Raw genomic sequence first — 125387 nt, forward strand, 5'->3', positions numbered from 1 at the left:
TCCTTCGTGTGCAATTATAAATATATTTGGGGACTATTTTAGTTGGAGGTATTTCTCACCTCAGTCCTGGCATTGCATCCCTCTTCTCCCTCTTTATAGTCAACTGAAGTGTAGAGGGAAGCCAAATTAGGCTGAGATCCTTATTTCTAGTTACTCTGCTTTTTTTCCTCCTGTAGTGTCATTTTTACTCTTTCCTTCTCAATCTCTTTCGTTTCCCATATTTTGGCTGCAACGGCGAGAGGACAATTCTTGGATTTGGTCACCTTGACTGCCTTGAGTTCAGCTTTTTGATTTTAGTTTTCTGCCTATGTATTTTGTCTCAAGCAACTGTTTTTTACATAATGCAGCAATAGTGAAGAACAAAAGTCGTTGTTCAGTTGTCCTTGACATTATTTTTATTCTTTTATTTATTAAGTACCTCAAACTTCTGTTTGCTAATGCAGATAAGAGCTTATAATTTCTTACTGTAGTCATGGCTTGCATTTGGGATGGCTTAATTCCTCTGTGGGGAAATGTAATGATGAGAAATGACATGCAGGTTCTCAGGTTCTGATGCCTGACAGTTCCCACCATTCTAGAAATGAGATTTACATCGGGTGGGATGAGCATTTAGACCTCACTTCTGCAGCTATGGCTATTAGATGTTTGTTGGGTTACGGGATGGCAATGATATAGAATCTGCGTGTACTGGGCTTTAAATAGGAGGCATTCCAGACAGAGCATGTGTTTGAGTCAGAAGTACATCTAATTGCTGTTGATATCATTAAAGGTTGTAGGCAGATGCTGCTGGAGCTTTGAGCACAATGAAAATCTGCCTCTGTTCCTTCACAGGTTTTTCTGCTTACATTTTGAAGGATAAAAATGCATCTGTGACCTTCAGTGTTTAGATCTGGCCAGCTGGATGCAGGCCCTCACAGTGCAGAGGAAAACACCCCCTTGCTTAAACTGGGGGAAGTCAGCTTCTGAATGAATTTCTGGCCAGTTTTAGAATTCACACTTGTAAATATTGACTAGCTGGGATCTCTCAAGTACAGCTGTAGTTTGCAGCACTGGTTACTTGGGAATAAATTGCATTCTCACTCCTTTGTAATTACATTCAGTCTGACAGTACAGATACCAAAAACTGCTGAGGTTACTCTATGTTGCTGCCATAACAGCTATAAATTTTATAATATATATAAATTATAAAATAATTTTAAAAGGTATAAATAACATATATATATAAACATCTAGAATATATAAAGACATAGTAAGGAAATAGTCTCCTTAAGTTTAGCCTACAGCTGTATTCAAAATTTTGTCTGAATTTGGACAGAACAGCATAGGGTTTGCATACTTAGATAGTAAAAGCACTCTAATGCAGAGGAGGCATTCACTCAGTTCTTGCAATGCACAGTGGTGATATCTATGACCTACTTTAAAAAACACTTTTTATTTAAGAAGGCTCAAAAAGACATGTGCCATGTCAGTTCTGGGTTTGAACACTTATTTCCCAGTTGTGCTTTCCTACAATAGTATCATGTGTATTTGCCCTTAGATAACAACTTTGGGGATATTTGATGAGTTATAGTGTGGATTATTTCTCTTGAAAGGATACCAAGAAGCTCAATCATTATTATGGCTACAGTCCCTTTCAAACAATCTTTTATCAAGCCTCTTTCTTTTATGCATGACAATTCTTTGAACACCTTCTGCTCAGTGCTCCAGGATTTTTGATCCCTAGTAGTTTTGCATGAGTCATACCAGACAAAGGCTGAGGATGAGGGTCAAGCTGATCTTACTTGATTGGTGCTGTTCTCTGGTTCATTCAGAGAACAAATTTCAAACAGAAAAATACTCTGGAGGACCAGGCAGTGCTTGTGAGACCAAGTTTTAAATTACTCAGTCTTGTTGCCTTCATGAATCCTCTCTTACCCCACAAAGATATTTATGCTGAAGCTTGTAAGATGGCTTTGATGCTAAAAAAAGATTCCGATGGGTACCTGGGTAGATGCATGCACAACGTGGAAGTATGGCAACATTTAAATCCCTTGTTTAATAAAGGACACTCTAAAAGGTGTGTTCACAACTGTACTTTCAGAATATATCTCAAAGCTTTCAAGAACAATGGTCTGTGTATCTAGATGAAAGGTGTCTTGCAAATCTAGTAAAAGGCCTCTCGCAAATTTGGAGTGAAAAAGAGAGGGGAACGCCTACAATTGTGCTTCTTCAAAAGACGGAGGGGAAATAAAACAGCTGGGGTTGTATTAGTGTGAGGCACTTGAATCCAAAATGACCCATTTGGTGTCGTGTCCTGGGAAGACATCTCAATCTGCTACATAAGACATCAAGGGTCCAAGCCATAAGAGAACCGTTCCTAGATTAAATGTCAAGGTTGATCACATAAATATTCCCTCAGTGTCCAATGTAAGGGTAAAGCAGAGATCACAAGCTGAATGGAGGAGGAGGATTTGTTTTCATGAAGAAATAATCTGGTAGATACCTAGAGTAAGAGGGAAAAGTGGAGAATATTTACCTGCTTTTGTCTTGTAGTTCCTTCTCCCTCTTCCTCAGAGGCTGGGGTACTTCCTGGATGTAGAGCAGTTCTTCAGTGAAGAAAATGTTCCCTTGTCAGAATGGGATTGCTGGTGATATTCAGCACACTGCACCTGGGCTTCATTGCCTAATTCCTCTGTTTGAGTTACTGAGTGATGCAGCTTGGGCTTGTTTCGTGGAATGTGCAGTGAGACAAGGGAAAAATATGGATGCATACAGCTGGTGTGATAAAAGGAGACAGCCAGGTTTTCAGGGTGGTTTTTATCTTGACTGTGTAACAGTTCAGGAGAAGTGTCTGTGGTGGCTCTGAGGTAGCAGGGGGTGTGTTGTGCTGGTTCTCTGACTCAGCACCAGCTTCTAGGGGACCAACCCAGAACCAAAAACTCGGAGACTGGCAGTCAGATAGGGATACTTGAACTGTTAAATGCATTTTTCTTGTTGAACCTACTTGTACAGAAAGGAATTCCTTCTCCTGCCTGATCCCTCCAAGGTCACTTGGCAGCAAAAGGAAAGGCTGCTCCATGGGTTGCAGCTTCAGATTAGTGACAAGAATTTGCAGAGTTATCCATACCATGTGCTCCTAAGGAACCCCTGAATGGAACCCTTGGATCTATGTGTGGGTTTTTACATTGGCTGAGTGTGGAGGTTGTATTAATAACTCTCTATTGTGTAGAGCACAGATGTTGGACTGTGTAGAAAGAGAGCTAAAGGGCTGGATGAAGGCCATGGTCAAGCTCTCTGGCACTTGCTTTGTGACATTCAGTAGCTCAATGGCTGCTGTTGTCTTTGTAGGGAAGCTGTGCTCACAAGACCACTTGGAGCAGTCAGCCTGTGCAACAAACACCATTACTGATGCCACTCTATTTCCTTCTCTCTGTGGATTTATAGATGCCAAAATTTGAATGACAGCATCCAGCATGCTCTGTTGCTCTTTCTGCAGAGAAACCAAAATACATGATCTGGGCAAAGCTCTTTTGGTTTTCATTCCATCCTCCCAAAGTGGCATCACCAGCCTTGCCAGTTCCTATGAGGTACTCTGCTTGGTGACAAGAGAACTTTATTTAGCATGACATGCCATCAAATAGCTCCAATTTGGAAACTATTAAGAGCAAAATAAATAAAATAATTATTATTGAAAGAAGCCTTTTAGGTATAAAATACTCAGTATCACATCCACAGACAATTTATGCATTGCATAAGTGCATTGTTTATAAATAACCTGTTATATCACATCAGTCCCAAACTTCTGCATGCTGTTTTTCCACTAGGGCTTGGATGATCATTTTATGAACCAATTTCCTGAGATCTCAGCACCCTTCATGCTTTGCAGTTTCTCCTGAGCTCACCTTTCAGGAGCTATACCCAGTGACTGCGGTATGGGTATGTGTATAATGGCTTGGCAGGTCTCCACAGTTGTGGAATTTACAACCATTGCTGTGCATGTAAAGCTTGGAACAGCTTTTTTTTATTATTTATTTCTGGTGTATGATGAATTAGGCCATCTGTCTCCAATGTCTGCTGACCCTTCTCCCGCACTCTCCTCTTGCCTGGTATGTTGGCACTGTCACACAGTCAGCCAAGGTCAAGGTCTGGAGGCTGGGTCTGTGACCTTCGCTGCTGAGCCCTCGAGGGCTCAGTCCTCAGTTTCCCAGGGTAATTCTCCAGTATGTCATGCACCCACTGGCCTGAGATGCCATGCAAGGAGGAGGGATCTGTTTACAGTAAATTTAAGAATGCGATAATAGGAACTTCCTTCACACACAGAGCCAGCGCTTGCAGAGTGCTTTATTTAAGCCCAAAGTTAACAAGAGGACTAGTTTTTCAAATCATAAATGAGACACTTCCTGCTTTGCATCTAAAATGGCAGAGGACACTTGACCAAATGAACTGAACATAGGTCTTAAAATGTTAAATGCAGATGCACTTAGACATATTGAGACAGAGGCAAGCTTTGATGAAACAAAAATAGAAAGCCAAGTAAAATTATCTTGGCTTATTCATTGTGCTCCTTGCCTGAAATAAAAATATATGATAGTGATATAAGTATCAGTAGCCAAACAGGTATGAAGGTCAACCCTTATAAACCGGGCTAGCAGTAGTAACTCTACTGCTAGATTAATGAGATTAATGGGAATTTTTCTAAGGAGTTTAATTGTGCTTTAGATTAAGTGTGTAGGTGCAAAAGACTTTATGTAACAGTAAAATATCTGCAAGCACTTGGGGAATCTTTTGGAAGGTTTCCTGTAAATAGCTAGATCTTTAGTATGAGTGTAAGACTGGAAAGTTTATTTACTGCTATTGGCAGCCATCACAGGAATATACAAGTGCCTGGGCAGCTCCTCAGGGAAGTGACTTTTGTAGTATTGCCAGTGCTGTTACAAGATGATGAGTCAAGTATTAAAAAAAAAGTGAGAGTGTATGGAAATGATGGGGCTTTGTTTTTAAATAGAAGGCTGCAAATTCTTTTTCTTTGATGCTTCCCTTTTGGCCTTTAAAGGTGCCTGCAAAGCACATTTCAAAGCAGTTCCATGTACCCAAAAGGGCAAGGAACAACTTCCCAATCAGAACCTGAAATTACCATGCAGTGATATGACTAAAAGACGGTACAGAGCATTGTGGATTTACATTAACACCTCTGAAAGAGGTGATACTGAGCTAGCAGAGGGATTGGTGGAATGAGATTTAATGAAGTTGACCAGCAATGAGGAAGAGGAGGAAATTCCTACATGTACCAAGTAGATGACAGAGCAGACGTAGCATGTCTGGAAAATAAATAACTCTTGTGGTTATTTAGATCAGGATTACCTCTGATAAGGAAAAGTTAAATATAGTGCTATGTGAATTCTATGCACAATATAATTTAACCCAACAACTCCAAAGGGTTGTTAATTTTCAGCTCTCCTTTTTTTTTCAGCTTGACTACATGTTTTTGCACCTGTTTTGGCTGCAGTGTTCAGAGATTTGTCTTGTGAGGTCCAAGCAGTCCTGTTTGGATATGAAGTAGCTAATTGATGCTGAAGGCTGATAATCAAATACAAATAGCTGTTCTCACCCCTGTTCTCACCCAGCCTCTTCTAAAGATCAGAGCCTGTCCAGACTCAGCTGTGTTTGTCTATTAACAGATGAGATTACTGCTCTGAGATGAGGTCCTGCTCATGCTGCACTAAAAGGTTGGTCTTAGAGCAGTCACAGGTATGTGAGGCCACATGATGCCTGCCTTGGCACATGAGGCTGGATGCTGTGCCACCCCCTCACACGTGGCCCAGAGTGTACATTCACAGGCACTTGTAGGGCCACACTGTAGGGAATTAGAAGATCTGCCATGAAGGAGCCTTGGCCCGTCTGTAACAGGCAGCACAGACATAGCTTTGGTTCTTCCTGCTGGAATTCAGCTTAAAAAAAACCCTTAAGTCTCCCTCTGCGACTTCACTGGGAGTTGGCCTGACTTCACTGTGGAATGGCCTAGAGGAAGAGAAAATTTTTCCACTGCATGTATCCATACTGTGAGGAAATGAGGGTTTGGTGGTGGAGTGACTGATAAAAAGTTTAATGTGTTTTCCTGTGCTTTTTTTTTTAGTGTTGAAGTGTTAATGAGCCTTTGAGACAATTTTGATCAGTTCTCAGTGTATACCACAGCATAAGGGATCATAGTTTCAAGAACAGAGATGGACTTATGAATTGAAATGAAAATCAAACATTCACTTCATTGTTGTTATAATAGTTCCTCTGTACTAATAATCCCTCAAAGACCAAAGCAAAAAATTGTTTGCTCCTTGTAAGGGAGAAAAGTTCAGACCAAAAAATTCAGATTACTTTGAGACTTCTGTCTCTTGGACTTCACCAACTGGCAGAAAATTAGATGACATCAAAGAATTACTGGAAAAGAGCTTATTTAATTTTGAAATTAATTGGAAATTGTCATGTGTTTGTAATGCTAACAGCTATTTTCATGTTACTTTACTGCAAAAGAGAGCAGCATTATGCCTGGATAAGGATATAGAAGATGAAGCTGTGAACTGTGATAGAAATACGAGTTGAACTTAATGGGATGCACAAACAGGTATTTCTGCTGTCTGTACTGCACCTGTTAAGTATTTTGTTTTCCTGTAGTTTTTTTGGAAATTTTGGAAGAGTTAAATGTTAAAATGAATTAAATTAATTCTTAAATGTAAATAAATAATTTTACTTAAAAACCATTCAGATTAAATACATAAATAACAATCCTGTCCTAAAAAGGAGTTGGAAAAATGTCTAGTTTTTCATGGTTGTTTTTGTAAGATGATGAAAATACCTCTATGTGGAGTTCAACTCTTCTGTAATTTCTTAGACATTGATCTAGGTCATATGTTTTTAGGGAAGGAACCAAAGAGGAAAAGTAGTTGCAGTAAAAATCAGCTGCAGGCAAACATGGATGAGTGTTGGCAATGAAGTCTGCTCCAGAGTGGTTTATTGTCCTTTGCTACCTCTGATTAGTGTGGCTTACCACACAGCTATTGGCTGCCTTGAAAGATTTTTGGTAAGCAGACTGAAGAAGTATGATTCTAATGAAGCAACATTTGATGCCCAGTGTCCATCTGAAGGATTATCAGAGGCCTTGGGTGTACAGTGAGATACAAACCTGTGGGCTAAGTGCTTTCAACCCCTATCAGTGTAATAATTAATACAAAATGTGCCATTTAACCCATCTAATTGTAGAATTTGCAGGGAAGGTAATAAAATCCAAAATAAAACTCTGTAGGGTGTATTAATAGCTGGTGTGAAAAGCAAAATTCTTTCCAGATTTGCATATCTGCTCTGACCTAAAAACCCAATTCCTTAAAAAACACATTTAAAGCCAAACAAAACTTATAGAAGCTGACAGTTCTTCCTGCAGCAAGACTTTAACAGTATCCAGGGTCCATTAATCATGGTCATTGGTGTGATCCCAATTGCAGTTTCTGAGATGGCTTTTCTGGGTTTGTGAATTGGGTGATCTCTTTGTTTTAACCTTCTTTCCACCAAAATTGACATCTTATAACAGCACCACAAATTATGCCCTTATGAAAAATCTTATCAGGATCATTCAAAAAAGTTTTAAGGCTAGTTATTTATTCCAGGAGTCCCATTTATAGCAGCAGAAGTCCTGTCTTGTAGCCCTTGAGCTGGACTAGTGAGAGGAAAAGACCTCTCACCCACTGCTTAGACTGTCAGGAAAATAGTCTGGGCTCTAGGAGGACAAATAGGGATTGAGAGCAGCCTAGGGGAAGGGCTGCAGCCACACAGTGCATTTGTCATCAGTTTGTAGGGCTGCCCATCCCTTGCTGTTGAGCACAGGCTGTTGTTAGTGGATTATTCGGTGAAGATGCTGAGGAAAGCAGCTTCCCTGAGTGTATTATGCAATCTGTAATACAGAATTAGAGCTGAAACAGCCCATTCAGTGGGAATAGGTTTGTTTTATGTCATGCTTCCAGCACAGGTTTATCTGTGTGGACTGGAAATTACAATATTAAATGCCCAGCACAGAAATTTTGTGTGAGGATTATCAGACTTAAGTTTTCTCAGTGTACTGCAGTCTGGGCTTCCTGCTGGCACAGGAGCTTCCACTGCCAAGTTTTTTGAACACTAATGCCTGGAATTACAAAAGGAGGAATAACAGAAGAGAATGTTTTCTCTGTTTCACTCCTTCCGCATGACAATGACTATTAAAAACTTTTGCTCTTCTCTCACTTCCCTCAAGCAATTTCTTTTAAGCTTCCCAGCTGAAACAAAGCCATGGCATTTTTCCACCTGAGTAAAATTGCTCAGTTTTCTTAAACATAAAGACATAAGCCTTGGATACCAAAAAATTATATTTTTGATGCTGCTTTTATTTTTCCTTCTCCAGATTTACACATAAAATAGATGTACACAGAAGATTTGAGGTGTTTCAGATACTGAGTGTATCAGCTTCCTCTCCTGAGCTGAGTCAAGGATGGTTATCTGCAAATGAAGCTGAGGCAGCTGCACGGCTGCTGCATCCTCAAAGTTGGAGTTGCTTGCTGTTGCCACCTCTCTTTTGCTGGGTGCAACTCGGCACATTCAAGGTCAGCCTTTCTCATTCTTGCAGCGCACGTGTGGTTGTATGTGACTCCTCTAGTGCTGAGACCTGTCCAGGGGTGCTACATGTCTAATCTTAAAATAGATCCACCAGATGTTTAGTATCTGAGTGCAATGTGATTATTTAGCAAGGATTATATTTCTCTAGGTTTTAAACAGTAATGCAATTGTGCTGTCGTTTTAATTATGTGTTCATTTCAATGGGTGCAGCTGATGCTGCAGTGGTGGAAGGCAGTGTTTTTGAATCCATGTGATGCATCACCACCACGTGCTTGGTGCCTTGCTGCTGGCCTGATCTTGTGAGGTGTTCATCACAGTCCAAAAATAAAACTTGCTCACAATGTGATGTATGGAATAGTCTTACAGGGGAAGGTAAGGGAGAGTTTTATTGCCTGTATCACTTGACATTGGGACTGAATGGCAACTGGAAAATATTATGCCACAGCAATAGCCTTTCAAATTGCCTCTGAGTTTGCAAGAAACAATTACAAACATTTATAATCCATTATATAACTTTCTTTTCTTCATTCCATTAGCTTAGTTCCATAGAATTCTTTCTTTCTTTCTTCTTTTCTTTAATGCCAAGTAATCCCAAAGGGTAAAGGATTTTGTTGGAAAAACTGTTGCTCACATTTCTATCCAATTCTGATGTTCTGTTAAAAGATTATATTAATAAACAAATGATAGTTATAGGCAAATGAAATTCCTGCACCTAACTACACAGACCCACCATTTCACTGCAATCAGTCTGAGCTACAGCTAGACCTCTTCAGCCTCCCTTGCCTGAGGCTGCAATGCTCCCACTATAAAGCCATTGGTCACACCTCATTATTGAGGTTATTTGCAATAGTGTACAAAGGACCAAGTAACAGATGTTTTGAAATGGCTAATCAATTTTTATAGATTTAATTAGGTTGATGCCTGCACATACTTCCAATGTGTTTTTTCACCAAAGCTAGGGAAAGGATCTTAATTACAAATTCAGTCAAGCCTTTGTGAGGCTCAGGCTTCAATGTTAGAGCATAAGTATTACTTGCATGCTATTGCAATATTCTGTTTTGGCCACTTACACTGGAGATTCTTGTCTCTGAACTTCACTCTTAGAAAGTTACATTTGGACTTACATGTATGACACTTGTTGTTTGGAGTGACACACACAAATCCCCATATACCAGAATGAAAATTCAGCCCTAATCATCAAAGGGAAGTGAGGACTAAATGAATGTGTCATACATATCCAATTTCTCCACTGATCATCCAGAGAAAATAAATCACAGTAGATGTCCTTCCATTTCTTTTTTGTTTCAAAAGCTAGAAGGAGTTCTCTGTTAAAGTTACCCTGGGTTTCCCCAGGGAATACTAAAATAAATTAATATTGTCTGATTAAATGTTTTGACCCACATTTAAACTGCTGGAAAATGATAGGCTTATTTTATCATGGCAGCAGGCCAGCTTTTTTGTGTGTGTGTGCTTCTGGAATCAGAGGACAAAACTGGAGGATCACATCTTAACTGAACTAATAACCAATTTCATTCATTTTAATATTTTTTTTGTAAATGTACTTTTCCAGATAGATTTCTCATCTATCAATCTCTCAGCATTGTCTAGTGTCCATCTCTGCTAAGATCTCCTGTCTTCTTCCCATTATACATCAGAAAAGACTGCAAAAGTGATCCACAGAAAAGAAAAGAGATAAAAATGGGGAAAAGCATTGCAGAAAGGTCTGGCCTGATTAAGTGGAAAATTTTAAATGGCACACATTGCAGATAGGTATCCAAGCCACATTGATTTCAATAAGAATAAGATAGCTTACAGTCCCTCATCTCTCTGAAATGTTCCCTTGCACCCTAAGGCAATTTAATTTGGAAAGAATTGTTGGAAGAAATATGATAGGTGTATAAAATGAGCAGTATAAAAAGCATGCTGCCACAGCAAGGGCAGTGCCCTGAGATTCAGAACCTGCTCAGAATTAATTGAAATCAATTGGAAAGACTTCTGTTGACTTAAATAAGCTCTGGATCAGCCCCTGTGAGAGCTACTTTCAACACCCAGGTCTACCACAAATTTTTTGAATGGCTCAAAGCAAGTCATTCAGAGCCATATCCAGAAAGGGGGCCAGATATTGTAATGGGATTGCTCCAAGTGATGAGAGTGTGAAAGGTTCTCTGTGCAGCCTTACACTAGGGCTCTTTTCAGAAATGTGTTATGAGCTGGTAATGCAAAAAAAAAAAAAAAAAAAATTATTTAACCTGTGGTGCTTATAGTTGTAGTATGCTGTCAAGACAATTAAAAAGCATTTAAAATATTAGGATTAAGCATTTAGGATTTAAAAAACAGCATCTGTAGTCAGATTAGTTTTGATAAAATGTCACAGGCCACCAATCCTCATGTTTCCCAGCATAACTCACCATGGCTGGAATAATGAAGCAGATACCTCAAAGGAAGACTAGGTTACTGTTAAACAATTTATTGTATCACTTACATATTTTGTTATCCAGCCTTTATGTGGATCAGAAGGGGACCTGTTCTCACTGCCTGGAAAATGGTAGAGATGTTTGTAACTTGTGTAACTGGGGCCATTCCCTTGAGGTGATGGAGGTTCCTGGTGAGTTCTGCACCCTTCAGACCCAGTGAGCTGGGTCTTTCTGGACGCTCTACCCCTTCACAAGCTCTAGCAGTGGTTTTGGTGCAGTCAAGAAAACTCTGCAAGCACAGGAGCTGGGCAGTAGTCTGTGGGATGGAGCCTCAGCCATCTGAAATGAGATCAGCTCAGATGGTCAGAGCATGGTGTTAATAACACCAAGGTTGTGGATTCAATCCCTGTATGGACCATTTACTTAAGAGTTGGACTTCTAATACTTTGCCCTCTAACCATATCCTAGGAAAGGACAGACAGTTTAGCTGGAGAGATTATAAAAGCTCATCTGGAAGCAAACATTTCACGCAAATAACTGCTTCTGATCATTGTTCAAATTCCATTTTGTTTATGCTTAACCCAAACCAACTTTTATGTGAATATTTTAAGAATTGAAGGAATTAGTTTTATGTTTACATGTTTACTCCAAAAAAAAAAAAAAGAGAAAGAAAAATAATCATTGATCTCGTGAAACCTTCACCAGAGTCAGACTTCGGGAGAGGTAACTTGCATTTGAACTGAATTCCTGCTGCTTTGCCTTTTATATATTTATATTAGCTACAGTAGCTTCCAAACAAAAGGAAGAGACCAGTCCCAGAAACTCGGAAGACTGGAAATTAAGGTAACTTTGGAGACATGGGAACATGCAGTTCAACCTCATCCTCTGAAAGGCAGAGGAATTTGAACTTTCTTGACATTTCTCTTTACTAAGAATTTATTTTCAATGACTTAGAATTTTACTGAACTGGAACTACTCAGGTTTAATTTTTCCCTTTGGATTCTGTCTTACCTTCCTCCTGCCTGTCCTTATCAATGGGCTTTTTTTTTTTTTTAATCATGGGGTCTTGAGAAATTTTCTTGCTTCTTTCAAGCATGTGACCTCACTTGTAATGTCTGTGCATCTGCTTACAGTTTTAGTGTCTCTTGAAACTGAGAGGGTAAGGACACAACTGTGCTTGTGAGAAAAAGCAAGACAAATTATGTAATTCTTTCAGGAGTATTACCTTTCTCCTGGGCTGAGTTCAGCATGAGCTGATTGATAAAGTTTCCCTGAGGCTACATTTTTTTTGGCAATTGATCAGCTTACTGGAAAAGACTGTGTGACATGTCAAGTTATCTATGAAAAAACAAGTGGAAAGAGGAAAAAAGAAAGAGAAAAGACATGATTTTAAAAGCTTCTTTTTCTTTTTTATAGCTTTTTCTCCTGTTAAAGAAAAAAATAAATTGAATAATCAATATATTGTAACTACAGCCTACTAGATTTCTCTGTGAACTGTGAAAGGTAAGGGAGCTTTCAGTGCCTAAGATGGATTATGTGTTCTTTGGGTCAAGGAGACCACTGTGAAATTTCCAGAAATGAGCATTTCCAGAAAGCATAATTAATTTCACATGTGATTTTAGGTGGACTTTATGCTTTAGTCTTTTCCTGGCTGAAGGCTGTTTTTGTTTTTCCTTGTATCCTGAGCATGAAGTAATCAAATGGCTTTGCTTTGGTCAGTTTGCAGACTGCATGGTAGGCCTTGCATTCCAGATTGTATGTGTGCAATGTTTGGAAGATCAGTAATGATGTGCTATCATTGCCAAGGGCAGTCCAAGTAAAAGCTTTGTGGACTGTGACTGATGGGGTGGGGCTTATGCCACTTCTTTAACCCTGGGATTGCTGGCCACAGTCTCATCACACATCTTTTTTTAACAGTGGAGGGAAAAGGGCCTGCGCTTACGAGTGGATTAAAGCATCTGACTTTTCAGACATGATTCTTTAAGTGCAAACTATCCTGATATGATCATATTTATTTTATATTTTGTATGTAGAGACATGGCTTCTTTGAGACTCTTACTTGAACTGCCTATTAGCCAAAATATTTAATAACTTGGGTTTAAACAAGCATCAGTTAAACTAAGATTTCCTTAGGCTCTGGTTCAGGATTTCCTGGATGGGGCTGAATTTAAGGGTCATCCCATGTGTGAAACCTTATTTTCTGTTTAGGGCCTGTGTTTGCAATGGCTTCTGTGTCTGGGAGAGTAATGCATTCATTCCTTAGAGACCCCGTATGACCTCCCTTTCACTAGGAACAAATACAAACCTTCAAAATGTTTGTATGATCTCTGCTTCTCTCTCTCTCCCTAAGAAAACAGCTTTTTCTCCTTCCCTACTTTGACTGTATCACTTTCAAGACCTTCTTTAGATGCATGATCATGCCTTTTATTAATATACATTGTTGGCCATCTTCAAGCCACCTAAACCATGGACCTGTATGGACTATGAAGAGTTGCTGGACTTGCAAACTACGTAAGTTTTGCACTTCCTGCTTTCCAATGGATTTTTCACTGCCATTCCAGAGTTTGCTTGCTTCAATAATCATGGATAATGGGACACCTAGGTGTACCTAATGCTTCCTCTTGCCCCAAAGTTGGATCGTGTTTGACTCGTTCCTGACAGATGGTTTGTGCAATCTATTTTAAAGCTGCTACGTGAGGTTTCAAAATTTGAGATATTCTCTTATTTGCAATTAGCAGATTTAATCTGAACCTCTTGTTCTGTGATTCAAGCCCACTTTCTTCTATCTTCTTCACCCTGGGGATTAAAACCAATTTATTCCATTCTCTTTAAATGTTATTTTCTGCTTTCAGTCTTTTCATTTCTAGACTGAACAATGCCTGTTCCATCATCATTTTTTTTGTGACTCATCTTTTGTAGGCTTTTGGTTAGTCCTATCCTTTCTTCTGAATTTTTCAATCCATTTCCTAGTGAAATTACCACTGCCAGAGTGGATGTAGTGTTCTTACTGAGACCCTATCATCACCAAGAAAAATAAGTGAATTACATCAGACAAAACTCCTATTTATATAGCTTAGGTTGATGGATGCCTTCCTTGCATGATATTGTTGACTCATGTTCAGCTGTGATCCTCTGTAATACCCCCAAGTCTTGTTCAGAACAACTGTTTTCTGTCTAGTCATTCCCCATCCTGTACTTTCCCAGACAATATTTTCCTTTCCTAAGTACAGGACTTAACACCTGTCCTTCCTCAGCTGAATCCTGTGTTCTTCACAGTTTCTCTGATCTCTCCAAATTGTTCTGAAGACTCTTTCTGTGCTCCAATTTGCCTGTAGCACTTTACCCCACATGCACATTTCAGACCTGTGATCTGTTCCGTTACCCAGACCGTTGAATAACAATATAGGAAAAGGAATTAACCCTTCCAGATTTCCAAATTATACGCCTTTCTAGTTTGACAGCAGACCACTCATACCAGCTGTGAGTGAAGGTTTCCAAGAAGCTATGCATTCATCTTCTTGTAGCCTCATCTACAGTATGCTACTAGTTCTCTTTTAAGATTATTTTCTGTGTTGGTGGAGCTTTTGCTGTGTCACCTGTGAGCATGAGTTACTGCTCTTTAATTCATGTTTCTTTTTATTCCAGTATTTATTTTTGCTGTTTGTTTTCTGTGACCTTCCTCACAAGTTGCTGATAAAGAAAGAGGTAAACTCACTACTAAAGTGAGAAGTAACAAAGGAGAAGCCCTCCAGAGCTCAAGTCAAAACGTTTTTTTTTATTCTTAATATTTCCCTATCCTATATGGCACATTTCAATAAACTAATTTGACATCACAGTAATAACAGTTATGTATTTTCCTCCATGGTTACAATAACATTTTGGGGTTTTATCCCTCCATAATTTTCTTTCAATACTGCTGTTTCGTTTTTCAGTCCCTATGATAATTATTTACAAAATTTATTTTACAATCCTATATATTATATATTCTTCATCTTCCAAATAGGGAAATTACTTTTAAAGTCCTTGTAGATTTTCTAAGGGGAAGGAGGATGTGAAAGGTTAGCAGCTGTGGTAGTTCAGTGAAAAAGAAAAGAACTGTAGGTTCTAAGCTGAAAGGCTAATTTTAGAAGATGACCTCAACAGGTGAGCAGATCATTTCAGGTAACTTCAGAGTCCTTTGCATTAAATGTCAATGTGCATTTCTCTGTTGACTCTTACCCTGAATATATAGATTGCAGGAGCTGAGTTAGATTCCAGATCAGCAAGATCATGTTTTCCACTGGAAGTATTCCAGATGATGATAAACATCATCAAATAACTTCGGGCTCACCATGAATGTTGATGAAAGCATATCTCAGACTTCAGGGACACATAGTATCACCTACCTTATCTAAATGCCATGAGAGTTGTTTGAAATCACTGTAGTATCTACGCAGCAAATGCTACATGGATTTGGCACACTTTTGCAAGACTTCTTTTCTTTCAACTGTAGAGCTGGCCTTGCTGCACTGGACTGCCTGTGGTTACATGGCTGCAGGTCAGAATGTCAGTGGATTCCCCACTCTTGTTCACTCAGGGCCCACGGTTCCCTCAAGAAGGTTGTCTCAATGTAATGGCTCAGCGCCACTGTCTGGCATGCAGAACATTCCTGGTTTGTCTCCGGAGATCCGCACTGCAAGTGCTGACATGTAACACCACAGCTGTGCAATTTGTCAGCGGACAAGGGGGAAGGAGCCCTGCCTCGCTCCGTCAGGAGGCACTGCAGCTCTGGCCTTGGCTCTGCCGAGCTCCGCAGCCTCCCAGAGGCAGGGCACCCCGGCAGCTCATGCCAGCAGGCGGGGCTCGCACATGTGGTCGGTCAAAAACTCGGTCCTGCAGAACATCTCTCACTAGTGAGAGGGCCCAGGAAGGGATTTGTTTGCCATAGAACAGACCACCATATCCTCACTATAACCAAACATCATTTGTAGGGGCATAAATTGTGCAGTCCTTGGTGCTGTTCTACTTAAGCAGACTTCCAGAAATCACTTGTCTTCATATAAAATATTAAAAGACCCTACTTTGTAATCTAATTTATACTCAGTTTGTCTTTGTGTGTCAGTAGTATTTATCATCATCAAATGATACTCAGCAGTTATGCAAAAATCAGTGTTTTACCATGGGTAAATAAACCATTAAGTTTAGACTTTACCTCCAGCTATGCATATACCCTCAGAACTTGCATATACATGGAGTTAGTATTTAAAGGCTTGACAAATTAAGCTTTTTAAGGTCTGGATATTACTTCTAATATAGTATCTTTAAAAATTACTGAAGTAAAATCTGTACTAAATATATTAATTATGGGTATTGTTATTAATAGTGAAAATGTGAGAGATATTACCTATCACTTTGGCAATGAGAGGAAAAACTCCCCACACATACATTAGAAAGGAATGGGGTAAACAAATAAATAAGCTTTTATTGTTAATTCTCTTGTGCTTATGGCGCCATGAAGGATGAGAATCAGAAGTGAGGATGACTGGAAGCAGACCAGTTACACCATGATATTAATGGAAGTATGCAATAGTGAAGGCACAGAAAGATAAGTCAGGTTATTAACATGGATATTTCAGCTATCTGAAGAGATGAGAGTAACATCAAGGATTGTTTTAAAAGACCTTTTTTTTTTCTCAGAGTAGTGTAACATTCATTTTTTACTGTTGCCATTATGTTTTCTTTAATTACATTTTGCTGTTCTACAAGCAGTTGGCTAAAATAGTTAAAATGGTAAACATTTTCAATTTCTGCAGCTAGAAAAGAGCATGACACAAGCCATTAATGACATAAGCCAGTATTCTGGGATCAAAGAGTCTGTATACCTCCTAGGTATGATCAGTTGCACATTCCAATATTTTCTAAATTTATAATATGTGAATTGAGGATTATATTGTCCCTGGCTCAAGGTGCTGAGGGAATACACAGCTTCTCACAGTACCTGCAAAAAGACATCATTTATTTATTCCGCATTGCTCTGCATAAGGCTTAAAATTCTGCAATGTTTGCCTTTCCCAGTCCCAGAATATTTGGAAGTCTCAGCTATCCATGATAGAGTGTCTGATAGCTTATCTCCAAAGATTATCCTTTAGCATCTTGATCTGCTTGACTCTTGAAAGCACATGATCTGCACACTGCAGCAGTCAGTCCAGCTCCTGAGTTTTGCTTTTCACCTTTCAGAAGTCTGGAACCAGGCTGTATCTCTTGGTGAATCATTCATAAGTTTCATTTTCTGGTTACTCATGGGTTGATTATTTTGCTCCTAACCTAATGTGCTTAATCATATTCTTCAGGTAATTCTGTTCTCCTACAAAAACATCTGCTCTATAACCACCTAATTCTAAAGGATTAGATCTCCCCTGTATTTTTCTTTCAAACTAATAGGAAACTTTCTGCTTTCAAAAATTTTGAAAGAAAATTTTGTTTGTTTCTCATAAAGAAACTTGCAGGCTTGAGCTAAATTTTACCAGGTCCTTTATAAATGTAGCCTGGTTTCTGAATACCACCATTTCAATGACATGCAGTCATGAGCAGTAGAGCCACACAGGTGCAGGAAAATGCAAAGACAGAGTAACTGCAAAAGAACCTACCAGTTGTGGCCACCTGTTGCCATTCACATCCAGTGAAAAGAAAATCACTGAAAAGAAAAAAGTCAAAAGTGGTGCTGACTGAAATATTTTTCAGGAGAAGTTGATAGAAGTAAATAGAAACTTACCCAGAAGGTGAATTTCACATACCCAGGCATTGGAAATTTCTGCTTCAGTCTTCAGCTTCTCTATCCAAACAATGATCGGAGAGAATAAGAAAACAGGTACAGCTAGCTCCAGAAACAGAGTTCAGGATAACCTGGGAAAACCTGATACATTGATAGCCCTAAACTGACTGGACTGAAGTGTTTTTCATTTTTTTAACCTGAATTTTACTTCATTACTTTTGGAAGTTGAATAAGAGAGTGCTTTTCTACTCTCTCTACCAGTCTGTTAAGGAGTACGATGTTGCCATTCTTCCTAGATGAAGTCTTTTATTCCTGCAACTGGATACTTATGTTACTTCAGTCCTATTTCAGAGACAACATCTCATTCCACATGAAATCATGTTTGTATTTTAATGACTATTGCTGCTGCAGAACCGTCACAACACTATCTAGATCACACTTTATAAATACGAATTGAAGTACCTGTGTACAGTAGTAACAGTAAAAAACCAGAGTTTATTCTCCATTGAGTGTGGGTCCCTTAACCACTTTGGGAATAAACCATGTTAGACATGCAGTGGTACCTAAATTGCTACTGCTCATTGCAGCTTAAGTGAGCAGGACATTTACACCAGGGCACAACATGCACAGCTGGGCCAGCCCTGGCCCTGAGGTACTCACGTTATCTAGGTTTTCCATCTTTTTTTTTTTTCCCCAATTGCTTCTTTTCCCTGATAATGAAGAGTTGATTATATATTAATTTTCAGAAGATTAAAATTAAGGCAATTAATTCTCCAAGGATTAAATTTCAGGTCACAGAATAACAGATTTAGGCATCAACCAATGAAAGGCCTTAGTCAGACTAATAGGCAGATTGACATCTTTTATTCTTAGATGTGTTTCCTTGCTACTGTGTAACTCTACAGTTAAATAAGCTCTTAAAGCAATGAAATCATTGCTGTTTTTGTTGTTTGATGCTGAACTATTTAGAGACGCAGTATCTGTGTGTGCCTAGCTCCATCACTGTCCTACTTTATGATCCCTTTCTTTTTCTCCAGGTTCTGCCTGTGCCTTCTTGATCTGCTCCTAAAAATGGAATATTCTGGGTGTGAGTTCATTTACACCAGAGAGCTGCATCTGATTTATCCTCATGCAAGTTAGAACAGCAGTTAGATCAGGATTTCAGTTTTAGCATGCATACTGCTACAACTGGAAACTCCAAAAAGGCATTGTAAGAGGTGGGGATTGTATAATTGTATTGGGAGATGCAGTAAACATATTAATCTCAGCTGAAATTATTAGCCAGGAGTGTTTTTTGCATGAGCTCTCATTAATATGCTGGCACAGATACTTAAAAAAAAAATCAGCAGTTTTAATCTAAAATCATAGATATTTAATACATACGAAGTCAGCAAGGGGAAAGTCAGTGTTTTGCCAATATTTTTAACAAAATCTCTATTAGCTGACAGTTACACAAACACAGAATATGTCTCTAGCCAAGTGGAAAAAAACCTACAGTTCTGATTTCTCCATGTGCATAACTACATTCCATATTAGGAGAACAGGAACTTGTATAGCTGTTAGCACTTGTTCAGTTCTACTGCCAAACCCAGACCCTAAAAGTGTGTTTTTTGGACCAGCCACTGTTGTTTCTCTCTTATGTCAGTGCTCCAGAAATACTGTAAGGTTTGGCCAGAAAACTCCTTATACTGATTTCTTGAATAAGAGAGTCCATGAACATTGGTCACCCTGTGCCTGCTCACACCCACCCACTTATTTCCCTGTAGGACAACCTCAGTGAGCCTTACTACTGCATTATGGTTAATGCAGGGACCAGCTGGTGGTGAGGGGTCAGTGCTTTTGTCATGCCAAGCCAAACACTGGGATATGAGAGAAAAAGAGAAAGAAAACAACAAAAAAAAAAAAACAACAAAAAAAAAAAACAACAAAAAAAAAAAAAAACACAAAAAAAAACAAAACAAAAAAACCACAAAAAACCCCCCCCCAAAAAAAAACCCAAAAAAACCAAACCAAAAAAACCCAAAACCAACAACAACAACAAAACACTAAAAACCAAAACCTAAAAACCTTGACATAAGAAGCAGACATAAGGATGAGAACTGTTAAAATAAATGGAGAAAATCTTTGCAGAGTTTTAGGACCCCATGCTGAGACTGAATGCTGAGTTGTACAGTGGATGTATTAAGTGCAGAAATAGTAGTGCCTAGTAAAACACACTTGATCCATTATTACAAGTGATGTAATATGTCTGTGCGAAGTAACACGTTCTTGTGACTATCCACCTCCTAATCCAGGGCCGTGCATTAGTGTCATAGCTGTGCTCCTGTTGCCCTCTGAGCCATGAGTCACCATCTTTCACTTCCTCAAATAATTACAGGCAGCAGTTGGCTGTTGCTTGGTCTCAAGGGCTTTCACTGCTGCTCAGGAAATTCACACAAAGCCACTTTTCTGTGGATGATCAGTGGACACCTGGATTTGCTTTAAACCTTGGGCAGAGATGGTCCCACATGTTAAACATTTTTTCCCATGAGTTGCCTCACCTGTCTGTGAGACCTTACCTTTCCTTTGTTGGAAGATCAGGCATCTTGTAGCTACACAGTGCTGACCACCCCTTGGCCCTCACTGAACCAGAAAACACATAATTTGCAAATTTTTTTCCTTGTGGGAAAGGATGTGAAGCTCCATTTTTTGTATTTCTCAGAATATAGTGTAAGTCAATGTGTCTAAACAAATACTGATGGCTATTCATTTTTAGAAGGTGCATTTGGTGTTACATTACCATTAAGTAACTGTGCAACTGAAATCTGGCCCAATTCTCCACCGCCCTGCACCTGGTTGGTGCTCTCCATCTGCAAAGTGTAAAGTACGTGATTAATGCAACTAACTTAAAATTTTCCAGTCACTGGAGGTGGCATTTTGTTCCCATTTAGAAGGCTACATATTTGTAAATGACTGTGCCAGGTGCAGGGGAGGGGAACCTGACCCCTTCAAAATTTGTCTTCCTGAATTAGGATTAATTTTTCAAAGAAGCCAGGATGTTTCTGCTTTCCTCGGGGTATGTGTGTGTGTGTGCGTGCTGGGGGGAGGGTGTGTGGCTAGCAGAGGTAGTGCAGGAGCAAGTACTGAAATGGTCTGTGACTTGTCCCTCTCTAATAAACAGGACTTTATAAAGGGAGCATGAGCTGGAAGAAACATTCTCAGTGTTACTTGTTTAATGCAAGAGTGCAATTTCTGCTCCATCAGTCACCCGAAATTCCCTCCCAAAACGTGTGCAGGTAAAACTTTTTTTGTCACATTGTATTGTCAGGCAGCAATTCCACTCCTTAGTCCTGTCTTATTATAGCAGCAGGTAAAGCCTTCCTGAGTAGGTCTTGATCACACTAAGGTATGTGTTTGGAAGCAGAGAGCCCGCAATCGACGTCCTTTATTAAAAACCCATCGTGGTTGGGCCCAGACGGAGAGAAGGGTCTGCTGCAGAGATTACTTGCTACTCGAGAAGGTTTATTAATTGACTCTCCCGTTTTATATCAGCCGACAGAGCCTATATCTGAAAAATGACTGATTACATTTCTTCGGAGGTGCTACCAACAAGAAATTAGAACAGTACACACGCTCTTCCCCTTGTCCTTGGCGTTTGATGATTGTAAATTGTTGCCGGAGTGTGAAGGGGCTGGTACTGCTCACTCTTTACTGTACAGCCTGTCCTTTACCAAGCGCGGGTCCCGGGACCATTCCGGGCAGGGCCAGGTGCGCCCGAGCCACCCTGCCCCGAACAGGTGCGCCCGATGCACCCTCTCCCGGCTGGGACACAGGGCAGAGCCACCGGGCCGCCGCGGGGCGTGGGTCCCTCCCGTCGGGCAGGTGCGGGCGGAGGAGGGAGGGAACGGGCCCGGCGCCCAGGTGGGGCCGGGCCGGGGGCTCCGCCCGCCCCTCCCTCCGGCCCCGCCAGCGCCTCTGGGGCTCCGCGCAGCACCGGCCGCCCCCGCCGGTGACCGCAGCCCTCCGGCAGGGCGGGCTCAGTCGCAGGGGGTTGCCTGTCCCGCCGTCGCCAGCCCTGCGGGGGGGGCGCGGGGGGAGCGCGGTTGTCTCCAGGGCCGGTCCTCTGCCCCCTCCCTCCCTTCTCTCTGCCACCCTCCCTCCCGCCGCCGCGGCCGAGGGCTGCGCGGCCACCCGCGCCTCCCGCCGCAGGGGCCGCCCCGTATGGTCCCCGCCGCTGCCATGAGCCAGGCCCCGGCTCCCCGCGGCGCTGACCCGCCGGAGAGCGATGCCCGCAGCGGGGCCCCCAGCCGAGGGATGCCGCCGCCGCCGCCCAGCCTGCCCCAGCTCCTCCACAAGTAAGAGCCGCCCCGCGTTCCGCCGCGCCGGGAGGGCGGGCGGGCGGGCAGGCGCGGGTCGTTCTCCCTCCCCGGTGGCGGTGCCCCCCTTCCCTCCCCCCGCGGCCAGACTGACAGCCGGGCGGGCGGAGGGTCGGCCCGGCACCGGCCCTGGCCGTGGCCGAGCGGTGCCCCGCGGGGCTGAGCCTCCCTTCGCCGTGCGTGTGGCGGCGGGCCTGTCCCCGCTGTTTAGGGGCACGGACTCCCCTAAAGACCGGCAGTGGCCTCGCTGCCCTCAGAAGTTTTCTGCCCGAAAAGCTGCTCGTGTCGGTTTGCCGAGGGTTCGCCCCGGCACCGCGTCTTCCGTGCCCGGGAGCTGGGCCGGGGAAGTTTCCGTCGCTTGCCCCGCGGCGGTGTGTGCCGCCTGCCCGGCCGCCGTTCCGCTGCTGCCGTCGCCCCGGCAGGCCTGGGGTGCCAGAAAGCGATCGCATCTCTCTGCAAAACTGTCACGGGAAAAGTAACCTGTGCGGGTTTGGAAGTCTTATTAATGAGTGCAGTGATGCTAGTGTTTTTTGCTGTTTTGTTTTCCACCCAGAAAGAGGGAAGAAAGCACTTCTGCTACGCAGATGCAGTAGTGCCAGTGATACTTATCTGGCTAAATGAGAATGCTCTGTAGCTAATAGGTGAAGCATGAGTAAGGCCTAAGCTGATGATCTGTGCTGATTCAAGGTGGTCAAGTGCACTGTATCTGATTTTTTGGCAAGTTATAACGTATTAGAGGAGGTAAGGCTTTTAATCTGCTAACAAATAGCCGGCTATGGAGCTATTAGAACTGCCTTCTATTACTTTAAGATTTGAGTTGACGAGCCGGACACTGGGTGCTGCGCAGTATTGAAGGTTGAGAACCGCTTTCGATATCATGTCCCAGACCGCCAAGTGGACTGAGCCCGTGTGCGGCCCTCAAGCAAAGCGCGAGTATGACAAAGCACTGAGGAGCTGCCACGGCCTTGACGCCGGGCGTGAGCCGCTTTCCTGCAGCAACTCCTTCAGCAAAGGCTCTGGCTTAGGCATCTCCATTATCACCTTCTTAACAAAACCCAACAGTGTAATTAACGGAGGAAATGCTTTCAATTCTTTCACATTTGCAAAATACACGTACACAAAAACAGAAGTGCAATGTGTTGATGTTGCCGCAAATTTAACGTATGAACGTTATTTTGAGTTGGGAATCACATCAGCTTTTATAAATATGTAAACAACTGGACTTTCAAACTTTCTGCAGAATGTGGTCCATAAATTTGATGCTTTATTTTCTTTTAGTCTGTTTGTTTTTAAATTATGGTTTGTAGCTTAATTGTGAAAACATTCATGGTTCTTGTTACCTACATTTTTATTTCTGTTGGAAATACAGATTTGGAGATTTGCACTGAAATTGAAATACTAATTGTCTCTTCCTAAGTCCACTGGGCTGTTGCTGTGATACATGTGAATTATTGTGCAACCACAGAGTAATCTGCACTTACTCAAAATCAGTCTTAAATTTTAAACTACAGTCTCTAAAGTTGACCCTCATTTTCTCACAATTACCAAGACTATGTGGCTGCATATTGCAAGTCAGATAGGTAGATCTGTGGAGAATGCTTCACAGTTTTATTTCTCATGTGGTATGTGTTATGTATGAGGGCATCACATTCTTGCTAGTCATACTTCCTAGCAGATTATAGGTAGGTAAACTTGAAATGCTTTCCTTTTGACCCTACCTTTAATGGAAAGATTTGAGAGAGATGCCATGTTCTGAGTGTTCTTTGTCATGTTAATGTGACATAGGGTGGCAAACACCGAACATCTCCATCTAAGGTCCTGCAACTCGATCTTACAGTTTTGTAACGTGTGGCGTAATTTGGTGTGTGCCTGTTTACCTGATTAATAAATGCACTGAATTGGAAATGCAGGCAAATTGTACTTTGTTTTTATGATAATAACTTGGTATTTTATAATCTAAACTGAATATACAGTGAATAATTGAAAGGGAGATGTTAGGGAATATCCAGAATTGCTCTTCCAAGTTTATTTCTGATACGCTAGAATAGGTATTATGACTGGTAAAATACAATGGAATGAAAGCAGTGATTCTTCTACAAAATTAATTAATGGTTTCATTACAGGAAAGAAAACACTGATCTTGTTTTCTGAGCATTTTGTTTTTCTTGACTTTTTTCAACAATTGCTATTTTTTTGCTTTCCGAGCTGCAGTAAACAAATGTGCAGTTGCAGAATGCTAATTCAGAGCCAAGTAGATCAGAATATTCTGCGGTGTTTAAGAAAACACCTCCCTGTTTGAAGTCTTTCATTATAATATCATATAAAATATGCATTTTTTATTATCCCAATTAAACTTTAAAAGCTCTCTGGATTCCTTCTTTCTTGCCTTTCAGTTTTGTTAGGAACGTTTAGAGATGTTAGGTGAAGAGCAACGTAACTTTAAAAAATTACTTCCTACATGGGCAGCTGATAAAGATTCATTGTGAGTGCTGAGCTTTGAACAAGGATTAAAATTTAGTGAAACTGGAGATCTGAAATGTCTTAGCAGCTACATTGGCTGAACTCATGCAACACAGGTAGCATACACTGTATTCTTTGAATGCCCCTCTGCTTTAAAATTTATAATGTAGTTTAATATAAAAGTATTACTGAACCTCTAGTTTGAAATTCCCTGCTGGTAGTATCCAACTACAATAAAATATAAATTGAAATATGCTCTCTACATGTTGTACTTTTTCCCCAAGTGACTACGTCAGTTGCGTTGATAGTAAAGGTCCAATGATAAGATTTACAGAGTTAAAGCATTCTATCTATGCAGGTTGTTGTGATGTTTGATGGGAAAATACTTCTTCTTTTCCAAAACTAAAAGCCTTATTGCAGTCAAAGCCCTCAAGCTGTAGAGCTGAGAATGAGAAATTGCTGGGAAAAGGAAACCTGAATTTACGTGCTTCAGAGGATGACTTATAAAAACGTACCCTTCTGTATGAGATAAAGCAGAAGACTGAGAAGAAGAACGTTGTAATGGTGTTGGCCAGTGTTCATAACTGGTTTCTGCTGCTGTTGTGTGGAAGGAGTGGAAATGCAGGGTAGGGTCTGTAGTGCCAACAAGTGAAACACGTGTTGGATATCTCTGCAAAGACCAATGTGTGTTTGGAACTGTTTGTTGTCTTGGGGCTTTTTCCCCCCTCTCCCGGTAAGTCTGCTCTTATGAGAAAACTTATATGGTTTGAAAGTTTCGTTTATAATTTGCAGTTGCACTGCAAAATGTAAGTTTTAGATGACAGGTCAGTGTGTGACAAATTTTAGTACCTGCTGTTAGATTGGCTGTAGTGACTAAGAAGCATGAGAGAGTGCAGACTCCTATTCATAATTCCAGGTGTGTGACTTATTGCAGTCTGACAGAGCAGCTAGCTGGAAATAACTGAGAGAAAGGACTGAGTGGTGACTGTGGGTTAACTATAGAGATGTTGCATGAAGAGTGCTTTCTATGAGAGTTTTGCTGAAAACATTTGTCACGAGTAAACTCTATGATTATAGGAGACCTCATTGTATTGAAATCCAACTCTTTGTATGGTTTTGGTTTTAATGATTTGTCATGGGTCATATCTGTCCGGTGGAAATAGAGCAGTTTTTAACTCCCTGTGTTGATATAGGAATATATGTTTGGTTTACAAATTGAATAAAAGTCACCTTAAAACAATGGGGGGAAAGGCAAAATTAATATTTTTTTTTTTCCTGAGGGGTTGTGCCCTGGAGATTTTGAGCTCCTCTGGAAGGAAGATGGAATTTCCAACATCTGCGCCCAAGTTGTCATCAGTTTGTGCCAGTTCTGGGGGCAGAGAGGAGGAAGCAGGCTGGTGCTGAGTGCTTTGAGTCCTTTATTTCCCTATAGCAGCAAGGAGAAAACTTGTTGAGAAAAATTATCTCCAGTTTATCTTTTTTTTAACTCTAGCCCACTATGTTAAACATGTGGGGGTTTTATTTGCATCATTGTCTGTTTGTTTTGTATAGTGTGGGATTTTCTTTTTCCTTTTCCTTTCTTTTTTTTTTTTTTCCCTCCCTGACTCAAAGTCTCCCAGGAGAGATAAAATATGAAATGTACTCCCATTATATACATTAGTCATGGCAAATAGTTTGGCATATATGGCAAAGGGCCAACTGATACTTAACAAGGAGAAACACTGGTTTTACTGTTTCTCTTCTTACTGTTACTGATACAGGCTTTCCATACTTATTTGCCTTTTAAAGTACATCTCCAAAATCTCAGTTTCTTCTCTACCTGATAGGGCTCTGAAAACTCACGGAGTTTGTGTTGAAACAAATCTAACAGCCCTGGCTGAAGATGAAAACAAAACAGATGGGGGCTGTAGTTGTCTTAGCTGAGCAGCTTTACCAAAACAAGGACAGGAGCTGTAAAAGCAGCATGGTGTGGGACTGGCCAGGGAATGTGGGAAGCAAACCCACATTGTTAAGCTCCTCCTTGGGTTTGCCATTTATTGTCTCTGTATATTATGAAACAGGCAGTGGGGGAAAATGCAGTTTTTCTGGAATTGTTTGGCTTATTGAGTCATAATTGAGACTCTTCTTACACCTCACCCTGAGATTAGAATCAGGACTTAAATAGGACTTAAATGCCAAATGTGTGTACTAAATGTGTGTGTGTGTGAATGGAGGGGGCAGGGACAGGTACAAACAGAGGGTGCTTCACTTTTAAGTTTAGTTGTTTTCCAAAATCAGCATCAGTGAATTATAATTATCTTCAAGTCATGTAATTAAAATTTCTTTTTTATTTATTTCTTTTAATTTCTTTTTTTGTTGGAAAACAATGACCCCTCCTTTATATTAGCTGTGACCCAAAGGTTTAAGATTACTTAATCATATGGAGGTTCTCTCTTTTAAACAAAAATGATTGAAAGTGTGGAGTTTGGGACTTAGGTTTGTTCTGTTTGGTTGATTTTTTTTTCTTTAATCTCTGATTTAAAACCCAACAGCTTACTGGCAGAAAGGCAAAATAAAAAGACTGAAGAGAGAGCACAGAGGTACTAAAGCAGAAAGGAGTCAGAACAAAAGAATTTAGAAGGAATGTGTTGCATGCAAACATTTCCAAGTAATCTGACTTTTATTATCAGTTATCAATCAATTCTTAGTTGCCCAGAAATGTCAGATTTTAGTGGAGAGAGACATAACAGCAGTGATGCTAACTTTAGCGAAAACTTCAATAATGCACAATTTATAAGAAGAAATATACTAAATGAAGTTTTGGAATACAACACATGACAGTGGAGTCCTCTTTAGTAAAACTCAGTTGCCTGGATCTTGCTTTTTATTGGAAGTTTAATATACTGTTCCCATCAATGGGAAGGCTGGAAAATATGTTCCTTTAGTTTTCCTCTTAATTCACTACTTGTCCTTTCAGAGCTGTGTGCACCTAACAGTAAGAGTTGTGTGTGACCCTGCTGTGCTATTGCTACTGATGTGGTGCTAAAATCTTCCTGATCTCATTTGGAGGAAGGTAAAATGGAGATGGGAAAAGCCTCAGTAACCAGTTCTGATCCTTTCTGGTGGCTACCAAAATGTGAGAAACTAGATCTTCAATGATACTTTTTTAATTCATAGAGACTGTAGAAATTTATTTAGGAGGGGAAAATGGGTTATTTGCATGAAATAATAATGTCAATCACTTTAAAATGCTCCTTCAAATAGAATCTGCTTTCTCAGAAGTGTAAGTTGTCTTGCTTTTTCTTTTATTTAAATGGATTCATTTCATATGATTTGTAGCTAGACACTTAATCAAACTGACTTTATTCCCTTGAATATACTCCTCCCTTTTTTCCTCCTCTTCATCCTTTGTAACATTTTATAGTTGATTTAAGGATGTAATCGCTCTGTTAGCCTCTGCCCCTCTCTATGTCCAGCTGCTTTCCCTTTGTCACGCTAATGACCCATCACAGTGGAGCTGTCACTTGACACAGAGGGGGAAACCAGAAAACGTCTCCCTTTGGGCTTTAGAAACGTTTAATATCTGTCCTGTTCTGACAGCTCAAGCCTAGCCCGTTTTACAAATGCCTCTTGCCTATTTAGAAGAAACGTGGAATGAAAGCATCGGGTATTCTGTTGCAGGAAGGGGGCAAAGGCTTGTTTTCTTAAAGGATCAGTAGGTACGACGGCACAAAAGTCACTTTGTATCAGGATAACTGCATTGCTGGGTGTGTGTATGCAAACTTGTGAAATGGGAGTTTAACTGATACTGAATGTGCAGCTTGTGGTACAATTATCTTGTGCATCTAAGGAAATACAAGGAGGGTGCATTTGTTGTTAGTTTTCTCCATGTCTGTGTTGGGAGATGAGCTGAACAGGCAATGAGCGGGACCTGGGTGGAGTTGCATGAATGATGTTGCATGAATGATGCAGTTCAGATTTGTTCTTTACCATCTTGGTTGTTTAAAGATGTGCAGCTGTCTCACCAGCCTCTGCAGAGTGCTCCAAAGATGCCATGAGCACTGCCTGACTCTGGGAGTGACAGCAATCTGTAGCTATGCTGGTTGTGAGGAGCAGTCTATCTCCTGCACAATTTTAACTCTAAAGCCTGTGCTATGTGAAATCTTAATGACAATCACTCCTTGGGGAGAGATTCCACTTCTGGATTACTTCTTCTGAAGACAGGAACAGGATAAGGAAGTCTTTAACTTGTGTTCCCTTGAGTAATATCTTCTGCTGGCCAGGATGAACAGAGAAAATGTCATTTTGGGCAGGTTATGAGCAAGCTCCCTGACAGCTTTCTGATCACCTGGTCCCTTCTCTGCCGTACCAGCTTTTGACATAATAAAAGCATCTGGTGTTATCTAGTCTTAACTTTCCTCAACTTGCCATGAAACCTGTGATTTTCTGTAGATTAGGATGCAGAGTTTTAGAATTCAAGCAATGTCAAATGTCTTGGATTTGGTAGTGTCAAGAGCTACAGTTTTATGTGTCATGAATTGGCTTTTTTCCTGGATGCACAGACACGTGTGAGTTGATGGTGTCTGTGAGTTAGGGCCACTTAGGAAATGTGCAGGAGTTGCAGTGCATTTTTACTTATATTTTAATATTTGTATTAGGAAACAGGCTTTGAGTTCCTCTTCAACAAGTGGCTTGATGGCTGGCATTGGCTTTACTGAGATAACAAATACTGTCTGTTTCTGCAGGAACAAATCTTATTTCTGTCTCTGCTGATTAACATGTTTTCCCTCTAAGGGAAGATGCACTAAGTAGTTTTATTAGGTTGATGACACATGCAGTTTCTTACACTGACCAACTTTTATTGTTCTATTTTTGGCCTCATTTTTAAGAAAATATTTTAATGTCTTTCTCACCCTTCTTTCTGTTCTTCTTGGAAATAGAGTGAGAGCAGATTAACTTCTGGTACAGAGTAGGTTGCTCCAGTCCCTGCAGAACTGGGCACAGCTATGGGTATTTGCATGGTTTGCAGTTTGGATGCTATTCTGGTGATTTTTAGAGGTTTTCTCTGCTCCTCCACATAAAATTCTGTCTGAGATTATGCACAATTCAGACTAAGGATGGCATTTGGAGAAAAGATGACTGTCATCTCCTGAAACCGTAGAGAGAAATAATTGCAAACTAGGATGAGATTTTTTGCAGCCCTAGGTTTCTCTTATCTTTCAAAGTCTTCCGTTAACACGTCTTAACATTCACACTCTTGCTATCCATGTACTCTGCACCATCCATTTGTGTTCCTCTCATGGCACATTCTTTTAAGGTCACCTACAATTTTCCTCCATCCTGCCAACTCACAACCAAACACTGGCCTCTTTTCTTTATTTACTGCTTCATTCAAGGTCGCTGTTGTGTTGTGTAGCAACACCTTCTCATGGTGCAGACAGGGCTGACCCTTTTGTTGGCATCTTCTGTTGACTCTCAGATGAACCAGGAGGTCTGCCTCAGGTTACTCTGCCATGCATTACACTCAGCAAAATGTCACTGTTATATCTAGAGATGGACATATTTGTAAGAATTACAGAAGAATAGTAACTGAGATGGTTATATAGGTACCTCTGTGGGTGGCATGGGCAAACAGGTTCATAGGTAAAGTGTTGTAATAAAATAATCAAAGTTCTGTGGTACTTGAATTCAAGTCAACTCACTTTCTGCATTTGAATGTACCTCCTCTTTCCCAGCTTCTGGCGGATAAAAAATTGCTAATTAAATACTCCAAATTTGACAATGAAATTTAAATTAATCCCATGTCATGTATCTTTGTTAGATTAGACTTCTACAAGGCTTGGGATCATTTCTGTTCAATCTAGTAATCTGCATTGCAGATTACTAAAAGATTGAATTTCCTTCAAAAAAAAAAAGAGGAGTTAAGTTGAAATTTGCAAGGGCTAGAAGTGACTTTGTGATTTTGTATAGATGGTTAAAGTATACATGTGCAGAGTAAAGCAATATGTCTTTATATTACATAATTTATAGCATAACAATGTTATAAATTGCATAAATAATGTTAGGTGGCCAAGAGTTTGATTGTCAGTGGTAAATAGGACTTGAATTCCTCTTTGGATATAATGTATATGCTATGATCTTCTAAAGCCTTATTCATACACATGAGGATTATTCATGTGTATAAGGCTTCAAAGGATCAGATCCTATCATCTAAATCTGCAAGGCTTCATGACTCTTTAGTGTTTGTTTCTTGGGGTAATTGCTGACAGAAGAGACCTAATGTAGTAGAAGCCAAAGTAAATATCAGAAAGTTTGAAGCATTAAAACTTCCATTTTTAAAGAGTATGGATCTGTGCACGGAGGAGTAGGGCTCCATGCTCCTTTGTGGTGCTTAGTAGCATATTAGAGGTCTGACATGTTTTCAAACCAGTACTCTGGAGTGTTGAAGCCTCACCAGCTGCAGGGATTTGCAGAGTTGGAGGTGGAGAGGGCTCTACAAAGAGCCCATCAGCTCCTCTGCACAGAGCTGCCCTTACAGGGGGCCATCACTGCTGTCTTCTCATTTGTGCCGAGCATTTGGGAGAAATAAGGCATGGTCTTATATCTCTCATCTAAGCTGGCTACTTGCTTTGCTTTCTGTGTAAGTTCTCAGGATTTTTGTTTGTTATTTTTGCTGCCCTTTTAAAATGGAATAACATGCAAATAGCAGATACAATTTCAGAGAAGCTTTACTAAATTTTATATCCCCGTCCATATGGGAAGAACATAAAATACCAGCAAATAATATTATTTTCTGGATCACTGGCAAAATTTATGGAGGGAATCTGCTCTTAAACTGCAAGACAGCAGTTTGCAGTCTTTTCTGTACAACATACTGTCTCTTACTGTGTATTTTGGCATCACTTCTAATCTCCTCCTGCTCTGTAAAAATATAAGACCATTTTATACAAAGATGCAAACGTTCAGAAGGGAGCCTCTGCATGCTTGTCTTATTGGTCTGCTTAGTATGATAGATTTTTCTCGTACCCTTCTCTGAAACATTAAAACCTACTGTTTTGCTTTTGACAAACTGTATTATGTAGAAGTTGGTAGCAGTGTTCAAAGCCAAAGACTTGATTGGCAAGTTTTAGCTGTGAGTAAATTTTCACAGCTGATCCATAAATCCCCAACAGACCATTAGGAGCTTCAGAGCGGCTCTGGCAAACTCCCCTACAATAATTGTAGTTTTAAGTTTGTTATATTTAGTTTTCTCACCTCTTAGCTGGATGCCAGGGGGACCTCACTAGAAGTAAACCAGCTCTGTATTTACTTTTTTTCTCCAAGCTAGCAGTTTGCACAAATAGCACAGCGTGGGAGGAGGGCTTGCTGGTTGGCTCTTGGTGGACAAAACAGAGACTGACCAAGAGTGTGACTTGTGATAAATGGACCCCAGATCTGGGGTTAGACATTTTAGTAATTTGAGGAGTACATAATTTTTAGCCCTCCACCTCCAGCCCCTGTTCTTAAGAAGCAACAAAATCATCAAGGGAGCAGGAAAAAAAGCATCTTCAAGCTTGAACATGACAGAGTTGTATATAACTGTGTGAGACAGAGAGGCAGCTCTTAATTTAAGTTCCCTGAGGTAATTGTACTTATTTATCTGTAGTGAAGCTGGCAGAGTGACCAGCTTTTAGGAGTCAGCACTGCTCTAAGAACAGAACTGCATGGGTGGCAGTGGTGGGGGCAGCAGGCTTTGATGGTGGGAGTGTTGCTGGATCACCTGGAAGCCCGGCTTGGAGAACACAGCCCCCTCACATGCAGGAAAGCCAGTGCTGTAGGGACTGCATTGCATCTTCAGTAAGTCCTGGAGAATGCTTCTTATACAGTACTGCCAGACAGCCTAATAAAGCCAGAGAGGTTCCTGTCATTCCCCAGCATTTAGATCCTGCTGGGCTGGCTCTGAAGCAAACTCAGACTTGACTGCTTGTTTGAGCAAGCAATGAATATTTTGTATGTATCCTTCTGAAATTGAAACTGTAAACTGTAAACTTTTTTGCCAAAAATGTACTTTGCCCCTTGATAGAGTCTGGTGTGTTACCTTGCTGAAGAGGAAGGTGTGTCTGCATGGTGAACTCTTTGAAAGAGTGTTTTTCCTTTTTCAGAAGATGATAGAAAAATAAATTGAATGTCTCTGTCTTCTGCCACAGAAAACCAACCTCTCATACCTAGAATCCATGAAGGATTTGTTTACACTGGAGGGTGAAAGAGAAGCATTATCTGAATGATTTAGGAAGGGAAATTAAGAAGAATTGGTCTTTGAATTTTCAATATTTTTTTTAAATTTAGAGCAAGAAAAGCAGAAATCTCATTTATATTAAAAGCTCTTTCAACCAAAAATGCCTTCATGTTACAATTTTAATTAAAGAGGATCAGAAGCTTTGTTGATTAAGGTCTTGTTAGGATAACAATAGAGTAAGTAACTATAAATAGTGATGTAGTGAGTGATGATCTCTTCCTACAAACTTTGTGTTGAACTTAAGCAGGAGAAAGGAAAAATATCAGCCAACAACCTTCTTGCAAGGGAGCGTCTCTAAAATAGAGGGGTCTGCAGAAAAACAAAAGGACTTGGTCATCTCTTCAGTCTTTAGTTTCAAGTGCTTTAACTTCATTTGATGCAAGAAGTCAAGTGGAAGTTGTCATTCCAGTGGTGGGGATAGAGTGCTCTTGATGCCTGGGCCTGTTTTGGTATCTGACACTTAAACTAGAAATGCTAGGAGTGATAAGAGTAAATGAGCTCATTTCATGTGTACAAATGAAATGCAGAGCAGGCTTCTGCTGGGAGAAAAGACAGTGACCTTCATCTGAACAGCATAATGGAAAAAAGTTTTCAGAACTGTCTGGAATTCTAACATAAATTTGGATTGGGTTTGGTGGGATTGTGGGGAAAAAAAAACACATTGTGGTAATTAAAAATTCAAAACTGTGTCAAGATTAAAACCAAAAGGTATTGGTTATATGGATGTAAACAAACTACACATCTTCCTAGGCTTAGCTGCCTAAGTGTTGCGCTCTGCTTTATTTCCTCAAGAGCTAAATGGATGGGGAAGCAGGTCACTAAAAGGGATGGCACGGTCCTTCTGTGCTTTTGGGGACACAGTTCACTAAGACAGTGCACTAAAGATCATAATGGCAGGGCATCCTCATCTAGGAAGTGCTGATCAGCAGGTTGTTAATGCAAATTTCAACTGACTTGCATTTCACTTCCCTGGCAAATAAAGTTTGCAAATGCTTGCTCACAGAAGGAGCTGGAGTGAATCAATGACCAGTCTTAATGCATGTGAAATTTCACAGGTGGAGCCTCAGATGAATCTGTAAGTAAATGCCAAATGTAAGAGGGAGAATCTTTCTGATTGTTGCTCTAAAATACAAGCAAGGGAATGTAACTGTGGAAGAGGATGGGAGACTTAGCAGGCTTGTTTTCACTGCAGGATTAAGTCAGACTCCTGCCTAGGTTTTAAGCATTGTCATCTATCAAGAAAATTAGTCTTAGGTAAAAATGTGCTTTTGTGACACTTGAGGATTTGGGGGAGAATCTGACTTTCACTTGCATAGCTGACACTTTGGAAAGAGTATGTCAGAAAAATAACCTACAAGCTGGTTAGTCTTCACTTCCACCATTCCCTGAAGGACAGAAAAGTTTTCAATGTGATGCTATTGAACAAGAAGAATTTCAGTTCTGCCCCACTGTCAAAATTTGCCAGCCTGAAACAGTGTTGGATGGGCAGGACTTCCTCAAAATGGGGAGCTTTTGCTTGGATTAGGTTAATCAGAGAAGTGTCAGCAAGGTGAAATGTATGAGATATGAGGGAGCCATACCCAGAGCAGAATCTTCCTTTATGTGGGAAAAGTCTGTGTACTTCTTCCAGCTTCTTTGGGAGAGCCTGGGCATAATGCCAACATTAAGTCAAACAACATTTCTTGCCTCCTGCACCCACCCACCTTTCTGGTTGGTGTTGACATTTTTTTCCCAGCTCTTAATTAAAATGAGAATGGAGTTAAGGTGCAAACTCAAATAATTTGCTTTTCCTTCCTCATGGTAGAAAATTACAGCTTTAGTAATTGCAGTAGGCGACTGATGGGAAAACAAAGTGTCTACTCCTGTGTGGATGTTATTTACCTGTGAAGTGGCCAGAGCAGTAGGGAGGTTCTCTAATCTCTGTGTTTGTCTTTGAAAGTGAAGTGATTTGAAGAAGCAAACCAGAACTTTTTCCTGGTTGAAAGGGTGCCTAGGCTTATGTACAGCCACAACAGGATATTAATAGAACATACTGCATTTCCTTCACATAAAAATACGAAGGGCACTTTGCTGAGAAAAAATCCTGCTGTCCCTTTCTGTCTTTGGGACCAGCTCATCACCCAGCTAAAATTAAAACATGAAGTCAGGCAGTTCTTGCTCTCTATTTTTAAACTGCTTCAGCATATGAATGTGAGTGTGAAATCTTTCTTTAGGCCTCTCTTAACTTAATTACCTACTTATTCAAAATATTCTCTTCTCAAATTGCTGAGCTATAATTATATTAATCTTTTCTGTAGACCCACTTTTGCTACTTGATGTTTGTTTAATTAGTTTTATGCTTAATTTGTAGTTTTGTTATTATTTACAGTGATGGAAACCTCATGGTAAGTGTTTAAAATCTATTTTCATATGTTAAAAAATTAGCAAGTAGGTAAGGTTTTTGTGTATCTGCTCCATGTGTTCTTCTGGAAAATATAATGAGAAAGTGCACTTCAAAAAAAGGTATTCATATTAAATTAAAGGGAATGTCTTTTTATTCTTTCATTTCTTCACATCTTTTGCTTTGTGCGAGGTTATTCTTATTTTATTTTGGTTTTATGTCTTTTCATTTGTTTGTGTGAAAGGGACAATGTGATCCCAGAACAGGAGGTGCAGTGGAACTGCTTATATACCATAGATTTGTAGCATTTTTCTGCTGATTTAGATATACTGAATTCTTCTTCCTTCATTTCAGTGAGTTTGAAAAAAATCCATGCAACTTCTTTCAAACTGAGCTGCCCTTGCTTGCCTAGAGCTATGCTGTTTTCCAGTGGCACAGTCTCAGCCTGCAGAGGGTGTGCTTCCTCCTGCAAACCCTCCGCTCCCAGCTCAGCCAAAACACCCCGTCCATGAACACGGTGTTCAGAACCCAGTGCTGCACCCAGAAGTATCAAGGGAAAGGCTGTCTCTGTTCCCTGTGGCATTTGTCCCTTGACTTCTTTGACTTTCAGCTGTTTGAAGCACAGGCTGTGTGACTTATTCCCAACTGACCCCTGTCACTGGAAAGGACACTCCTGAGAGAACACAGCACTTCTTTGCGTACTCGTGTAGCTGCTCTTGATCCTAACCAAAGTGTAAAATGGAAAAAACCTTCTCAGTGTTTTCCTGGTTCATTTGCTTTTGTCAGTGGGGGTAGCTGTGGTGTCAGAGATTTCGGGAAGAGTTTTCCCTGCAGTTTCCTATGTCTGGCTAAGCAGTGAACAGGCTCCACTGTGCGGGGTCGTTTGTGTTCTGTCAGCTAGATGAAGTTGGGTGAGGTGATCGGTTTTAAAAGGCATCACCTTCAACATCCACGTATTCCTGCAGCGTGCATATGGCAGTCTATTTGCACTCCTACCCTTGACAGCTAAATGAGTAAATGGCCTGCTACAAACTGTCTGCAGGGTGGCTGGTACCTGGGCATGGCAGTAAGTGTGAATACATCTGCCCAGGCAAATCCCACTTTGGGATTCAGCCTGTTCTGACTGCTGGACCTTCGCACATCTGCTTACCAGAAACACCGGAGATTTCATAGATTTGGGTATTGGATGACAGCACATTTCTATCACTGGTGAGAAACATGTTGCTATTCACAGTGGTTTGTGTCAGTATAGTTAGATAGCCAGACAGTGATGTTAAGTAACACAAACCTGGAGTCACAGTCTTTTGGACACGTCTTCCTGTGCCAATCTTGGTGCTTGGAACAGTTTGCCTATTAATTTGTTCCAAGCTTCCACCCCCTCCCCGCCCTCTCCAGAAAACCCTTGGCAAACCATCTCTTCAGTAAATCCTCCTGCCTTGGCTGGCTGCTGTCTCTGTTCATGTTCTCCTGTACTACTGCCCATTTTTTACTTCAGATTGATAATTTGTCAGCACAAAGATTTATGTGAGCATATTACATCCTGTAAAGAAATACACAGACTGCTTATTCTTTGAGAAATGCAAAATTTAATTTTCAGACTTCAATACAGATGTGATGTTCACCTAGACAATTAAAAAAAAGCTAATTACCTTAATAGATTGTCTTTTCTCCAACTGAGACTGTAGTCCAATGTTAACAATGCCAAACTAACAGTACCTGCAGAACTTCTGCTTCTATCATCTTTGTCTACATCTTCTGCTGTTGTTTAGCTTTCTAAACGGATTAGTTTTGTATGTTTATTTTTGTAAATTAGCGAAACACATGCTTGACAAAAGCATCTTGGCAAAATCAGTGGGTTTTAATGGTGTTCACATACTTCTGTGCTTGAAATGAAGCCTGAAAAATTTGTCCTCTGGAATGTTACATTATGTTTTGGCCACTGGAAATGAAGCACCTGACAGCATTAAGCTATCAGAAGGATTTCCAGTCATGGGCAAGCAGCCATTATGTATATGTTGATCCACAGCAGGAGATCTGGACAGCTTTTGATTTACTAGTGCTCATCTGTTCAATATGAGCTGGTGATCAGGACAGCAATTACCTTCAACATTGATTGAAGAGTACTGAAAAGGAAAGGAGAATTCTATGCATGCAAGTCTAGAAGAATTGTTCGTTCTTCTTCTAGATGATCTTAAAAGTGCACTTCTCAAGGTGGCAAAAGGAACTATTTTTGTAATATCTATGCCTGTTTAAAAATATCTTACCAGGTTTATCATATTTTAAAGCAGACACTTAATTCTCTAACGTCCTTTTCAATAGATGGAGTTAAATAACTGGAGAATTAGAAACTTTATCTGTTTTTTAGCAGCTTGAGCATTTATCCATTTGTTTGAATGCTGCAGAGTTCAGACATAGAGATTTATTAGCTGAACTAAACATTTGGTTTTAAAAAGACTATAAAAATTCTAACATTTTCTTCATATTTGGGCTTTAAATAGTTGTAATAGTAGACTTAATTTGAAGAATTTGAAACATCCTCCTTTTTATTCCGAAAATGACGCATGAATTATATTTGCTTAAGTGGGTAATAAAACTAAGGTGCCAGGTCATAAAGCACTTTTCACTGAAATGAATAAAAATAATGGCAAAATTCCTGTCATGTTATATGATAATGAAAACAGACTTTTTTGTGTAGCATATCATGCAGGTAGAATAGAAAACATCTATCTTAGCGTTAGTAATAGAGATGTGTGTAATACATTAACATTTTTATGTGTGCATGCGTTTTTTAGGCTGTGTATGTTTGTGCACTTATATATAGTTTTATTTTTGTAAGGAGCCCTTGTTTTAGAGATTATGCACAATTTTAGCTATTAATATTACTAACCTTTCCCAATGTATAAATACTCCTAGTCTCCCACACAGCTGCTGTGTCATCCAAAAAGGCCTGTGCTCCTTTCACCAGTCAATTGCATAAAATCAGTGTTGGAACAAGGATGTATGTGATAAACTACTTTGTTCAAAAGATCTCTTGGTTTCTTACCAAATTTCTGGGGCTGCCTGGGTCAAAGCATTGATATGGTGGAAACTGACTATATTTCTAGGGCACAATTTTAGAAACAAATGGTTTGCTTTTCTCCAGTTGAGATTTCAGATTATTGCATGATCTGTCACATGACCCAACTTTTACAGTAACTTCTAGAAAGTACTCCTTCTATAGGTTTTACCACATTTGTAATAAATTTGTGGCAAGGTTAGCTTGACCTGATTGTTTGAAGAGCTGGAGATCATGGAAGAGTTGAGATTGTTGTATCATTGTGACTTTGTGTGGAGAGTGTGTGTGTGTTTATATATATATATATATATGTATATACACACTATACATATATATACACACACAAAGACATAGTTATATTTCCTTCAACTGTGGATAATCACTCGGTTGCATATCTCCTTAGGGATACTGAAGTCTTGGAAGTAAAATGGGGATGGCTGCCTGGGAAAGCCAATCCAGAGGTTTCATTTACTGAGCTCTCTGCAGGTTGCCCTGTTAAGGGCTTGGCTTTGTCTTACTGGAAAAAATATCTTAAGGAGCATGGTGGAATTTGTCAGCCCAGGGCTATTTGTAAAGGGGATTCACTGTGAAACTAAACTGCTGCATGCTGTTGACCCCTGTTGGCTTTCAGCCGTGGAACAAGTTTCACAGAAATGGATCTAAGGGCTGTTGTGCAGACTTTGCTTCTCATGTCAGAAGCTGTGCTTGTCCCTTGCTGGCAAGGCTGGCTTCTCTTGTAGTGAGAGCAAGCCCTGCAGCATGTGCATCCTGGGCCAGGAACAAGCTAGAATGCTGGACATTTATCCTGGGAAAAGTGGGTAACACTAAAGGCAACTGTGACTATACAAAACACAGTGTCTGCTGAGTTGCTCTGTGGTGCGTTCTCAGGGCAGCATTTCTCCTCAGCAGCTGACCGTGAACAGTTTTTTCTGCCCATCAGCACAGGAGTAGTGGACAGACCAGGAATACCCTACAGCCCCTGGGACTGCAGTGCTCTGCCCACTGCCAGCCTGTCCCACCCACACCCTGAGCTGTGACCCAGCTTTCTGTGTTGTTGTCTTACGCCATCACTCTTTAGAGTCTTTCTGTACACCTAATAGAGGGTGCTGAGCAGGCACTGGGGAATGTTCCAATCACCTTGCTGGCCCTGGAAAGCTCTATCCCAGTATGGTTGCTCTGAGCTAACTAATCCACTGCAAGAATGGATTTAGCAAGAAAACTTACCAGTGGAGATATGCATTGGTACATAATTGGTTAAGGATATAAGCTGAAAATCGAGTTTGTACTTAGGTATGGTTTTTATTAAGAACAATATCCTACTTAGGATTTCAGTAACATATTTTACAAATCACTCTTCAGATGCTCTTTCTGGAACTCAAACAGTCGCGTTATAAATGAAGAATGGATTCAGGAGGCTTCACAGTATTAGTGATTATATTGTAATGCTTTCCAGATGGTAGAACATGATGTAATCCATACTGCCCAGTTTGTTTCACTGTACTGGGATACTGTTATAGTCAGTAAGTAACCAAGAGACTCTAAGAAGCTCATCAGGCTGTTATGAACAATAGCTGGTTAATCCATATGTTCTTTATTATGTTATGAAAACTGCAGATTAACAAATCACTTGGTGAATGCAGGAAGATTGATTGCTGCTCAGAGCTCTTCGAGAACTGGATATGCAACTCGGATTAGCTTAGCTCAAGCTACACATTGGTGAATGAATTCCATTTTCCTCAGGGCTATGAAGTAGTTTGCATCTGTTCAATTGCAAATTCCCCTAGCTGCACTGGGTAGTTTTGATTCCTCTTTGGAGAAATGGCAGGAATGTTGATTTGTTGCTGTTTACATTGATCTGAAATAAAATCACAGCATTAGCATCACTGGTTGTGTGGGCATGGTAGCTAAGGTCAAATTAATTGCAGCTTGCAGTTGCTCATAATTCTGCCAATGTTCGTGCAGTAATGTTGTTTACTAACTGGTGCTTTTATTAGGCTGACAGACCATCATTTGAATGGCAAACCCATCAAATTTAAGTAGGCCCTTAACTCAGGATTTTCTCAGCATTAATTGAAGGCGCCAGGGGTACTGTGCTGGGACAGGTGCAGTGTTGCTGTGAAGAGGGAGGATTTGAAGAGTACATGGGGAAGGAAAACTCCCTGTGCATCCTGACATTCAGCTGTGTAGGGTTTCTCACTTGAACCCACATACAAGAAGTGTTCAAGGGAGATTAGGGCTGGGGTAGGAGGTTTCAGTCTGTTGGCAGTTATCCTGTAGAGTGGGTTTTGTAGGCACTTCTTTGGGCTATCCTACCCTTTGGTAAAATCCAGAAAAATGGGATGGAGAGAAGAATAGCAAAAGAGACATAAATAAATGGTTTTAACTAGCTTCTGGAAAAAGAAAATTTCTTGAGGTGGGTTTAGTATCTTGTGGTTGTCTCAATATCCATGGACCATCTGCCCATAGGTTGCCATTGGCAGGCTCAGATCACTGGGTTAGCTGATCTGATCTGGCATAGCACTTTCTACCCTGTCTGTAGGCTTTCAGGCAAGAAGGGCTGGAACAGGAGCTGAGAAATACTGGAAAGAGGAGCAGTTTCCAGCACTGCTGGAAAAAAAACTGTTTCCAGTTTTTTTAATGGTTGCGTGATGCTGTTTTACCCAGTGACTCCCTCATCTGGTTTTTATCATGCATGGCAGTGATTAACTGGTATCTGTTTTTATTTTTCCTTTATCAAGTCTCTGGGGAATTCCACATTTCAGTGTCAGATCAATGCCTTGTAGGGAAGGGTGGAAAGAGGAGAGGTTTGCATGATGCACTGTCTCATTTTACAGTTTCCTGATGATCTTCAGTTTGGCTGCTCGTAAGGAGCATTTGTTGTTTGTAGTCACTGAGCCAGGCTTGTTTATTGACTTAGGTTGTCTTTGCTCACTGCAGTGTTGCTGGTGATTGAAGTGCTTTGCCATTCTGATTGCTTCAGCCTGTCCTCTAAAACAAAATTAATGACAGTGGCTTTTGGAAATTGAAGGGTAGCAGATACGTAATTACAGTTTTCATTAAATATTACTCCAAGCCCAGGGGAAGAGCTGTGGTGCTCAGTTTCATGTAACCTCTTTGCTCCTTTTTGCAAAGAGTTTGTGGTGAATGGACTCACCAGTGATTTAAGGGCTGAGAGAGGGGACAGAGGTAGGAAAAGGTCTTGAAAGGATGCTGTTTTCATGCCCTTCTCCCTTTCCTCCTCCTCAGCAACTTTTTCATCAGGTTTTCTCCCACTCAAAATCTTTTTAGTCTTCCTGATGTCCTGCCATGTCTGGATTTGCAATATTCCTAGTTTCTTCTCCTTTACCAAGCCTTCTTTAATTTTAGATTTTTTTTTTTGGTGTAATAATTGGCTGCTTCTTCCTCAACAGCTGAACCTGGTATATAAAGCACAAAGTAGAAATATTCATTGCTTCTTCCTGTTTGTAAGAAATGCCATAGAGAATCACAGCAGATTGGACACCTGGAAGAGTTTTTGCACAGAAGTCCAGCCCACTGAATTGGTTTAAGATGGTAGGAATAGAAATTCAACATTTGTTTGACTGAGAGAGACCAGAGATTTTCAGACTTGATAGAAGTTTGAAATGTAATATTTATCTAAAGCCTGAAAATGCTCTATTAACAGCAGCTTTCTAGCATTACAGGGTCTCTTCTCAAAAAAAAAAAATTACTTTCTTGATCAAGGAGGGAGCAACTGCAAAAGACATTACCTTCCTGAGGAGGAGTAGGGAGCCTTCTGTGATTCTAGGAACCCTTTGCTGTATTTTAAAGAGGCTATAAACTGAGTGGGGATCCTGCCTGGGAGGGTTGTTGGTGTGCAGAGCGTTGCTGTAAGCATAGATTTTGTGTTGGCTCAGCGCACAGACTGCAGGGCTCGCAGCCGTAAGCGCAAAAGGTCAGGATCACATTTAGCCCATAACTATCAACTCTGTGATACACTATTAGTCATAGAAACTTGAGAAATTTGTTAGATACCCTGAGTTTGATTTGGATATCTCGAGACAGTTTTTAAAATTTCATCGCAGTTTAAAGTGGTACTGCCGACAGGAAAATCAGTTGATCAAAAGACATTGTTTTTAAAAGATTTTACTTCTCTTCTGCTTTTTGTGTATTTGCCATCATCTTCTAATTTTAAAAGTTCTATGTCAGTGTAAAAGCTGTCTGTCTAGAAATAAATTCTTTAGGCATAATATGGTTAAAATACTTTCATGTATCTATTCATTTGCAGCCGTAGTACAGGATCATTTTAGCACAAATAGGTTAAACAATTATTCAGATACAAGTGAGATTTTTTTTATGATTTAGATGTTCCTTTGTAGTTATGTAGTTATGTTTCTTAACTACATTTTTCTTCCCACCTCAGCTCTCAATTTCTGATTAATCCAAATTAGGCAATTTTTGTTAATCAGTAGTGCGGTACCATATTTTGTCATTGTTTCTTAGGAGCTATGTTTACCTAAATCTGCCATGTCAAACTGTCACTTTTATAGGAAGGCTACAGAGCAAACTATAAACCATGTATCCTGCATAAATCACTTCAGTCATTAAACATCAGGTTGTGCATATTAACCTTGCCATTTTTCTGTTTAGTGGGGGAGGCTTTTATGAAGCAGTCAGAACAGGACATGGTCTTTTGTTCTACTTACAGAAAAAGCTTTTTTTTTCAGAAATCATAGAACAGGATATCAAACTGTATTGTTTATTTATTTCCCATTGATAATAGATAAGATCAAACCAATAACCGTCCAGAAGTCTTGTCCTATGCAGAGACTCTTTGAGTAGGTTAGTGGGAAGTGATGTGCAACTGCTGTGTGAATGGGACAAGCAAAATGGAAAATCTTTTAAGCTTATCCATCGGTCAACAGTAACATACTGTGGCACATCAGACAATTTTATTGTAATTAAATATTTTCTATTTAGATTTAACAAAATAATATCTCACATTTGTTCATATTGTAGTTCATTCTTGCTTACTCTATCAGTGTATTTCTTCCCTGCAAGACAATTGCAGAAATGTCCCATTTTTGTGCTTGTTCTCTACATATCTGGAGCACAGAAGGTGAATTCATTAGCTCAAGAAGCCGATACTTTATGAGTAAATTTAGAATTGTTTCCCATTCTTGCATGTATATGTAGTGAAGAAAGAGAACACATTTTTATTTGTATCCCATCAAGAAGATTGCATGTCACTGAAAAACCCTCTTCCAAAAGCCAGAGTTAATCTTTCTAGCGAAAGAAATTCCCGTGGGGTTAGAATCTCAGATTGGAGACAGGCAGATAAAATTCTTTATCACTTCTAAACTAACCATATTCAATATTTAGCTTAGAATTTAGTTTCATTTATATAATGAAAGCTATTTAGGCATGTCTGAATCTCCTTAGTGGTATTTTGAATTATTTTTTAGAATATATACAGGAAAAGCCTTTTTTTTTTTTTACATTAAACAACTATTAGGCTTAGAAATAATTCATTAATTTAATTTAGTTCAAATTTGTGAATACAAATTTTTTGCATAAAAGGAAGTCACCTTCAAGAACAAACGTAATTGAATAATGTTAATTTCATCGGTTTAGTGGGTGTTTTTGTTCTGTTCTATACTCTGATACTTTGTCAAATGTGATTAGTTAAATGCTACTTAATACCTGTGCTTTCAGTTACTATTTACGCATTATTTCCCCCCTTGATTTACTGAAATTTTTGTTCTCTCTGCAACTATTCAATGTCTTAGAATTCCATTATATCTGAATATTTTGAAAGGCAAATATTAATTATTTTCTGAAACTTTCTGATCTTGAATTTAAAACACATTATGAAATTTATGTTTGTGTCTAGTATTGGAAAACAACCTTTCAGTACTCAGTCTATAGAACAGACAATTTTAGAATATATGATTTTAAAATAAAAAGCAAAGATTTTCCTTAAAAAGAAGAAAAAAGTTTCTTATGCAAGAGAGCCTTCCACTGGAAAATGTTTTTTCTTCTGTTGGTTTGCAAGGAAATCTGCATATCTCAGCTAAAAAGCACCCCACCACCTTTTTATTAATCAAACTACAAATCTCAAAATCTGTTTTATTTAATTTTATTATTAAATTATGCAGTTCTGTAGTGGAGAAAATGTGTATTCCGCCTATTCAAATAAAATAAAATGAATTGATTTGTAATTGGGAACACCTAGTGGAACCTGGCAGATAATCTTGTTCAATGCATTTGCTATGTCCTTCATCTACAAACTCTAGTTTACATTAACTTACAGATTGTCCTGACCTTAAGTTCTGTTTCAAGCACTCTGTTCCCTTTCAAAAGATAAATTTTCCGTAGGCCAGTGCTTATCTGCCTGGCTTCCTGGCTGACTGGGATTTAAGCTATACTGGCTTGGACAACACAAGCAGTTGAACCGTGTAAACTCACATGAGTACTCAGCAAGAACATGGGGAATTACTGAGTTTTTATCAGAGGAAAGCAGACAAAATTTTATAAGAGGAGAAACGCAAATCCAAAGATAATGAATCAGAAAAGGTAGTGTATTCATTTGACTTGATACTGGTTTGTTAAAATTGCTTGGAATAACATTCGGGAGTTAATGCTATTTTTTCCTTGATAGATAAGAGGGAGAACACAGTGTATCTCACTGCTGTGTGGCTATCCAATACTTTGTTAAGCATTTGTGCCTTCAGTGTGGGATATTGTGTTGAGTAAAAAAGGCAGAGGGAGGTGTATATGTTTTGGTTTTAATTTTCAGTGGAACGGGTTAGTGGTGGTTTTGTGAAGACACCTATTGAAAGCATAATGTACAGGAGAATGGACTTCAGGGTAGGATTTATTTTTCTTCATTGCTTCTATTGCTCTTGAAAAACATGCTTTTTATTAAATATCATTCAGAATTGTTCCCAAATGATTCCACAGCAGATATGGGTGCTGTTTTTCTGAAGTGCCTTAATGTGGTTTGCAAAACAACTAAGAATGAGATAACTGTGGAAATGTTCTCTGCTGCTTTCAGATGCAGACAGTCTATTTTTGACCTGGAGACCAATATCAAGCCCTGGGTTTTTGTTAGGTCAAGGGGGTTGGCACAGAAGGCCTTATCTCTTTTTTCCTTTGTTGACAACATCCCCTTATCCTTCCTGGGTCCTGGGGTGTCTGCTTGATAGTGGCTGGCATTTAAAAGACCTAGATAGGAGAAGTCACAAACTTTTCTCTATTTTTAAGGATGTTCATTAAAGTCTCTAGCAAGGCTTAGTGAGCTACAGGGCTGTGGGAGAGCACTGCTAGTGAGACCAGGAAGCCATAGGAAACCATGCTTCCTTAAACAGAGATCTGTTAAAAGCATGAATTAGTGTAAACAATTTGGAAGTATAAAAAATTTTATAAACATCTTTATTTGTTTATTTATTGGTTTTGTACAATAGGTGTACTTTCAAAGTGTATTTTTTGGTGCATTTGGGATTTTTTGAAATTTAGCAGTTAATTCCTTTTTAAGAAGGGCCACTCCAATTACATAATGTTTTATTTAAGGAGAAGTTACTTACGTGCATTATTTTAAAGATTTTTTGTTAGATAAGTAGTGAAAACTTAATATAGACCCTCATAAAGGTAAGGCATTGAAGGAAGCTTTAGAAAGAACATAAAATTCTGTGCAAACTGTTAGAATGCATAAAAAAGTGCTTTGTCTGTGTTGGAGTGTGGTAGTGGGCCAATTCACTCACATTATATTAAATGATGGGTTTTCTTTAATCGTTTAGTGCTTTGGCTTGACACTGCCCCCTGCCCCAAATTCTTGGACCCTGCAGTGTTGAAAGAGCAAAGCAGTTTAACTGCACAGTTGCTTCTGTGTCTCTGTTTGTGGGTTAATAATAAAGTATTAGATCTCTGAGAAATTTTATGTTTTGATTTGCTTTATTTATGTTGGTATTTAAAAAATAGAATTAAATAATGTAAATAAACTGTAACTGTGAAAGTTTATTTTTTTATTTTTAGCTATAAATAATAGATTTTCTTCACAAGAAGAAAATCCCATAAGAGACTGTGCATTGTTATCACTATGGATAAATATAGGTGGCTTTGGCAAAGTGGTAGTTTTTCCTCTGTTTTCAGTCTCTTTCATATTATAGCAACTTCCTTTACTGGAAGGGAAGGGGCAAAGAGAAGAAACAATTTATTCAAAATAGGCATTTAACTGGTGAATGGTTCCCTATCTAAAGACACATTTGCAAAATTTAAGTAGAACTTTGAAGGCGGAAGTGAAAATTCATGAACTTCTGTGTTACCAGAAAAACGAAATGTTCTTTGTGTGTGTTCAGACTGTATAAAAATGTAATTATTAATAATCACTGAGTTGTCTTTGTCTCTTCAACTTAATCATACCATGGAAAATACATTACAGGAATACTTTCCTCACGGTAAACTAAAAAATACACTTTTCAGGGGTTACGGAGGTTATTTTATGCCAGTTGTTGACATGCCTACCAACATGAGCAATTATTGTGTGATTTGCAAGACTGGTAAATTTTACCTGAAAAAGAAAATTAAGGTGACAGACAATACATATTTGACCTTGTGTTAGTGAAGCCTTGCAGAAACTACTATTTAACATCTGCATCTATGTAATTTTATTAGTCAATGGGTGAAAATCTCTGTATGAGGGGGAAAATACTGCTGTGAACAAAGGAAAACTGAAATTCTTTCAAAATAAGTTCTTAATCGGAGAAAACATAGTTATATGGAGGCAGTTCACACATCCAGTAGTGCATGTGTAAGGTCTTCTCTGAACATCTTCAATGTATTAACTGCTTTCTGTCTAAATGTTATTTATCTGCAATATTGATCTCATGGACCTGGTCACACTGTTTTAAAATGGTTAGAACGAGTATTATGAAATCTAACTCAGACTATTTTTGTACCGAATGAAAAAAAAAGTGCTGCAAGTTGGTAGAGTAAGGTTAAAAAGTAATTAGAAGAGCTGAAGAGGTATTTCCTTGATATCATACTTCTTGCTCATATCACTATAGATAATTTCTGAGTGTCAGGTGAAAAACAGAAGTTGAAACCACAGATTAAATCATAGCCTAATTAAGCCCCTGTTTTTCCCGAAGCAACAAAGATCTTCATATCCTCCAGGAGAAATTTGTTGGTGCATCTCATTAATTACTATTACCATAAATGGTTTCTGTTGCTGTCATCCCCACAAGTGATACTTCTATATTAACTAAAAGCAGTCCTAGTTATTAACTAAAAAATCTGAATCGGACAATGTGGTCACTCCTTGTCCTGGGAGCTTGTAATTCTGACTACACAGATTTGTGAAATGCTCTTATGAAAAATTGCAAATGTAGCAGCATAGGCTGTTCTGAAGCACTCCCAAATCCTATGGAGTGTAAATGTAGAGTAACCCTGAGTGACTCCTAGGACTAGATGAGTAGATACAAAAGCGTTTACCTGTTAAATACTGTACTGTCAGTTTTTTTCGGTGGATTGTACGTGGCTCCTGGTTAGAGATCTGTGGAGTTGCCGAATGAAAGTGTCAACGATTTTTCATGTCATTCACCCATTTTGCAACTGTCAAAAAAAGGAAAAGAAGCTTAGAAGGAAAAAAAAAGAAAGAAGAAAAATTAACTGTGGTAAAGAATGAGCTGCTTTGGTCCCAGCCAGGCCCTCTCCACCTCTGCAGTTGGAGAATTGGGGTTATTTCTTTAAACCACCTATCTTGAAGGATTTAAACAGCCAAAATATTCTGCTTGACTAGTAGAAATGGCTTAACATCTGCAACACATTGATGTTTTTTATGTTAAAATTTGTCATGGTGACTTGTAAAATTTTCCAAACCCCAGCTTTCAGGCTCTTCATGTATCAAACAGGTAATACAAGTCAGCAGAGTATCAGAACCATTCCTTCAGCAGTATTTTGCTGTCCTTCGCTTGGAGTTTGCTTTCTAAAGCAATGACCTGTGTGTTTTTATTTTAGCTGGAGTGAAAGCTAGAAAGGTTACTTTTTAATCAGATCTTACTGCTGGTCTTCAATATGGTTTCAGTAAAATGCTTCCCAGTAAATGGAGTGACAAAGAAAACTCATAATCTTGTCGCTGTTGCAGCGTTGTGTGACTGAAAACTGGAGCTGCTAAACTGCAGCAAAACTTTTCAGTACTGGCAGTGACCTGCTGTGTACAGCACTGAGAGCAAACCTGTGAAGGAGTTTAAGCTGCAAATTACTCATTTGCATGATATATGAAATACCACATTGATGTGACATGAAATTTGTTTATCTCAAATACTCCAAAGCCGTTGTTAAAGTGCATTTAATAAAATCAGAATGGAATTGTATTCTGTAGGAATAATTAGTTCTGGAACAGTTCTTTGCGTGTGCACTTAAAAAGTGCCTTTTTACTCAGTGCATATATATTATAGGCATATAACTAAGCAAATCATGCTGTTTTAGAACTCCAATAAATTACCAAATTATCCAATAAATTATACTAACAAATATATCCTGTCTCTTATTACCCTTGAAGAGCAGGAAGCAGTATGAACCTTTCTGTTTCAGGAGCATGAAATACATTTTTATTCCTTTATTATCTTCATCATATCTCTCAGTGAGATTGTACCAAAAATTAATATTTTAGAGACTCCTGTTCAACTCTCTCAGAAATTTAGTTTTATGCCAAGTTTCCAAAATCAGTTGGCTTGAGGTTTTCTGTATATTATTCATTAGTACTCCTGGAGCTTGAAAATTTCTATTTTAGAATTAGCAAATTCTTTCTCTGAATCTTTGCTTCAGGAAACCTCCCAGGGAATCCTCTGCATGGTCTCTGGTATCTAAGCAAAATAGGTGTTAATATCCAGTATTAAGATTGGCTAGAGAATCAGCAGAGGGAATAAATGCTGTATTTCTCAATAAAATGGCTAAAGAAAGAAAGAAAGGGAGTGTTGGCTTTCTTACACAGGAATATTATCTCATTGCATTCAGTTAGTGATGTCAAATACTCCTTTATGAGTAGATGGCATGAGACAATTTAAAGCCCAAGCCCAATTAATTCTCATCAGTAGATCTTCAGTCCTAGAGAAGTTATTCATAAAAATTCATTCACTGGTATTTTTGGGCTTGAGAGAAAAACAAAACAAAAAGCACCTTAAAATGAGCCAACTATGAAACCTGTGGAGATGTTGCTAACCTTGACCACTCTCACTGAGCAGTGCCCCCTGAAGAGCCAATGGAATTAGCAATTTTCCTTCCTTCATAACACAACTGGGACAGAGAAACCCCGTTTTCTTTAGTGGGAATGCTTGGAAGCCCTCCAGTCAACTGGGAACAAAGAGTTGTCTGTCAGGGTCCAGGGAGCCCCCACATCTGCTCTGTAAACAGCATGTGGGGAAGGGTAAAATCCTCCCTATTTGTGATGCTAACATGGCTTTGAGAACACCTGGAATTACTGGACCCAGCATTTGAATCTTATCTCTGGAGCTGATTTCTGATAGACTAAATCCCTTTAGAGGCCAGGTTTCTGTCTTGTGTGGGAGATTGGAGTTCAGGCAGATTTTCCACTCAAGGTCCTGAACCCTAAAATCTGAACCCTGCCCTCCCTTGGAGAACTGTAAAATAATTTAAACAAACAACTTCTGGGAGACTGTTTAGCCTAATTCTAGATTTCATTTAAAAAAACCCCAAAACAAATGATAAAACAAAATAATAAACAAACAAGCAAAATCTTTGAGTAGTTTTTACTGCATTTCATTGTCTACTCAGAATTTTGTAAGCATAAACAAATTTATGCCTTTTTTTTTGTTGATTGCTTTCTGGTTTAGTTGATTTAATTTGTATGAATGTTCAATGAAGCAGAAAACATTAAGCACAATCAGGTTGTTTAAGGAAGTTCTTTCTGGGCTTGAAAGAGTGCTAAAAAATACCTGTGCATTTTCAGTAGAGCATGAAAGTGTTTCCTCTGATCAATGTGCAGTGAAAATGGCCCAAGTACGTCATATTAGCAGTCAGCTTTTAGCGGAATGTATTTCAGCAGTTTCTAAGATAAATGGCTAGATAATAAAAGGAAGAAATATTTTGGTAGACTATTTGTATTTCGATACTTCTTCATATTAACTAATCTGTCTCTTTCCAACTAAATGTGCTATCAGACAATGCTGCCAAAATTTTACATAATAGTGCTGTTTACTTCTATTATATTCAGGTTTGGTTTTTGTGTATCATGTCAAAAAGATTTGTTGGGTATGTATTATTTTGTTTGTTTCATTTGCAGTGGGGGAAATCATAAATGGGCTACTCTGGCCTGACTCTGAACACTGCTAGATTTAAGGAATGCTTGTTACGAACTTGTCTGGAAACTTATAAATTCTATTTCAAAGATATTCAAAGATTTTTTTTTAATCAGTGGCCTAATTGCTTGCATATTAAGTAGTAGTATAAAATAAATTTTGGTATAAAAATAAATAATCTGCTTCAGAATACGTGTTGTGGTAAATTTTACAAAACAGTTGTAGTAAAAAAATGTGGCTTGCAGTCATCTTTATTTCTGGAATTTTAAAGTTTAAAGGAAAGTTCTGAAAGTAAAGGGTTGACAACCGTAATTGGAATTGTTAATGACTGCTTTTGTATTCATTCCTCATCATATAGGATAGCATATAATCTTAAAAGTATATAAACTTGGTTTTGATGTTTTTAGCATTGGAAAAACCCTGCAATTAAGGGGGTGATGCAGAACTTGTTGAGGGGTAATTGAGTGTGTTTATTCTTGCTGTTTCATTTTTATGGGAAATCCCAAAAGTTAAGAATGTTCATGGATATTTCAATCATCTGTGTTTCTGCTGGTTTTCTTGAGTATAAGTCTCAGTGATGTGCTCAGAGTATTAAAATTTGTTTGTATTCAGCTTTGGTTACTCAGAATTAATGTTAAATTTCATCTGTTGTATAATTGTCATCTTAAAAAAATCTTTAAGAAGCCACAAATTACAAAAGAGTTAATGCCTTAGATGGGTTTGTTACATCCTTATTAGCAGAGAAGTCAGTAAAATACTGAAACTGTAGCACTGGACATATCATAAGTTCAAATAAAGACAATGATAAGACTGTTTGAAGGATTACGTTTTAAATCTAAAAAAAGAAAGAATATTTTAAATGTAAAAAGTTAGGTGCTTGAAGGAAAATCCTGGTGACAGCATTGGTGTTAATCTGGCTGGTTCAGTTTGCCTTCACTCTTTCTTCTGACAGTCTTAATGCCATGTAATCCTTCATAATCTAAAACTGGCTATGCACTTCCTTTTACTGTGAAATGAAATATCACCTAGAGGTAAGAAGAAAAGAAAGAGTAACTGTTATAAACAAAAAACCCAATGTAAATAACAGATGTTTTTCTAATCACTTGGGAGAAAGTATCATGGTTGCTATAACTTTTAGAATAATTTTCCATTACTATGCTGTTGGCAATCTATTCAACATTAAGAAATTTGTTTTTCTGAATTGCTGTTCTGGGATGATTGACTTACACGTACAGCTAGAAGCTGCTATGCTGTTGGCTTGTTGGAATAAAGCACAATGAAAATAATCCTAGGTGTTGGCTGGCATAGTAGGAAAATCTTATTTAAAACATCTCATTCTTTGTGAATTCTCTAAAAGTAATTTTTCTTATTTTAATAGCTTGTTTTTAAAAAATAGTAATACCTAGCCTGAATTGATGTTTTGTTATCTTTTTCAGTTAAGTATTTTCAAACTTTTTTGGGGGTAAATTTTAAGTATATTTCTAAGAAGGACAGTATAAGGAAAGTATAGCAAATATGAAGGACCATTGATTGGTAGTATAAAGGAAAAATAATCTGTGAGAGTAGTTAAAATGTTAAATAATTTTTGTTTCTCGGAAGTTAATATATGCGTGTCAATACTGGCAATGAAGAAATTTTCTTGAAATCCTCACTGAGCTCAGAAAGTTCTGTGCTGTCCAGAGTGTACAGGGAAAAAGTGTGAAAACATTTTGATGTTATAGTTAAATGTCAGTGTACCACAAAGATTGAATAATATAAGCTTTTTGTGTCAGAAAATTCTTTGATGTGTTTGACATTAGATTTTTGTGGGCGATATAGAATAGATCATTATATAAATATTTTTTTATTACTACTAGTCCACATTATAATAGAGAAGTCAGCTAATGGTTATGCTTAACTATTACAGTAGGTTTAAGGGTGCATTAAAAATTTTTTAAGGAAATAAATTTGTTTTTCTTTATATGTGTTTAAATATCTTGAAGGTAGATGAGTTTTCATTCAGTTGTATAACTGTACTTTTTCTTTATCGAGCAATTTCTATTCTTCTACCTTAGGGGAAAGTGCCAAATAAAAAATATCATAGTGTGTTACCCACACGCTTGAAAACGAACTGGAAATAAAGAGCAGTCATGTATATTATGAATTCCCTGTCTAGAAACACACATATCGTGCAGTCTCTTCTTTCTTTTTTCTTTGAGTTTAGGAGGCTTCAAACTAACTGGCTTTTTTAAAAAATAAAGTTTGTATTAGATTACTTTCAATTTTTATATCCAATCCAACTACCAGTGCTTTTCTTTCAAGTACTTCTAAGGAACATGCGAAATAAAAATACCTGACAATTATTTTGTAACTCCTGTAAGATCTGTAAAAAGTAATGGCTGGAATACAGGGCAGATGAAATTACAGACATAGCAGTAATCTACCATGATACTGCAAAAATTAATTAAAAATGTGATAACTAAGTAAAAGCATGAGGATGTTATGTTTCCCACGATACTTAGGGCGGGAGCAGCCTGTCGGTGCTCGGACAGGAGTGGGCAGTTGCGGTAAAGTGCAGAATCACCCACCTGGCTCGGCCCGCGCTGCCCGGTGGCGCTGCCAGCGCGGCCGGGCCGCCCCGGAGCCAGAGCTGCCACCCTCGGCACCGCCACGGCTCCCCGTGCCGTCGCCCTGCGCGCATCTGACAGCGCTGGGAGCCTCCACCTCAAAGACTTTGTTAAGGATTAGAGGGCTTTAGCTGGGGTTCTGTGGTTTCATTGCCCCGAGCGCTGGAAAATGCAGTTGCAGCTTACACGGGTAGAGGTTACAATTCGTTTTGAAAAATGAGCTACTGGAGGTCCCCATTACACTGTGGATTAAATAATATGAGTTGAAGCAGCGAAAAAAACCAAATTAAAGGCGGAGAGAACAAAGGAGAAAAATAACGCTGACAAGTAAACTGGGCGCACGGACTACTTCTGGAAGTACTTGGGTTGTCTTGACACAAGAGTAAATATCTTAATGGTTATTTGCCAGTATATATTTGGCTAGTAGTAAGGCTCTGCAGTATCTTGCGTCCTTTTAAATTTACATATTAATTAAAAATGGAACGTATCATTCCCATGTGAATGTACTGGGATACTCTCTGAGTGCAGTTTAAAAGATCAGTATTATAATTTAAGCCATAGAAAACACAGGTGCAGAGAATATAAATAAGATTGCACATGTTTTAGTCATTCCATATCATGAACTGTTTAATTATCCTTCTTTGCTTGTAATTGAATATAGCCAAACCAGGCTTGTGTTTATGAACAGCAATGGGTGATATTTCTTACAAGGTTCCTTTATGAGATTGCTGTCTTAACTGACACTCTTGACCAAAAGTCATTTTATTACCTTTAAGCCTGTCAATATCAGTAGGTGATTCTTTTTTCACAGCTTGATATCAGATGAGACTAGTGTGGCACATGGAAATATTTGTGCTAAGATGTAAATGATTAAGTTTTATAGCAGAGACTTAAGAAAGCTTGCAGCTTTTTCTTTTTAAATGGGCATGAAAAGCATTGATGTGCGTCATCAGTGGTAATAGTCATCTCTAAGGAAAGAGCACCTGCCAGGAAACGTCACGGGGCAGGGAAAGACTGTCTGTGTTCACACCATGGTTTTTAGTGTAAAGCACAGTTGGAAGTATGAGCTTGGATGTTTTTGTTGACATCTGCACAGCAAACTGATAAACTGATATGTCCAATTTGTATTCCCAGTGAATAAGCATCTGTATCACCAAGCCTGCCTATTGTTCTCAGCAAAAGGAGACTGCAGTACTTTAACCTCTGGAAGAAGTCAGCATTACCATGGTGTGGGAGCTACATGGGTTTACTTTATCCAGTTCTGGCTGTATTGCTGTTGCTTGGTGCATCAGTAGGATGAGGGTTGGGATGGCTGTATTTTCGGTAGTTTGAAGACCTCTGATTTCATCTTTCTTGACAAATGGGATTATATGTGTCTTTTGGTGGCCTTTTCAAGCTGCTAAAATGGCCACATTTTGCTGTGAGTTTGCCCATTTTGGTCATGTAGAAAGTGTTGGACAGAAAAAAAATATGAAAGAGGGGTGAAATTCAGTGTCAGAATTGCAGTCAGCTTGTTTACTAGTAATTAAGAATGACACTTCAGAAATAACCATCCCCCAAAACAGATTTGCCATCACAAACAAGAAAAGAAAATATCACTTTTCTTGAAGTTCACTACATGGAACCAAAATACGCACATTTTATGTGTGTTTTTCAGTTTGGGGAGGAGCTAGATTTTTTCCAGCCAGTGTTAGGCTGGAGAGAGGTTTTCAAAGAGGTCACCAAGCTTTTGGAAGAATTACTCTGACATTGCTGCAGTTAGTGGGTTTGTCATGTTGGGTCACTGGAGTGACATTGAGGCTGGTTGATCCCTTCCAGAAACATCTGAACTCTGAGAATAAGTTTAGAGGTGATTATAGTACGCTGTATCATTTACATAACTTATCTATCAGTAACACTTCCCATATTGTCAAGTGTGTGTGTTTATATATATGCCTGCTGAAAGGATTGGGTTCAAAGGATAAACTCTGACTGGACTGTGGATGTGGTGATGTGGACTCTATTTGACCTTGTCCAAAGGTAAGTACCTCCTCTTTGGTTGTACTGCTTTTCATAAAAGAAAAACTAAATGTCTGCATGAGCCATTTCTTCTCCCTCTACACAGGCTATGCAGAACTTGTAAGAAAAAGGAGCAAGTCTGATTATAACCCTTAAGCTTTTGATGACAATCTATTTTAGTTTTTGTTTATAAGCATTTTACATTGTTAAAGACTTGACTCAAGTTTAGGATAAAGGACTGAAATAGCAGGGATTTGGGACACTGTTGATAGTCAGCAATGTCTGTGAGTGTGGCTTTTCACCAGTTTTCATGCTATATTAATCACAAAGTTTGAGAGCAGTGGTGGGACCTGTCTCCTTGCCATCAGCCCTCAGCCTGTGTGCCGGATGTGTCAGCACAATGCCGCTGGCAGATGGAAGAGTTGCAGTAAATATGCACAGTTATGGTTTGAGTGAAAAAGCTGTGGGAAAGGAAATACATTAATCCACTGTGGCTGTTTTTGCTTTTATGTAAGCCTCTGTAATAAATTGTGAGTTTTTCCTGGACTTACCCTTTAAATTTCTAGATTCCTTTCTTGATTGGAGGAGGGAGTAGAGTAAAATTGAACTGTAGCATTAAAAACCTCCCAAAAACCAGAAGCAACTGAAAGTTAATTAGGTTGTGCAGGTGAAAAGAAGTCCTCTTCCACGTGGCCATTTTCTTGAACACACTTCAGGAAATCTTGGTGTAGCAAATCATAAAATGCACTCTTGTATACAAGTGTTTTGTTTGTTTAGGTAGTACTGTGGAAGTGATGCTTAGGAAGTGCTTTAAAGCCAGAAAAGATCACATCCCTGAATCAGGGAAGAGATAAACTTGCTGAACGATTGAGTATGAACTTGATATTTGAAAGTATACTAAATGTTTGGCTCTTTAACTCTTTGGGGTTTTGATACTTTCTTCCTACATTTCACTGAAAGAGTGTATCTGATTCTCTTTCTTTGATATTTGCAGTTTTAATAACACTTAGCATATAATTGCTCAGGCCAAAAAGGAGAGGACATTGAAAATTTTACAAAACTTTTTTTTTTTAATTCAAAAGTATTAATATAGTTTTGTGCCTCAGACACCTAATTTTTGTTTTGATTCTTATGTTATTATCTTGTTATTTTTTCAGTCACTACAACTTTTATATCCTGAAAGGACATGGTATGCTAAGAAGGAAATTTTATGTGCCATACAAATGTGGAGGAAAATAGCTTTTCCTGTCCCATTTCCCCTTCTCTTGTAAATCATCTTTGAGGTACATGAAATCTTTATTCCTTACTTTCACATTGACCCCTGCCCAGTGTGGCAGCAGTGCAGGTTACCATGGTGGTTGTTCCAGTGCAGGGTCTCCAGTGTCTCTGTAGGGTTCTGAGGGAGGGATTTAGGCTGTCTGCAGATGCCACAGCTGCTGTTGCGGCATGTGGCATGGCTGGTTTGCCTGTTTGATGTTGGTGTGGGTGTTGCTGCAAGGGCTGGTGACAAGTGGCTGTGCACGGAGGACATGGGTAGCAGGAGCCTAAGCTTTCTCTGCAGAAGTGCTGTTAACATGGAATAAAATGCCTGCTCAAAAAGGGGTAGGAGTGGCAGAGGTCGGCACTCATCCAAGCCTAATGTATCTGCAAGCTGTGCCAGTTGCTTTTGGTACTTGTTGGGATGGATGAAGCTGTGGGCAGAGCTCTGTGTTGTTACATCTCAACCCATTTCTTGTGCTCAAGCCAGTTTATTTTAAGCTATCTTGAAATATCTCTACGCTGCACCATAGTGGGTAATGTATGCAAAGTCATGCATCTCAGTGCTATCAGTCGCAAATTACTCTTCTGTCACATGGAAACCTTACAAGGAAAAAAAGATAAATAGATGTAAATAGTGTAAAAATCAAGTTAAACTGTTGCTAACTTTTAAATATTGCTCTGTTGCTTTCCAGAAACTTTTGTGGAAGCTGGAAATACTCTAGGAAAAGGTGGCACCTAAGGACGCTGCTGAATTAAGCCAGGGCTTATGTGTGTTCTGTTGTGTCAGTAATTTCATATCCTCCTAAGAGCTTGTTGATCTTCTTACAAGGGTTTGATGTGAACAACGTCAGGGCAGAAGCTGATGTAAAATATGTATTACACAGCCAAGTCATGCACAGTGAAATGGGTAAACCCACATGCATATGGCCTGTGGGTGCCTCCTCACTGGTTAAATGTTATTTTTGTCAGGTCTCTCGTGGTACTTATATACATGATCAGTTTTGTTCACCTACTTGTGGCTTTTCACTGAAAGCGCATTGAAAAAATGCAAGTATTACCATAATAAGCTAAAGATCAGGAAAATTGCATCAGAGATAATTTTAAAAAATGTTATTGAACTACATTGTGAGCAGAGTAACTTCAAGTTCAACTCTCAAAGCTGCTTTTGTCCTTAGGAAAAAAACCTTTCCAGAGGAAAATTTTGTATTGGCCAACACCAGCTCTGATGCAGATGGGGCACCTAATTCCCTTGTGAAGGAGGCATTGTTGCCATGTAAAAGAGAGAAGATGCAGATGTTTTCCTTGTTCAGATCCTCTCCTCAGTTAATGCCATGCTATGCACCATGTGTGCACCGTGCCATGTGGATCCTGCAATTCTAAGAAAGGCTTTCTTTAAACATACACTGCAGCATTCCGGAGCTCTGGTGACATGGATCCCCATCTCAACCTTTCTCCTTCATGCCTATTCTCTAGTGCTTGGCCCATGCCAGATCCATAAGTATCTTAGGAATTAACTTTTACATTCCTCTTATCCCATCCTGATAATCTGAAAATCTTCTGTGCTGGAGCATCTGCTCCAGGGCAGTAACATAGGAACATCAAATAAATTCTGTTTCATTCCTTGTTGGATACATTTGCCAGCAAGTTATACAATAAGATTGTGTGAGAAAAGGGTGTTACACCAAATCCTAATGGGATCTCTTCCCTAGGAATAAGAAAATTAGATATGTATTAATGACAGTGCATAAAGGTATTGATGACTAGAAGAAACAGGGCTGACTCTCGACATAATTATGTTATCAGAAAGAAATCTTACACTAATCTTCAGAAAGAGTATTGGAAGGCCACTGCTTAATCCCTGTACATTATATCAGAACCCTAGGTCTGCTGCACTTGAGCTGGAGAGCTCCATTCTCCTGGGTTTCTAGCAGCTTTTCTTGGGCTGTCCTGAAATCTGGGGCCTGATTTTAGATGGGATAAATCTAAATTTGGGGATCATCTGCTGTTTTGTTTCCCAAAACATATTATTCCTCTAACATAGTTTTAATTCACATTTTACTATTTTTTTTATATGAACATGTAGGAGTAGCACTATTTTTCTGCTCCTACCCCAAAAGCAGCAGGAGCTGTGCATGTTCACCTATATAGCATTGAACCCCCTTTATCTTTAGCCGACCAAAACAGAAAGCTTGAAAATGAGTTTAAAGGGGACAAGAGAGGCAGGGATCTGATGTGCTGGAGATACAGATTACCCTACACATGCAAAGGTCACACTGCCAAAAGGGCTTTTAATCTCTCATCAAGACATCATGAGAGTCTGAGGAGATGTACGTCAGCCAGTTGAACATAATCTTTAAACAGCCAATTTCAGTTTCTTACTGTTGGTTATCTTGGTGTATTTTAGCATGTTCATCAGAGGGCTGTGAGACTTTCAGCCTTCCCCTGAAGAAGTGATTATTGCTGACAAATGCAATTGAAGGTTTGTTCATCAGTAAGTGAATACTCATCGTAATGAATGACATTAAGTATGCTGATTAAATAGTAGTGGCAATCAGTAAGTTCTAACAAAATTAGCACAAAGTGCCCTGTTTTTTCTCTTGATGACTCAGATCTCTGAAAACCTGTTAGAACTCAATCTCTTTCTAAAGAGTTTCCCTGATTTATGAAGGCGTACCTCAAGGCATCAGCGACATCTTGTCCTTGTTTACCTCCCCTCTGCTCTGTTAGTCTTCAGAAGCTCTCCAGAGCCCCAGGCATAGCTCTTCAGGGGGTTGTTCAAGCGTGCTGGAATGCAAAGTGACCTTTGCTATTAACAAATGCTATGGAGATCAGTGGGAATGCAGCAGAATATCCCAGTGGTAAATCTGGAATCCTTAATTTCAGTTGTGTGTATTTTTCTAAATCACTTGTGCAACCAGGCTGACGTTTGGGCTCCATGTGGCTCAGCAGTGTAAGCTAATTCAAGAATTGTGATCAAGTGTTACTTTTCAAAGTCTTCTGCAGTTCAAGCTGCATTGTCAGGAATATGAATTGGGAAGATATTTAATGGCATCAATAAGCAATTGAATGAAACTGCATAAAATTTAATTCACTTCAAAGATTTTTGTAACAAATTTGACATCTCACACAAAAGCTTCATAGCACAAAAGTATGTGACAGTGATGCATAATGAAACGTAATGTTGTTGCACAGTCCAAAGTGTTTGCCAAGGAGCAGAGAACTATAATCTTCACAGAAGAGAGAAATAATAAATTGTTAATCTATTTATTGTTCTAGCTACTACTATGAGCAAACATCAGATTATTTTGAGAAGTACATATGTATCTGAATATTTATAATAAATAATTTCTCTTACATTCCATTCCAGGGCAAGGTTATTATAATGTGCTGACTTTGGCACAGAACCTGAAATAATTTAGAAGATAAAGCCAGTGCAGAATGTGTCAGCTTGCTTGTTAAAGCAGTGCCCCTCTATGAAAAAACACAGCAAGTATTGTGTGATCATAACTACTGGGCTGCTTTTTGCAAGCATTTAAGATATAAAATTTCTGACTTGCTGTTTTTTAATTCTCAAATGAACCAAGTAGGGGCTAACTTTTTGAGAGGGGCAGTGGCTCTGAATCTGTTGCTGCATTGCATCTGAGGTCTTTGCTCAGGAGGCTGAGCTGTAGGAGCTCTTTACAGAGAAGCAGGAGTTCCTGGCAGTTTCAGCAGCATGTGCCTGAGTTCCTAGGATGGAGCCAGCTGTGGAGCCCGTGCTTCATGTTCCTGCCTCCACAAATGCAAAATGCAGTTATGCACTGCCCAAGACCTTACTAAGACCCAGCAGACCAGCCCCAAAAGCCCTGTCCACAGCCAGCTCTCCCAGGGCTTGCCAGGTTGGTGGGTGATGGTGGAGAAGCAGAAGCCCAACCTTGCACACTTTAGTGGTCTGGCAGGAAACCCCAGGAGACCTGCCAGGGTTGTCTTGCCCTGTACTTATGCAAAGAATATTTTGATTGCAAGTGAATTAAAGACTCAGAGTCAGAGGCAACATTTTTAAAGCCATGAGTATATAGTTAAAATAATTTATTATTTTTGGAAATAAATAGAAATCTTTCTATTGGCTTCATCAAAGTTTGGAAAAACAGCAGGATAGTTGTTTCTAATTGCTCTGAGTGTACTAAGGGCTGACGTTGAGGAGGTCATGGTAGTTATTTACATGATAGATAATCACTGTGTAAAATTATTAGTGTTAGTATTCATCTAGGCATGACAAGTGACACAGACTAACTTGGGTTTTCATGGACATTAATTGCAAAAGACTTGTGTTCACCCAAATAACAAATGAGAATTCATCCAGAATAATTTCTATGGTGAGCTGGAGTTGGTGAGGAATGGAGTGATCATTCTGGTTTGAAAGTCAGATTTCAGATTTGTTTTCTGTGCTTAGAGAATGGGTTCCAGGTGACGCTGTGCACCTGGTTTAGACACAAGGTGATTTATGCATTATTTTTCATTAATCGATTATAACGAGAAAAAATGGGAATCTGTTTTGACTTCAAAAGCTCTATTCTATTCATTAGGCTTATAAAACAGTACTAAACTTGTTTTTGTTTCTTGTGGTAAGAAGTCATAGAGAAATGTTACATTGTTCCCAATCTAGGCAATCCAAAATCCAAATTATAAGCATCATGTGACTTTATTTGTTGATCACCAGTTTTATCTGTTGACTGTAGAGGAAACCAGGGGTGATTACAAATCTAAGATTATCATATTTGTATTGCAGTAGGTACATATAATAATGGCAGTATTCCCAGGGAGATTTGAAAAACCATGAATTCATTGTTCCATCCTTTGTATTATTACAGGGCTGAACTGTAGAGCAGGTTTCCTGGGCTGAGATGCAGTCACTGTTAAATAGAGCAGAGAAGAGCTGCAACAGAGCCACTGAGTCCTGATCCTGTAGATCACTGTCTCTGATCATATTCTTGTATTTGCCCAAACCTGATCAATTAAGATCTTGTTGCCCTTTGCAATTCCTTCAGCCTCCTACCCTGAGCAGTCAGCAAGGGAGAGGTGGGCCAGGAGACTCTTAGGAACATCTTCATGAATTTGCCATAGGAACATGGAGTGACAATGGCAGACCACAGGAAAGTAATACAAATATAATAGGTAATAAAGGCAGTAGAGATAATTGACAATACTGTCAAAGTGGCTTTGCATTTCATATCTAAATATTTCATAGCTACCTGCAAGGTTAATTTGAGACTAAATAATACTGAAATTGATAAAATGTGAAGTGGTGGATATACAGTAACCTCTGCAGTTCTCAGGTCTGAGTTCTCAAGTTCTTTCCCCTATCTTCTGCAGAAGGGCTTGTTTTGCTTTCCAGATAGTTTGCCTGTTGTTTCTCAGGGGTTTCCTGAGGGATTTTGGCCTTGCACGTCCAACTGGGGCTTCCCTTTTGATGTGAGCAGTAAGAAAAGCCTGTAAGTCTAAGGGCAGCAAGTCCCATGTGTGTTTCCAGAGGCACAAGGGTGGAAAGACACTCTTGAGAGACACACAAAGGTCACAACTGCAGTGTCCATTCAAGAGCTTTGTGGCTCATAGAGAAGGGTTAAATGTATTTGCCTGTTGGAGAGTAATACCCAGTTGTCACTGATCATAAATAATCTAAACTGCAGGTGGTCTTTGGTACCAACAAATGCAGACTTTATGACCTATGTTCAAGCTAGTAAACACTTCAGTGAATCTCTGTGCTAGCTGGGCTAAAAATAGCCCCTAACTCCAGTGAAATCTGCGGATTTCTGTGTTTAAATAACATTTCTGTTTTACTATCTGCACTGCAAGAGGGAGTGAGTAAGAGGCCGTGATCAAAATAAGTAAAATCCTTATGGAAAATAAGAAAAATTTAGGAGAGGAGTGATTAAAGCAGCCAAGTGTGAAGTCTGAAGGCCAACACTATAAAGATGTGTTTACATTTGTGTCTTAAAATTATGGCAGTGCTAGAAGCAAGGAAGCAATATCCTTGCAACATCTGTAAAATCTCAGTCAGCAAGACTGCCATTTGCTTCAAATTGTTTCTCTGTGTTTAGATTAATTTTATGCTGCAGGATAGTTACTTTTATCTGATCATGATTCCAATTAATGATTAGAAATCAGGACTTCTGCATATAGTTATGAATTGTAGCTGCAAGACAGAGAAATGCAACAAATCTTAGAATAGACAAGCAGTCCACCCTTGCTGTCACGTTTCTAGAATTTGCAGTTATTTAATCTGTGCATTGTTTCAAACAGTAGCTACCTAAGCTTCAGTGAGCAATGAACCTCTCTGCTGTAGAGCACTATTGGTTTAACTTGTGGAAGCCTTACTGAAGTCATGTGTGCACACCTCCTGCCAGTTAAGTATGTGTGTTAATCTGTTAAGATTTATTTAAGAAAATGCCAGTGTCATGGTCCTGCTTTGGGTGGGTTTGCTCAATTCCTGTCTTCCTTCCTTGCTCTCGTGTAAAAAGTACATTGTACTCAATAGCCAACAATCCAAAACAGCAAAACATCATTAAGCAGATGTACTAAAGCACATAGGAATTCTTGAATAAAGAAAAGATTTTGCAGATTGAAATACCAAAAGCTAATTATGGGGAGGCAAGGCCAGCAATAAAAGTCTTTAATGTGGTAAATCCAGACTGAGGTGATTTCTCCAGCTCTGACAGTGTTGCAGGATGGGGGGGAGCTGAACAGCAAGAATTGATTCTCTATACTTTTGTATAGTACATACCAAAACCTCTACATATTGGGGTGGTTGCCAGGCAGTAAGATATGATGAAATATTTTGCCTGGAATTTGTAGCCCTGGAAAGTGCAATCTCCATGCAAGCAGGGATGTTAGTGGAAGGGATGGGATTCACCTGCATGGTTTTTCAGCATCTCAAGGCTATTGCTTATTCCCTGGTGGGAGTGGGAAGGACGAAGGAAAGTTACGAAAGACCAGCATGGAGGAGTGCTAAGAATATTTCCAAAGAGGTGTTTAGTTTTGGTTTGGGGTTTTTTTGCATTATTATGAATTCAGATTTATCAAATTGTTTGGCCTGACAGGTAGGATTGTCTACTCACACTTATTCTGAAAACTGTGTAGCTGCTAAATTGACATTTTATTAATTCCAGTGCCCAGAAGTGAATCCATGCTGTCCATTTTAATTAATGGCATAGGACGCCAGTAATTTTGGACAAGTGTGTTCCAGTGTCCTGTGGATCTCAGTAATCTCTGCCTACCTTCATCCAGGGAGCTAAGTCATTATTTTATAAAAGCGGAAGAAGCAATAAAAGTTTGTATAGAGTTAATTTAAGTCAGGAGCACGTGTGCACATCTGCTCCAAGAAGGCACTGTGAGACAGGTTGTGGTAATAAAATTCTTCCTCTGTTTTTATCTTTGCAGGGTCTGGTTCTAGGTATTGAACCACTTGCAAATGTGTTTAAAATAACCTGAAGGGAAGAAGGGAGGTAGAGTGTTTCTATTGTAAGGTTGGCTGCAGAGAATTTTTTATAAGGATTACTCGTACTAAATTGTAGCACACAGAGTATTTTCTCTTTCTATAACTACTCTGAACAGGGAAATGGAGAGAGAGGAAAAAGGTTCCTTACATACGTTCTTGGATTCACGATTTTTTGTGTACTAAGTTAGGTTCTGTGCTATGCTCTGCATCTTGTAGCAATCACCCATTGCCCTTCACATAGCAATGTACAGCCCAGTTCTGCCAGAGCTGTTTTGGCTCCTGGGAAGCAAAAAACAATTTGCACATCTACACGTAAATGTTGCAAACTGCAAATTTCACAGGAGCAAGTGAATCCCTTTTTGCATCTGTTTCTGTGAAAGGTTTGATGTTCACATTTATTTATATCCCACACTCCTTGCCAAGTGTATGATGTAATTTCCTAACTTGTGGCCTCATGACTACTTGCTGATGTTATTCCATTTCAGAAATAGCATGAATGAAATACAAACTTTGTACACCTAAAAGAAATCTTGTCTTGTCTGCTTCTCCCACCTGTCGTGTCTCTGTATCTAGAGAAGATGCTGCTGCCATTGCTGGCTTCAGAGATCAGGTGATGAACTGCTGCTCCTAGGACAGTTCCTGTATAAATCATTCTGTGAGAAATACAGAATACCTTTTCTCTTTTGTGCATAAATATATATATTGTAGCTTCAATGTTCAAATACATCCTGAGACACTGGTGTATATGGTTTCATCCATTCGCATGTGCATTTAAGTTGGTGCTATAGCCTCCCATTTCTTCAGTTGAAGGGCTTACGCAATTTTAAATCCACTGCCCTCGTAAAAACAATAATTTTATGGTTTGGAGCTGTGTGGTGTGTGCACAGTAGGCTAAGCTGATCAGTAACACCAAGGTTTCCCGTGAAGCTGGTGGGATTGACGGCCACAGCTTGATGATGAAGACAGATGGAAATCTGCTGTGTCTGCAGGCTGTCATGCCCAGCAGATCTTGAGGCTGCAGCTATGTGAACACCAGTCACACAGCAAAGCCAAGGCCCCAGACCTCTGGTCCTTGGAACTGGTGGGATATGGAGAAATGGAGACAGTTTTCCCTAAATGCCTGTTGTTGTTAAGCCTCTTGGCTTGCTCCTTTGGAGAGCTAATGCTGATATTTAGACAAGCCACAATTAGTGCAGCAATCCCATGGAGGTGAGGAGTTAATCCAAGTATATTTCTCATGCTTTCTCCAGGGAAGGTCTAAATAGCATCTGCTTCACTGGTGTTGTTGATGCATCTGCTGAGTATGTGTCAGGTAAAACTGCTGTCACTTGACATTGCTTGTGTGGAATGACTGTTCCCTCCCTCCATCAGCTGGGCTGGGGCAGGCCATGGCCAGGGTTAATCAGTGGCTGCATTTGGTCTTGTCTCTCCTGAGACACTGGGATCTAAGTGCCAGTTTTAATCACTACGAAGAAGTTTTCCCTTACTTGTCTCTATCTTTTATGACAGATAAATAGAAGTGGCACATTTTTTTCAACCAAATATAGAAAAAATGTTGTTTCATGCCCATCACTCATTTGCAAGAACGTTGAGAAAAATATGTCATTCTCATTTTTCTTTATGTTTCACATATTTTTGTTTTTATTTTTTCCTTTTCACCAGTTTTAAATCCAAGTATGGACCATGTAAATAGGAAATATGTGTTTAATTCCTTTATATTATGTCTTTTTTTAAAATCATGCAGGTGTAGTTACTAAGTATGAGAGAGTGTAATACAATTGTTACCTTTACATAATAATATCCATGTTTTGGTAGCTGGATTTAGCCTCTCCTTCATAATTTGATTTTAGGTTTGTAGTTTGGACTTTCTTAGGTTTTTACTCTTACCTGTACAAGATGTCTTTAGATGTAGTTAAGAAAAACAGTCCTTGTTTTTGTTTTAGTTCAGAGCTATAACCAAGAGATAATTGTCAGGAGAAAGGAAGAAAAGTATACAGCACTTTGAGCTGTTTTCTTATAAACCAATAGAACTTACCTCAACAGCAGAGCCTAGGCACAGCTCTGGGCTGTGTTCCAGGGAGCTGCAGAGCTCTCTGGAGAGCAGCAGCCTTGTACCTTGCAAACTGGAAGGCAAAGCATGTCTGACATTACAAGAAGCAGATATAAAGGCATTGAATTAACATTTAATTTACTGCATTGGATGTTATTGCTAAGTCAAATGTACAAACTGAGCTCGGCTTGCAGTGAACAGATTGATCCCCTAATACAAAATATGTGTGCTCACATAGCTCTGATGGGCTGTGGGAGACCAGCAGGAGAGAACTGATATTCTCAGTGATTTTAAGAAATGTGTATTACTAAACCCTCAGGGAACTATTTGTGTGATGAGGGTCATAAAACTCATGGGATACTTCAGTGGCTGAACCAGCGCCAGGTCAGGCTACTGTGACTGAGCAGCAGCTTTGAGTTCTCAATGCAACTCTTGCAAGGGATCTCAGCAGCCCCAGTGGAAGCAGGTTTACAGAGCTCTGTCATTGTGCTTTCTGGTTCCTGCCTTGCTGTATGGTGCTTTCAAAGGCCCTGGTAGTGCATGTGTGTAGTGCAATGCAGTGTGCTGGGGGTGTACTCTGTGACTTCCCTCTCTGCTCGTGTGCTCATCCAGACTCTTAGAAAGGATGAGCACAAAAATAAAGAAATCAAGCTGGATGTTATAGTATTAAGGAACTGATGAGTAATTCATATCCACTGAGTTTTGACTGCATGAGGATTAATTTGATAATCAAGGTCTGGAAAAGAATCCATTAAATAAAGCCAGAGACCAATGGGAACTAGTCTGTTAGATGGCAGTATGTGGGAGGAGAAGGAAAGCAGATATGGAATATTTAAAAATGGGCCATTCAATGTGCCAGAGATCTGATGCAGCCAATAATAACTCACTTAGCATTGCTAAAAACAGATAATAATCTTTTAATGCAAAAACCACAGCACACAATGCCAGCTGAACCTATTTCAGACGTCATGAAGAGGGATGCAGATGCATTGATCAAGGGAGTGAGATTTGGTGGTTGCCTAGGGACCAGTGAGCCTGACCTACTTCCCAAAGAGGAGGCATATGCTGATTTGGAGGGCTAACACGCTGATGTGGCATTTCAGAAATGCTGAATTTCATCTCTCTGGAGAAAAATCTTCTGAGCAATCTTGATTGAGAAGAAAAAATTAGAAGTGAATAAATTAAATTGAGATTGTTGTAAAGAAACCTTGCAGAATACTTACTGCACTCTTCCCACTCAATAACAGAAAAATCAACTGGGATGTTCTCTCTGGGAAGTATAAAATAAAATCTATGGCTGATGGAAGAATTTAGATTTTTCAGGAGAATGACACTAGAAAGGACTGAGACCTAGTACCAGATAAAGACTGTAAAGGAGCTAGAATTGATGCAAGAAAAGCAGAACTGTTCGAGAAATATCTTGCTTTCCAATAAAAATTTCATTTCTTTTTGGAAAAGAGCAGGATAACTTTGTTGTATCGAAATAGAAGGATACACAGTACACTAAAGTAAATATTTAGTGAGAATATGGTAATGTTCTTCCTAGTAGAACTGCACTAAAAATCAACCCATCTGGTTACCTGCACCAAAGAATCTGAAGTTGGATCCAGAAATTCCCAGACATTTTTGCCATGAGAATTTAGTTAAAAAATCATGGAATGTGGCAATAAATTCAAACTGAGGAAGAAGGGATAAGCATTGGAAAATGATGACTAGAATTGTCTGTGTAGCTCTAATGTGGTTAGTCTGATACAAGCAAAGAACAATATTACAGGGATTTTTAAGGTGAATACAAATGATAAAGACTGAAGCGGGTAGAAGTGTAGTTGTTTCTGTCAGTGTAATCTTCTGTTAAAAGGAGTTAGCTGACATTTTCCCTCTAAGTTTTTTAGTTTTGTTTGATAAAGGTTTGTATATAGATAATGAGGTTTCATGTTTGCCATGTATTTTGCTTCATATCTCCCAGGCCTTTTATTTTTAGGGAAGAACCACATTATCTGTACATCAAATTCTTACCGTATTAAATGCCTCAAACTTTGAAATGTCTGAGAAGTGTTGGCAGTAGTGAATTTCCTTCAAATAGAAATCTTTTCATAGAGACTTGGAAACAGTCTTATTCAGCAATTCCACCAACAGTTTGGAGTAAACCTAGATGCTGCTCACTAGAAGCATAAAAATTGCTGCAGTTTTGAATAACAATATTGTAACCTCAGTTTGTGCAGCAAGCTGGGCCCTTGTTAACACAATATGTTCTAAAGCCAAATCCAAAGTAGTAAGTACAGAAAAGGATGTTTGAGTTAAAATTGCGCTGCAATAGTAAGGGAAATGAGACCAAAACAGTGGTCTCATTTTTGCAGTTTTGCAGAAAATCTTGCTTCCATTCAAATACATGTTACTGGATTAGCAAGGTGAAGCCTCCCAGGCTGTGGCATGCAGGGTAATGTGGGGTGAGCCAGTGGCATGTCCAGACTTGAACTTTGCAAACCTGTGATTTTACGCAGTGTAATGAGAGGAGGAGTGGAAAAGGCAGATGAGGCAGTGTCAGGATTGAACCAAAATTTGCAAAAGGAGAAGATTGAAGGAGCAGTTTTCAGGTAAAGATAGAACTCAAATTGCATTTATCCAGCAGGGAGGCAATTAGAGGATTAAAAAGGTAGAAGTGGTGAAAAGTAAAATCTCTCATAATTCCCAATTGCTTTGCTCCCTCCTCCACTTTGATTTGTGGCTCATGAGCAAACATTTTTGCTAAAATCCTTTTTCTGTTCCTATTTGTGTCATGGAAATAATCTGATCACCAGTAGTCAGCTGTGAGTACTGGCTCCTCACTCATACCACAGCATCATTTCCTTTTGTGTTGCCCATAACTGTGTCAGAACTAAAACCAAGGCAGGCTGAGGATAACCCTGATTTGTCTGTCTTGCTAGAGCAAACTGAGCACCATGTGAGGAATGCTGAGATATTTGATGGTTCAGGCATGCTGGGCTCCAAGCTCTCAGACAGGGGATAACTTGCAGGGGTTTGATGATGCCATAAATAGGGTTGTCCACATGCTGGTGAGCAGCCTGTGATGGGCTGTGATAAAGGTCACAAGTCTGTGAGTGTCTGGATCCTGTGTGTTCACTGTGGCAGTATCACAGGATTGTCTGTAGTTCTCTCTCAGGCTGAAGATATTTAGGCTCTCTAGGGGCATTGTCCACTGCAGAAGTGGACATCCTGTAAACACTGCACATGACTCAGCTATTTTGTGCTGTCTTTGATGTGGAGGAGGCTCATAACTTACTGGAGTGTGAAGAGATGTTTATCTAGCTCATTTGGTTCATACTGAAAGATTATCTTCTCCAAAGTGAGTGTGTACATGTAACCACAAGGATTTTTGCTTTATTTTCCTGAACACTTTATCCTGTGGTGAGGGTGAAGCAAATGCTTCTTTGCAGTAAATGTGTAAATGTAATTCCATACTACAGAGCTTCATTGATGTGTAATGTCTGGGGCTCAAACTGACCAAAGAATTGCAATATTGCTTTTACTGGAAGCAACAGAAATGATAATTGATTTATTCCACTGCCTTAAATCCACCAGTAACCCACTGAAAGTTAGACATATGCTTCAGTGGCTGGGAAGAATTAATGGATAAGAAAAGAGTAACATGATTTTTTTTTTTTAATTATAGTGTATAGCCTTTTCTTCAGCAAGTTTTCAGCTCTAATCATGGATGATAATGCCACTTTGAAGATACTAGATTATCTTGTGAGGGGGTTTTATAAAAATTTGACAAGGAAATCTTAAGTTTGTGGCCCTATTAGGTGTCCAGTTTAGCATTTGAGAGGGGAGATGTTCGTAGGCTGTGTAACATCAGATTATAATTTATAAGGTTCCTCTGTGCTTCACCTAAATCAAATTGCATTGAGCTGAATAGGAGACTTTGGGCTGAAATTGCTCTGGTGGTGTAGAGGATTTTGTGCATTCCTGAGAATGTAGATGTTGTGAAATAGTGTGAAGCCAGTGAGCTTTGCCCTGGGGCTGGGAGGTGAAGCATTTGTTGTTGATAGACCAAAAAGGTAAATTTTAATTCAGGGCGTTGAAAACTTTCATAGGTACAAACTCCATGTTCTTGTTAGGCTTCTTGAAAACAGTGAGATTTTTTGCGTACACCATTAAATTGGTAGATTTAAAGCAGATTCTTCCTCTTTCTTCTTCTAAAATGCCGTGAGCATCTAAAGAAAATTTCCTCTTAACTTTTTTCCCTGGGTTCAAGCAGTTTCAGCTTGAGCAGGTATTGCATTGCATCCAGCTCATCTGTGTGGTGACTGGTATTTGTAGGCAGCTTTCTCTTTGCCTTCTCTTTCTGCAGTAAATGGCTGCTAGGCCTCCCTGATGGGATCTTTTAAAAAGTAGAAAAGATCAAATGTGTGTACAGAGTACTTCAAAATTACAAGAGAAATGAATCTACAACATTATTCTGTTGAAGAAAAGTTGTATTGTTGGTAAGCACTCCCCACTCCCTGCAAGAAAGTCCCACGCTGGAGCAAGAGGGTACAAGGGCAGTATTGTTTGTGAGTCCTGGCATAAATCTCTGTCCTTGCTGCCCCAGTACACTGGAGCAATGCAGAGGCAATTGCTTTAGTGCAGCAGGCAAATTGCTTTGTGCAAGCAATTCAGCTGCTGCTCATGAGAAACAGAACTGCAGGAGCTGTTTGACTGACTTTCATATAAATGAAGCGTGATCAGAAGACGTTTCTGGTGGAGTTTTGAGTCCCAAAGATTTCACACTTCTGCGCTGCCCTGTGCAGATGCCAGCGTACTGATCTTGAATGCTAGCCCAGAACTCCCAGAGAGTCAGTGTTCAATTGCTGGATGCAAGCTAAGAAGCCTCTACAGATGGTTGCAAGGTGGTTTTTTAAAACACTTTTGGGAATGTGAGAGCTGGCACCAAAATTATTTTGGAATGCAGTCCGTCAGAAAGATGTGATGTAAACCAGATTTCTGTGTGCTGTTACAAGTCAAGTACAATATTAATCTGGTTGAATTAGTATCATCATTACTTTATAAAGAGAGACTGTTTTATGGCTTCTCACTGATTTTTATGGAAGTCTCTGAAACACGACCAGGCATAACAATATTTTTTGGAGATGAGCTGAATTTGTACACTGGAAGCGAAGGCACTTAAAGGGCCGCCTTCTCACTGGTGTGAATTTTACAATTTCACTGGAAAAATGACCACTTAACTGACTGTGAACTTGATCAAAATACTTGTCTAGAAAATTTTTATTCATTTTGATGATGATCCAAGAACCAAGGTAGGGAACTGGGAATACCTCTACCAATTCATGTCCTGGTATTCATGTCCTATGAATACCATTTCTTGGCTCAATTTTTATGGCTTCATGTGTCCTATAAATTACTCAGACATACCTGTAGCTGTAAAATTATTTAGCAAATGTACCTTTTGTAAACTGGGACATGAGGTGTTTTAAAACTTGAAATGGCATCTTTGGTAGAAGAGGTTAAATGCTGAACATTAGAGAACTTAAGGGAGATTCAGAGCTTTGCAGGGGCTTGGCAGGAAGAGGATGCTCTTTTATGGCACAAAATCTAAATCAAGATGTATTTCTGTGTCTCAAAGTGTCATCCAAATCACATGCTGCAGCTTGTCTCTTTCCGGTAATGCTGTTTGACATACTGTCAGTAACACCGAGTGTGGTTTTTCCCTTCCTCACTCTCTGTGTGTCAACACATTTACAGCTGTGATTAAGAATCCTCTGTTGAACGTTTCACAAGTTTTTGGGTTACCTTACACTGAAATAAGCCAGTCTTCATCTGAGAGCACTAAACTGCATGTGCATCCCATGGCTTTTTCGAAATTTAAGAACTCTTGAGAATGAACCATGTGTGAAATAATAGAATCATGTGTGTACACCTAGGGAAAATGTCGGTGAGAAAGCTGAAGTTGTGTAGCTGAGTGGGAGTTTACTTTTACAGTATGTTGAAAAATGTCATAAATGTATTCACAAATTGTTTAAATTCTTAAGGGAGGCTGGAGGGTTTCTACCATGGCATGCGAAGATTTACTGCCATCTACTGTGCAGTTGAACACTGAATATGCATAACAGATAAAACAAAAGGAATGAATTGGGTTAGTGTACATTTTTTGGAAGGGAGGCATGGGTTAGGATTTAAGGTATTATCCCAGACAGACTGTGGGGTTTGAAGTTCTGGCTGAGCAAGGGCAGGGTGATGATGCAGAGCAGAATCCAGTGCATCAGCTTCCAGACTGTGTGTGTAACCAAGTGGCCAGGCACAACCCTGGGCTCTCCCACCGGGACTGCAGCTACAGATCCAAGGGGTTTCTTTAAAGATGCCCTGCAAGTGTTAGAAGAACCTGCAGCTGTTTCCAATGGATCTGACTTTTATTATCTTCATAAGGTAGGTACTTATTCCTAAAAACCCTACTGAAGGTGATATCTCTTAGCACATTTGTATGAAATAGACTCTTAACCAGAGATAGATATTTTTAAACCCCAGGTAGAGTGGTTAAATTCCTTAAAACTTCTGCATGTTTTATTAAGGTAAAAGGCAAAATGCAGAGTGAGAAATAGTTGAAGTGTCTCAATGCTCTGGCAGGGAGGGGGAACCTAGTAAGTGGATTCTTATTAGATACTGCCCTCTCACCTGTAATAAGGAGCTTTTGGGCTTCTCTCACAAACGTTTTGCCATGGTATGTGACTTTTTACTCCAGTGTGAATCTCTCCTTAGTACATAACTGAATGGGCTTCTGAGCTCTTGCATCCTGCAGCTGGGGCTGTAGGTCCCTTCATGTGGGCCAGGAATGCAGCCCTTCAGATTACTGAATTCCTGTGCCACTCTTAGGCCAGCTGTAAGCCTCCTTAAACCTGCTTCTGGATCTGCCCTGCCTCCTGTTCATTCAGGCTTGTTCCAAAATTTGGAAGATGCTAGTTAAGTGTCTGTGCTGGCTACTGAATCCATAGCAGCTTGGCAGTGGAGGGAAGCAGGTGGGTGTTCAGACGTGGGTGCCATTGAGACCTTCCTTTCAGGATCATTTTTGTGCTTCAAACTTGTGCTAGACAAGTCTTTGTAAGCTAAGAGAGAGATTAAATGGTCCTTCAGCATTAGTGCATCTTTTCCTTACATCAAAACCATGCATTTCTTTTAAGAATTAACTAAGCCTACAATTAGAATTGCAATTTAAGGCAGTTCTAGGCAATGGTCAAGAAACTCAGGCTGTTGTTAAATTCTTTTCTCTCCCAGGCAGAAAAGTCCCAAGCCTTCTTCAAGTTTATAGGTCTTCACCTACTTAGATTCAATGCAATTTGGGATAAAAACTTAAAGCTGAGCTTAATATCTAGAAAAAAAGCCCTGCCTAGGTTTATATTGCTACAGTAGAAGGAATAATTTAGGGAAGTATTCAGAAGGCTTTTTCTTCCTTTTGCTTCTTGAAAGATTGTAATTTTTTCTGAAAAATTCTTACATGTGGGCTTGCGAGTGTGCCATATCTCAGAGCTGTACCTTGTAGTGTTTTGGCAGTGTGAGGAGTTCTCATTTTCTGCTGCATAATTTTCTTCTACTCTATAGGATCAGTGTTATTTGTCTTATTACAGCTGTGTACAATCTCAGCTCTATTGCATCTAGTTTTATATCCTTCACTGTAACAGTGCACTAAATTCTGATAGTAATAATGCTAATTATATCAGGAAGGAAAACAAACAGGTTGGCATTAGTAAGGCCTTTTTCACACTTCCAAGACATCATTACACCTATCTGAAATTTCTCATTAAATTGCCTCAAAAAAAAATTGCTTCTCTCTCCTCTCCCCCTTTCTACCATGTTGTATTATCCATTCATCATTTTTCTAGTGGTTTGCTACAATTAGGAAAGATTTCCAGAAGGATAAAATTGTCTGATCTAACTGAGGCTGTTCCCTTCTTCCTATAGAGAGTTGAATGATGTGGATATGATCTTTGTAGTCCTGTTGCTGAATCTCTGACAGATAGAGGTGCATGTCAGTTGTTAATTTAATTTCTCTGAACTCACTATCAAATTTCCTGATAGATCACCCCTGAGGCCTGTAGGTAAAGCATGTTTAAAAAAATCCCACTGATTATAGAAAAGAGATCCTGGGAGACTGATGACACATTCAGATCATTGTGAATCATGATGTGGAAAAATAGATTTTTCTGGATTGCTTTTAAGAGTTCTGCTCAGCTTTATCATAATTAAGGCTTTTCACTGTGGTATTGGAGTTCAGTGTGAAGTACACAATAACTAGTATATGATTAATGCTGTTTGCTCTTACTCTGTCAAAAGAACACCTCAGGGTGCCTACTATAAATGAGATCCTAAGATCATGGTAGGACTTGTGCCTTTTTGTTTATAACCATAAAAGAACCAGTATAATAGAAGTGCCAGTGTGTATTTTTTTCTGGGTGACTTAATATTGTTCTATTTCAAATAGTGCTAATTAAAATTGATGGGTATTTTTAGTGGCATTTTGAGTTTTCACATTTAAAACACAGCAGTGTGGAATTTGGTCATTTGTGGGGAGGATCTACAGCATCTGCTTATCTTTTCACTCTTGCTGTGCACCCTGCTGCTCTAAAACCTGTGATTCCCTGGAGCAAATTGGGGTTGTAGGATGCAGATGTAGAAAGGGGACAAGGATTCTAATCCCTAAGGAATTTGGCTTTTTGGCAGTCGCTATAGGCAGACAGGTGTGGGTGACTTTAGAGCTGGCTTTAGGTCTGTCACTCGATAGGGCTGCTAATGAGCTGTTTTATGCTTCCTTGCTGTAGTGGATGATGTTGTAATTCCGAGGATAGAATCAGGTTTCCTTTCGGGAGTATTGTCTGCAGCTCCTCAAGAGATCTCTGCCCAGGATCTTTCATGGAGCTGTAGTTAAAAGTCTTTTCTTATGCACACATATAGTTATTCCTTTAGTAAATAGCAGTGCCCACCCAGATACTGGTATGCTCAAGCATTATGCAATGAATTACTTTCTTCATGCCTGATGGGAGGGAATTCCACAGCCTAATTGGCTGCACAGAGCACTGAGTAGGACCAGAGCATGGGGAATGCTGTCTTGCAAATGACAAAATGCTCCTTTACAGTCAGATGCAGAGTGTGTCAAAGTCTGTAATGACCCTGACTGAATGTTTAGCAGTGCAAAGGCATGGAAGTTTTAGAATTACATTGAAAAATTTAATTCTGTCACAGTGGTGTGACAGAATTGCATTGTATATGCATGAGGCTCCCATGTGACCATTAACAGCATCTCCTCAGATCTCTAATATGTTACAGCAAATGCCCAGAGGAGGCTGAGTCTGTACTGCTGAGATAATAAATATTTTATCTTTGGGTGAAAAGAATGGTGACGAGGAATACAGCCTGCAGTGCTTTTGTATTTACCTTTGCTTTCCAGTAGTTGAAAGTTATGACAAAGCATACTGAGCATTGACTATTTTTTTGTTTGCTTACTCAGGAGTATGAAAGCCTGACTAAATATGTGTCATCTCTGAAACACAGCTTTAGAAATAAATCCAAGATTTTGCCCCTTAAGTGGAAGGAAACTTTTTTAATAACTTTTTTTTTTTTTAGTTTTGTGCCATTTTTCACTCTTATATAACAGTGTTTTAAAAGGAGATGGCCAGCTACTTTCAAAGCATTGAACAGTGGTGTTTTATTTGTAACCTTTTACCTTGGGACAAGAAAAAGCAACCAATGAAAAGTTTAAAAGGCTTCATGTGTTTTTTTAATGTGAACAGAAATCAGTTAGAAAGCTTTTATGGGAGTAAATAGTTTTCAGCTTTGAAAAAAGGAAGATCCAGATTTTTAAAATCTGTCTGTATTCCTAACAGGGCTCCCCAGGTGTCTTCTGTAAAAGAAACTGACTTCAGAGTGCAGCCTTCTCTTGACGTATACTGGAATTTTCAAGTGATGTATGAAATATTTAAGTGTATCTGAGTATTCCCCCACTGCTCTGCTGCTCTGTGATTATTTAGCCACTGCTGGGGAGGAGGGTAATACTGGAAGAGAGGATTTGAAGGTGGAGGGAAAAGGGACCTTGGATTTTAGTGCAGAAGTCATTGCATTCACAGGGAGAAATAGGGACAAGTGAAAAAGTGGGCCCCAAAGCTGATAAAGTGGTAAAGAAAAAGCATTGCCTGTGCTGTGAAGAGTTTCAGGGCTTCTAATAGAGGCTTCAAGCCCTGGGATCTACAGAACCACTTGAAGAGCTCTGTCATGGTGGAAGGGATGAGGACCATGCACATCTTATGAAGGTGTGGGTCCCATTCATTTAGACAGGTGATGCATATTGAAGTTCTAGCTGTAACCTGATGGAAAGACATGGATAGGGGAGTGGCAGGATTTGGCTACCAGGTGCTGGAGGGAAGAGGAGAGGATCCATGTGGATAGCAGGGTGGAAAAAAGGACAAGCAGGTGGAACTGCAAAAGATCCCTTGCCAGAGAAGAAAGATAGTCAGAAGTGGGAGAACCTGCTAGAAGGCTGGGGAGATACACCAGCAGTTTGCTGTTGCCTGGATATTTGTTGAAACTATTTTCAGGTCAGTTTGGAAATACACACATTGACCTGATACTGTTTTCTACCTGTTTTCTCTTGTACTGTTTATCCCTTGCACAGTATGAATCCATGCATGGTCTTTCACTCAATCCAGTGAAAGACATGGAGAAGCCAAGTGCATGTGTTCTCTGTTCCTCTCATTCCTTTTTTTTCCTTTCCTGTCAATACTCTGAAAAAGCTTTATTGCAGAGTGTGTTAACACTGTTTTTAACTCTTGGCTCTTTAACATTCTGAAGCCAGACATCCCCATCTAGTGGTTATTCCACCTTCACTCACCGAGTACCACTTTGGGAAGGATGCCCTGCACACAGAGCAGGACGACCAGCTGCAGCCCCTCTGTAACTTCCGTGCATTCCTTGTGGGTGTCTTAAACTGCTGTGAGTCCAGAACAAAGTACTTACCATTTTTTTTCCCAAAGGAAATTTTTTTAGTACTTAGTGGGAAAAAAATTGCCGATATATGGAAGGGAATTATTTTACTACTGCTTATGACACAGAAAATACACGTGAAGATGCTTGTCATCATAACTGTATGCAGAAAATAAAGCAGGATCAGTCTTGTTTGTTAATAAGAAAATGACAAAAAGAACTAGTTACTAGACATTGCTTTGTGAATCAAATTATTGCATTAAAGTAAGATTGTTGGGACCTTGTAGCACATATAATAATGCAGAATAATATTTCTGCTGCATGTAATCCTTTGTAGGTTTTTTTTCAGAGAAAAACAAAATCTCTTGTTTTTCTTGTTCCAGAAGCCTCACCATAACTCCCTGTTGAGTGGCTGATGGGTGTTGGTGGTGGCTGTGAGTCAGGAGCAGTTCAAGGCTGGTCTTTGTCAGAGAGGTGCCCAGGCTGGGTCTGCAGTGCAGCCGTCTGACCCTCCTTGGCTGTGAGGGAAATGGTGCCAACAAACGCAGTCAGGCTCTCACAACCTGGGATGGGGAGACATATTCACTTGGGATGGGAGAAAGAAGGGAACCCCCCTGTTATTCAAAGACAAAGTCAAGGTGTGTGCCAGGTGTAAACTCCCATCTTCTTCCTCATAGGAAGCGTCATTGTGCTTTCCCCATCATGGGATATCCTCCACCTGTGGGCAAAGAAATCTCTCATGGACTTCACTGCAGGAATGGAAACAGAGTTTTCTATTTCTCCTCAACTTTAATTAACTTTGCTTCTCTTCTTGAAGTTCCTTTTACTTTCTCTACATACATATTCAGAGATCACAAGATAATTTGTTGGATCCTCTCCATGCCCTGAATTAAAAAGTCTTCAGGGCCAGTCAGATTTACTTTATGTCTGGAAGTGCTAAAGTGTAGCCAGAGCTAGAAAGCCAGAAAGGAGAAGGAGAAAGGGGCTCTTTATCCCTTCTCCTGCAGTGAGGGAACATCTTCAGAAGTGCCTGGCTGAGGACTGGGTGCAGAAGCTGCTGTCTGTGTCAGCTGAATAACTCACCCATGTTTATTACTGGAGGTGGTAGTGAGAATATTTAGCTGAAATTCTGAGAATTGGCTCCATTTCCACCATCCTCAAATGAGTATTTTTTACATGTATTTTATATGGTCATTTTTCAGAAGAGCTCTTTACTGGAAATGTCCCACCTATGAAGGTGCTTTCTATTCCTGTAGCTGAAGCAGAACTGGTTCTGCATTACATCTGCTTTGATTTTATTTTTTTTGTGATCTGTTCATGACTAAAGAACCATTGGGTGGCAGTATCAGCCAGTGAGCACCTCCAATAGTTGCTGAGCTAAATGCAAAAGTCTATGTAGGAAAGATGAGAAATTACAAGTTTCTTAAGATGGAAAACATACATTGGTTTCTGTTTGAAGAGGCTGTGTTTGACTCCACACCATATATGTTTTGACAATCTTTTGAAATTAAGTATGATCTCTTTGCTTTACTTGCTTCAAAAGCAGAAGTCTTCATTTGTAATATCAAGTTGTTTTATTTTTAAGAAACACCTATGAATGTAGAATAAAATTAATCTCATGCTAAGAATAAGGGAAACTGCAGTGCAGGAGTTCTGATTGATGTGTGCCTTTAGGGTTTGCCTGCATAAGGGCTTAGGTGCTGTTTGAGCTTGGTGTTCCTGAGGTGAGCACACACATCAGGGTAATAGCATCTGGGATTCACATCATACATTTATTTTCATTTTCATTTTATTCAATTTTTTGGTTAATACAAAGCTCACTTGTGTGTTCAGCTTCGTGACTGGAAAATAGCATTTGTGCTGACTTACTATTTAATTCTACATTTGGAGGCAGCAGACTTAAAATACCAATGTATTTGTGATGATGTAAAACTTGCAAAACTGAGTAGAGTGCCTGCTTTTAGGCTCTATTTCTAGCTAAGCCTGTGTTTTCTGTGATAGGAATTGTAGTTATTTTTGTCGTGGAGATGGTGTCAGTTCCATTATAGGCATTTTCACAGAATAACTGTTTTATACATTCATGCTGTTAGCTCTCAGCACTCTCTCCTAAGTTCAAGGCTGGCAAGACCATGAAAGCTGCAAGCAAATTTTAACTTGTTCATAATATCTTTCACTTCACAAACCCCATCCTGATCCTGAACAGGATCATTTTGAGAGGTACCAAAAAAAGCCCCCATATCACGTTGTTCACATCTTGCTTTCAAATGCACCAGATAATGCCACTTGTTTAAGCTTAGTCATGTCTGTGGGAATGTCAGGAGTCTGCATCACATGAGCTGCTCCTCAGATTTCCCAGCCTGCATCAGCACGTTTTCCTGGGTAGTAGCAGAGTGGAGATGTTATTAAAACGGTTCATCCTAGATGTTAGTATTGATATTAACTCTCAGGCTTATTCTGTCATTTTCATGCAATATTTTGCATTTATATTCAGCTGATTTGTGTGAAAATGCTTTAGTATCTTTTTTTCCTTAAAGTATGTGCCTAAAGATGGAAGAATATACATTCTAACCAACCACTCTTCTTGTGTTTTTGCTGATAATTTCATCTTCTGCTCAACCCCCAGACTTACCACCTTGGGACATCTTTGAGCCAACATTCAGCTTAATTTCACACCTGTATCCTTCCCATGATCTGTTTATAGACCTAGTGTTGCTTGTCCTCTTTCCCTCCTTGGAGACCAGGAGGCCAGAAGGACCATTGGCATGTCCTTGCTCATGCTCCAGGTCACCACCCAACCTTCTCCTGAGCAAACCCAGCATGTGGCAGACAGGGAAGCACCCACTACAATCTGGGTTTGTTCCCTCCTGCCTTTGTGGCACTGGTGATAAATGCACCCTGCCTGGAGATACTCCAGACTGGTGAGATCTTTGAGCCTTTCCCCCTGAGCATCACTTCAGATGCTCAAGGGCCACTGTACTCACCACACCAGCTGTGCAAAACCTGGAGAGGATGAGAGACGACGAACCAAAAAGGCTGGCAGCACCAAAACGCTGGGTTGTCTTATGCCTTGCCATCAGGTGACTCATATTCGGGACAAAATCTGCTCAGTGTGTTCGACTGCTCCAGGGCTCTGTTCCCAGGGTCTCTGGTCCTGTTTCAAGAGTCAGGAGTAGATTGGCATTGCTTCCTAAGGCTTCAAGCCTGTGTTTTGTCTGTCCTCTCCCTGCAGTCCCTCCCCCGTGGTGCACATGGAGCTGGATGCCCCTCATGTGCCCATATAGGGAAGGGTGTAACTCTCTTGTTGACATTGGCTAATCCAGGCAGGCATGTGAAGGGGCAGCAGAGTGTGATGCTCACATGTAGCATGGCAGATGGCACTTGGGACTGGCTGTCTCCATCACACCCCTCAGGACCGACATATAAGACAGGGAAAGAGCTTTTTTGCGTACCTCTGCATGCTCCTGACAGAGTTGCTGAAGAGCTGAGCTGTCTACTCCATGTACTGAGCCACACTCCTTCCTAGAGGAGAAAATTAGTGAATCTTTCCTGTGCTGCAAATTAATGGCAGTTCTGCCATAGTTTTAATTTCCACAAAATCAGTGCATTGAATTAGGTGAAAATAACTGAGCAGGACCAGATGTCTTGCAGAAAACACCATCCTGTATTGGTGAAAGCCTAGCTGACCATGCCTTTTTCCAAATGTATGGCCAAATGGGACAAAACTCAACTAAATGATTTGTTACTGAGTTTTCATCAATGACATCTAGATAGCCCTCTAAGTTATTTGTATGTTAATGCTGGAGTGGGCAGCTGAGCTTATTGTGTGTATTATTCTCTTTGAAGCTCCAGTGATGAACAAAGGCTTTGCTTTCAGTAGACAAATCAGAGGGTGAAAGTGTCTAAAAGTATTACCAGCACAGAGAACACAGGCTGGATCATAGCTAGAAGACCTGATTGAAGGCTTACTAAATCTGACAAGAGACTTTGAGACTGATCTGTTGTACAGGAGGATTTTAGGAAATTCAGTTAAGTAACTGAAAACCAATGCACCTATGGAAACTGCTCAGGATCTCTTTATAATGGTGCTGAGCACTGAACACTATCTTCACCTGCTGTCCCATCCACCAAGTTATTTCCCTGTGTTATAATGAACCACTGCATTCACTGTGGACTACAATACAAAAACCTAGAAGGAATACCAGAAAAGTAGGAAAAACATCATTAAAGCAGGTGACTGTGCTCTGCCCTTAGATGGAAGCAGCCAGCAGTAGTGCAGGGGGCCCGCATTTCTCTGCAGTGGGAAGGCTTCAGCCTATGTTACACATATGGATGACTGGGGATTTATTGGTCCCACTTAAAGTATAACCATCTTCTCTGCTAAAATGTATTTTATGTGCAGGAAAAATACTTGTTAAGAGTATTTGATTAGCACAGTCTTTGAACCAGGTGAAGAAGAAGTGTGAATGCTGGACACACAAGCAAATCTCAGCTTGGTAGAGGTTTCCTAGCTAGAAAAAACCACCAAATAGTTGAGTCTGACCTCAGATATTTCATACTATGTGGCCCAGAGGGTCCTTTATCATCCCAAACCCACATTTTACAGCTCATCCCCCCTGATACCAGGATTCACCTGGACTCTGGCAGCAGCACTGCACTGTGATTTCAGTAGTATATATTGGCAGATAGATTTGATGCTGCCAATCTTTGAAGCCTCAATCTCTACAGGCACTTGAGCATCTAAAAACAAAATCAGAAATATTGATGTGGGCCTGTTTTATTATCAAACAGTGGTTGCACTTACAAACCTAGAAGACTATGTTAAGGTCTGTCATTGTTTTTTGATGTCATGTTAAAAAGTATTTATGAAGTTTGAATGGTCTTGCTAGTGGTTGTACAAAAATGTCAATGTCCAGATGCCCAAACATTTTGGAATCGCAGTTGTGCGGAATATTTCTGGTCTTCAACTTGCTAGTTTAGATATAGACATTCAAGACATATGTTCAGTTTTCCTGTCTATCATAAAGAAGTTGTAGATGAAGTTGTCTGATTCCAGTCAACTTCCTTACCACCAGTAAGGAAGGTGGTTTCCTGTCCTGGTCTTAGGACCAGGCTGTAATGCTTAATTAGGCTGTAATGCTGGCTACAAAAAGAATTGTAGCTTCCCTTTTTAAAATAATTTGTTTGAATATTGCTAAAAGGAGCTGGATGGAGCCCAGGAGGAGTGACTGGCTGTGAGTAAAAGCAGAAGAAATACATGTTTTAGAATTTTCTGTGTGCACTGTGAAGACAGCTTATTAAGATTTTTTTCTTGGGTGAAGGAGATAATTTGTTTTATTGTGCATTACATTGTAGAGGTTAAGATGGATGAAACACACTCCATTTAAAAAAAACAACTTATTTGATTGTTTTAGAAATATGGGAATTCTTACAGCAAATCCAACCACAATTCTGTCTGCCAGCATCTCATTTCTTGGGTATTATAGAAGCATGACTCTAAAGCTCATTTTTGTGGAATATGGAGATAAGCTTCTTCCAAACCCCACTCTGTAGAAGGTAGTTTATGCCAAGAGATTTTTAGGCTCATATTCCATCCAAATATCAGGATGTGTTCTTTATTCAGTAGTCTTCTTTGAGTGGGGATGCTCCCACATCTGGAGATCTCGGTCCAATTCTTTTTCTAAATTCTGCTGTTTAAATATTCAAATTGATCCATCACATTTCTGCTTGGCTTGCGTTGATGCATCTGACTTCTCAGAATGTTTTCAAAATGACGTACTGATGGGTTTTGTAACAGTAATACTGTGATCCAGAAATTCTGGAGACAGGGGCAAAATCTAAAATTTTTTGATGCTTCCTGCAATAAAAAGAGATTTTTAAACAAGTGAAGAGACTTCAGAACCCAAAAATTATGCTTAGGTGATTTATATAAAAAGATTGACTGCTAAATTACAAAGTCAAGTCTAAACAATCCCAAATTAGAGTGTTAGAGAGCAAATTTCTTGAAAAGCTGCATCACAGGACTTAGAGCTCCTCATCAAATATATTCTTGCCTTTGACTTGATATCTCTCCTTGTATGCCAACTGCTCAGCTAAAATCTGTTCTCAGCTGCATTACTTCATCTGTGTTTTTTCATTTTTTAATCCAAGTGGTCTGAATGCTTTTTTTCCTTACTCCCACTAATGTTTAAAGACTGCCAGTGAGCCTTTCTCATATCACCAGCCCCAGAGAGCATCATATTACTTTAGCAGAGGGCATCAGGCAGTTAGGAGGCCTTGCATGTGCCAAAAGGGTGGGTATTGGGACCATCTGAAAACAATGAAGATGCTCCCAGCTGAAATTGAACCAGCTGAGAGACTTCACAGTCTCTCTCCAAAGTGCATCCACTTTCAAAATTAATGGAGTTTTTGATCCCTTCGATCACTTTTAAGTTTGCAAAAAACCCTAAAAAAGGCAGATAGACCTGACTGTTAACTGATTTATTCTGAATGGCATGTCTTTCCTTGTAAGCAAGTAGGGAAAGGAGTAGCTGCTGGTTTCTTTCTCTTTCTTCTTTCCTCCTAACTTAGCAGATAGATGAAGTGAGGACATGCTACAGGGATGAGACTTGCCAGACTGCCAGGAACACCATGGTTTTGGGGCACGTTCTTTCCCTGGGTGTGAAGGGAAACTCAAGTATCTGATGACAGATGAAAATGCAGGTTGGGGAAAACCCTATAACTGAGAAAGTGAATTTTTTCCCTCTTTGGAGAGATCAGCAGCCATGCAGCCTGTGTGTTAGGCAGTGTTTTCTGCAATCAAACTGCCTGTGTTACTCTCCTCGCTTTCGTTCACCGTTGGCCTGCCGTGCCTCGGTGGAAAGAATGCCAGTCTGCCTGCTGACAGGGCGCAGTTGGCTGGGCCAGCAGCTGCGGGCAGGGAGAACCTGCAGCGCTCAGTCACATGAGCCTTGTGCGGGCAGCGGCGAGGATTAGCTCTGCTCCTGGCCGGAAAGGTCCTGTGCAGTTCCCAGGCTGAGCTCGCCATATGTGCTTCACATGATTGTCCTGAGGGTGACACGAAGCGGAGAGTTCACATTCGAGTGAAAGTTGGTTTGTGTTTCTTCACCCCGTTTAATGTAATGCAGATGCAGAGCAGAGCATGAGGGCGCCTGTGCTGGGGGGAGAAGTGACAGGCTGTAGAAAAGCCCTGTAGCTTTTACTAATTCCTTCTCCTTCCCCTGAATTTTACGCTGTTTCCTGATGGGAGTTGTATGTGTGAAGGAACCCCTTTGGACCACCTGTTAGGTGCCTTTCCCCTTTCAGTCATGGTCTTTGCCATCTCTTAAGCATTAGGGGTTTTATATTTGGAGAAAAGCCAAAAACTTGAACAATAGTTTTCTCCTTTTGAGGGGCGGGGAGAGCTCTCTGACGTGGTGCAGGAAGGAAGAAATAAGGCAAGAAAAAATTAGAAAATATGGATGGAGAACCCTCCAGTCTCTACTTTGAGTAAGTGTGAAGTATTGCAGGATTACAATATTTTTTTTTAAGGTAAGAGGTGTGCGCTTGCAGGCTGATTTAGTTTGTGGTTTGCCTTACTGCAAGGTAATTTTGGAAATGGCATCTTCCATAGAAGGATCATGTCACATACAGAGTGCCAGTGCTATTGCGAAAGGTTTCCAGACTAATGCTGGAAAAAGGAAGTTTAACAAGCTCTTGCTGTAAGAAACATTGTCTGATGGGCTGAAGAGGCTCATGTCCCTGTGGCAAAATAGGAATATTTGCCTTATTTTGATCTTTGGATATGAGAGAACAGCTCATTTATTTATTAATAATAGAATGTATTTCTTAATTGACATATATACCATATCACATTAGAAGCAGAGACAGCAAAATAGGTTTTCTGTCTATGTTAATTTTTTATAGTGTGAAATATGGGAAAGATCATTGATTTTGCCACCCAGATGTAAGGTGTAATATATTTGGGTTTATGGAAGTGCAAAATTTGTTCTTGGAAAACTTTGGTTTTCAAGGAAAAGGTAGATCAGCAATAAGAAGAACCTGCTGAGATAACTTGCCAAAGGCAGCGTGCGGGTGTGCGGGCTCTGCGCTACCTCTTGCTCTTGCTTTGGGGTCCCCGCAGAACCTGTGGCACAGGTCAGCTTTCGTACACTTTTGAGGCAGTGGATTAGTGCTGGATGATGACTTTGCCTTTCCCTGAATGTTTCTGAGCGGGCGGAGAGCTGATTCGAGCGATAATACTGCTCGAGCTAACAAATATCAGCAGTGTCTTTCCTCAAAACCTCAACTGTCCTTAGGAAGCAGCCAGCCTGAACATGGACAAATTGCTCCGGGGATAAAATGTGATGTATTTGAGTGTGTGTTTTAAGAAACTGTTAAAACTTCAGCTGGGTGATACTTGTTGTCTTTCAGAGCAAGGGCTTGCTTTGTAAAATTCAGTCTCCCTCAGTCTTCATTAGTGAGCCGTGTTTTTTCCGCAGTTTGCCTAATTAGACTGTGACCCTTTTCCCAGTAGGATCCCATGGTATTACACTGTACAGAAGCAGGATTTTGGTGCTGATACTTGAAGAGATCGAGAACATATGGCATAAACATCAACCGATATTGTTTGCCATCCACACTTGCTGTGTGTAATGCAACAGGACCGGCTCCTGGTGGCCACGTGATCTGCCTTCCAGTCCTCCATTTGGGGTGGGTTTTTTGTTCCTAAAGTTGTGACTTTCTGGAAGGAAGCTTATAAATAATCGGGGTGCAGAGAGCAGGTAGAATGTCAGTGGGATGTTACTGGGAGGCATGTGCGCAACGCTGACATCGGCTCCTGGCCGCGCTCCCTCCGCACCAGCTCGCTGCTCCCGGCAGCCCTTCATGTTGCAAGAAGGTAAGATCATGTCGTGTCACCCATGTCCACCCACCGCCGTGCTGAAATGCCTGTGTCCCTGTCCTCTCAGCAAGGAGGGACACTCATATGCCAAGTGGAGTATCTTAGTGGTCTTTAAAATTTAATTTTGAAGTTCAGCTCTTTCCGTAACAAGGGGAAAAGACGGGGAAGTGCAGCTCTGGCAGCAATAGCTAACTGAGATTTCAGATTAAAGATACGGTCTGCTTTGGGCAGTAGCTTCTTATTGTGCTTAGCTTTTTCGTAATAAAGGGCTTTTAGACTTTAAAAGACATTCCACACCCAATTGTATCCTATTGATTTGCCATGGTTAACCACCCGGTAATAAGCCTCATAGTCTGTGTTAGTAGGCACAAAGCAGAATTATATTAGTGCTGTTTACAAGCAGTGGGCAAAGAGTTATTTGCAAATCGTGGAAGAACTCAAAATACCAAAATTTTTTGAAGATGTTTGAATTTGGAAATGCTTTCATTAGGCTATGAATAGAGTTCTTTGGAATAAAAAAAGAAAAAAAGAGGAATCAAAGCATTATTATTTTTTGTTTGTTTTGTCATTTTATCGTTTGGGGTTTTTCTAATAACTGATACTTTATACTTCAAGAGTGTTTTTTATTTTCAGAAGTAAAGGCTGGTAAAGAAATATGGTAGTATTAAATAAAATAGTATTTTTTAAAAAAAGGCAATAGTAGTAATAACTTTCTTGGATGTCGTTCCACACAAAATTGAATCTGGGTCCTAGGGTGTTTTGCAGTTAAAAGATACATCAATAACACAAGGTGTAACATCTGCTGTGCAGGCCAGTGGGATAAGTAAAAACTTATTTTTCTTCAGTCATGTAAGCTCCATAGACATTTAGACAATCACTACTCAGCAGAGCATGTGCTTATAGTAAAAATGGACAGACCATCAAGCAAAAATTGAGAGGAAATAAGGCAGTGCTTAACCTAAAAGTAGTGGCCGGCCGACTCCATTGACAGTTCTGTCAGCAGGAGTGGGCAAATGCCCAGCTCAGTGTTGGGGATAGGTTAATATCTTCACACTTTTTCCTTCCTACAGCTGCCACATGCAGTGCTCTGAAACCTGATATTTTTCATCAAAAACTGATTCTTATTTTCTGTCTTAGTATACTAATCAATTTTACCATGCAGAGCTTGGAGCATATTAACTGTCAGTTACTCCTAATTAATACTGAAGGCAGACAGAAAGAGAGAACAAAATAATCGATGTTATTTAATACAAAATGCCTCTTCCAATTTTGTTTCCTTCGTGGAAAACTCTTTTGGTTCCTGTTCAAGATTTAAGCACAGTCATGTTTTATGTTTTGTTTCACAAGGTTGATTGAATGGCAGTTTATTATTTAAGACAATAAATTAAACTTCTCAAAGCCAAAGAGTTGCAACAGTTCTGGCACAGGCTGTTTTCTGCCAGAAGGAACATGCTCAGGTCTGATTCATACAACTGTTGCCCTCTAACATAAGAAAACTAAAGAAAACCTCTTATATATCTTTTAAGATTCACATTAAATTTCTTTAGCATAGAAATTGGAATTCATTAAAGAAAACAGTAAGCAACATTTATTGCAAAACAGATAATGAAAGCTTCTAGGCTAAAATACTCTGCGTATTACTTCTGTTTAACTGTATGAATAATATGGCCTAGTATTAAAGGCTGATTTCAAAGAGATCATGGAAGGAGAGCAAACTTATTTGATGTTTTATGCTTAAATTAAATATAACCAAAAAGGGACACAGAAGCATTGCTCTTGTTACAGTGAAATCAGGAAGGCTTTACAACATGCTTCAGTAACAGCTGAATTAGATTGGGGCTTCACAAGGTTCATGTATAATTTATGTACACCAGTAGCATGTGATAGTACCTAAACAATAGGAATTTATAACACTTATGTTGTGTTAAAATATGCATAAAGGGAAAACCGAAAAATAGGCCGAAGTATATAGTCATGTAATATAAACATCTTAGGAAATCCACAGAGGTTCGGGTTTTCTAATCAGAAATCTGATTGAAAAATAGTTGAAGCTTCAGGGGCTTTGGTTGAGTTTTTAAAAGAATTTATTACTTTAAATTGCCAACATTTCAACATTAGCAGTAAAGAAAAAGTAAATCATGTCGGCCACTTCAGATAGTAGCTATTCCAGCGTTTCTGCTCCTGCACTCATGTGCTATGTTGTTTAGTAGCATCTAGCATGTAAACAGCTTTTAGGGGAGATGGTGATACTAGATTAATTCTGAAATGATTGTGATGCTCCTGGGTGACTTGTGGTCACAAGCTGTCACTTTTCAGCTGACCTAGCATACAAACAGGAGAGCTCAGGTTTGCATGTGATTTCTGTAGCTTGTGTCAGTAGTGTTCTGCCAGAGACTTAGTTTACTAATATGCTTTTTCATTAAATTTTTCAAACGTATCATTGGCACTAATATTTAAAAATGAGAGTTTAATTTTTTTCCCCCCCCACAAATGGCAATCCTTTCTTTGAACACAAATGAAGCTACTTTAGAAATAAAAATTCTTCTTTGTACTCTATGCTTTCCACAGTTATATGTCATTTTCCTGTCTAGAAACTGAAGATATTACCTTGGTAAAAGGGCTTTTATGTTGTCTTATGTTACTGTGAAATAGAAATGGCTTATTCAAATGAAGAATTATCCGCCTACCACATTATGGCTCCTACTTTCAACACACAAATGAAAACAGCTGTGCCTCCAGGCACTGCAAGATATTGATACATTCAAACTTACTATTATTGTAGTGGTTAACATTGTCATGCAGAGAACACATTAGCAGGAGGTGTGGTGAGATATTACTGTAATATCTCTTGTAGTAAATACTATATGTCAAGGATTATTTTTCGGTTGGGCATTTGTCTATGCATTCATGTAAAAACCTTTAAAGGATTTCTGAATTGTGTTTTTTTCTTTTTTAAAGTCTGCATTTTCTTTTCTTTATTACATTAAAATAAGCTTTCCAGATCCTTTCCCCCAGAATTGTGTTCTTTGCGAGGGGAGGCCGGGAGCAGCGCCGGGCGCACGGAGCCGTGTGGCAGAGCGGCAGCGCTCCGGGGCAGGGGTGCATCTGCTGGAGCCCCTGCCCTGTTCCCACAGAGTTACCTGGCTCTGCCAATGCTCACCAATGCTAATCCTTGTCCCTGCCTTTTTGCCCATCCTGTGGATTTGTATTATGGTCCATACCACCTTTTCTCCTGCTTTTCATCCCCCAAAAGACCTTCTGTGTTCCTTGGTCCCAGGCAAGTTCCCAGTGCTGTTCTGTTGGCAGCTTGGGGCAGGAGCAGGAGGGGCTTGAGCACTCAGCACCCCGACACCACCACCTGCACAGGGCCCGTGGCTGTTGGGGTCCTGAGTTATTGGGGTCCCTCAACACCCCTCCTTACAGGACCCCTGCTGGGATGCTGGTTTGCAGGGATCATCCAACCAACCAGGACTTTGGCCAGTAAAGGGTATTTGAAGCCTAGCTGATAAGAGTTGTTGCAGGAAGAGTGCTGGGGAGACAGGCATGGGCAGCATGACACTGCCAGACTGTCATAGCAAGCCCTGAAAGCTCCACAAAACTATGACACAATTTCTCTGCTAGTTTAGAACTTTGCAACATGTTACTCAGGGCACTGATCTGGTGCTATAGCTATTTCTGACAGGTCTTAGCATAAATTTAAAATAAATTTTGAAAAATATTTTTCTTTACTTTCAGTAAATAAAGGATTGCATTTCCTTGGGAAGCAGTTCCAGCTAGATGCTTGCAGTACAGCTAAAGAAATTAGTATGGCTGCCTACTGAAATTCAAAATATAAACCAATGTTCCTATGTGCACACTAATGCTCAGAGACATCTTTGACATACTGTGGGACATCATCAAAATCAAACAAAATTTAAATATCATGAAACAATATGAGAACTTTCCCACCTTTTGGAAATAATGACTTAGAGTCTTGAGTTTATGTAGTACATTTGCTAGACTACGTTCCTTACTTGAAAAGAGCTGAACTTTACCTAACTATTTATGGAGAGATGCATTGCATGGGGGAAAGCAGAAATAAGCCCACTATGCAATCTGGAGTTTCACACAATATAAGAAGCATATTTTCAGGATAAAACAAGTACTGAGTAACATATACAGGAAATGTGATGGCCAGCATAAACCTTGGTGGTACCTGGTATTATTCTTGTGCTGTAAGTGCCAACTGTTTTCTATGGTCCTGGATTCAGCAACTGAAAGCAGCTAGAATGAAACAGAAGCAAATGTTGTTGCAAAGAAGCCAGAACAAGTAGTTGATTTTAAACAACAATCCGAGATAACTTCCTCAGAAATATAGAGCAAGAGTTGTTAATGAGAAATCAGTCTCACCAGAGGTGATCCACCCTTTTATTCTTGCAAATGCAAATATGGAGTTTTTTTAGCAGAAATTACTGTCAGGGAGGAAAAAACATGGTCTCCTAAGCATGCAAAGCAGAGCTTCAAGGTGGATAACATGTCCTTGAATTACTGGTGTTTGGAGAGCAAATGGAAAGCGCGCCACAATTTCCTTATTTGGAACATCCTTAGTTTACTTCATGCCTTCATTGATAACTTGGGTGAGCAAAGTATCCATTAAATTGGTGCTGAGAGGAGAGAGTTTACAAGTGCTTTGGAGGCACCATGGGAATTCAGAGTAATCCTGACAAACGAGATCTGACTTAATGTGGATGCAATATTGATGAGGATAAAATGAAATTGTGATACAATTAATCTTTTGGACAGTCAAAAAAAAGCAAAGCACACAAAATGTGTAGAGAAGGGAACTGGGATGATTGCAGAGAAGATAAGATATCAGCAGCTACAGGTAAGAGAAGCCCTTGTCTGTGAGCATGGGATGATGGGCTTAGGGTGTCAGCAGACAGCCACCATAGGCTTCTAATGAGTTTTATAAAATTAAGGGGATTTGAGCAATTAATTATCCCTGGAGGTCATGGAATATCCACCAAAGAAGCTTCCTAAGAGCAGATTAAACAAATATGTCCCAAGTGGTTGAGTTCAGCTTGATCCTGCTTCAGGAACTGGTCTAACCATCCTTCTAAGATCACTTCCAATTTTATTTCTGTGATCAAAACAAAGAACTGTTCTCCAAGACAAAGCTACTGTGTTTTGCCCCTTTATCTTGTTTCTTTCTTAGTGAAAATTGCCTGGCAAGAGAACCTTTTGGCTTGAAAGTTTCAAGCCAAAACACAAGCAGAAGGACTCTTGGTAGGAGGCAAGCACTTAACTCCCATTAGCTTTGTAAACATCAGGGTTAGCAGCTCTGTGATAACATTTTATATTTCATCTTCTAGATAACTGTTAGGTTAGATAATTGTCCGGTTAGTAGAGTTTAGCATTGCCAAACATGCAAAACTCACTTGGCAAAGCACATGTATACATTGGCTGATGTTTTATTTTCCTCTCTCAGTAGTGTAATGGAAGGCTTTAGAAATCATTATTTGGGATAAGAAAGGTTTTACTTGCAGCTTATACACGTATTAAAGTAGCTTAAGGTTTTTAGTGCTCCCCATCATTAGCTGAACTTACTGGGAAACATGATCTCTTTTTTTTTATCATTTCTAACCAGAACTCAGGAAAAAAAAGTTTGGTGGTAGATGATTTCAGAGCTTAAATTATGAAGGTGAGGGATTTTCTCCTTTCAGCAGTCTTTCTAAGCTTTTATGACCAAAAAATTCATTTTACTTAAAAAAAAAAACCCAACAAAGCAACTTCTTGTGGAGCTGAAGGGAAAATGAGCAGTTACTAAATAGCAGTTACTTAATATCAGCCAGAAACAATCCAAGGATATAGGAGAAATTTCCAGAGTTCATTTTTTAACCAGTGCTCCAGTCTCTGTTGGTATAAGTGCTGGATTTATTCAACAAGCAAAAGTGAATATAGACCCTGTATTATTAGTAAGATCAGCAAAACAGCATTATACTGAATGTAATTATAATAATTTTATTATAATTAATATATGTTGTGGAATTTGCTGAACTTTGTCTTTACTCCTAACAGTGTTTGAAATATGATGTTGTAGTTCTCTTGTGTTCAAGAGGCTGGATTCTGTCCTGTTTTAATTTGAAAACTACATCTAGACCTAATATCTTCCCAACTTCATTGTCAAGCAGTGGATTTGTATATTTTTGAGGCATATTTGCTTTTTTAGTACAGTGGCAATTGTTTTGGATGAGTTTAGAGAAGGCAGCCCGATATTTTTCTCATAAGTGATACATTACAGGGTAGAGATATGTTCACCTTTCTGCATAATAGAATGATTTTGTGCTTGCATAATTAAGAGATGATTCTGTGTGATGTATTCAGGAATCCTGAATCATTAATTTAAAGTTTGCTAACTGATTCAGAAGAAGCTTTAGAAAAATCAGCATGCTACTGCACACATTTAAATCTAATACTGTACTAGTGCAGAGTGATGATACATTTAGGATACTTGGGTATGTTAATGTCCTTGTCATTTTAATTCTGAAATTTTAACATAGTAATACCGACTGCTTGGGAAAAAAAAGGGCACACTCTGGAACAAAAATTGTTAAAAATTTCTCATGCGAATATTTTGACAGGTTGGTGTAATTACAGGTAAAGATGTGTCTTGGGGAGGAAATGCAAAAATCTTAGAATATATGCAAGATTCATGGAAGACACAAGAAAAATTCTGCAGTGCTATGACTTAGGGGTTTTTTTAAAGTATTCAAATTCACATCTTATGCAGCATTTCAAATATTTGTGAATATATAAGTAGTTGCAACTCAGATGATTAATTTATTAGTCCAGATTTTTTATTTCTTTCCTAATTTTGAAAGGTGCTAGGCAGCATTTTGAAACCCTTAGTTTTGTCAGTTGAAAATCAAGCTCCAGGTTGTTGGTCTGTTCTAATAGACATGTTTTGTGGTCAACCTTTTCATCACTCTTGTAGACAGGATTGCTCAAATAATCCAGCCATCTAGATACCTTACCTCTGACACTGTTCCTGGATACTGAAAGCATAATAAAGATTACAGGGATAGCAGGTGGGCTGAATTGATTTATGGTGATATGACCTTGCCAGTGTTTGCTAATCCCATTGTGAGTGCTGCGATATCAATGTACAATTTCAACTCCCGTCTCTCAGAACTGTGTGAAAACTTGTCTTGGGCTATGGATTTCTTTGTCAAAACTGTGTGGCAGCACTCCTGCCTGCCATTATTTCAGCAAAGAAAGACCATTTCTGGCCTTCCTAGTGGTGCTGGTGTAGGCCAGCTGTACAGCGGGTGTTAAATAAATAATTGCAGAGAACAAGTTCTGTTTACTTTTTACATTGCTGACCTTATAATCGGGAATGTTTTGCGCGGGATAGAGCTAACTGTGTCTGACGCAGGCCAATTCCCCGAGTGCTTGATGCAGAATGAGAGCTTCATTCAGCTGCTTTCAATCATCTTGTGGCAGAGACCCCCCACGAGCAGGTGGGGGCTGCCTTCAGTAACCTGAGGATGAGCTGGGGGTGGGAGGTATGTCCAAATGGGGAATGACACCCACAAACTACCTTAGCTGAGTGCTATCCTCACCTTGTGTTTGCACTTTCCAGCAAGGTCAGTAAGTCTGTAGCAAGATTATTTACAAAATTATGTTATCCAATACATAAACATTGTGATAGTAGAATAGAAAGAAAGAAACTTTCAAAGCTGTGCACGCTGGCCCGGTGTATCTCTTGCGTTGTGTATTTCACAACAGAACAGAAATCCTCAAATCTGAGTATCTCTTTAAAAGATGCTTTATGTACGGGTCTTCTCCAACCCTCTCTCTGCCTATCTGCTTTCCCACTGACCCAAGAACAAGCACTTCCTTCTTTGCCTTGGTTAGATGATAAAATATTCTTTTTCTGCTGTGAGAGGATAAATTTTGCAACCCAAAACACCCTGAAATCTGGAAATTCATAATAGACATGGATTTTGAAGGTTTGGCCATTCCCGAACCTATTGGTGCGTGGGAGCAACTGTTCCCTCTTATTCTGTGTCTCTCTTAAGTGGATTGGAGGCTGTGGCTTCTTCATACAACTGAATGGTTGAATGCCATATGGTATGAAGACCATATGGTATTCAACATACCATACAATGGGTTCATTTTTGGTAAGGTTTTCTGCAGCCCCAGTCTTTCCTTGGTTTGGACTGTTGGCTTGCAATCCAGGGATGAGGCCAGCAGGCACAGGGGGCGGGTGCTGCCCTGCTCCACAGCAGGGTCCAAAGGCTTTTGGTCTGAAGTGGCCAGAGCGTTTCCAGTGCAGCTGTGCAGGGCGCTCCTGGCCTTGCCTTCCCCACACCCAGCAGCAGATCCCAGGAGCAAGCACGGAGCTGGGGAGAGGCAGCACCCAAAGCATTGCCCAGTTGGGGGTGCAGGTTCTTGGAAACTATGTTCCAAACTTGGGCAAGACATGAGGAGGGTGAGGCAGCTTCAGGGCTTGTGGCAGTGTCAAGTGAGGTGGTTTCTCTGGCGAGGGAGCCTGTGCCTGTGCCTGTGTCCAGCAGGTAACCACCAGAGCTGGGAAGTGGCTGCAGCTGTTGGGATAGGCATACTGCTGCGTAGGCTTGCAGCACTGTGGAATTAGATTGCTGGGAACAGGAGTCATCTGTAGCTCCTGCACTGAAAACATTATATGCTGCTGGCTTTTCTCTTTGAGACCACTGGGCAGATCTTATTTGCATGCTTTGTAAAAGTTTTTTAAAGAGTTTTGCAGCTACTTAAAGAACAAAGGGTATAACTAGCTATAAAATAAAACTGTTGTCAGGCCTGTGGTAAATGCCAGAAAACACACCATGAGTTAGGACACTCCAGATGCTGGTAGCACAATACAGCCTAGGCACAGGGCCATCCATGGCCCCCGGTGGCAATGGCAGTGCGTGTGCCATTGTGGCATCCCCTGCTCGTTGAGCCCCTCTCACCACATGCACTCCTCAGCAGCTTTGTGCATCCTCAGGATCTCCTGGGCTGGGGTTTGTGAGGCTCTCCATGTTGTTTCGGCTGTACTTGCACACTGACTCTCATCCATAATCAAATTTACAGCAAACTGGGTTGTAAGTGCAAGTCAGAGAGTAAGTGATGGAAACCACATGGGGAAACAAAAGGCACCTCAGCTCTGAAGCTGAGCACTGGTGTCAGCCTGTGCTGGCAGGGAGTCGTGTCATTACATAGTGATGCATTTATCCAAACAGTGGTTTGTGTTTTGGGAGACAGATGTGCCTTGCAGTTGCTAGTGGAAGTTAAATGTTAAATATGAAACCCATTCATTTTCTCTTAGTCATACTTTGGATTTAAGCAGATGTTTTTCTAATTTGTGGTTTTCAAATGTAGCATGCTGACAAGACATTTATCATTAACTACAGCTTCATCCATGCAGTTTAGCAAATTGGCCAATTATTAACAGTGAGTGTTGCGTGGTGGTTGATGCATGGTTCCTGCTACTTTGAAAGGCCTCAATTGAAACTCAATACATTTTTACAATATAAATTAATTGAGCTTTGGACCACATCCCTGTGTATGAGTGTTCTCTGCTCTCACTGTCAGAATGAACAGCCATTTGTAATGCAATGAGTAGCTGTGCTGTCTGCAAGCAGAGGTGGTGGAAAGTGAAGGATAACATTTTTCCAGTAGGAGCATGAAAATGATAGTTTGGTGGTGGTGCTGTGAACTGGTGAGATGTCTCAAAGGTGTTTCCCAAAGCAAGGAACCACCATATGCCTGAAAAATTAATCTTCTGTTTTCGCAGCTCTGGAGTTCAAGCAGGCAATTCAGTCATTTATTCACCCCATGTATGAGACTTGAAGGACAACGCTCAGTGTACCTCTTATTTCTAGGAAGTATAAAGACCTTGATTTTCACCAGCTGGCACTGCAGAAATTTTGTCTTAGATTCTAGCTGAACAGGGAAAACTCTTGAGGACAGCTTGTTTGTAGTTGCTTCTCATTCAGTTTTTTTCCTCCTCTATATTTGCATTTGCAAAACTATAGGGTTTGTTACAGAACAAGCTGCTGTGCAGATTAATAACAAAAGGACTGTAAACAAAATAAATGCACGTGGAATATTTTCTCTTGCTTTATGCAGCCAGATGTACTAGGTGGGAAATACCTCTGGGGCTGGCTTTAAAATCCTATTTGATGTCCTCTTCTTCACATCTGCCTGCTTTGTAGGGAAAGGGAATAATGACAGTATCACAAAATCAGTCAGGATCAGTGATGTCTCAGCAGGGGGGCTGGAGGTAGCATGAAGTGCAAAAAAGGGGGAAAATTGCTGATTTGGGGATGGTGTGGGAGGACCTGTATGGCCTTTGCTTTCCCTGAGTTTGGATACACGAAACCTCTGGCAGCAGCTGTGTATTCCATGCTGGGATTTCACAGGAGGTGGGTGTAGGCTAACCCAGATGCTGATCCTTTGCAGTGCTGCCAAGCTCCTGGAGAAGAGTCCATTCTCTGTTGGCGCCCCGAGCCCCCTGCTCCCCTCGCCAGCGAGCCTGCAGCTGGCGCAGCTCCAGGCACAGCTCACGCTCCACAGGCTGAAGTTGGCTCAGACTGCTGTCACCAACAACCCGGCCGCTGCCACTGTCCTCAACCAGGTGCTCTCCAAAGTGGCCATGTCACAGCCACTCTTCAACCAGCTGAGGCACCCCACGGTGATGAGTGCCCCGCAGGGCCACAGCGCAGGCCCACCCCAGGGGCCCGGCATCTCTGGAACGAGGTTCCCCTCTGGTGGCATTGCCTTTCCTGCCCAGAGCCCGGCCTTAACTACCCCAGGGGGAGGTCTGGGAGCCGTCCAGGCCCAGGCGCCCAACGCAATTGTCATGAATCCCTTTGGAAGTGTCATGGCTCCAACCTCCGGCCAGCAACCCGTGGTGGTGGGTCTCAACAAGGCAGGTGCTTCCACATCTACTGCTGCAGGGGGCTTTTACGAGTACAACAAGCAAAACACCGTCACTGCCGCCTCTCAGGCATTCGCCTCGGAGGGGGAACAGTCCAGCCAGCATGGCTTCCTTGCTGGTGGCACCCACACTGCCACCCCAGCAGCAGGGCCGCGCTACGAGAGTCACTTTGGGGCTCCCGGCCAGCTGCAGCACGAGGCAGGAGCGACATTTCCCAAGGAGTCCTACGGGGCAGCAGCACAGCACGGTGCAGCACGGGCCTTCCCCAGCAACCCACACGCGGGCTCCCATCCGAAAGGAGATCCCGGCCCTGTCTTGCATGGCAGCAGTACAAGCAACCAGTGGGAAAATATCCCTAATTTCCCCAGCCAAAACAAGGCTGACCTCATGCCCGGCGACAGCCTGTGGCCGTCAGCGAGTCAGCAGCAGTATGAAATAAGAAACGAGCTGTACAACCCCGAAGAGCCGACACCTGACACAAAGTTCAGCACGGCTGCCCCCCCCGCCTTCGGCCGCCTCAACCACAGCGCGCAGAGCTTCGGCAGCCCTCGCATGAGGCAGAAGGAGGAGCGCAGTGGCGGCACGCCCGACCTGCCCACCCGCTCCCTGCCGCCGCACCAGCTTGGCGACCTCCGCGGCGTGACCCCTCTCCACTTTCCCCACATCTGCGCCCTGTGCGACAAGAAGATCTTCGATGTGAAGGTGAGTGGTTTGAGGGCGTCCCTGGGCACGAGTCAGACCCTTGGACCGGCTATCAGGTGACTGATCTGGCCACCAGCTCCTGCCACCCCTCAGTGCCAGTGTCCATCACCACAGAGGTGCCCTGAGAGATGCAGAAACAAAAGGCCTTAGTTTTGCTGAGGGCATGGTACATCTGTTTAATGGCAGTTACTGGGGCTTCGAGATCCAGTTTTGTTCCACATGCTGCTGTGAAAGATGGTGAGATTACAGCACTGATGTGAGAAACGTGAGGTCTGAGCCGAGGTTCTTGCTCATCTCCTGGGCCCCGAGTGAGGCGGGGAGGAGCTTGAAGCTGATCCCCCGATACTCAAGCCAGTGTTGCAACCCCACGTCTGTAGTTTCATCTGCTTCTCTTTTTCTGATCCCAAAGGCTTCCCCCTAACACAGCCTCATGGAAGCAGGTTGCTTAAACAAACCAGCACAATTTTTGGATAAAGTTATTTTAAGTATTCCTCTGTAGGAAATTTTTCTTCCTTGTGTCTCACAAGAAAATTTAGGTCTCAAGGTCCCCAGGGACTTTGACCTGAAAGCAAGAAGCTGCTCAGCACATGTGGTACAGACTGTGCTCTCTCTCACTTTTCTGTTCATACTGCCAAGGGAGCTCCAAATTCAACCTCACCCTCAAGAAACAGCTTCCCAGATTCCCAGGCAGTGTGTTGTAGGTCACGTTATTTAGGTCAGGTCTGGAGAAGGCCACTTTAGTGGCCCTCTGAGCCCCACAGCCATCCATGGTTGTTCTGGCCTCCTGGTGAGCCCTGCTCTACAAGTCCTTATGCCCTTTTCTGTCACATCACAGGACCAGCACCTAACCACAAAGGCATGTATTTTCATGCTGATGGTGGCCTGACAATAAAATTACAACAGCATATATGTAAGAAAGAAAATGACCAGCAGATTAAATAGTACCTGATCCCTACACACCCTGGGGATTTGGGATATTTGAATATATTTGCTTTCATGTTTACCTTTCCCTCTTTTAGCAACTGCTTGCAAAAGGTTTTGCTTTGGTTACTGCAGCTTGTGGGGCTGGGCTGAAGCAGACCCTGTCTAGGGCATGCTGGGCATTTCTTTTTTTCATTAAACACTTAAAAAGTGCAGGAAGAATGCCATTGCAGTGAGTTTCAGGAGATCTGTTAGTTGGTGTTTAATGCCCTGCCTCAATTGAATCATACAAATGTAAAAAGCTAAGTGTACTTTGACAAATGTTGCTGATCTAGTGAAATAATAAGCACTGTCCTGGCTGCCTTGAATACCGAACAAGTTCTTTATGGACATTGCAGGAATTGAAGGTGCTTAGCACTTTGCAGGATGAGGTCTTCAGCAAGACTGAAATAACTTCATTACTAGAAATACACTGAATTTAAAATCTAATACAGAGAAGGTTTCCTTTTGTAAAATAATGGATAATTTAACATTCAAATAATGCATTGGTTGAAGGTGTGCTTGGCTCTGACATCACCTGGTTTGATCTTCAGCATCTCAGTATTGCTTTTAGAACGAGGTAAACTGAATGGAAGAATAATCTTTTGTAAATTTGTCTCAGGATTTTTCCTGTGTTCATCATCTCTTTGTTTCAACATAGGACTGGGATCAGCACATTAAAGGAAGTCTTCACATTCAAAAATGTATGGCTTTTTCAGATAAGTAAGTATTATTTTAAAGTGAATTCTTCAAACTGAATTGCTAACAGAGTATCCCTTACTTGAGTGGTTTTCCACTGGGAATTTACTGCCTAACAATGAAGCTTTAATATTTTTGGTATATCATGCATGTCCCTAAAGTTCTTTTCTTTCTTTTCCAGCACTGGTATCCGGTGTATGTTAAGCTCAGCAGATGGAACATTGCATTTATCACCAAATAATGCAGCAGTTTTCAATCCATCTAGTATCGAAGGTGAATGATTGCATGTGCACTAGTTTAAAACACTTTTTTTAATTGAAAGGGAAATGAGTCTCTGAGGAGAACTGTGTTTTTAAAATGAAATGTAATAAAAGTTTCAAAGGAAAAATTTTGAGAAATTGTGCACAAAAAAAGTGGAAGCCAATACTGCGCCCTTTGAAATATGAATTTATTTTTCTTTCAAACAATAACTTGTTTTCATGCTACAACAAAACAGTGTATAATTTGATGTAGAGACTATGAAATTATTTACTGTGTAAATGGGGCATTGTTTACTGAGCACATTAATGCAATTAATATGAGCCAAGATTTAATGAAATTTGTGTAATCCATTATTTAGATTATCCACCAAATGTTGGCACATCTTTTATCGCTACACCAGCAAGATCCTTTGGCCAGCCAGGTCCTACATTTTCTTCTCCTCCATCAGGGGTAAGAGTGAGTACCTAAGCAAATTGATTTCTGTGTTTCTTGTAGAAGATTCTTGTAGAAGCCACTTCTGCTTACTTGGAATTAAAACCCTGAAGGCTTTCTTTTAGGCAGTAGTCTGAATATTCAATCTGTTATTTCAACTTCCCCGCAGTTCTTTTATGCTTTTGATTTTGACCAAATATGAATTTGGTTGTCGTTTTTGTTTTGCTTTGTTTTTTCCAGTGCTAACAGTTGTTTGCTTGTCAGATATCTGGGGAGGTTGGTAAATAGGTTTGTGTTTTCCATTGACTTTTTTCCCCCATTACCTGAGACTTTTTGACCCAGGAAGGTCAGTTTCAGCTTGGAATGAAGATTTGGATTAATTTTGAGTTACCTTCAATATTGAGCCCATCAAGCAACCTTCTGTCTCTCTGGTTATTTGTAGCAATTGCTCTCTGCCTCTCTCACACTGAGATCCTTCTCCCAGGTAGCAACAGTGGCAAAGACAGTGGCTGCAGCTTCACTATTATTCTCCTGGAGGTCCCAGATCAGTTCATTATACTGGATTAGCTTTTCCTTAGTTTATTTTAATGTAGTATTTACATCCTCTGCTGTCACTGGTGGCCTTTCAGCAAGTTTGTTTTGATGTGGAGGTTTCCACGGTTTAGGTTTATTAGTCCCTGCCCTGCATTCAGCACAGGTACCCAGTTTTATATTGCTCTAATGCACACTTGAATTCCTAGTTCTGTAGTCAAAAAATGCCAGAAAAAAGAACCAACATTAAAAGGAGTTCTTACACTGACAAAGCAGAAACATTTTAAAAGAGAAAAAAAAAAAGGCAAATAAAAGCAAACCATATTCATAATGAAAATACAAAGTTGTTAGGGTTATGAAACTCATAAAATGAAACTCATCACATATCAGAAAGCTACAACTAGAGCTGGACACACCAAAGACTTATGTTAGGGCGTTGATGGAATAGCAGCAATAATCCAGGGGTTCAACTTTTCACCTTGTTAACTTTTATGTATATATCTCTCCTGATGTGGTCTCAGACACTCAGAAAAGCCAGGCTGAGTTGTGTCCCTGTGGCACTCCAGTTCACATCAGGCACTGCTTGCAGAAAGTTCACCCAGATTCCCTTAATCCGGCCAATTTTCTACAGTGCAGTTTTACTGTGCAAGAGGTTATTTGAAGGGGTTTCAGCTTCTGCCTGTCACAGGCACTGTGAGTGCAGGCCAGCAAAGAGCAGAGCTGCTCATGACAGCTGCCTCCAAGGTCAGAGGTGGACTAGTAGTGGGTGCAGAGGAATGTTCCTTTTCATCATGTCTGTCAACTTCGCAACAAATGAAATCACTGCTAATACCAGTGTCATTTCGCTTTAGAATCTGTCACTATTTATCATTTAAGCTGCCTGAAGAAGTCCTCTTCTGAATGACCTGCAGTATTTTGAGACATAAAAGAAACAATAACTTTGATTTTCCTGGATGCTGTAAATCCCTTTTTTCTTCAGAAGCCTATTGGATGAACAGAGAGCTATATTAGAGGCGTTAAGACTGAGTTTGCCAGCTGTCATTCACTCTGCAACCCAGGTGGCTTATAATTTATTACACCTTTGCATGGTAGTATTCACTTTCAGCTAAGCTGCTGCCATTTAACTGAGCAGTAGGAGATTACACTTGACCCTGCATGTAATCATAAACAAAGTGTTCAGATTTCTGGAAGAGCTTGCTCTGTGCTGTCCATCTGCAAATAACTCTATCCCTCTGTAAAAGGCAAGTGCTACCAGTCTTCACTTGGGCGTGGTGAGCCATTAGCACTGGAGGGATGAGATTGGCAGTTTCTTACGATCTTTAGAAAAAATTTCATGTGAAGCTCAAGAAAGGGATAAAGAATTTGAAAAGCAAGGAGCAACAACAACAAATGTAAGAAAACAGCTGTAATAAAAAATCACCAAATTGGATAGGTGAAATAATATTGTAAATAGTATGAGGTGCATTTTGCTGTTGTACATATTTTTTTAGACTTGTTTTTTTTTTTTTTTAATAGCCATGCAGCTGCATTAGTAACCCCTGGCAGATGTTGGTTGCCAAGAAAGTTAACTTTGAGTCTTACTGAAAATTACATGCAACACCTGGCATGCAACAGCTCCTCTAACTTCCTGATTGTAGATATGGAAGGTGTATATTCCTTTTCTGGCCATGATTTACAGCTCTGTTTAATGAATGGATCCAGTTTAACTGCAATCAGCTGACAAGATTATTGCTTGGTGCAGCCTGTTGACTTCTGGCACGAGTATGTGACCACTTCTTAATCAAGAACTACAGCAGGTTTATGGCATAGCATTTTCATTTAAGCCATTGCCAATTGTGGGGAAGTGGCAATGTCTTACAGTTGTTTGATTTAATGTACTGAGGGCTGTGTGTGGGAACGTGGGCTCTGGAGCCAAGGCTCTGAAGAGCTGAGCCTTTCGAGTCCAATAGACTCTTACATACCATCTTTTAACAGATCTAACAAAACAAACAGAAGGTGATTGGTGACCTGGAGTGTTCTTACAATGGGACTGCATTTGATGTTTCCTTTTCCTCTAGCTGTAGTAGTGTTCTTCTACTCTGTGCTAGATGCTGCCTTGCCAGATGTGTGCAGACATCACTGCCTTTTCTGTTCAATTGGAGTTGAATTGCTTCATCTTTTTTTCAGGATCAGGTCTTTGTTATTTTTCTGCCAGAATAAAAACCTAACTTCTGGACTTTTGCACTTCTCTTTGACTTACCTTATGCAGCTGAGTGAGCTCTGTGAGATGCAATCTCAGTAGCAGATCACTGTGTAATGCAGGGTTCTAATGCAGCAAAAATACAGAAATGGTTAAGTGGTGAAGTCTGGAGGGAAGGCAACAGGATGGAGGTGTAAATAAGATAACATTAGCTCTGTAACTTGTGGACTTGCTGACAAGCCAAACGTTTGTGATGGCTCTGGTGAACTTGATCCCACAAGATTACATGATTTGCATCTTCCCTTGAATGGCACAATTTTAACTGAAGGTAGAGTTACTTCTTCAGTAAAATCCTAATGGAGAGTTCATAAACATGGAGGTAGTCTGGAAAGATTTAATCCTGTGTGAGTGACGTTTTGCTTGTCATTAGCTATGGTAAATTAACATTCTCTCTGGCTGATGCCTTTTGCACAGGGAGTGTAGAGCCTGCTTCCCATGCCAGGGAGATGGGCAGCTCTTTTGCAACTGCCCCAGCACTCCAAAATAGACTTCCACCCTTGGGAAGTGATCACTACTCCAGTGCTCTGTGCCTTTGCCAGCCCAGTTTGGGAGCTCTGCCTCTCTGCATCTCCACTGCTCACTGTGCCCCCAGGGGGAAGTAGCAGGTTTTCTAACCCCAGGTACAGCTGTGTGTCCTCTCACAAGTCAGGTGGGATCACTTTTACGCCAGGCCCAGTGTGTTCCATGAAGAAGGATTTAAATTTAGTCCCTGCTACCCTGAGCACCCATGTAGTGATTTCCAATATCCATAAATTCAGCAAGGACTGCAGTGAGTAGTTAGTTTTTGCAGGAGTATTGTTGATCCTGTTTGAAGGAGGTATCTGCCTTCTAGAAATCCTCTCTGGACTTTGCAAAGTCCAGGGATGGAGACTACATTGCACTGCAGCTAAACATTTCCATTTCCATTTGTACTTCTAAACCAGGATTGTAAAATGCAAGTTTTAAAGAATATTTTTTCTTAATAGCAGATGAGCAGAGCTTTTAATTTTTTTGCAGAAATGTAAGATGTTATCCAGTGGAAAGAATATCTAACATAAAAAAACTGGTCTGAGTTGGGTTTTTTTCCCCCAGTTTCCCCAGAGGAAATCTACATTGGGTCGAGTTGTTCACATTTGCAACCTCCCCGAGGGAAGCTGCACAGAGAATGATGTCATTAACCTGGGCCTCCCATTTGGAAAGGTCACCAACTATATCCTCATGAAATCTACTAATCAGGTACTGTACATTGGGGGGTACCAGTGTTGACATCTGATGGCATAAAGACATAAAGATATGAAGACATAAACATGAGGACCGAGTCTTTGGGGGGAAACCTCTGATTTAGTAATAGAAACTTAAATACATGAAGTCTGCTCTCAAAGCGAAAAAAAAGTTGGTGGTCACTGAATTAGATGAGGATGTAAACATGACCACATCTAAACAAGTTCTTGTTTAAAAATCCTGGCAATCTCAATGAAAAAGTGTTGTGAAACTGTACTTCTAATTTTTTTAAAAAGTGAGTTACTTCCTGCCTTCTCTCAGCCATTTGTTAGGGTTACTTCAGACTTCTCTATTCTTTATAGTAGCTTAGTATACTCTAAGTATCTTAAGTGTACCAGTGGTGTAATCTGGTAAGAATAGAATATCTTCTCTCACAGCAGACAAAATGGATGGATGTAGAATCCATGCTGGTGGAAAATGTTTGAGGTTATAATATGTAAAAATCACAGAACGATAGAATGGTTTAGGTTGGAAGGGACCTTAAAGACCATCTAGTTCTAACCCCCTGCCATGGGCAGGGACACTTTCCACTAGAACAGGTTACTCAGAGCCCCATCCAGCCTGGCCTTGAATACTGCCAGTCAAGGAAGAATAGATACCAGTCATTTCATTTTTAACTGAACCATCTTCTAGGGTGACATATTGGCTTTAATAGCTGGTTTGAAACCATTATTTGCAATTTAAGAAAGGATGAGAAATGGACTGAGTATTATCATTTCAGCTTCAGGCCTGGAAAGCTACCCAATTTTGTACTATCAAGACATTTTGCATGAGAAGCATCCAGAGAAAATTTATTGTGCTGCCTTTTCTCTCTTTTACTTTGTATTCTTAATTATGTAATAGATTGTAAAGTTGTCTCCATTTGTGCTAGGCCTTTCTGGAAATGGCTTACAGTGAAGCAGCCCAAGCCATGGTACAGTACTACAAAGAAAAACCTGCTATGATAAATGATGACAAGTTACTTATTAGGATGTCTAAAAGATACAAGGAATTACAGCTGAAGGTAAGATGGTCATTCTTGATCAAATTATATGAGTTTCCATGGCACATCTGGAGAATACATTTTAAAAGATTCTTGCTGATTACTGATTTCTAATTAATGCTTCAATATGATGGGAAAAGAAATAAAGATAAATTAAGCAGTGTATATTATTGATCTTTTTACACTTGCTCTTATTCTAAATTGTAACTCTTGGAAGAGACCCTATTTTCTATGATCCTTTCATACCATTATTTCAAAAATCCCTTCTGAACTTCCTTGTGAGCAGACTCCTTGGTCTAAGAAAGCCATGTGTAAGATACAACATTTCAGCGAAAATAACATGGTTCTATCATTTTAGTCAGGCATTAAGCCCAGAACAATACTTTTTTCACTGCTTCCATGCCTGAGCCATAGCAGTCTTGACACCAAGCAGTGGTAACAGGATTAAACACAATAATGATTTTTTTTTTTTTATTTCTTGTGAATGACCTAAGTTATAAAGCAAGAGGTTTGGTTTTTTTTTTTTCTTTTAACAGAGAGTCAAACCAGAGCAATATTATTTAGACTTTCTGTAGAGTGTGTGACACTTCTGTTCTGGACACTTGAGTGATGTCCAGAGATCACTGCTCTTGTGAAAGTATTTATAGAGGCTTATATACTGTCATGTAATGCTAAGAGAGTAATTTTATTTCATGGTGACTTGGACCAGAACTGGCAATGCAGAGCTTAAGAGCTCCATATTGTATTACCTAACACAGCACAAAGTTATTTTGTAGAACAGCTCTGTAATGTTCCAATTTAATGTTAAGAGTCCTTTATGAGCCTTGGGGAAAAAAATATAAAGGAACTCGGATAGTTTGGCTTGACCTTTAGAAAGCCTCTTTCTCTCCTGTATGTGTAGACTAGCTTAAGGAGACTTAAAATGAGTTGCCAAAAGTTCATAAATCAGGGCAGACTTGCCTAATGTGGCACAGGGAGGGGTTCAGATGTTTGGTGGTGGAGATTGTGCATCTTGACAGAGAGGCAGGAGTTACCCAGGAGAATGTGATAGTTTGCCTAGTTTCCAGGAAGATTTTTCTGCTTTTCCAATTACAGTTTTTCAGGTCATGGAATTATTTTGCTTTGCAAAAGAAAGAAAGCAAATAAAAATACCAAGAAGGAAATATGCATGAGCTAGCATATACTGCTACAAACTGCTGAGTTCCTGCATGATTATGTTGCTCATCTGTGTGTGCTCCAAGTGTTTGAGGAATTGTGAGCACTCCAGCCTGTGTAGGGCATCCTACCTAGGAGTAATCAACACCCCAGGATACATCTTGCACTTAGCTTGTCTGAAGCTCTCCTTGTCTAAACATAGTCCTTTAGAGCTATAATCCAGAATGAATAACTCTGAGATCAAGAGAAGGCAGTTCATACCTAGAGGATCAGATCTGCTGTACATATTTGATTCTGTATCAGAAAAATTGTCTGGTTTGTTTCCTCTTAGATCCAGTTCCTAGAAAATGCTCTGTAGTGATTGTGTAACAAGGTTTGAAAACAAGCTGGTTTTCAAAGCCTGTTAGAGCAGCCAAATATGAGGAGAGACTGCTACAACCTAATGGAGCAAATTTTCCGTTTGTATCATTTTACTGCTTTGATCGTGCTGTTGAGAGGGCAACTGCAAAAGAGAGTGTAACCACAACCCTGAAACTAAGTATTTCTAGTTCTAGAATAATTGAGTGAAGCATGGATACTGTTTCTTGAAGGACAAATCACCTGTATCCGCTTGGAGAGTAGAACAGCATGGTAAACAATGTCTTTGTTTTTGTTAGAAACCAGGTAAGAATGTGGCTGCTATAATCCAGGACATCCACTCACAGAGGGAGAGGGATCTGCTGCGTGAAGTGGACAGGTAAAGTTTCTCCAAAGTTTGGAATTGGAAGTCTGTAAATCTACAGGTAGAAGGAGCATTGTCTGTATGCTTCCCTCTTGTATTTAATTTGCTTTCCTAATTGGGATTTCACTTATAAAATAGTATATATTTTTATATAGTTCAATAGTTGGTACAGGGCCTGTAAAATGAGATCCAATTGAAACTGTGCATGTTATGAAAATAATTCTTTCCTACTGATTATGTCTCAGAAAGTATGTCTGGCATGTGAAGAGCATAAAAATGAAACTTTTCCACTCTCCTCCCTGTTGATTGAAAAGCATAAAGGCTGGTGGTGCTTTGAGACCAAGTGGGAAGGAGGCAGTTCAGATTAAAATGTATTTGGGTACATTTCTGATCTCTTTGACTTCTGGAACTTTCAGCAAAATGCGAGAGGAATCACAGTCCTAAAACATCTCTTTTAAACAGGTGGCCTTTGTCACTTTTGTGTCAGAGATGCCCTAGCTGAGTGAGTATTAAGGGTATATGCATTAGGGTCATTGTAAAGGTATTAACGTATTATAAGCTTTTAATGCTAAACCCTTATGAGATGCTTTTAAGAATGAATGAATATATGCTTGACAGTTCTGTGGGGATTTAGTTAAGCTCAGTGGCTATGACACTGCCTTTTCTCCTGTTCACTGCTTGCAGCTGTGCAGTGAATGTCTGTGAAAGGCCTGGGGTCTCAGGTCCACAGTCCCCGGGGCAGTCCCCACGAGCTTCCAGTGTACAAGAATTGGTAGACAGCCCTGGGTCAGCCAGTTACAGTAGCTGCCTCTTCCCCCTGCAGCAGGTACGGCACTGAGAGGCCCCGCTCCCGCAGCCCCATAAGCCGCTCGCTGTCACCTCGGTCCCACACGCCCAGCTTCACCTCCTGCAGTTCACCACACAGCCCGCTGGGGACCAGCAGGACCGACTGGGGAAATGGGAGAGACGCGTGGGATCAGTCCCCCTACTCTCGACGGGAAGAGGAGAGAGATAGCAGAGAATGGCGAGAGAATGGGGACGAGAAGAGGGACAGGACTGACACGTGGGTACACGAGAGGAAACATTATTCCCGACAACTGGACAAGTTTGATTTGGATGAACGGCTTGAAGGAGGCAGAGGACACCGAGAAAAATATTTAAAGACTGGTTCCCCTGGTTCCCTTCACCCTTTGTCTGGCTACAAGAACAGGGAAGATGACTATTACCGAAAATCCTCAAAGTCAAAATCTGACAAGTTTCAGAGGCAGCTGCAGGATTTACCTGGGAGATCTAAGAGGAAGGAAGAGGCAAAGTTAAGGGAACGCAGGCATTCTTACAGTGAGGACACTGCAAGGGAGGAGGCAGCTGAACAGAAGCACAGCAAAGCATCTGAGGGCTCCAGGCAAAAACAAAGTGATAAGAATAAGGTGAAGAAAGCTGAAAAAGACCAAGAAGATGCTACTGCTGAAGGCAATGATGTAAAGGAAACCAAACCACCTGAGAACGAGGTAAATAGAGATCTAAAAGTATATGTAAGAAGATGTGTAAGTGGTGAAGTAATACATTTTCTGAAATATCTTAGAGAATTTGTTGTGGGTGTGATGCCAGCAATATGAAATGTTTTTCCATTATAAAATTAGGGAATGTAGTCATAGAAGAAGTCTTGGGAGGCCATCTTGTCTGTGTTTTTGCCCAGACCATACAGATCTATTGCACTCTTGTGCGTATATGGACATTATCATTTTGTGTCTAGCATAGAACCCTTGGGTAACAAATGAGGGGATGGGGCAGACAGCTGAAAATGAAACCAAGTGACAGTCTGCTATTTGCATGCAGGCTGTGTGTGAAGAGGCAATTGTCCTCCTCTTAACTCTGTGCAGAATGCCCCATAGCTGCTCTTTCTGCATCCATCACCTGCTTCTGCTGCCAGTGAGGAGGATTGAGTTATCTGGAAATTAAGTGATACTTTACAGAGGTGCACAGTATTTATACAGGGAAGTGGTTGCTATACTATTAAAATGGGGAATGAACTTTTAATGAGAAACATTTCTTTCTGGATAACTCAACAGAGCAATTAATCATGTATGCCTACCCTCAACTGTGGCTGGCAGAGATAATTCGCACCACTCCCTTCAATGTTCTGGCAGAAATCTCTTCCCATGACAGAAACCACTGAATCAGCTCACCTATAAAATTATGCAATCTCTGGAGAAATACTTCCAGTGGTAAAGTGGCAATGTTTGTGGGTTTGATTCTCCACTGGGAAGAAGTAGGAGGGGGAACACATCCAGATACCTCATTTGCTCAGTCTCAGTACAGCCCATACTCACATCCCCACCCCTTGGAGATCTGGTTACTGGCTCTTGGCCACCTTGCCACCCCTGGAGTCCCCCAGGGATAGCTGCTGCCATCCACCCCCAGGTCTGTTGGCACAGGAGGCTGCAGAGGTGCTTGGCTGACCAGGGCTCCATCTCTTGCTTGTGCCTTTGTGCTGCCAGGGCCATTGTCGGTTGTTTCCAGCTGACCTTCTTCTCCTGTGGGGCTGAGTTGGTGGAATTTCCTCAATTTGTAACTCACTAGTCTGTAACCAGCAGCAGCACTGCCTCATGCCATAGAGAAGCATGTTTGTACCACCTTTTATCATCTTTCTCCTTTGGCTGGTATTTTACAATGATGTGTGGTTCCTTGGGAGGAGATGTCAGAGAGAAATGTCAGATAACATCCTAAATCACACTCCTCTGCATGTTTTCCAAGTTGTTTTACAGTGGCTTTGCTAAAGACAGACTTCTCTGGGGACTGTTGCTAGTAATTTATTTTAAAAGGAAAAAATAGCTTAGTATGTCTTGGATTCACTTTTGCTTTGTCCCTCTTTTACTAAATACAAGGTAGTATTGTGGTTTTGCTCTTCCCAAGTATGAACTGTACAACGAATTCCATTTTCAACTGGTCCTGTGTCAATAAACAAAACAGTCGAGGTCTTCTGCAGAGTTTAACACTGCTGCTCTCCTTACCACATCTGAGCCAACATAACAAATGTGGGTAGAGAACAGAAGAGTGGAGGCTGGAAATTTTAATGAATTGACATTCTCCCCCACCTGTCTTTCAGCCAATTCTGTGATATAAATTACACCTCTAATTTCATTTAAAATTCTTTTTCTTAATTCTTATTTGTACAGCTCTGCTAACGGAATTTATTGTTGGGTCTTTTCCCACAGCCTAGTTGACTTGCATAAACTTTAGAAATAAAGAATGTGACCTTGTGAGTGACTTTGCTTCTCTAAACCCAGAATAGAAACATACTAGAGCACCACTGTGTGTTGTATACATGTATATGTATTTATTTTAGCTTGAAAAAGAGGAGCAAGTTCCAGTGAAGAGCTCACCTTCAGATAATAAACAAGGAAAAGAATCTGAAGAGATTCTGGAAAACACAAGGAAAGAGAAGGTTGGTGACACGTTGGTGTAGCTTCTTTGAGAAAATGATTGAAACCTCAGGTTTGGTAGAACATTCTCCCAAATGAAATATTAACCCCTCATGAAAAACCACATAAAGGGGTTGGAGAAGGAGGTTGTCTAAATTAGCTTGCCTTATCTTGACCTCTGCTTTAAGGGACAGCTTTTCCTGAAGTCTCCAGAACTCTTTTTTTAGTTACTCTTTGCTCATGTACATTGCTTCACATACATAGCGCTTGGCAGTGGCAGCTGTGAGGAATGTATGCTCAAGTGAACTGGGTAACTTTGCAAACCGTGCCCAAAAATAGGAGATGTGGTCAGTTAGTGGGGAAAGAGGGGACTAAGATGAATACTTTTTAGAACATTGGCCTTATGAACTATAGATAGCAGTCTTCTGATTGTTTCTGGTTTTAATTAAATAATGCCTTTACAGCACCCCTACTGCTGCATTGCAATCGAGGACAGCAATGTCCCTGGAATTCCTCCAGCTTCATTTCTGTAGGGTCATGGGTTGATGGTCAAATATGGAAGATATTGATATCTGTTGCTGCAGAAAACTGATCTCCTGGCAAGAGCAGTGCCAGCTCACAGAGTTTTCATGCTGTTTTAGGATTCTAGGAGGGGAAGTGTGGGAATGGCCAAACAGGAGGAGAATACAGATTATTAATAGATTGTGTGTACACAGGGAGTCTGGGATTTGAAGTCTAAGATGCAAGTGTGTCTTAAAAGTAAGGTATACCTTTTAATTCTAAGACTTCTCAAGTCCACTATTAGTGCCTAAGTCCTGTACGTCTGAAACTGCACATATCAGGTATTTCAGAATATGTGCTTTGGGGTATAACTGTAAACCTGCTTTTTCCTAAAGTTTAGGCCAGTGGCTCCCAGCACAGTCCCTGCCAGAGGGATCTTGCTGGTGGAAGGAAATGACTGCAGAAGGAAGACATATTTTCTCAGTCACCATGTGAATTTAAAGGACCTGGTCCAGGAAAGAGTCAAAGCCACAGTGGCTCAAATGGGGTTCAATATATTTTCATTGCACTGAGAAGGAGGCAGAGGAAGGGGATCATATAGTAGCATCAATTGCATAACAAAGTGTAACACATTGTGCCTTGCTCTACTGCTTACAGAAAAGCAAGAAGCAGGGGACTGGAGAGACTGCAATCCCCAAGACAGTTACAGAATCTTCACAAAGAGAAGTTTATGTGATAATTCAAGAGATTTTTTGTCCTTGTGCATAAGATTTAAAATCACAGCACCAAGGCATATCACACTTCGAAACTAAAACACAAGAGGAGTTAGACATGGCCATATCAAGGTTCTTCCTTGTTTCAAGGACCACTTTTTACAGTGATTATCTATAATCACCAATCTCTCAAATGTTTTGCATCTGTGACAGGACCGAGACTGGGAGAGTGGAAGTGAAATAGAAGGTGAGACCTGGTATCCTGCTAACATGGAAGAATTAGTGACAGTAGATGAAGTGGGAGAAGATGATTTAATTATGGAGCCTGATATAACTGAGCTTGAAGAAATAGTCCCAGTTGATCAAAAAAATAAAGCTGCTTCAGAAATGTGTGCCTGTATGTCAACCATGTTAGAACTGAAAAACGATCACAGCCATTTAACAAGAAGTGAAGACAAATTTGCCCATAAAGCTTTAGAAACAAACTTCATAACAGCAAAGGGCAGTGCAGCTTCTAGTGGCTGTCAGGAAGATGATGAGGATGATGATAATGATGATGCTGTAACTGAAGCATCAAGGCTAAATCTGGACCCTGAACAGAAGCCAGAGGAATTGAAAGAAGACCAATCTGCTAAGGAGTCTGATTGCCAGCAGAAGGAAGGAAAAATTGATAAGAGCTCTGACACTCATTTAGAGCCTGAAGATCACCAAATACCTTCTGTTCATCTGAAAGAAGAGACTCTCCAGCTCCCTGATACATTTATAGATGATTACAAACAGATGGGATCACAAGGAGCTGAGAGCAGAGAAGTTACGGAAATGCTCATTAAAAACGCTAGTGAAGAAACAAGACATGGAAGCCAAGAGTGTCCAGAGGCCAAGGGTAACTACTTCTTTTTTTCCCTTCAGCCTGCAGAGAGCCTTGCATGTTTTCTCTGAGGGTAGACTGAAATTTATTGCTAACGAGAATAAGTGTCATTAATAGTATCAAGGCTTGTCCTTGGAGCAGCTTAGTAAAAGAACCCCAGTGCCTTTGGCCAAGCTAAATCATTAGAGCCTCTTAGATGAATAGTGTAAAGGAAATATGATAAGCAGCTTGCAAGCTTTCTGAAAGGCATAAGCTGCTATAATTGTCATGTCAAGGTTCACATGAGTTTAGCTGAAGTCTTTCAGTGCCTTGCTAAATTTGTTTTGAATTGTCAATGAAATGAGTGACAGTCTCTGAAGGTCAACAGAAAAGTATCTGTAATGTCTGGCTGGCTCCTGGACAAGGTGGGTATTCTTACACACTGTACTGAAGCATTATTAATATGGATATCATGCATAGATTGGTATTTCTCAGGCCCTGTTCATGCAAATATATGCCTTTTGCCAGGACTTGCCTTATCATGTCCTATTATCTACTGCAAGCTGCCTTTAATATAACTGATAGGATGTGCTGTGAGATAATGTCAATAAATGTAATCATAGTTACCTATTTATATTTTAGCTGTCAGGAAAAAAGGGATGTTGAGATCTGAAAGTCAGTTCAGTTCCTTGTTATGATACTTGAGCAAATGGGCTGTGCATAGTGAGATGAAGTGAAAAACTACATTGAGTATGTTGGTCAGAAATGCTCTTTTTTAATTGCTGCCAGAGCCCGTGTGATGGACAGGGGCTTTTGAAAAGAAGCTGATGGAAGATTTTTGAGACTGTAATGCTGGAAACATTTCACGAGAATATCTGATTTTGAGCTAACTTCTTCCTCCAGGACAGATTTGAAGTTTATTGGTTTTTAATACTTGCTTGATTGGCCTGAAGACACCTTGCCAGACTTTGCATGTTTGGAGATAATATTGCCATGGCACTGGGCAGGGCAAAGCTGGCTCTCCTGGGCTTCCTGGGCAGCCAGCTGATGAAAGAGTTGGGTGTCTCAAGAGCATATTTACTAGTGTTTCCAGCATCTCAGCTTCCAGCTTGTCAGCAGGGAGCCTGGAAGCTCCAGGACCTCTCATGCTTCCCAGGTTTCTGACATGGACTTGTTATCTGGGATCTGCTGTCCAAGGCTCTAGGCCCTCTACAAATGCAGCTGCCAGCTCAAAAGCACAGAAATCAACTGAAGTGGGACTTCAGTTGCTGCAAAGACCCTGAGTGTCTAAGCTTACCAGCTTACTGGGGGTCTTCCAGGTTCTCTGCTGCATATTGGAATCCTGGGGTAGGTTTAAAGTTAGCTTGAAAGCCAACCAGTTAGGATTTTATATTATTGTCTTTTAAATCATGCAATAGACATATTTAAAAGTGAAGAAAAAATCATTCTCATAGCCAGAAACTGTAGATCTTTGAACTACAGACTTGAAAGACAGGTAGGGTTTGGTTTGGGCAAAATATGTTTGTTTTATGAGAAAATATATCCCTTATTTAGGTGAAATTTGCAATGCAATAGAAATTTTGTCAGGGCAAGTGAGGTAGTTCTTTGATGTAAGGACTGAAAAAGAGGAATCAGACCAGTTTATCTGTATTTCTGTAGCTCTGTGATAGCAAATTCCTCTCATTTTAAAATAAAATAATTCATATGATAGCAATCATGGGAAGGGACATCATCTGTTCTTTTGACTGGCTATATCTACCTCAGCAAACCAATCCAGTGTTCACACATCTTGAATCTCCTGCTGTGTCAATTAGTGTCAGCCAGCAGGGACCAACCATCCCATCCCTACTCTTCAGAAACCAAAATCTTTTAGTGGCTGGGTGCCATAAAGCAGAACCATCCCTTGGAGAGGTGAGGATGAGAGAAGAGTGGCTCCAGGGAGAAGATGCCAATGATGTTGCAGGGATCCTACAAAAGGCAGGTTTAGAGAATTGTAATCATCAGGTCCTGCTGCCCCACCCTCTCAGCAGCCCCTGTGTCAGCCCAGCTGCAGCACTGATCATGCAGTAATATATGTGGTTACAAAGCTGCAGTCAGGCCATACTTCTGCCAGAGGTGTGTAATGTTATAGCTCTGTTTATAGACTAAAATACAAAAACCCCTCTAAACTTAGCATTAAATTAGAAATAGAAAAATGGTCTACTGGGAGAAATCAGAGTGACTGCACACCATAGTACAGCTGCTGGAGCTGCTCTAAACAGGCCTCTGATTGGAATGGAAAAGCATCTTTCTCCCAATTTTACTTCATTTATAGATCCACCCAGAAAGTGTTCCCAAGAAGCTTACAAACGTCTCTTTAATAAACTGTTTTCATTCAATACATTTATTCATTTGTTAAGCAAATTCTAGGTACTTGGAAATGAGATCTCTGGAATACCCGGAGGTAGAGTCTAAACAAAGGCCCTCTGCAGCAGGCTGGGAACAAGAGGACGTCTTCACCGAGCTCAGCATTCCCCTGGGTACGTTGGGCCGCCCACTGCAATACCCAGGGCTTACAACAAGATGTCACTTTAAGGCTACTTGCTCTATTTATTTCTCAGAACAGATGTGAGGAGAGAAGGAACAGAGTATATGACAGACGGGTAGCTGTTGAAAGAAACAGCCTTTTGATTCTACATCATTGCTAATTCATTCCAAATGAATGGCAAAAGGCAGCTGATGAGATGAAATAAGTTCCCTTGGACTATATATGAAATACATATGAAAAATGACTTAGTAATTTAAAAGTCTTTGGCATAAAGTATAAACAGAAGTATTGGCTTTACTGTGTAAATACTGATTATGAGCAAAACACCTGGAAGAAGTACATCCTCAAAAGCAATCTGTGTAACTTGAACATGTATTTACTGCTAAAAAGTATTATTGCTTTTCTAGCCCTTGAGGTTACAGAGTGAAGTTTCCAGTCAATATTATGACAAAATAGATTTTAAAGCATGTATATCTAAGAGAGAAGAGAAAAGGTGTGTTTTCAATGCACAAGATTTTAAAGTGCAGCTCAATACTGCAAAATTAGGGAAATCAGAGAAGTGATTCAGGATTCAGTCTTCCTATTCCTAATATTTAACTAAATAGCATGGTTTTTTTATTTGAAAACAAGTTTATTATGGGAGGGATAGGATTTCAACTGACACTTTAATGTAATTCAGAATTTCTCAACAGGAGTGGAATTCGTGGTGCCTAGAACTGGGTTTTACTGCAAGCTCTGTGGACTCTTCTATACAAATGAAGAGACAGCAAAGACAAGTCACTGCAGGAGTACTGTTCACTACAAAAATCTCCAGGTAAAAATACACCTGAAGCTATCTAACAACAAGCTTGTGGAATGGTTTGTGTGTAAGGTAGATGATGTGATAAAAAATTAGTTTTTAGTCTGTAGACAGAATTCAGATGAAGTGAAATTCAGGTAGACAAACTTTTCAGTAGTTCCAATCATTAGCATGCTAATTTCTCACTTTCAGGTCCTTGAAATCAACTTCTGTATCATAGGTAGAATGAGGCCAGGTGATAATTTGATCTTCTCATCTACATTTGGTCCTTGTGACTAGCACAGCATGCAAGTCAGATCTTTAATTCCCTGTTTCAGAGGGTCCCAGATGTTTCTGTCACTGGGAGTCACCCCAGCAGTAGCAGTGTTCAGTACATCTTAACATCAGGAGCATTAAACATGGCATTTGTCTGATAACATAGCCAGAGCCATTTCTGTGTTGGTGTGGGTTCTCAGCATGTTTCAGCTCGCAGCTCTCTGTGACATGCGGGCTCTGTCAGGCATTTCCTGTGACCTGCTGAAATCCCCTCCCTGTGTGCAGAGCAGCACTGCTGGGTCATTTCCATCGGGATATGCAGGAGCATGTCAGTGCTTGTTGCTCCATAAGAATGTAGCAAAAACATGTCAGCAGTTGGTAACAGCACAGAGAGACCATGTGTGCCTGCAGTTCAATCAAAGACCTGCCTTTGTCACTTTTGAGATGTACCATCAATAGAATCAGTCACAACAGCCTGAGCGTTACCTGTCCCGTGCTCAGGGCTCCTCAGAGGAGAACGCCTTGGCTCCCACCCCCAGTCCCTGCCTGTGAGCACGGTGTGTACACTACACACACACTTGTGCTGGCATTCTCATACTCTTAGCAAAAGTCATGGCAGAGCAAAGCAGAGCTGCTCCTCCTTTCTCTGTTCCTTCCCTCAGCCCACAGTAACTGCAGTAACTCTGCTTCTGTACAAGTAATAGCTCTCTTTCCTTAGCTGGCTAGTAGGCATTGACACTCACAGTCAAGTAATTTCTCTGGGAGAATTTTCTTCTTGGTTTTCCTGAAGTTCCATAGCTGTAATTATACAAAGGCCTCTGGCTTCCAAAGGCTTCCTACAGAGCTCTGATGCTTGCTTATAATGGACCCTCTAAGTGCAAGCTTGAAAAACAGGTGCCAAGTTTGCATTCCTTTTTTTTTGCTTCATACAAAAAAACTCAGAGGGATTCACCAGAGGTGGCACCACTCAGTGCAGGCTGTGTATTCCATGCAAGTCTGTCCCTAAGAAACTCATTCTAAAGAAAGATTGCAGCTCCTGCCCCTGCCCCTGGAAACTGGTTCCATGCAAAGAAGAGGGATTTTTATTTTTTAATTTTCTAACTTATTTTGTTAAAGTCGTAAGAAACAGGCCCAACTAAAACTGACTTAGTGTGAAAATAACCTCTTTTTCTCCCCATTAAGACATTTCCCATGAGTACTGTGGTAGATAGCTAACACTGACTTGAGATAAAAGAACAAAGACTATAAAAGCTGTTAAAATTAAATCTGCCAAATGCACTAATAAAAACAGGCTGTTCTGTCGAGCCATATCTCTTATCTTGCTACATACAGGAAGTAAATGTCTCGTCCAACTTTTGCCTGCTCAAATGGAAACTTAGCAAATTTAAAATCACTGTTCTGTGCTGCTAGAACCCTTTTAGTCTCCATAATGATCTTTTATACATTCTGCAAGGAATATGAGGCTTCTCCTGTGATGATGCAAGTTAACGAGCGTATCCACCAATGTAGGAACTAGGGACTCTGTAGTGCAGCTATGGGAGTGCTACTGCAGTGTTCCTGTTCTCCTTCCTGAATGCCAAATGCCATCATCCAATGACAACAACAGTGTCCCAAATTGTGTCACAGCTTTGAGTCTTTTATAGCTGATTTGCTACTTGTTGTCTCTCATGTGATCTCCTTGAGCCACATCCAAAATATATGTTCAGTGTTTGGATTTGAATGCAACACTGAACAGCTTGTTTGCCAATTTTCTTCCAAAAGCCTTGTTTATATGGTGATAGTTTTGTCTTGAAGTAGTCAACTTTATCTAACTATGATGTCCCTCAAATAATACCAATCACTGATTAAAAAAATCAGCTGTTTCTTTGCCAGCCTTGCAGACTTTTTGTAATTTTTAATTCTCTTCATCATAATAAATTATTTTCCCAGGTGATATTTGTATTTACGGATACACTGCAATTCCCATGTCGAAAAAATCCATATTTTTGCCATCCTTTCCTCCACTTCCTTCAGCTACCATTCATCTGGTGGAAGCTACCTTGGCAACTCAGTGCAATATTTCATCCTGTTTTCTATTGGCTTTATGCAGTATTTGACAAAACTTGTATTTAAATGAAAAAAACATACATTTTTTGCTTGACTTCCATTTTGCTATATGTTAATCTGAATCTCAAGTTTCAAATCTGGTGTTTGTGGTACTCATGACAGCTGGCAAAATCAGCTAAAGGTAGTGGATAAAATTCAGTCTTATTTTGGTCGGTGCTCATGAAAAGCCCCAAAAGCTTGGGTTATCTGATGCAGGGACAAGTGTTAGTGATTTATTACAGTTCACGCTGTACAGAACACGGCTCCCTGCCTTTATGGTCCCTATATCTCTGTATACTACTGTAACATTTACTCTGGCTTTTTGCCACGTGGAATTCTGCACCCAGAGATCAAGACTGAGAGTTGTGTAATTTCCACAGCCCAATCTCTCTAGTCAGAGTAATAAGGGTGCAGTCCATGGGTATGTCCATTCATTACCATTGCTGAGTAACTTTCAGATGAGCCTCTTATATTCAAAACTTGTATTTATCTGAGAGAATGTGGCAATTCTAACACAGCCCTTAGGATTTTTACAGCCATTTCTCATTTATTCTCTTCTCCATGGATGCCAAAGAGTAAACTGTACTCTAGGGAAATCCTGCAATTAGAGAAAATTTTGCAGTGATGTGAAAGGATCTTTTCAAAATAAATCAGAATGAGTAAATAGCTAGAAAAGGAGTTTTATGATCCTAATAATGTGTAGATCAGTTATTCTTGAGTATGATGGAGGTGATGTGTGTAAATCATTAAGAAGAATACCTCTACCTTATTATGTTGGAATTTCCCAGGTGTCTCTGCACTAGCTGCTGCTGAAAAAGCTTCTTTCCATCCATTTCTATGTCTGCTGACCTTGAATAAATAGTTTGAGCACTATTTTGAGACCCATACCCATTCATCATCCATTTTGTGTGCAGCTCTGCCAACTAAGAGCACTGCCAAAAGGCTGAAAGCCTCACTGGCCATGTCTGTTCTTTTAAATCTCAGTGAGTACCCAAAGCAGTGAAAGGCTTTATCTTAGAGAAACACAATAAAGGTAAATACTCTAGCCAAATTGCTAAATTGTGTTGATTATTACTGAGTGTGATTATTCCCTTAAAACAAAATGTTCTCATACAAAAGGTGTATCTCTGAGCTGGACATGCTGAAAATATAATATAAAAACTTTAAATCAAGACTCTGAAATCACATTTATGTTCTGACACACCAGAATTCAGTTGACTCAGTGGAGTTAGTTCCTGCCCTGTAGCACAGGGGAGTAGAGAAGAGGTGAGGTCTGATCACACAGACTGATGGGGAGTAGAGTCCTCCTGGTTCTGTCACCAGTTCCCCCCATGCCACACAGTAAAAGCTCTGAACTTCTGAGGCTCTGCATGTATTCAGCTAGTTTACCTGACACAGCCATATCTTCTAGCTTGAGTTTTCACCAAAATGAGGCTTCTGTGTGCTTTGTTTTCTTTTGAGATACTGGAAGAGGTAGAGCTCTGAAGAGGCATAAAGAATCCTGTGTTGAATATTTTCAGTTTTGGTAACAATGCTTTGGTTTTTTTATGTGATTGCAGAAGTATCTATCCCAGCTTGCAGAAGAGAGCCTGAAAATGAAGGAAGAAGGCAGTTCTCTGTCTCAGGATGACACTGGCATCGTTCCTCACTTTGCAAAGAAAAAACTATGATGCAGATGAACTGGAAGAGCTGTAATGAGTGAATGCTGATTTTTTTTTTTTTTTAATTTCTATGATATAACTGTCAATTTGCACTGTACAGAGGAGGGGAAATAAAGAGCATGTTCCATGCATCTATGCCCAGAGTGCCATTAAAAACCAAAATGCCTGAAACTGTTTCCCACGGTGAAGCAATGCTGGCATATCTGTTAGAAGTGGAGCAATTCTTTCTCACACTCTGCGTGCTGGGAGTGGTTTCCTAGATTAAATCAGAATTCTCAGGGATTCTTAAAGTTTTAGTTCTGATGTAACATGTCAGATCAGGTGGAGTACTTAGAAGCACTCAGCATCCTCCAGTGGACGCTGGAAGGAAAGGAGATGTGACTATTTATAGGCTTTAATGTTGCTTAAAATATCTTCAGCCATTTGCCCCAGTGAGAAGTAGGATTTGCATAAAAGAAGTAGATTTTGCTAAAACTAGTGAGTAGATGGCATAATGTAAACCCCATCAGCACCCACCTCCATGTCTTAGAGCTTGGTGAAATGACAAATGTTTGTGTTGTCAAGCACTGACTGTACACTGGCAGTGTTGTGTGAATTCTGGGGGAGCCACAGTCTGTCCCAGGGACCTCAGAGCCTGAAGCCAGCACAGCAAGAGCAGTTCAAATGCACGTGCTGACAGCCAGCCTGCTCTGGTTTCAGCATTTTCCATGGTGTGGTCAGGGTGTTCTCCAGGGACCGTTGTGTTTGAAACTCTTCTTTTTGATAATTCTAAAGGGTGCCAACTTTGAGTCTTACAGACTTGAAACTCTCATGAGAGGCTTTTTAAAGTGCCACATGTTTGGACCATGTCTCTTTTAGACATTTTATTCAAGATCCTTGCTTTTGGGGTCTTTTTGTTTTCTTTAAAGCTTGCTTTTCCTCAGCTTGGCAACGTTGAATCTTCCTGGTTTTTATGGAAAGATGCCAGATTCTAATATTGTTTTTGTATTTTATTTCCCTGAATTTTTTAAGGTGAATACAACAACTGATGGCTCACGGAGCACTGCACTGAGAACACAGGATGCACCAGCAGCTCTGGCATTATTATGACCTATTGTTTCTGCACAGTTGTTGCTTAGTATTTTGCAAAGTCCCTTTGAAATGCACTGTACAAGTTTCTGGTTCATTTCAATAGGGCTTTGTGTACTAAAGTGAATACGCATGCCAACTATTGCCAGGATTGATCCCAGAGTTTATAAAATGCCCTGTGCAATCTAGGCAGATGGGGATTTGCAGGCATTTCCATTCTTTGCCTGACTCTAATATTCATCACAGTATGTTCTGTAAAAATTGCTGGTACTGGATGTCCTCTTTAGATGTTGTGCAGAGGAAACAGTTTCCCAGAAGGTTCTAGCTTTCCCTACGAGTGACAGGGATGTTGCATGACATTGCAAAGTGGCTAAATTGCCAAAACTGCTTCCACCAAAGTATTTGTTCCATCATGTCTTGTGCCAGCAGCTGTGCTCGTTCTCTGAAGTACCCTGTAGCCAGGCAGTGTCTCTCAGAAGTGCCTGGTGTTGTTGCCTGAAGCCCTGTTCCATTCCATGGCCTGTGCTTTCCACTCATTTTTACCAGAGGTAGGTTCAGATTTCATAGTTGGAATTCCTGCTTCTTGCAAGTTGAGGGATTCTTTGCATCCCAGATTCAGACAGAGCCTACCAAACAACAAGGGGAAATGAAAAACATTACAGCCTAAATCCTCCTTTGTCCAGGCTTGAAGTATGTTAAGACTAGTGTCCATCTGTCATTTAAAACAGATAGTTTAGTTTTAGTCTTGGGGTGGTTTTTATTGTTGTTTAGGTGGGGGCTTTTTTTGGGTTTTGGTGGGTTTTTTTGTTTGGGTTTTTTTTTGGTTTGTTGTTGGGTTTTTTTTGGTTTTTTTTTTTTTTTTGTATGAGGGTTTGTTTTTTTTTTCCCCCTGTGGAGAAGAAAAAAACCCACCAATATTGCAAACCAGGTATTTTTCCTTCAAGGGTTGGGTTTTCCTTTGACTGTTTGTTTTTCACATTGCAGTGAAACTTGAGCGCAGGGCCATTAGGACAAGAGCTTGTATTGCAGGCTGTAAGATGATGAAAATGGCAGTAAAGATTGTGCAATTGTCTTCTAAAGTGCAGCTCTCTAGCTGGTCATGTATCATCTGAATATGAAGTTCCCTTGGTGCCCTTCAGCACAAACTGAAGACAAGGGAAGGAAATCAAGCATCAAATCTTTGAAGCTAACCCTGCTATCAAACTGGGGCTCTCACCAGCCTAATGGGAGCTTGTTAGACCATGTGGTTAAGCTTAATTGGATGTGAGACATAGCTGACTGTATATCAAAGTCATATGCCTCCAGCAGCTTTATCCCCAGGTAACCTCAAATGAGAAAAGTATCACTGTTATTATTCTTTATTTGTAGTGCAGCAGAAGCTACAGGTCCACTGCCTTTATTATAGGCAAGGCACAAATCCACAACAAAGACTTTCCCAGGCCAAAGAGCTTTAAATCACACTTTCTGAAAACAGACAACAGGTGGATACAGGCAGGCAGGGAAAGCATCAGGTAACCATGAGATTTTGACTGGCAGCAGAAGAATAATTAAAATGAGTGTTTACCCAGGGGCTTATTTTTGGATTTATGGGAGATGATTCAAACTACTTTCCCCCTCCTCTGGTTCTGAACCAGGTTCACTCCCATTTTTCACAGCTTGCAATTAACCTCCTTTTTTTCCCTAGACAATCGCATTAGGAATATAAAATCCCTCCTTCATACAGTGGTTCTTGGTATCCTTTGGTCCCCAGCCATTGAAGTTTCAGTCTCCAGAGGTGGAGTCTTGACCGAGGCTCAGCAGGAAATGTCCTGGCTCCAGACACCGTGTTTGGGTCACAGCTACAGGCCCTTGCTTGCCACTGAGGAAGGAGGTGGCTCTAGATGGCATCTCTGCCCTGTGCAGTTTCCTCTTCTGGAGGGAGATGACTCAGGTGAGCAGTGCAGGTGCAGAGCCCAGCCCCACAGCCGTGATCAGAGCCAGATATTTGTAGGACTGGTTTGGACACCCCAACCCTTTGGGCTCTGTCCTGACAAAACAGCAATCTGCAAAATCCTGGAAACAGCCAAATGGGCACTTCCCCTTCTGAGAAGGTCCTTTCTCCCCAAAACCTCAACAGTTGAAAGCAATCCCAAGTCTCAATTAGCCCCTAATGATGCCCATGATTAGTTTGAGGCCGATGCACTTTGAGAACTCAGAGCTAATCTCCTTCCCTCTCCAACAGGCCATCATGCAATGCTGACAGGCACTTCTCAACTTGTCTCTACTACCTATTCTGCTGAGAAAGAATTCTGCTGTAGGCAGCCCCTTACCTTCCTCAGCTTGTGTAAAAATGTGTTGTTTCTTTTGGTTTATTATATTAAACTCTTGACTTTTTTTAGTTGGCATAATTTGTCATCACTATAATCCACGCTCTTTATTTATATATATATATATATATATATATGTATATAGCACAAAGCAGGCTCAGGTCTAGCCAAACAAATGTTGATATTTAAAAAGGAGCTTCCTTAATATATCAAAACCATTTCGATACATCTCAACCAAAGATTGCACTTTTATAATAGGGACTATGTTTTTCATCTCTGTGAAATCTGCATTGATCTCAAATAGTCTTTAATGTCAATCTGCAACCTACTTCCTTTGAAGAAAAAAATAAAATAATTAAACATTTGCCCCGTTAGATCAGACAAAGTTTCACACTGGCTTTAACACTAAATTAGTGTTAGGCTGGTTATATTCAGGGGTTTTTTTTCTGTTCTCTAAGGATTAAGGCTGTGATTTGTTGAATTATACTTGAACTGGACCAGATGTACTATTTATTGAGCTTATATAATCTTGTTAATTTAAGTTTTGGTTTGTAAACAGTTGAAATTTGTTAGTACTTGTTTAATTATGTAGGACCTGTCACCAATATTAACTGATCTGTGTAACTGATTGCAAAGTGTTTCAATTTGTGTTTCTTAAGAAGAAAGATTTTAATAAAGAGAATTATAAAGCATATACATTGGTGGGCAATTGTCCCAGAAACAACATGCTTCTAACTTCTCAGGGGATCTATTAAAAATCAAAATTAATAAAAGATAGTTTAAGGAGTAAGAATGAAGCAGGGGTGTAAAAGGTTTGCTTTTAAATATAATTTTTACAGGTTGTGGTTCGTGGTTCTTGCCAGGGAGCTCCCACTGTACAGACTGTGAGTGATTGCCATCAGCTAGTGCTGAAGTTGAAGTGAGCACATCTCAGCAGTTCACTCTGTAATTACCATTAACTGTTATTACCCACTCCTGTCCCTCTAGATATGTCCTTACTTCCCTTTTTATTTCCAAATGAACTGGGCAACCTGTCTGTTCCCACTGGCTTTTTGCTGTCTCCATCCAGGTTGTCTTCTCAGCCTTCTGAAATCATAAAATATTGCCCAGCCAGAAACTTTCTCTGTGCCATCTCAACCTACATCCCTTAAGTTTACCCAATTCTTTTGTTTCCCTTGTGCTCTCCCTCTGCCTTTCCTGATTTTCTTCTTTTCAGCAGTGTCCTCCCCATTGCCACCCCAGCTATACAAGGACCTTTCCCACTCTGGCCTTTTCCTGGCTCACCACCACTGCCGCCAACCAGAGCTCCTGGGAGGAAATATTCAGCCTCAGCCAGGGTGACCTAAAGACATTCTGGTACTAAATATTTAAAGAATGCAAAGAGGACAAAAGCTGAGGGGAGACTTTATCACCAGATCTGATGAATTCATTCAGTGAAAACACAGGGAGGAAAACTGAGACAACAATGTCTGGTCCATGTGCAAGGCATGGCATGGGGCACTATCAAAGCATGAGCTACACCTCTCATCCCCTTCTCTTGGAGGGGAGGGAAATGGGTCCTGTCTGCCCCACTGAATGGGTGGGGAAATGGGCAGAAAGGCTAGCAGTCAGTTTTCTGACTCTGCAGCTCGTTAAATCAGTGTCTTTTAAGTAACTGTTTTGCAGGTGAGGCACACATGTCATGTATTTTAAGCACAAATGGTTTCAGTTCTTCTGTCCTGGATGTACTGAAACCTTTGTTCGTGTGATACTATCTCATTGGAGCTGTGAATCTCTCGCTCTAGAAATCAGGCAAATGAAATTATATATTCATACTAAAGAAAAGGAAATCCAAACTCTGTTGTTCAAACACAATGTTTCAAGTCCAGGTTTTGTCACGCTTAATATTCTTGGTGGAAAAGGGGACTCAGGTCTGGAAAATTCACAGGTGAACAAGACATCACCTTGGCCTTTTGACACAAGGCTGTGACTGACCTCACTTGGACAGCCAGGCTGTGAAACAGCAGGGCTGTTCAGCCTGCCTGCAGTGCAGGTCAAGGCTGTCCCAAAACAGGAGCCCTGTGTGGGAAGCTGACCAGGAGGGAGGGCAGGGACATGTAGGGAGCTGGGGATGGTGCTGCCTGCTTTGGGCCAGGCTGACGTGGGGCTTGCCTGGGGGACGCTGCCCTGGCACATCAGCTGGGCTGGCAGGCCCTGTGTGGAGCAGCCTCCCCCTCCTGCTTTTTCAGTGCCCTGGGACTGTGCTGTGTTTGTGCAGGTGGCAGCAAGGGCAGCCCAGAGAACAGGTTTGCCTTGGTTATGTTCCCATGTCCAACTGCAGCGGCCTCCACGGATCTGTGTCAATAGGTCAAGCTCTCCTCACGTGCTTCGCTCACTGATGCAATGCTGCAGCACGAGGCCATGGGAGCACGTGGTATGTATTTGTGGAGGGGAAGTTCCCCTGGCTGGGAATGAGAGGGGGGCTCAACAAGAGACAGGATTCTCCCTAAAACATCTTAGTGGAACTAGGTAATGCA

At 40.3% G+C, this 125387-nt stretch overlaps 1 protein-coding gene across 4 annotated transcripts; it reads left to right on the plus strand.

The window, feature by feature from the left end:
• Window positions 1–21951: 21951 nt before the first annotated feature.
• RBM20 (RNA binding motif protein 20) lies at window positions 21952–121394 on the plus strand. Of its 4 annotated transcripts, none has more exons than XM_054515656.1 (14): window positions 21952–22109; window positions 96268–97447; window positions 99069–99130; window positions 99288–99379; window positions 99726–99823; window positions 103641–103784; window positions 104701–104832; window positions 106623–106702; window positions 107511–108195; window positions 110034–110132; window positions 111537–112206; window positions 114570–114689; window positions 115390–115511; window positions 119396–121394. In XM_054515656.1, the coding sequence occupies exons 1-14, from the start codon at window positions 21976–21978 to the stop codon at window positions 119504–119506; spliced, it is 3729 nt and encodes a 1242-aa protein (XP_054371631.1). In that variant the 5' UTR covers window positions 21952–21975; the 3' UTR covers window positions 119507–121394. The 4 variants fall into 4 exon arrangements, with proteins under 4 accessions (XP_054371631.1, XP_054371632.1, XP_036242024.2 ...); XM_054515657.1 differs by having other exon boundaries at window positions 107514–108195; XM_036386131.2 differs by having other exon boundaries at window positions 99726–99817.
• Window positions 121395–125387: the final 3993 nt, after the last annotated feature.

The sequence above is a fragment of the Molothrus ater genome, chromosome 8 (assembly GCF_012460135.2).
Source record: "Molothrus ater isolate BHLD 08-10-18 breed brown headed cowbird chromosome 8, BPBGC_Mater_1.1, whole genome shotgun sequence".
Taxonomy (NCBI): Eukaryota; Metazoa; Chordata; class Aves; order Passeriformes; family Icteridae; genus Molothrus; species Molothrus ater.

Bases quoted from the DNA above. Each gene is read 5' to 3' on its own strand.
- RBM20 (XM_054515656.1), top strand. From the start codon at position 21,976: ATGGTCCCCGCCGCTGCCATGAGCCAGGCCCCGGCTCCCCGCGGCGCT. The intron at 97,448-99,068 runs GTGAGTGGTTTG...GTTTCAACATAG, and splicing joins AGAAGATCTTCGATGTGAAG to GACTGGGATCAGCACATTAA. The intron at 108,196-110,033 runs GTAAATAGAGAT...TATTTATTTTAG, and splicing joins CCAAACCACCTGAGAACGAG to CTTGAAAAAGAGGAGCAAGT.